The sequence below is a fragment of the Stenella coeruleoalba genome, assembly GCF_951394435.1.
Source record: "Stenella coeruleoalba genome assembly, chromosome: 1".
NCBI lineage: Eukaryota > Metazoa > Chordata > Mammalia > Artiodactyla > Delphinidae > Stenella > Stenella coeruleoalba.
Genome location: NC_137169.1, coordinates 27351200 through 27495378, shown reverse-complemented (window position 1 = coordinate 27495378; position 144179 = coordinate 27351200). Strand labels below are relative to the sequence as shown.

General features: G+C 45.1%; 1 pseudogene across 1 annotated transcript; it reads left to right on the top strand.

Moving 5' to 3' along the window:
* The first annotated feature begins 53669 nt into the window (after positions 1–53669).
* LOC307185728 (traB domain-containing protein-like) lies at positions 53670–132356 on the top strand (annotated as a pseudogene). The gene is made up of 2 exons: positions 53670–53870; positions 131251–132356. The product of its transcript is annotated as a traB domain-containing protein-like (transcript).
* The last annotated feature ends 11823 nt before the right edge of the window (positions 132357–144179 follow it).

The window sequence follows — 144179 nt, the reverse complement described above, 5'->3', positions numbered from 1 at the left end:
CCCGGGGTGGGTCTGTGGGTGATGCCTCATGCTCAGCAGTACTTGCAATGTTTGCAGGGAATTTGTCTGTCTGTTTGCAGCCTCCTTTTCCTGGTCTAATGTATCCAGTTAATCCTGCCGCTGCTGTTCACTAACCCTTGGGCAAGTTGCCTGGCCTCTCTGAACCTTGTCTGTAAACAGGTGGAGAAAACAATGGTATCTGTCTGATAGGGAGCTATAAGATATTGGAACTACTAAATGAGACGACCAATGAAAAGAACTTAGCACACTTCCAGGCACACCGCAAGCACTCAGAGTGTTACTCTTACCTTTTATCACTAAGTTGCCCTGTGTTAAAGGGAGGCACCAAGAACTAGCCTCAAGAACCCAGGCGTGATCGTGCCTGGGACTTCTTTCTCCAACTTTTTAGACACTAGATTCCACATATCTGAAGATTGCATTAGTCTTCTGAAACCTCCAAAAACTTTACACACTTACTGAGACCTCCCCCTATACACAAGTCACCCTAACACCATCCAGAAGCTGCCAGTTCACACTTCAGTGAACTTGGTGTGCATCTTTCCACAGCTTTTTTTTTTAATCCTTTGAAAAACAATTGGCTCCAACTGCACGTGTTGCTTTGTAATCTACTATTTTTCATTTAATATTTTCCCATGACATTTAGTATATTCTCATGCCATTATTATTGTTAATAGGTATATTGTTGTCACTTCTACAGAGGAACCGTATCTACTGGACCACGATTGTTTCCACTGTTGTGCTCTTATAAACAATGCTGTGATAAACATTCTGGATTATTCTCTTAGTGTCACAGCCATGTTGACTGTGTTGACTAAAGCTCAAGTTTTATTAAAACCTGCCACTGTTCAGTCCCATTTCTGTCCTGTCCACCTCCATCCTGTCCCTGAGCAGTTATTGTTTTGAAGCCAAGTTCAGGACCTAACATTTATCCCTGTTTTATTTTATCTTATTAGATTCAGCCCATCAGTCCAGCCTGTCTAGAGCCATCTGGATCCTGTTGATGTTTTTGCAATCTGCCTATCTTTTTTTTTTGCGGTACGCGGGCCTCTCACTGTTGTGGCCTCTCCCGTTGCGGAGCACAGGCTCCGGACGCGCAGGCTCAGTGGCCATGGCTCACGGGCCCAGCCGCTCCGCGGCATGTGGGATCTTCCCGACCTGTGTCCCCTGCATCGGCAGGTGGACTCTCAACCACTGCGCCACCAGGGAAGCCCCACTGCCTATCTTTTTGCTTTTCTTTTTCTGAAATCAATGACAAATTTGGTGAAGAGGCCTATTATATATTCAACTAAGTCATTAATAAAAATGTTGTATAGGTCAGAGTCAAGGACAGAACTCTGTGGCTGGCCAGCAGAGAACTTCTTCCAGGTTTGACCAGCACTCCTGGTGTTCAGCAAGTTATAAATGCTCCTAAATGAACCAGCATTCAGCTCACATCCTCCTGTAAATTTATAATAAAGTTCATAAAACAAAGTTGGACCAGATGGTCTCAACATCCAGGCTCACTCAAGGAGAACCATCCTCAGAACCAGAAGCAGGTTCTGGATGGAGAATTGGGCTCCTATTGTTCCTGTTTTAACTGGGGCACTTGGCCACCTGGTCTACCCACTGTTTTCTCGGTGACCCAGGCTGAGGGCTCTCCGGGGTTACTGTCTCCCCCATCACTCAGGGAGGGCCCTGGGGAAATGGCTGACAATACCAGCTGAGCCCGAGTAGGAGTGAAATCTGATGCTGAAGGAACCCAGCTGGGGAGTAGCACCTCTGGGTGCTGCATCGGAGCTTCAGCCCTCACCCCACATGCTGCACTGAGTGACAGACACCATGGGTACAGGAAACCACCAGCGCCAGGCTTTTACCATCTGCGGGAGCAACCTGGCATTGATAGGGTACATCAGGGCCTGGCAGAAAGCACAGCCTCCAGGTTAGGTATGTATCAGTTATGTGACTATGGACAAGTCCCTTCCCTTCCTCTGAGCTTTGGAGTCCTTTTCTGTTAAATGGGGATAAACACTCTTTACCTTATAAGGGCTGCTATGTGAATTTAACAAGATAAAGTAGAAATAGCACATATGGTACAGTAGAGGCAGATTGGTGACTCATGTGCTGGATTTGGCCAGCCAATGTGTTTTGTTTGGCCTCATAGCATATTAAAAAACTCTGAGTCAGTCTCCAAAAATCAGGGGATTTCACTTACAACTCTGGATGCTGACTTCTCTTGAAAAACTGGAAGGTCTAGCAAGGTTGAGCCCGTATTCTCAGCTTCCTGCACGTGGCAGCAGTGTGGTAGACCACTAGTGACTGCTCCCTGTGGACAGCCGCCCTTTCCACTTGTCGTGATCTCCTCCACTCAGATGCACATGCCTGGGCACTTATGCCCAGCTGGCTCGAGCTGCTCTCCTTGCAGGCCTGGGTCCTGGCAGCAGCTGAGTGCCTCACCCTGGTGGCAGGTGGAAAGTGCGGGCTCGGGAATCGAACTGTTTAGCCTTCGTGTGACCCCTCAGTGGCTCCTTTTGCATCAAACTGGCATAATAATCGTGGCTTACAAAGGTCGTGTCTGTTGTGGCTCTTGGTTGGTGCCCCGAGGAGTGGTGTAGCCTGTGTGACCACCCATGGTGGCCTTAGCTGGGAGACCAATGGGAAACTGGTGGGAACAGGGGGAGTTCCAAAGTGCAGGGAAGCTGCAAGCCCCGCAGCCGTCTCACAGATGCATCCTTCAATCACTGAGGCCATGGAAAACCATTCCGAGGAGAAAGGATGTCCACAGATAAAGATGCCCAGGAAGTAGGGGAAGATGTTGCCTGTCACCGAGGCACCCAGTCCCTGTGTTACCATGTCCTTCAGTTTCCTCGGCCCACTTCTCTCCACGGGTCCCCATGGCTCACGTCTTTCCCCCACTGTTCTGTCTCCTCCTCTATTCAGCGTATTAGGGGCTCGTGCAGGTGGATTTTCTGAGAAACCAGAGCCATCCACTGTGGACCTCGGAGGGAACAGAGTCTCACCAGGCCACAGGTAGCGAGCAGCTGGGAAATCAGAGCTTTTCCACTGTCATCCTGAAAAACTTGCTGGAGCTACAGGGCAGGCAGCCCAGTGCAGTGCTCTCAGGGAGAATAGTGAGTGGAGTTAATCATCGCGTCTGCCTGTCCAGTGATTTGAAAGTGCTGGGCTGGTGAACAGCTGGCTTCTGCCTGCGAGGTTTTGGCCCAGAGTTCTCACCTGTTGCACCAGTTTGTACTGAATCCCCTCTGGCTGTGTGTATCAGCAGATTTCAAAGCTGCCTCCCATCTCTGCACTCCAGTCCCCGCTGGAGACCTCCCTCCTCTGGGGGGTGGTGTTTAATGAACCCTGATGGGCACAGCTGTTGGAGCCACTGGGATTTGATGTCTGCCTGCCGTGCAAGCCTTTCCCACTTTCTTGTGGACACCAACTCTACACCCCCGATTTATTCTTTTCCCCCTGCAGAGAGTGAAGACCGTCAGACTTGCGTTCCCTATCTCAACGTTTCTCTATAAATTTGCCCAATGCCTTCTTTTCCCCTCCTACCTCACAGTCCAATAGTTCAGGTCAGCATCAGTGTACTCCTACTATGTGCCTGCACTGGGGACGGCACTGTGCAGATGGCAAGGTCTCCATTCTCCTCTCCAAGGGTATCCCCCCTGCTGCCCCCCGCATCCTCCTGCAGGGCCAGTTGCACACTGTGCTCTAGATGGGGATTGGTAAACTATGGCCCAGGGCCAAATCCAGCTCACCACCTGTTTTTATAAATAAAGTTTTATTGGAACACAGCCACGCTTATTTGTTTACGCATTGTCCGTGCTGCCTTTGCGCTACAATGGCATTTTGGTGGTTGTGACACAGGCTGTAGGGCCTGCAAAGCTGAAAATATTTACTCTCTGGCCTTGTACAGGAAAAGTTTGCAGATCCCTGGCTTAGATCTGGTGCCCTCCTGCCTCCCCCTCCCCCAGAAACTCAAGCTGTGAACGATCCCTGCATCTTCTGTGCCTGCAGCCTCTCCATCTCCAGGAGAAGCTTCTCTCTGGTCCAGGCTGTTTGCCTGTATCGTACAAAACCTCCGTCTCTCCGTCCATTGCCAGAATTCCTGGAGGACTTGTCTACACTTACTGTCTCCACCGTCTCCCTGTGTTGATCTTTTCAGGCACTGATGCCCACTCTCTGGATGGAGCCTGGGAGCAGTGGGAGGGGCCTGCTGAGACTCCTCCCCCAGCCTCCCACCCCTCTTGCTTCCAGTCCCGCTATGCTCACCAATGATGTGGGGAGCTGGGAAGGATGCAGGGTCATGAAGAGGAAACAACATAGGCTGGGGTATCAGACAAGCCTGGGGGACCCTGCCACTTACTAGACCGTGACCTCAGATTGGTCCCGTCACCTCATCGACTGTCTCAGTTTTCTCACCTCCGCAGTGGGGTTGAGATGACCTCCCTCTTGATCACTGTGATGATGCAGGTGCTCAGCGCCGTGTACCCAGGAAGGATGCTCCGCTCCCTTTCTCAGTCTTTTTTTTTTTTTTTTTTTTGTGGTACGCGGGCCTCTCACTGTTGTGGCCTCTCCCGCTGTGGAGCACAGGCTCCGAACGCACAGGCTCAGCGGCCATGGCTCACGGGCCCAGCCACTCCGCGGCATGTGGGATCTTCCCAGACTGGGGCACGAACCCGTGTCCCCTGCATCGGCAGGTGGACTCTCAACCACTGCGCCACCAGGGAAGCTCCCTTTCTCAGTCTTGTAGGGGAGCCCATCCTCCTGCCTGCTGGAGGATGACAGAGGCCAGGCAGAATGCTGCAGAAGCTCAGAGACAGAGGAGGCAGCGACCCACGGCCTGGCCAGTTTTGGACTCTGGATTCCCTCTACCTGCCCCTCCCCAAGCTGCTCCTTTCTCCCCCTTAGACGGGGCTGTGTGTGAGTGTACCCAGCCGATCGCGGGCTACAGAAGGCAGCAGCCACGAGGCTGAGGGACTGTCAGAGGCACAGATGCTGGGACCTGGCAGAGGAGACCAGGCCCGTTGCTATGGAGAGAGAAATGTTATGCAGTTAACTTGTTTGACTGGCGGCCTTGAGAAATACCCTTGTCCCTCTGGGGCCTCAGAGCCATCCATCACTCCAGAAAGGCTCCTTTCATGATGAGGGTTATCTATTTGGCTAATAAAACCACAATCCCAATCCCTTACATACAGACAGGCCTTCCCTTTTTATTCATTTTATGGAGCCCTCTTTAGTTTATAAGGAGCCTGAGGCTCCATTCTGTTCATCTCTGACTCTGCCACTGAGACAGGCATTTCGGGGACATGCTCTATGCCAGGCACGGAGAGCAAGAGATGAGCCAGCACGGCCCTTGGCTTGCAGGCGCTCCTAATCCCTGCAAGATGAGCAGGAGGGGAAGGAGAAGCTTCTGAGTGGAGAGGGGGTGGAGGTGGCCTTGGACAGGAGGAGGGACACCCCCATCTGAGATGGGAAGAGAGAGGCAAAGAAGGATGAAATTACAGGAGGTGCACGACGGGAGCTAAAGACAATTATGCATCTGCTGTGACCCAGGCACTGGTCCAGGCATTCGGCATACATCGATTCATTTATCATGAAAACGGAATTCTTTGGTTGCAAGTGACAGAATCACAATGCACACTGGCTTAGACAAAGAGATGGTTGTTGGCTCAGGTGTCCAAATCACAGGAGGGGCTGTGTTGACAGGGTATCCAGAGTCTCCTTTTTGTGCTCCCAGCCTCCCCCTTGTGTCTCTCTGGGAAAAATTTTTGCTCTTTTCCTTGGCTGTAGTTTGAAACATCCCAGGGAAGATCTCTGATTGGTTCAGACCAAGTCATGTAACTACCCCCTGACATTCACTGTGGCCAAGGGGAGGGTCATGTCAGAAGGTGGCTGGCAGCTCCCATTCCACCAAATATTAGAACTGGGATGTGAAGGTGGTGTAACTGTTTTTCAGAGGAATGGTGGTGGTGGGCTTGGTAGCAAAGAAATAGCCCAGACAGCCATCTTAGATTTTTTTTTCTGTTATTCACTTAACAAAATTTGATGAACACCAGGCATTGTTTTACCATTGCAGGTTACTGTGAGCAAGACACAGTCCCTGCTCTCTTGGAGCTTACAATTTTGTGAGAGAGATAGGCAATAAACAAGTAAACAAATAAAATTTCAGGGAGTAAGTGATAAGTGAAACAAAGAAAGATGAAGAGGTTAGAAAAGATGGTGCTAGTTTATTGGGGGTAATCAAGGAAAGACTCTCTGAGAACTACCTGTGGGGGAGGAGTCACAGCAAGATCTTGCAGAGGAACAGCATGTGCAAAGGCCCTGGGGTGGGGATGAGTGTGGTGTGTTCCAGGAATAACCAAAAGACCAAGTGGCTGGAGCAGCTCAGCCAGGGAGAGAGGGGTAGCAGATGGGGTCAGACTTGACAGGACCAGGTCACAGAGGGCCACCTTTGCTGGCCATGGCAAGCGGTTTGGATTTTTTTCTGAGGGTGATAGAATGCTATCTTGAAGCAATAGCTTTCCTCTCACAGATAAAGAAACTGAGCTGCAGGGAGGTAGTGTGAACTTGCCCAAGAAGGAAGGTCTTATACAGTGGAACGGTCTGGAGCCAAACTTGATTTCTTCCTTCTTCACCACATGCCTTTCTCTAGTTAGCTTTGGAAAAATTAGGAGGGTGTGAGGAAAGAAACTGTGCAACAGGCTCATGACTTTCCCTTTCTCTGTGAGGGAGGACCGACAGTCTTCTGAGAGTGGGGGGCAGGGACGGGTCAGTGGGGCCGGCCGAGGACGGAAGGCTTGGCACAAGCTTCTTGCTGAGCAGACAGGAAATGGCCTAGCTTGGGAGTGAACGGGAGGACTGCTGGGCAGCTGAGGGCCCAGCAGCCATTGGAGATGGTGAATTTGTAGTGCAGTGGCTCAGCACAGATTTGATTTTCTCAAAAATAGGGATTGGAATAGCACGGTCAGGGGCAGCAGAGGGTGCTGGCGAAGATGTGGTTGAAATGATAGATACCCACGTGTGGCAAACATATATTTTGCTTTTCTTGGGGCTGGTCCGAGGTAAAGTTATTTTTTAGTTTCAGCAAAGGTGGTTACCGAAGTTACTAATTGATTGAGATCTAGGTTTTATACATTTGTAGGATCTCGCATACAGACAATATCACTACGTCACAGTTATGGGCTGAGCTGTAACCTCCCCAAATTTGTATGTTGAAGCCCCAACGCCTCTAGTACCTCAGAATGTGACTGTATTTGGAGTAAGGGCCTTAAAAGAGGAGATTAAGTTAAAATGAGGCCATTCGAGTGGGCCGTGATTCAATCTGACTTGTGTCTTTACAAGAAGAGCAGATCGGAACACATACAGAGACACCAGGGGCTCAGGCGCCCAGAGGGATGACCGTGTGAAGAGGCAGCAAGAGGGCGGCCTCCACTAGCCAAGGGGAGAGGCCTCAGAGGAAGCCAACCCTACTGGCACCTTGATCTTGAACTTCCAGCCTCCAGACCAACAAATTTCTTTTGTTTATGCCATCCAGTCTGTGGTCTTTTGAACAGCAGCTGTAGCAAACTAATGCAATCACGAATCAGAAAGTTTTCTCTTTGGTTCTGCCGTAACCTAACTTGGCTATAAGGACCTTGACCAAACCTACGTTTCCACGCTCGCCTCTCTCCCTTCCCTGATGCCTCTCACTCTCAGAGTTCCAGCCACTCTGACCTTCAGCTTCCTTTTTCACCCCCTCTGTTCCCAATGCTTAGAACACTCTTTCTCCAGATAACTCCTTATTCTTCGGGTTTCAGCTCAAATTCACCCTTGTTAGTAAAGCTTTCTGTGACCCTCACACCCCAGCTCACTGCCACCACCCCTCTACCTAGATCAATCCTTCTCCGATGTGTTGTCTGAGGTGGGTTCCTTGGGAAGCAGATCTTTTAATTTTTTTAATTTTATTTTTCTTAAATTGAAGTATAGTTGATTTACAATATCACATTAGTTTTGGATGTAAAGCACAGTGATTATGTAAAATATGATTCCTTTTCAGATTCTTTTCCCTTGTCGTTTATTAAAAAATAGTGAGGATAGTTCCCTTTGCTATACAGTAGGGGGAAGCAGATCTTGAGACAGAGAATTGTGTGCAGAAAGTTTATTGGGGAGCACCCATGGGATCAACACCCATGGAGGGGGTGGTGAAGGGTGTAGGAATGGGCAGGTGGAGGAGTTGAGTTTTGATTCATAACAGGGTCAACTCAATCCCAGGAGGAGCTATGGTGCAGGGATGCTTCTTCAGAGTTTCCACCTTGAGGCAGTAGGGCAGCGAGCGCCAGACGTTGGAGATGGGATGTTCCCAGGGAAGGGGCAGGATCTTTGTCAAGGTGGCTCTGAAAGGCAGAGGGCAATTCCTGGGGAAGGCTCAAGTGAGAGCTGTAGGCATCCAACACTCCTGGCAGTTGGAGCGATAAGTGTCTGAGACCTGAGGGGGTGTGGGGCGCCCCCCACAGCGCTCTTACGTCTCCTTCATGGGCCTTGGAAGATGCACGTTGGTGTTTGTGTGCCTGTGTTACTAATTTTGCCTTCCCCACTAGGTTTAGAACAGAGAGGGGTTCCTTGCCAATAGAAGCGACACTCAACTGGGCATAGAGGAAAGCGATATGATGGAGGCATATATGGAGGGAGGAGAATTAACCCCAGCAGAGGGAAGAGCAGGAATGTCAGGAAAATCTAGGAGGAAAAATCTGTGTGGCTGGAAAGACTTGACATCGGTTATTATTGTAGGAAAACAAGGGAATGGATGTGAGAGGAATGTTAGTTTGCTACCTGCTATGTGCCAGGCACCTTCCTATTTAATCCTTATAACAATCCTGGGACTAAGGATTGTTGAGGCTTGAAAAGGGTTGATGAGAGGTCGGACGTCTCTAAGAGCAAGGCTGAGCTGCTGGCTGCTAAGAGGCTCTGATCCTGGCATCAACTATGTGCATTTATCACAGAATGAATATGGCCAGCTTCTGGCTCCTTGGACTCCCCTTGTCTCTGCTCCAGGCTAGGCATGCTTCCTCTGCTCACACACTCTTTTGCCAACTGATTTAGTCAATTAGGTTTCTGCTTACTCAATTACCATCACCCCTCAGTCTTGTCTCCCTGTGACCATACTCGGGCTACTGTGATTGGCCTTCGGGGTCTTCCCAAACTCTTCAATCAGTTTGTGTCAACAGATGGCATATCTTATCCTTTGTGGATGTGACTAACCTAACTCTCAAAGGGCCTCCTTGTTTCCAGGTTCCACACTCATTCTCACGTGCTGCTGGCAGGTGTTATTGCTGCTTTGCAGATGAAAGGCTGAAGCTCAGAGAGGCTAAGTCGCTGGGCCAGGGTCATCTAGTCCGTAGAGCCAAGATTGGATGCCAGGTCATTTCTGGTTCCCAAGGCAGGGACTGAAGGGGTAGATAGATAAAGGGCAGGAGGGTCATGGGTCAGAGTCGCACGATCTCAGGTTCTATGGGGAGTTCTGAGCAGAGAATGTTTTGCTTGCTCTTAGGGTCTTGCAGGACTTGGTGGGAATGATTGCAGCCAGTTCAGCCAATAGCAACTGGAAGCTCTGAGCCATATCCATGATCTGCCAGCATGGAGCCTCTGCTCCAGGGGTCTCTCAGAGCTGAGCCTACTGTGGTGGCCCCGGCAGGGAGTTGACTAGCATTGCTGCCTGTGGTTGGGTAGGTTGAGTCTGGGGGATGAGAGGGACTGAAATCCAGCCCATGTACCACTCACCAACCTTTGTACCCTGGTTTGGCACTGCCATAGTCTAGAGGGAGGAACACCTTCTCCCTACCATACGTGGCATCATTTTGTAATTTGACCACCTGAAGGGGGAGTCTTCCTCTAATTCATATGAAAGTTCCCTAGAGCTTTTTAGTTGTGACTGTCCCTTGCTCCTTTGTATATGCCAGCTTACTTTCTGAGGTGTAAGTCCATACTCAGGCCCTTGACCAAGCCCCTGTAGAGGTCAACAGAATCTATTTGGGCATCTTTACTGACCCAGGAGAGTGCAGCAGTGAAGCCCAGAAGTCAGCTGAGAGGGTCATGTCCATCAGGGTGTAGGCTCTGCAGACCCTGCTTGTGTCCCCAGTTTTCTGGAAAGCCCTCTAGGCAACGAGCACAAGGTCAAACACTCTGTGCAGCAAGTCCCTGCAGGGGCCTTTGTTCCGGGAAGGGAATTACATTTCAATTTGATTTAATTCAATGAGAATGACACCAAATTGATCTGCTGGTAAAATGCCATTTGATGGGCAGATCTGCTCTTTCCATTCAATAGGAACCACCAGAAAAATTAGTCTTGCTTTTTCAGACAGAACTGAAAATTTTACCCATTTCCTTTGCCTTTTAAAAAGGGCTCAAATTCCCTGAAGGTGGAGAACATTTTCCTGATAGGTCTGTTGACCTGGGCAAAGAAATTAACCACCTTGCACCCAGGGAAGACAGTACATGTTCTGTATCAGTGTTATTTTTTGTTAATTAACCACCTTGCAGCAGACTTTTGTGTGATCTTGAGAGATTACTCAGATTCTTTGGGCCTCAGTTCTGCCATCTGTAAAAAGGGCATATAGCCTCCCTTGGTCCACCTCTGGGTGACTCCCTTCAGTATAACAATGGGAACAGTAATCATGGCACCATAATGACAATTATCCCAACAACCACAATCACTAACATTACTTTTGAACAGTTATTATGTATTAAGCAGTTACTATGTGTTGAAAACGTCTTATGTATTTTATTACATAATCCTTGTGATAATTCCATCAGGTAATCAGGTAGGTACAGTCAGTTCTGCTATTGTGCTTATTTTGAAAATTAGAATTTCTTTCACTGCCACTGATATATTAGGGACTGCTTTGTGTATGATGTTAACTCTTCATTTGCTTGTGAGATGATGTTGTGTGTGAGACACACTAGGTGAGCCCACCACTGCACCCACTTGAACTGAGCCAAATAGGAATAAGCAAAACTCACACATGCACACACCTCAAATGTCTAACAGCTTCCCCAGTTCACTGCATGTTATATGTGCTTGTTACTGAAATCAGCTCCGGCTGCTTACCTCTCAAAAGTCAATACTCAAGAGACAAGCACTGGTAGAAACAGAAAGTTTGCTTTAATCAGAAAGCCAGCAATCTGGGGAGAAGGTGGACTCATGTCCCAAAACCAACTCCGAAGATTCTGCTCAGCCATAGAAGTTTTTAAAGGGAAAAAGGGAAGTAATCTCAGTTAATCATTGAGATAGGGGGTCAGGTTCATAGTTATCTCGTATTGCGTGCAGGCTTGTAGACTCCTTGTGATCTTTCTTTAGATGCTATCTCATTCACGCAGTTTGCTCAAGAGATTACTGAAGAGGCAGCCGGTGAGAAGATCTGGTCATCTGTTAATTACTTATTCTTCATTTCTATTTCTTTGACCTAAGGAAAGAACCAACAAGTTAGACAAGGTATTATGTGATCAAAAGACTTGAAAAGTGTGCTTGGGCTGGAGATGAGTAGATCATGGAGATGCCTGATTTAAGGTTAGTTACAATATAGCTTTGCTAAAGTGACAAGACAAAAGGGGCCTCCTGCAGAGAACTCTTTCCTGCCAAAAACTGCTGCTTACATGTTATGAGCCATGTGTCTGGTGCTAGAACTTTCCTTCCCATTTCTGATGACCCTCCTCCTACCACTTCACAGTAACTCACAAGCTGTAACCCTTTTGACACCCACTTCCACAAACAAACCAAAGGTCCGTTTTCAAGGTGAAATGCCATGTTTTTGTAGTATTTATGTATGTCAACTACTTCGCGTGTGTAAAACTGGGCTAATGTTTTTATTAGGTTGCTTCTTAAAAAATGTGTCACTGATGAAGTTTTTGAGTGTTGTGCCCTAACTCCATTGTTCCCATTGGCTCTGTGGGTTATACAAAGTGTGTTGATTTATTTTATTTTAAATTAAAAAATTGTGATTAAAGTATGTATAACATGAAATTTACCATCTTAATCATTTTCAAGTGTACAGTTTATTGATATTAAGTACATTCACACTGTTGTGCTACCATTACCACCATCCATCCACAGAACCCTTTTCATCTTGCAAACAGAAACTCCGTACCCTTTAAACATTAGCTTTTGGGCTTCCCTGGTGGCGTGGTGGTTGAGAATCTGCCTGTCAATGCAGGGGACACGGGTTCGAGCCCTGGTCTGGGAAGATCCCACATGCCGCGGAGCAACTAGGCCCGTGAGCCACAACTACTGAGCCTGCGTGTCTGGAGCTTGGGCTCCACATCAAGAGAGGCCGCGACAGTGAGAGGCCCACACACTGCGATGAAGAGTGGGCCCCGCTCGCCGCAACTAGAGAAAGCCCACGCACAGAAACGAAGACCCAACACAGCCAAAAATAAATAAATAAATAAAATTAACAACAACAACAAAAGAAAACGTTAGCTTTCCACTCCCCCGGCCCCTGGCAACCACCGTTCTACTTTCTGTCTCTGTGAATTTGGTCACTCTAGGTATCCCATAGGAGTGGGATCATACAGTATTTGTCCTTTTGTGACTGGCTTATTTCACTTAGCATAATGTGCTCGAGGTTCATCCATGTTGTATGACACACATGTGTCACATGTGTCACAATGTCCTGCTTTCTAAAGGCTGAATGATATTCCATTGTATGTATATACCACACTTTGTTTATCCATAGTCTGGAGTGTTTTCAACACCAACAACCAATTCTCCCATTCTCTGGACACCAGCTGAGTATCCAACAGTTCAATTCGATTCTTAAGGGCTCTGTCCACAAACCTACCCCCAGCTTCAGACGTCAGTCACAAGTCCCAGGCCTCCCATAATTTTGACCGACTGGCTATAAACTGAAGCTTCCCATGACCCCCTCTTAAGGTTCGGTAATTTGCTAGAATGGCTTACATAACTCAAGAAGCTACTTTACTCACCCTTACTGGTTTATTATAAAGGGTACAACTCAGGAACAGCCAAATGGAAAAAGTGCATAGGGCAGGGTATAGGGGGTGGGGTCATGGAGCTTCCCTGCCCTCTCCAGGCACATCAGCATCTCAGCTCTTTTACGTGTTCACCAGCCTGGACGCTCAAAGTTCCAAACCTCTAATCGCTTGGTCTTTCTGGTGACCAGTCCCATCCTGAGGCTCTCTAGGGACCCTCTCCTAAGCTGCCTCATTAGCATAAACTCAGGTGTGATTGAAAGGGGCTTATTATGAATAATGGAAGATGCTCCTATCACTCAGGAAATTCCAAGGGTTTTAGGAGCTCTGTGCCAGGAACCAGGGACGAAAACCAAGCCTATTTTTATTACACCACACCTAGTATGGTAGTGCTTTCTAGGGATGCATGTTAACGTTACAGCAGAATTGACTGTACTGCTATATCTCCACTTTGCAAAGATGAGGCACAGAGAGGTTAGGTGACTTCCCCAAGCTTCCCAGATATAAATGGAAGATCCAGGACTTAAACCCAATGTTTGCTGATTCCACAACTTTTGCCTCAAATGCTGTGCTACCCTGCTTCCTTTTTTTTTTTTCCCAGGCATTGTCACCAATCCAGATGACGATGATGATGAGTCAGTTTGGTTATTAATTTCCTGTTGTTAACAGAAGCTATAGTGTCTGGAAAATCTGCTGCGCCATCTGGAATTTTTAATAAAAACTTGAGGGATTTCCAGGGGTTTTTGTGCGATGCAGATGCGTAATGCAAGGGAAAAATTGCTATTTAAAACCAGAAATGCCTACAGCCACTTTTACACTCCAGGTGGGGGTAAGAGTGCTGCCTGGCAGAAGGAAGGCTGCTATTTAAGAAAATACTGGAAATAAGCTTTTTTGATTATGTAACAGAAGGCTCACTTCTTACCTCGACTTCACATATTCTGGGAGGGGGAGGCTCTATCAGGGATTAAATTGCTCTACAAAATGAACTAGTAAGAGTCAGAGAACTGTCCACCGGTAGCTTATGAAGAAGGGAGTCTTGCAAGACTCAGGGAAAAGAGGAGATTAAAGAAAGTTCGTGGTAGGGAAATTAAATGTTCCCAAATAGGGCAGCAGCCTTGGCCCAGATGAGCAATGACTCGTGAGAAATTCCCTGTGTTGGGTTGAATGAGGAACTCTGAGATCATGACTATTCAGTTTTAAATGTTTCCAGTTGTGTACTACTTTGAAACTTCCCTCCCCTCAGTAAAATCAACTACGTGCAGCAGGCTCTGGGTAGTAATGCCTTAGAATTTTAAGGTAGAGGGTCTAGGTTCCCGAGAAGCAGAAGTGGTGGGAAACAGGACAGCAGGGATAGGAAGCTTGAGGTGGGAGTGATAGGGACAGAGTAAATGGACAAAGTAGGTAATTAAATAGTTAATCCCACTAAGGGATTGTAAATTAAAAAAAAAAGTGTGTGAGACCCCTGTAAGTTAACGATCACTCAAGAAAGTAGGTTTACTTAACCACAAAACCAAGCAGGCTTGCTTAGCGACAAAACTGTGCAACAGGAGCATGAGACATGCCCCCAAACAATAAAACAATGGAGGCATGAGACCCACATGCTGCCCAGTGAGCTCAGTAAGTTAGTGATTCCTAAGACATGCTCCTCTGGGCACACTAAAAACAAAAATATAAGGAAAGGATGACATTATACTGAAATCTGAGATGACTTACCATTTTTAGTATATGTTATCACCTTTTTGCTCATTTCCATTGCACCATGACAGTCCCAGCTTGACCATGTAGGGACAAGAAAACTCCCCCGCCTGACGTGGAGGAGGAGCTGATGGTGGAAGCGTGACATCCACGTAAGAATGAAAAAGAAGGTGGTCTTCTCCCCCTCCACACTTTTCCTTTGGCTATAAAACTGTAGACCACTAAGTTCTTGGGGTGCGACACCCTCTCGCCTGCCCGCTTGTAAGCCTCACAAGCATCCTATTCTAATAAATTACTTCTTATCTATTGAGTTGGCCTTTGTTTGGGATTTCTGTAAGATGTTATGGAAAAACCCAAATGAACTTTTTGGCCAGCCCAATATCACTTTGCCTCTCGCTGAATTCTTTCTGGGCTAAGACATAAAGAACTGGAGCTCCTCAGAGCCGCCCCCCATCCCTGCTGGCGAGATGCATTTCTGTGGTTTCAGGAGGATGTTGAGAATTGGGACGAGAGCAGGAGTTGGGAGCCAGAAGTGACCAGGAGAGTGGAAGCACTCCTGAATACAGTAAGAAATCTTGGGGAGAAGCCTGTTCTTCCCCAAGATGGCTGGGTTGGAGGATGAGGTGATTTCTCTGGATACTAGAGGAGAATGTTCCAGAAGACACCAGACATTACCTTCTGGGGAGCTGGTCCCAGGGAGCAGTCATGCATTCTCTCCTGTCTGGGCTGTATACCCCACTTCTGCACCTTAAGGGTATGAACTTCATAATAATCATCACAGCCATTCATGGTTCTATTTTGCACATCTTCAGGGTGCCCATTGCACAGGTAGGTGTCCTCCTTGAAATTGTTCTCTTAGATATGAAAAGTTAGTATGACCATTTCCGCATGTGGCAGTAAAGAGGTGTGAGGAAGGGACTGCTTTGTCTGATGTGCTCGAAGTCGTCATCTGGGATTGTGGCCAGTCTATACAGCTGCTCTTTTTTGAGTACTTAATATGTGCCCTGCCGTCCATGCATATTACCTCTTTAAATTCTCAAAACAACCCCACAAGTTTGGCTTTGTCCAGTTTTTATGGAGGAGGAAAAAGAGGCTTATCTCAAGGTCATGCAGCTAGGAAGTAGCAGAGCTGGAATGTGAACCAGGATTCATCTGTCTCTCAAACCTGTGCTTGGCTTGTGACCACAGTGGCTTCTACCTCTGTCCTTAGGAAAAACTGACGGGTCCTTAGGTCCGTCCATTGGCCTAGAAATTTCCTCTGCAAGGCCAGTAGTTCTTATACTTGAGCTGCATCACAGTCACCAGGAGGGTTTGTTAAAGCAGGGTGCTGGGCCGCATCCCCAGAGTCTCCAGGTGGAGTCAGAGAATTTGCATTTCTAACAAGTTCTTGGGTGACCAGAATAGCTGCTCTGAGGACTAGAGTCGAGAATCACTGTGCTGGGGTGATCTTCTAACTACCAGGTAACCTGGGCATTGGCTCCAAGTCCCGTGGTTGCACTCTGCTCTACTCCTGCAGCCCGTGATCCAGACTGCACAGGACTTGATTTGTCATCCTTTCAGACTGGGTTCTGGATGACTGTCCTGTCATCCTGGCCAGCTCCCTGGCCCTGTCCGGGCCTGGCTTGGTCTGTTTTCGGGGTTTTCCCTTCTTCCTTGTGGGAGCATCCACACTTCTTGGGCTGCACACCAGTACTTTATGGGCTGGAGGCGGAGGGAAGCACAGCCTGGGAGCTGAAGGGGGGACTCCTCTGCTCCCTCCATCTGAGAGCTGTTGTAGAGCTTGGGGGGTTTGGGGGCTGTGCTGACTCAGGGATTCAGATGGCCCCTGCAGTAGCTCAGTGACTCCCCCCACCGCCTTGCACAGACAGCTTTCACCTGGGAGACAGACAGGTTGGAATTCTAAGCAGAGAGAAAAACATCTTAATATATCAGGTGGCTTTTGGTAGTGGTTTAAAGGGCCCAAGAGACGGACTGTCAAATGCTGTCCCTGGGTCTTCAGACCAACATGCCTCTGCTCCTGATGCCTGTGTCTTGTCTCTACAGCTGGAAGGGGAGCAGAATCGTGTGGTGTGTGAGTGTGTGCGTATGTGCACAAGTGGGGAGAGCTGCCTTAGATAAAGGAGGAATTTAAGGAGCAGGTGTAGAGCTCCTGCCTGGTGTAAGGCTCTGTGGAGTAGGGGTGGGGTCAGGCACACAGGGCTCTGGGGTTGGAGGGACTGTCACACCAATGTCATGAGGTGGGGACTGTCATTATCCTCTGTTTTACAGAATCAGAAGCGCAGAGAGGTTAAGTCACTTGCTTGAAGTTACTCAGTGAATAAGTGGCGTGGATGAGATTTGGAAAGACACATCACCAAAGAAGGTATATGGAAAGCAAATAAGCACATGAAAAGATGCTCAACATTATTAGTCACCAGGGAAATGTAAATTAAAGCCACAATGAGATGCCACTGCATACCCACTAGAATGGCTAATCTGAAAAAAACCTGACCATATCAACTGTTGGCAAAGATACGGAGGCACTGGAACTCTCATACACTGCTGGTGGGAAAGTAGAATGGTGCAACCACTTTGGAAAACAATTAGGCAGTTTCTTTAAAAGTTAAAGGTACACCTATCGTAGGATCTGCCATTCTTGTCCTAGATATTTATCCAAGAGGAAAGAAAGCATATATCCACATAGAGACCTGGACGTGAATGTTCCCAGAAGCTTCATTTGTAATGGCCCCAAACTGGAAACAACCTAAATGTCATTCAACAGGTGAATTGATAAACAGTGGCAAGTGCATACAATGGAATAATACAAAGCAGTAAAAAGGAATGAACTATTGATATTGCAAAAATGTGGATATGTCTCAAAATAATAATGCAGAGTGAAAGAAGCCAAAAGTAAAAGAATGCGTACTGTATGGTTCTATTTATATAAAATTCAGGAAAACACAAGCTAATCTGTAATGACAGGAAACGGATCAGTGGTTGCCTGGAGATGGGGTAATGGGGAATGGGGAGGGCCTGGAGTGGGGATTGAAAGGGCACAAGGAAATGTTTGGTGGGGGAGATGGAGATGTTCATTATCGTGATTGTGGTGATGGTTTCAAGGGTGTATACATAGGTCGAAACTTATCGAATGGTGTACTTTAAACACGTACAGTTTATTGTGTAGCAGTTATGCCTCAATAAAGCTGTTAATTAAAAAGAAAAACAGGGGGCTTCCCTGATGGCTCAGTGATTGAGAGTCCACCTGCCGATGCAGGGGACACGGGTTCGTGCCCCCGTCCGGGAAGATCCCACATGTCGCGGTGCGGCTAGGCCCGTGAGCCATGGCCGCTGAGCCTGCGCGTCCGGAGACTGTGCTCCGCGACGGGAGAGGCCACAGCAGTGAGAGGCCCGCATACCGCAAAAAAAAAAAAAAAAAAAGAAAAACAGGGACTTCCCTGGCGGTCAAGAGGTTAAGACTCCACGCTTCCACTGCAGGGGGCACGGGTACGATCCCTGGTCGGGGAACTAAGATCCCACAAGCTGTGTGGCACAGCACCCACCCCCCCCCAAAAAACCAATTAAAACAAACAAAAAAATAAATAAAAACACCCCAAACCAACCCAGGCAGCAGTCTGTTTCTAGAGCTGCTTCACACTTGTTTATCCATTGTTCTATTTGCAGCTGTCCATTACAGAGCAGGGCTGGCTCTGTGTCTGTTCCTGGGTAGATAATAACAGCAGCCTATTCTGTGATGGTCACTTTACATCATGCAATCCTCCCATTCGCCAGGCAGGACCTATCTGATGATGCCCATTTAGTGGATGTGGAGAAGTTAATGACATACTCAAGGTCCCATGGGTGAGACATGGGAGGAGGGAGGAGTCACATGCTTCACCAATTACACACCCACCCCCTCAAGAAGGGAGACAAAGCGGGCAGCAAGCCCAGTGGCTTCCACAGCCTTTGGTCAGCGTCCAAGAGCAGGCTAGCCAGGCCTGTAGACTTCTCCTCTGAAGGAGTTAAACCAGATCTCTAAATGTCCTTCCAGTTTTGGTATCCAATGAGTCTGTGAGGTGAAAAAACTTCCATTCCTTAAAGGGCCAGCCACTACACAGGCTCCTTTGCCTGACTCCTATTTAAAAAGAGATAGACTTGGTCCTACCATTTACCCAGCCTGTGACCTTGAGCAGTTCACCTCTCTGGGGCTCAATTTTCTCATCTGTAGGATGACAACAATTAAACCTGATGTCTAGGGTTTTAAAAAAGGATTCAGTAAGTTAGGGGATAGAAAATGCTTTGGACACTGACGGACCCTAAAAAAAGTTTGATTGTTTGTCTCGGTGTTTCATAGCTTACCACCTGCCCCAAATGGGATATATATTTTTAAAAAAATTGTGATAAAATGTACATAACACAGAATTTACCATTTTAATCCTCAGTAAGTGTCATTGAATAAATTCACGATGTTGTACAACCATCACCACTATACAGTCCAGAACTTTTCAATCACACCAAACAGAAACTCTGTATCCATTAAACACTAGCTCCTTATTCCCCCCTTGCCCCACTCCCAGCCTCTCTGTTGGGAAAGTAACTGCTCTTCTATTTTCTGACTCTATGGATTTTCCTATTCTAGGTACCACATATAAGTGGAATCATATGATACCCAAGTGGGATCTTTCACCCCACTTGAACTTCCACTTTTTGTTTGTTTTTGTGGCAAGAGTGGGAGGAGATAGGACTTTGGACACTGCATTATAGATAGTGGAGTCCACTGTTTCCAGAGCAGAAGATGGGATGGGGAGGTCCTCTACTGGGACAGGCCCAGGGGCTCTCCGTGAGACTGGAGTTGGCATCTGCTCCTGGCCAACAACTGTGTCGTTGTATATGGCTGTTCATGTGTATCCTGTTGACCTGGATCTGAGGTTTCCAAATCGTATTCAGCAGATGCCTCAGGAGTTCTGCAAATGATTGATTTGGATGTCATTTAATTGTTTTAAAAATGGCTATAAACATACCCACTTAAACGTATCTCAAATAAACATGCTGATTGAGCAGACCATGCAGATCTTAGAATGGAAGGGGTCCTGACATCTCTGTTTAATTAAAGATAATCCTAAGATTACAAGAAAGCTGTTGGGAAACGTCTACCATTCGTGATAACTTCTCTGTGTGATTAGAGGTTTCCTATCAAGTACGGAAATTTATTGGCCACTGAGGTGGATGACTGTGGCATCTTGTATTTTATAAAGAAGTCTCCAATAGAATCTCCCATTCCACATGTTCTTGTTATAATGTGACTGTTATGGATTGGATTGGGTCCCTCCAAATTCATATGTTGAAGTCCTATCCACCAGCACCTCAGAATGTGACCTTATTTGGAAATAAGGTCATTGCAGATATAATTAGTTAAAATGAGGTCAGACTGAAGTACGGTGGGTGCCTTATCCAATATGACTGGTGTCCTTATAAAAGGAGAAATTTGGACACAGGTGGAGAACACCATGTGAAGCTGAAGGTAGAGATCCAGGTGATGCTTCTACAAGCTGAAGAATGCCAAAGATTGTCGGTAAACCATCAGATGCTAGGAGAGGAGCATGGAACAGATTCTCCCTCAGAGCCCTCAGAAGGCATGGACCATGCCGACTCCTTGATTTTGGACTTCCAGCCTCCAGAACTGTGAGACAATGCATTTCTGTTGTTTGAGCCACCCAGTCCATTTTATTTTGTTATGGAAGCCCTAGCAAACTAATACAGTGACCTGTACACCACTCTCCTTTAGAGGTGAGGTCTATGTCCCCTCTCCTAGAAATTGGATGGCTTTTTTGATCGTTGGACTAGTAGAGTACAACAGAAGTGAAGCCCTGTTACTTCTGAGGCCAGGCCATAAAAGGTGATGAAGCTTCTGCCTGGCTTGTTGGGATACTTTCTTTTGAAGCCTTCAGTCACCATGCAAGCAGTCTGGGTACAAAGTCTCCTGTGGTTTTGGGGTGTAGAGGAGGCAAGTGGATCTCTATAGATGGGGGTGGGATTTGCAGGAGCAAGGAAGCATCCTGGGGCTGGTGGTAACACGGGGGACCCCAAAAGGCAAGAATGGGCTCTTGCTCTTTGAAAGCTTCCTTGAATCCACTGACAAATTAATTAGACACAACACCATGTCCAGACACAACTTCTGGAAAGGCACCTGCAGTTAGGTGACTGGTTCTGTTTCTCTACTAGAAAACCAGATAATTATGAGACAATCCAAACTGAAGATGGGTCAGAGGATGGGAGGCCCCTTCTCAAAGGGAGGCATATTCTGAGAGCCATCCCCAGGCTGTGTCCCCAGACACCTCCTCTGCTCCCCTACATTTCCCTTGTTAGCAGCACCTTCATTGAACTGTCATCATTTACCCTTAGGATGGTTTTTTGCTGAGTCCCTCATTGGTGCCAACCACTTTCCCTGCCTTATCTCGTGCAATCCTTGCAATGGCTCTGCCGAAGGGCTTTATTGTTTTCCTACTCTGTTAATCGATCCCTACATCTCAGTAGGGATCAATTAACCAAATTAATTCTATAAGCAAATCTCAGTAGCACCATGAACGTTTCAGGCAGAAGAACAGGCTTTCACTACCTCGGAGGAAGGCCAGCTCCTTTAAGGAAGAAGTAACTGCCTTTAAGTGGGCTGTAAAATGGTGAAATCTGCTGAGCTCTGGAATAGAAATTTCTTTCAATGTAGATTAGGCCTTGATTCAGGGGGATGGCAGGAGACTGGTACCTGTGGTTCCCTTGGCAACCGCCTTCTGATTGGAAGGAGCCAGAGAGCAGAGATGGGAGCCGCTGGGAAGGCCTGTGTGACTCACCCATAAGTAGGCAGGAAACAGTTAATAAACAGCCACCCAGTGAAGCTATGGGGTGGGTAGGTGGGGGGGGGGCAGCGTTTTTTTCTTTCTTTTTATCAAACTGCCAAGGTCTTGGAAGGGACTACTGATTCCAGGGAAATAGCATAGAATGGCTGGCTTCTGAGAAGCCCCTTGGTTAGAGAGAAAGCTGTTCTCTTTCCACTGAAAGCTTAGAAGTCTTCCAAGTCCTCCCCTTCTGCAGCACAAAGAGTGAAGAAGTCAGACAAACGTATCCTCAAGAGTTTCCAGACAGCCGCACAGATGTAAGCACAGAATTCTGAGCAGAGGCATAGCCCTGGTATTTACATGAATGCCTTTCAGCGGCAGGGAGAACGAAAGGAGAGAGAGCTACAGAAACACTAGGGGTGAAGACTTCATCTGGAAGTCTACCCTTTGATCAGGTGTTGCTAGACAGCCTGAGAATTTGTATCAGCCCTGATTCGAGGCTGTCCAGTCTGAGTAATAGGGATCATCACGAAAGCTTATATAATGCATCCTTGGCACCAGGCTCCTTTCTAAGGGCTTCATGTCCATTTGCTTATTTTAATCCACACAACAATTATATGGGGTGAGTTCTATCGTTATCCCCTTTTATGAGTGGAGACATTGAGGCACAGAGGAAACTGGACCACAGGCACAAAGCTGGTAGCCGGAGTCGGGAGGCAGACCCAGTCTGTTTCAGTGTGGACCAGCATGGGATGCAGAGGAGGATCAGCTGGAGAACCAGGGCCTGGAGCAACGGAGAAAGATACTGGACAGCACTAGCCAGAGACATCTAAGTCACGTCTCAGCCTGAACATAGATGCGTTTTATCCCAGCAGACCCCAGCACCCAGAGGGGTCCCTCCTCAGCATGGCTCCTGGCCCATTTCTAAACAAGATGAATGCTTTTAAAACCCAGATTATGGCGCTCACCTTTGTGAAAACATCCCTTGCCTATAGGATAAAGTATAGACTCCTTGGCCTGTCATATGAAGCTTCCCTATCAGACCCCGTTCTACCCACATCACTGCTTGCTGCCTTCCTGTTATTCAAAACCCTAAATTTCTTGTCTCCCCTGTCCCCTGGCCGAGTCAAGCATGGCTCACCCCATCTCCCTGTGGCTGTCCCTCCCAGATGAAACCACCACTGTGGTGAGTTGTCTTCAAAAAGAAGGACATCTCCTCCGTGGGACCATTGGATCATCACAGATAAAACCAAACACCAGAGCGTAAAGTAAAGCTGTAATAACCATACACTTCAACAATAATTTTAAAATGAGAAAACAAGCGCTGAGTTCTAGAAAATGAGCACATGTGCATTAATTATACAACAGACCCTCATGTCCTATAAAGCATGCGTGAAGCAAAAAACTCACTATACCATAAATTGGATATAAAATGGATATGCAGGGAGGAAGAATTGTGCCAAGGAAAGTCATCCCACCTCTGCCACTACTGGCTGGGTGACTTTGGGCAAATAAACCTCTCAAGCCTCAGTTTCCTTGATGGTAAAAAGGTAATAAAAATGGCCTCCAGGCCATGGTGGTGTCATGAGAATTAAATGAGACACACGTAAGTCTCCAATCAGAGTCCTTTGCCTTGCCCTTCCTGACCAGTAGGAGATATTAAGTAACAATTAATAGCAACTTTCTCTACCTTCAGAGTGATTTTTATAAGTTCTCTAGATGAGAAGCTGGATCTGAGGTCATCTTTCCCTGTGTGACATTCAGACTCTTTCTATGTACTTAGAGATACTTACAATCTTTCTAGGTGCTTGGACTGAGGATTCTCCAGGTGTGGTCCTTGGCCCATACAGGGCCTCCTGACAGGCTGCAGACTGATCTAAAAATCTAAGTTCCTGTTTTTTTGTTTTGTTTTGTTTTTGCCTTTTTAAAAAGAGACAAACGCTGTGCAAAAATCTACTGACTCTCGTTTTTGTATAACACTAGGGGTTACTTACTGGGTTGTTAAAGATTACAGAAAATCATTATTTCTGAGGAAAAAAAACTTCATTTATTTATTGTAAAAAACCCCAACCAACCAACCAACCTCCTCCCGACCCTCCCACCCCGCCCCCAAAAACCCTGAGTAAGTAATGGAGCCCTATAACCTTCTTTGTCTTTTTACTTAAAATTAAAAAGAAAAAAACAACTTTATTGAGATATAATTCACATACCACAGAATTCACCCACTTAAAGTGTACAGTTCAACAGGGTTCAGTATATTCACACATATCAAAAATCATGATTTTGTTTCTGTCCAATTTTTTGATATCACAGAGCTCCCCAAACTTCCTTCCCTATCTGGAAAGTGGGAACAGGTCAGGAGGTAAGCCATGGGTTTTTGCCTTAGCTGAGTAAGGATGATGAGATAGTTTGAGACCATCCTGGCTTGGAGCTGTTTGGAAAAGTAGCCTGCATTCCCGACTTTAGCCACTAGGCGTCAGGCTCAAGGATTGGCAAAGTCTCCTCCCTTGGGGACCTCTGCTATGTGCCTGGCCCTATACTGATGCTGTGCAGGTAAATGCAATGGACAGAAAAGTAGAAGTAAAAATCAGGCCTCATGAAATGATTAGAGCTTTGAAATTTCCAATATCTATTTGGCCTGGGCTTGGAAAATTGCTTCTCATTGGCTTGGGCATTAGGCAAAAATTAGAATCAGTTTTTTGTCCTTCCTTTCACTCTTTATTCCTTCATTTCAGCATTTTTGAGGGCTTCTATGGTCAGGAACCATGCTGGAAGTGGAGAATACAGAGATGAACAAGGCAGAGCAGGTCCTTTCCCTTGAGGAGCTCATACTATAGCGAGGAGGGGGATTATAAATAGATCAGCACATCACAGATGACAAATACCATGCAAGTGGGGAGGACAGGGTGTGGTGAGGGTCAGGGGAGAGGTTACAGTGTAAACATAACAACAAAAACAGCAATACCAATGCTCCTGGCTTGGGTGCGTGGGGAGAATTTCCATATTACAAATGCTTTCAGAGACAGGTTTATTTATTATTTAAATCATATTGATTGAGCCCTGTGCTAGGTAATGAGGGTCCAACAGTGAAAAATTAACGTAGAAGCTATCATTTTTACTTGCATATCCCAGACACTGTGCTTGGCTTTTTACATACATGATCACATTCAGTCTTCCAATAAGTCCTACAAGGAAGGAACTATTAGGCTCATTTTTCAGATAAGAAACCTGAGGTACAGAAAGACTTACTAACTTCCCAAGAATTGAAAAAATGAGTAAATAGTGAGAGCAAGTAGTGAGGTAAGATTCAGACTCAGATGGTGTGACTCTAAAGCGAGAACTTGAACTAGGTCTGACCCACTCAAGGGCTCACACATCTAATCACTGTGTACTCTGCCTTAGAGAGCTTTTAATGTCGTGAACACCACGACAACATTTTATCCTCTTCCAAACCATGTGGAGTAGGAAGAAACAAGTGTTCATACTGTCATTTTACATATAAGAACACTGACGATCAATTAGAGAAAGGATAATCTTTCCAACAAATGGTGTTGGAACAATTGATCATCATACGTAAAAAAAAGAGAGAGAAAAACAAAAAAACTTCAATCCATATCTCACACCATATAAAACATTTACTCAAGATTGATCATTGAAGTGAAAATAAAATATCAAACTATGGAATTTCTAGGAGAAAACAGGAGAGAAGTTTTCTGATTTTAGATTAGGCAAAGATGTCTAGATAAGACACCAAATGCACATCTATAAAAGAACATATTGATACATTGGACTTCATCAAAATTAAAGATGTCTGCTCTGCAAAAGACACTGTTAAGTGAATGAAAAGACAAGTCATAAACTGGGAGAAAGTATTTGCACAGCATATATCTGATAAAGAGCTTGTGTCCAGAATATATAAAGAACTCTTAAAATTCAATAATAAAACAAAGAGCCCAATTAAAAATAGGCAAAAGATTTAAACAGACACTTCACCAGAGAATATACATCGAAGGCAAATAAGCATGTGAAAAGTGCACAACATCATTAATCATTAGGAAAATGTAAATTAAAACCACAATGAGACACCACTCCACACCTACTAGAATGGCTAAAATTAAGAAGACCCACCGTACCGAGTGTGGCAAGGATATAAAGGAACTGGAACTCATACACTTCTGGTGACAATGCAAAATGGTAAACCACTTTGGAAAACAGTTTGGTCATTTCTTAAAAAGTTAAACATGCATCTACCATATGATTTTGCATTTCATTCCTAAGTATTTAACCAAAAGAAAAGAAAGTATATGTTCATACAAATATTTGTCCATGAATGTTCATACTGGCTAACAGCTTTTGTTTTGAAACGATAGTCCAAAACTAGAAAACTCAAGTGTCCATCAACTAGTGAGGCAATAATAAATGGTGGTAAATCCATACAATGGAAAATATTAAGCAATAAAAAGGAATGAACTACACATACTATGTGGATGAATCTCAAAAATAATTTTGTTAAATGAAAGAAGCCAAACAAAAAATATCTACCATATGATTTCACTTTTACAAATTTCTTGAAAATGCAAACTTATCAATGGGGACAGAAAGCAGACCAATGGTTTCCTGGGAATTGGGGGGGTGGGTGGAGAAGAGAGGGAGGGATTCCAAAGAAATTTTGAGGAGTAATGATTATGTTCACCATCTCGGTTTTGATGATAGTTTTATGAGTGTATATACAGGTCAAAACTTACCAAAATGTACATTTTAAATATCTTCAGTTTATTGAATGTCAGTTAGACCTCAACAAAATTGCTAAAAAACTTAATAGCAGGAAAACAAATAATGTAATAAAAAATAGACAAAGATTTGAACGGACATCTCACTGTAGAAGCTATATGAATGAAGTATAAACACAAGAAAAGATGTTTAAAATTATCAGCCATTATGGAAATACAAATTAAAACCAAAATGATTACACACCTATTAGAATGGCTAAAACAAAAACAAAAATAAAACAAAACACCAAACCTGACACCAAATGTTGGTGAGTATGTAGAGTAGCTGGACCTCTCATACATTGTTGGTAGGAATCAAAATGGTACAGCCAACCCTGGAAATCAGTTTACATTTTATTGTAAGTTTAAACATGCACTTACCGTGTGATCCAGCTATCCTATTCCTGGGTATTTAGGGAAATGAACACTTATGTTCACCCCCAAATCTGTCCACAAATGGCAGCTCTATTCATAACCATCAAAAGAATGGTAACAACCCCAAAGTCCTTTAATGTGTGAATGGATAAAAAGACGATATTACATTCATACAATAGAATACTACTCAGCAATAAAGATGAATGAACTATTGACTCATGCAATAGTATGGATGAATCTCAAAGGCATTGTGCTGAGTGAAAGAGACCATTTTCAAACAGTTATATACTGTATGATTCTATTTATGTGACATCCTGGACAACAGGATGTACAGTGAGTGGATCAGTGGTTACCAATGGTAGGGGGAGAGTTTGGCTACAAAGAGGCAGCATGAGAGCATCTTCTGGGGAGATGAAACTGTTTTGTATCCTGATTGTGGTGGTAGTTACACATATCTACACATGTTAAAGCTCGTAGACCTGTACACCAAAAAGAAAGTCAATTTTACCTCATTTAAATTGAAAAAAATATGTATGGGATGCAGCTAAAGTGTACTCAGCAGGAAATTTTTACCTGTAAGTGCTCTTATTAGAAAAGATGAAAGGCTGAGGATTAATAAGCTAGAACAGGGCTTCTCAGCCTCATCAGTGTTGACATTTTGGACTGCAAATTCTCTGTTGTTGGGGGCTGTTCTGTGCATTGTGGGATGTTTAGCAGCATCCCTGGCTGCTACCCAGTAGATGTCAATATCATTTTCTCCTCAGTTGTGACAACAAATAGTGTCTCCAAATATGGCTAAATGTTCCCTATGGGGCAAAATTGCGCCAGTTTGGGAACCCCCAAACTAAATATCTGACTTAAGAATTTAAAAATGAATAATATAAAAATGATCCAAAAATTAGGAGGTAGGAAATATTAAAAACAAGAGCAAACATTTATGAAATGGAAATCAAACCTACAGTAGAAAGATCCAACTCAAAAAAAGGTTGGTTTTTTTCTTTTTTTGAGAAAAGTAATAAAATTGAAAAATCTCTGGTGAGATTGATCAAGAAAAAAAGAAAGAAAGATAATACAAGGAGTTAAAAAAGGGAACATATTTATAGATGTTGCAGAGATCTAAAAGATAAAAAGGTATAGTGAAGAACTTTGTGCTAATTCTTTGGAAAACTCAGATGAAATGAAAAAAAAATTTCAAGAAATATAAACTACAAAAACTGACTCAAGAAGAAATATAAAACTTGATCAGTCCTATAATTATTAAATAAATTGAATTATTAGTTTAAAAATGTACCCTAAAAGAAAAACAGACCCTCCCAAATGATTTTACTCAGGAGTTCTGCCACCAGATATCTATTGGAATAGATATTTCCAATCTTACACAAACTATCCCTAGTGCAGAAAAAGAGGAAACGTACCACAATCCATTTTATAAGGCCAGCACAGTCTTGATAGTACATCCTGTCAAGGACAGTATGAGAAATTAAAAGTATAAGCTAATCTCACCCAAGAACACAGATACAGAGTTTTAAACCAAATATTGGTAAACAAATTTTGCCAGGTATTCAACTATGCCATGACCTAGTTTACTCAAGGTATGTAAGACTGGGTAAACATTAAAGCCTAAAAAATTAAAGTGATTTCCTACTTTAACGAAATAAAGAAGAGAAGTAATATTTTAATAGATGTGACAATTTAATAAAATTCAACAGCCATTTATGATTTAAAAAAAAAGTTTCTGCAAAGCAAAACTAGAATGAAATGTCCTCACCTGATAGAGAGAACCTACAAAAAACCTACACCAAATATCATATTTAAAAGTGAAGCATTGAAAGCATTCCCTTTAAGATGAGAAATAAGATGAGGGTGCCTGCTATTTCCACATCTCTTCAACAGCACACCAAAGGCCCTAGCCAATGAAATAAGACAAAGATTAAAAAAAAACGAAATAATAATTGTGAAGAAAAATCATACTGTTATTATTTTGAGATGATCTGATTATAAACATAGAAATCTCCAAAGAATGTGCAGATACATTAATAGAATTAATAAAAGCTTATCAAGTTTGCTATATATAAAGCTAGTACAAAAAGTTAATTGCATTTTCTACATCAACAATGAACAGTAAAAACTGCACTTAAATAAAGATACCATTTATAATGGTATAATACTTCCAATAATACTTCCAATAAAATGAAATACCTGGGAATAAATCTAAAAAATACATGCAGGAACTTTATGCAGAAAATTAGAAAACTATTGAAAGACATTTAAAAATGATTAAGTACACAGACCTACTAGAGAATGGACTTGAGGATATGGAGAGGGGGAAGGGTAAGCTGTGACAAAGTGAGAGAGTGGCATGGACATATATACACTACCAAACGTAAAATAGATAGCTAGTGATGATAGATAGATATCATTATAACACTCTAGTAATGAAGACCGAGTGACCTTGGTTTAAGAGTAGACAGACCAATGGAAATGAAAAGACTCTCATATCAGCCTTTACACATTCTGAAGTGATCTTGTTTGCTGATTAGAATGTCAGCTCCCTGAGGTCTGGGACGTTTGTTGACTCATTCACCCCAGCGCCTAGACATGGACTGGCAGTCTGAAAGGATATTTGTGGACAGGAATTCAGGGTTTAAAAAAAAAGGCCAATTGGAAGATGACTGCCTAAGATAGTTAGAGGCAATGACTTGTCCTTTGAAGGCATCATGGTAAACAGGGGTTAACTTGATTTTAAAATCACTGAAGACTTCTGACTGAAAGGAGAGTTATGTAGAACAACAAGGGGCCTGTCTTTGCGGGACACGGGTAACAGCACAGAACAAGTTTAAAAGAGCCAAACAAATTAAGCTAAAGAGAGAATAAGTTTAAATTGGGTCATTTTCCCTGGAGATTATTGCAATTTTAAGGCTAATGCTGCTCCTCAGAATGTTAGCTTTACTTGGTCACCATGGATGTGACAGTGTGTGGGCCCATCGTTAATCAGGATAAGGAATTACAGATCTGGGTGCTATTACCCTAGGCTTGTTTGTAAAATGGATTTCTTTGCGGGAAGCACTGACCTGTGACCACGCGATGTTTGGATTATGCTTCAGAGCAGGGGACGACTTGGCAAAGGCCCTTGTGGTTTATAACCGATTTTATTGTCTACAATTGAATTTTGAATTTTGAGGTCCAATCAGTTTGAATTCTTTCCAAGTATAATTTTGTTACCCATGCGATGGCTTGAATTTAAGTTTCATGAGAGTAAGTTTGCATGCGGTTTGGGTTTTAAAAATTAAGTCTTATTGGAAACATTTTATTATTCTGAAATGTATTTGTTTTGGTGATAGCAATCATAAGGGTAGAACTGCTTGCTCACAAATGGGGTTGTTACTGGATTTCCTTGTGCCTGGATTGATGGATGACGGAGAAGACACACCTGTAGCATAAGGCTCTTTTTGGGTGGTCATTTTGGGTACAGTTGTCACGGAATCCAAAACTATGAGACGCAGAAGTAGAGAATTTAGTTCATGTCCCTGAGTGTAATTGATTTCAATACATTCAGTCAGAATGTGTGCTTATGGGGAATTAAAGGATCAGCAATTTACAAATGCTGCCATTATAATAGGATCTGAAAAAGAAATGATAGAACCTGCTGAGTGATGTGAGGCGATGGGGAATGTATCTTTTGACAGGAACCTAAATGCCTAGGGCTTTCTGTAACGTGAAATGCGGTGGGTGTGCTGGGCTGCGTAGAAAGCTACCAGTTCCAGGATCAAAATTATAAAAATAATTGTAATAACTGCCACTTATTAAGAATTAACTGTGTGTCAACAATTGACTAAGAATTTATCTGCATTATTTCATTTAATCTCCTAAGAATCCTATGTGGCAGGTCACACCGGGTTGTCTGTTGTCTATGTGGCGTCATGGCCACCTGTCATCAGGTGTTTCTTGCATTGCAGAGGAGAAACTGGGACCTACATTTCCCAGAATGCCCTTCCTCATATGGTTCCTGGTTTGAGTTGGCCAAGAAAGATGCTCGTGGGAGATTTGGAAAGTGGAGAAGAAAGTCAGGCAAATACATAGACATGAGTTTTGAAGCACCTTCCAGATGAGCTTCCGAGATTCACCTGTTTCCCTCCTGCAGCCTGAGAAGGTCAGCAGGTGCTTCCCAAGGAAAAAATACCTGCTGTAGTGATGTAGCTGAGGTCTTCAATGTACTTTTCCCAACGGTTGCTTTCCCAGCCCTTCCAACAGCTGTGGAAGCTTCTAATTCCCTTCATTAAAGCCCTTTCTATCAATACATGGAATATATCGAGTGGCTTCTGTGTTTTTGATTGGACACTGACTAATACATAGGTGTTTTTCTTATTTCTGTTTGTCAGATGAGTAAACTGAGGTTTAGAGAAGTGAATTGCCCAAGTGCACACAGAAAAAGGCAGAGTGGAATTTAAACCCGCGTCTGCCTGATGCAGGATTTCCATCGCCAGATTCCACTATTTCTGAACATAACCTGGAGATCCAGGCACTTGAACTTTACTCATGACCTCATACATGCAAAGCTGGCTCTCTCCCAGAACTCTAGCCCTGGGGTTAACTATCAGCGTGGGCGTCCCTCTTAGAGGCAGAGCCTGCCAGTTTGCTGATCCACTTAAACTGCATGGGCACCAGCCAGCTCTGATTACTCTTTCTTGTTGGAGACATAGGCAACTTCCGGGGGTTCCTTAACTTGTGGGTGAAAATGAGGGATGTATTTTCCCACCCTGCCTTGCTCATACTGATTGCCATTATAGAGGGCAGATTTTTGCACTGATGATTTTAGGGATATCTAAAATTGTTCATCATAAATGTCCACTTAAAGGTCACATAACAGGATATTAACATTGGTTACATCAGAGGAGAGGTAGTGGAGTGGGGACTGGGAAAGCTGTAATTTATAACCTTTCTATTGTACATTTCAATTGTTACAACAAGTCTATATTCCTCTTACAATTTGAAAAATATTTCGCAAAAAACCTGAAAATAAAATATAGGTTCACTTTGATACAATGGCATGTGGCATGATGTATGTAGGTGTGACACTAAGTTGACAACAGACATCTATAATGTCACATAGTGTGTTTTAAGTGATGGCTCAGGACATTTTGTATATGATGGCAAGTAGAAGAGCAATGGTTCTCAAAGTTTTGTTTAATTACATGGTGGATGCTATGTTTGAAATGCCTGTTAGATACCCAAGTGGAGATGGGAATATGCAGTTGTATGTATGGGTCTGAAGTTCAGAGAAGAGGGCCTGCCTGGTGATATACATACAAGAACCATCAGCATATGAATAGTATTTAAAGCCTTGGGACTACGTGAGATGTTTCAGTCAGCTTTCATTAGGTTATGCTGCTGTAACAAACAGTCCCTAAATTTTCAGTAGTTCATAAAGAACACGTGTTTATGTTCCCATCTCGTTACCTATTACCTGCAGGTCAGATGCAATGTCTCTGCTCTGTTTTGCTCTGTATGTCTTCTTCATTCTGGCAGCTGGGCTGAAGGAGCAGCCTCCATCTAGGACTCGTGGTCCTTAGGGAGGAGGAAAAGAGCAAAAGCAGGCAATGTGATAGCACTAGAAGCTCTGTTCAGGTGTGGCGCGTGTCACTAATTGGTTTCATCAGAACAAAGGATCGAATACTATGTGCGTGCCCCTTTCCCTCCAACATTCACATTTTCACCCTCCTATACCATGTCCTCCAATACATAGAGCGTCTGTCTGTGCCCTTAGATAAGTGGCTGAGATACATGATGTATGAACTGTCCGTGATGACTTTGGAGTGGAGCATGTGTTCCTCCTCCGCAGGCGTGCCTCCCTGTGTATGTAGCACACGTGACCACATCCTTCCCTCCCTGATGTGTTAGCTGGGGGACCCTCAGGCTGCTTCCTACAATCCTCTCTCGGGCCTATGGAGGTCTTCCCCTTCCCAGATCTTGAGTTTCCTCCCCTGATCTCTAGATGATGCCACAGCTGGAAGTTCTAGGATTGGGGGAAGGGGACAGGAGGGGGAGAGCAGGCATCCCAGATGGAGCAGATAAGAAAAGCATCTGCATCGAATCCCTAAAGAGTAGGGATGAAAAGACAGTCTGTCACCAGGAGAATAAAGGTGTAACAACAAATGTGCGATTGTGTCACTGAGTGCCATGTCCTTGAGGGTGAAGAGTGAGGGCCACCAGCGAGGGGAGGGGGCAGCTTTTCTGTAGAAGGGTAAGATGGTGGCAAAGGGAAAAGCCACAGAGAAGGAGCCCACAAAGGTGGCAGAGACCCAGCGAAAGAACAGGGTCACAGAGACACAGAGAAAGCCAGACACTGCGATGCTGACAAAGGACAGAGGCAGAGATGAGATGGGATGGAGACACAGAGAAATGGGAGAGTCAGAGAGAGCTTTTTTTTCATGTGGGCTTTCACTGTGGAGACTGGGGCCCTGGGAGATGCTCTGAGGGGCTGTCCCAGGTAGGTGTCAATCAGTGGACATTGGCAGGACAACCCCAATCAATGTGTGGACACACACCAAAGGTCAGCTGGAAGGTACCAGTCAGTACATTTTGGTCAATGAGGGTTGGTCGGTAAATATCAGCCTGAAATTCAATTAAGCAATCTAAGAAACACAGACTGATCACTCTTGGGGTGCCAGGCTCAGTGCTGGGCGTCCGGGGATGGGAAGAGTAGATGAGGCCGAGCTCAGGATCTCACAGGGCAGGTGAACACATCATGGGGAATAAAATACTGCCATTTAGTGTTTGCTGGGTAAGCACTGAGCCTAGTGTCTCAGCACAGATCACCTACCTGAGGCCTCCCAGAATCCCAGGAGGAAGGTATCAGTATCCCCATTTTCTAGAGGAAAAAACTGGGCTCAGACAGGTGAAGTTAGTACCAGACAGAGCCGGGGTTTGCACCCAGCTGCTTTGGATCTCCAAAGGTGCTGTACTGGCCTACAGTGTGTTGCCAGGTCTCCGATCAGCACCAGAGGGTTGAACGTGGGCGCAGGTGTGCTGTTTATCTGATGGCATGTCATTGGAGGGAGCGAGAACTGGTGGGAGGGAAGCCCAGGAAGAGAGGACAGCCAGGGCACACAGGCAAGGTGTTCCGGGCTCAGCTTGTATCTTCCCTGCCCGAATCATGGGATTAGCCTTTTCTTTAAAGAACCCTGGTCTCTTTTGGTGGAGAATGGTATCTAGGAAACAAGATCTAGGTGGCTGGTGTGCTAGTTGCCTCTCTGGGGCAAGACGGAGGCCACTGGCGGAAGGGAGCGCAAGGTCAGAGCTGGGGCAGGACTGGGATCTGGGGTCCGGGGCGGGAGGGGCTGCAGGAGTGGGCCACATGACCTGGTGGTGGGGACGGGTGAGGCGGAGATCCTGGGGGCGGGGCCTGGGGAGGAGGCTCGGTTCTGGCGGGCGGCTCCTTTATTTCACGCAGCCTCTTGAAGAGCTCCTCCCTGTGAAACCATCCATTCCTCTTCATCGCCTTCTATCTTGTAAGCGCAACTTGACGATTTCTTTTTGAGGGCCCTGGGCTTTATCTTTCCCATCTCGTCAGTGAGTTCTTTTCAGAGGTCGCCTTTTCTGTGGCTGAAAGCTCTTCTCTCCAGCTGCGTGCCCCCAGCCCGCTCTCCCCACAGGTGCAGTGTGATGTCTGTCCTCTGGCATTGTTGTCCTCACCTTCTTGTGTTGACAGCACAAGCCCAGACACTGGAAAGCGGCTCTATATCGAACTGCTGGGGCCTCAAGCCTCCGCAAGCTGCCTGGGACACGTCAGTCCTGGGAGCCCTGATGGGGACCGCACAGGACCACAGCTCACACAGGTGGCCCCAGACTCTGCCTGGTGGGGCTTCACGTTTTCATCTTTAGTAAAAGACATGAATCTCCTGTTTCTCTTCTCTAAGCCTGACGTTCAAGGCCCAGAATAGCCTGACGTTGAACTAATATTTTAGCTCTGCCTCCCACGAACCCCCCTTTTCCATGAATGTCAACGTCTGTATGCTTGGGGTCTTCACATCTCTTTACATTTCGGTTCTTTGTATTCATCTTTTTAATTAAAAAAATTTCATGCACTTACATACTGATTGGTTGATTGGTTGAGGCATACCTTGGCTCTTTTCTTACCTTTTCCCACCTTCCACCTGCTGAAATCCTGTTCATACCACAAATGTCACCTCTCCCTAGGAGTCTATCCAGATTTTTCTGATTAGCACTAGTCATTCCTTCTGGGCTCCATGGCTCTTTTAATGGAAGTGATTACCTCCTGCCCGGGTGTTGGGTGCATACTCATCCGTCCCACAGGTTCTGGGCGCCTTCTCTTGTGCGCAAGTGCTGTGCCACGTTTGCCTGTCTCCAGCATGAAAAGGCCTGGCGCACAGTGGGAAATAATCCAAAAGGATTTCATTTAATCAAGCAGAATCATTTTCCATGGATTTCTTTTTCTTCACAGTTTGCTCTGGGATGTTAAAGCCCAGACATTCACAACTTGTCTGCTAGTTCTTTGCTATTCAAAGCATGGTCTAGAGATAGGGAGTGTGACCCCCTACCCCAGGCTAGAGTCAGAACCTGCATTTTAACAGACTCTCCAGGTGTTTCCTATGCACAGGGATCTAGCGTACTTTCTGGGGGCTGGGATGAGGGGGTGGGGACGGACTGCCATGTATGGCCGTGCCATTGTATGCTGCGCAAAGGTGATTGGCTGAGGGGGCAGCTGAGGGCTCAAAGCCAGCCAGGGCCCCACTCTCCCAGGTGTGTGCCTGAGCTGTCAGTCCCGAAGGAGTGCCTTCTAAGAACTCACGCTGAGGCTCCACGTAGGTTGCAGGTGGGAGTGGGAGGAGGTGGGGAGGGCTTAGGCTGCCATTTCTGCTGAGTCCCATTGTCATGGCTTTATCCTTTGTTGGTTCCTAACTCTTCTTCCCCGACAACAGCAATCTGATAGAGAAAATGCATATTTTGTGTTCCAGCCCTTCTGGCCTTTCAGTTCCTCAAATATGTCATGTTTCTTCCCTCCTTAGGCCCTTTAACAGGTTCTTCCCTCTGCCCTCTGTCTCCCTGTCTTCCTCATGCTGCCACCCTCTACTCCCCATCCATCACTAACTCCTGTTCCAATCCTCTGAGTCTCAGCTGAAATGTCACTTCCTCGGGAAAGCTTTCCCTCCTTCTCCAGATTGCATCAGATCCCTGGGTTGTTTGCTGTCAGAGCTCCCTGTACCTCTTCATGGCATTTATTGCCATTTATAATTAAATAACTAATTGTATAATTAGCTGTTTCATGCCTGTCTCTGCCCGATCCTTGATGGGAACGCCTCGAGAACTGTAGCCCCAGCTTCCAGCTCAGTAGTTTGTTCAAAGGTGCTCAAAAAATGTTCGTTGAATGAATGCATAAGACTCTAAAGACACGAACTACCCAGGTCACCCTGTCTTCTCCTTTCCTTGTGATGGGGATTTCAAGCCCTACACCTGAGCTTGGGTCCTGGTCACACTGCTGTGTTAACCCAAACTGTAACAATTCTGCACCCTAAAGCAGGTGAACCTGTCTTCAAAGTGAACAAAGAGATTGGCCAAATCCTGTTCCTGATATAAACCTAATACAGTTTCCCTTTGTCCCTTCCTCTGGCATAGTCTGTGCTTCTGCACTGGTTAGTCTGACCAGATAGTTAGCCAAGATGTTAATTTTCCCACTTTCCCACCTTGTGTTTCATGTATATGTAGGTAGCACAGTGCACAGAAGAATCCAGAACTCAACACTAGACTTGCTCTGGCCACTGACTATGTGACTTTGGGTAAGTTCCTCCCCTTTTCCATCTATAAAACGAGGAGTTGGGCTAGATTAGAGATGGCAAATATGTGACACACATGCTCTCATTCCCCTTCCTGCACCAGTGGCAGACAGTATTAATTGATCACTGAATTCTTTATTGCTGACTCCAGATGAGCCTTAGAATTCTTAAGGTAGTACTCTGACAGCCACTACCAGCCGATCAGAGTTGGTACTTGCGTTGAGCTCTATTTGCCATCTGAGGACCAGATGTTCCCTAAGGTTTGCTCTTGCTCAGGCATTTGAAGATTTTGTTTCCTCTGCTGTTCTCACCAGCCTTTCTAAGAAAACCTTGTCAGCGCTCATCTCTTTCCAAAGCCTCCCTCTTCTTACACCCTCTGCTACAGCCATGGGGAATACTCTTTGCTAAGAATTTTGGACATTCTTCACCTCTTCCATGTGCCACAGAAGACAGCTGTCCCATATGCATGCAAGCCAATCTCAGAAGTCCCCAAACTGACCACAGTTTTGATTCAATTCATTTGAACATGGGTTGAACATTTAAAGAAAATGATAAGCCCTCTCCTTCCTTCAGTGCCTTCCCCAAGCTTTCTGCAAATTCCTGGGGCAGTTTTTGTTCTCATGCTTACCTCTCACTTCTGACTTTTTGCTTCCCTGACTTCTCAGTCATGCACCTGTCAGCACCCCTCTGTAGCTCTCCCTCTGTGTATTGTCTCTCTCCATGCTGGACAGGGCCTCGTTTCCTTCATTCTTTTCAAAGCACCATCACCCCATGGCTGCTGTTATGCGATAGACTTGTCCTGAAGGTTTGCAGTCATTGGGGGAGGGTAGGGCAGAGGAGGGATTGCAGCCTGGGAAAGCACAGTACAAGAAACACTTTAAACTGGAATATCCATCACCTTGTTTCTCCATGTCCCTTAGCCCACACTTCCCCAGAGATGTCCACTGTCTCCCTTTCCTCCTAAGGCCCTCAGCCTACTTGCTGGGTCCACTATCCCCTATAGCCTTTCTCACACACTCCCCCACTTCCCTCTGTTTTCCCGAGAGCTGCGTGCCTCCTCTCCTGGACTGCCCGGGGAAATAGAACATTGCCTTACCTTATTATACAATTCCTTTGAGTTCAAAGAATTGCCTTCATGTATTTTCCTAGATAAGATGCCATCTCCTCTGATAGGAATTTTGCCATTCTTCCAGGATGTAAAAGCAGCCATAGTCGGTTCTATTTTGAAGAGCGATCATCGTTTCTTCTTCTTTTTTTTTTTTTTTTTTTTTTGCGGTACGCGGGCCTCTCATTGCTGTGGCCTCTCCCATTGCGGAGCACAGGCTCCGGACGCACAGGCTCAGCGGCCATGGCTCACGGGCCCAGCCGCTCCGCGGCATGTGGGATCTTCCCGGACCGGGGCACGAACCCGTGTCCCCTGCATCGGCAGGCGGACTCTCAACCACTGCGCCAACAGGGAAGCCCCCATCGTTTCTTCTTGATACTAAAGATGAATAAGATGCAGTCACTGCAGTCACCCTGTCTGTGTATCTTGCTTTCTCTGGAGCCAGAGAGTCTTTCATCTTGGATTTTCTCTGGGACTGTGCTTCACATTTCAATCTCATTCTCTCTGGTCTGGTTTCATCCATCCTTTTGACACATCAGATGGTTGCCCCACTGTTTCCAACTTCCCCAGCAGTGTGAATTATGAATTCCACACATTACTGGGAGGAGAACCTGATTGGCTCAGCTTGAGTCATGTGCTCACTTTTGTCCAATCAGCTGTAACCAGGAAGATGAAGTCATTTCGTACAATTAATGCTGCCATGGTCAACCATCAAGGGTATCCAGAAAGGGACTCACCATCCTCCAAAAGGCTCTACTATTCCCAGACTCAGTTTTCTCTTCTCGAAAGTGGGGTGATAATTCCTACTTACGGTGAAGGCCAAAGGAGCTAATGTACGTATGTGGAAGTTCTTTTTCAACTCTGTAGCACCACATACAAATGGCTACCCCGTATCCATTTCTTCTCTGGGACTGGAGGCACATGATTCCTCACTTTGCCACCCCTCAGTGAGGGAGACGTCCAGGAGCTGGAAGAAGCAGGAGGGGCTGGACGCTTCTCCTCCAGTGCAGGATTGATATTAAGCTGCATTTTGACTGGGAGCAAGTGGACATATATCTGAGGTGGCTGGTCTGGTCATGGGTCTGCTTGGGTAAGTGTGAGCTTTGTCTCTGCTCTAGAAGCTCTGGAAGTAGGCAGCAGGGTCAGCAATGAGGACACGAGTGGAGGAAGTCGGAAAGCCAAAGCCCAGGCAATGCCAGGCTCAGGATCCATGGACGTGTCTGGATTCTGGGAACAAAGGACCAGGGACCAAGCTCAGGGAGGTGCTGGTGACTTCTTCTGGATGATTTGGGTGCTGCTAAAGCCAGGTTCTATTGGAGCCTTAATCTAAAAGATTAAGGTTTTTTCCCCAAATCACATAACGCGTTAAGTGAGGGGAGAATGGGTTCAAATCCATCCTGCTGGACCCCAAAGTCACCACATCTCATTGTCTCCTATGTGTTATTGGGAAAGGCTTTTCCCCAACTCCGGATGGTTCTTCCTGTGAAAGGAGTTCTATTAGCCTAACTCTGGGTCCCTTTTCACCCATTTATTTTTCTACCCTGGGGAGATGGAATGACTCATCTTACCAATTGGTAAATTTAGGAAGAAAACCCACAATGCCTGTGTGGTGCCTCCTCTCTCACGGGATTGATCTGTTCCGGAAGAGAACCTGAGGGCTCTACCCTGCAGTAGACAGGCTTGGCCTCCCACACAGAAGTCTGCCCTGTTCGGCATTGCCGTGACCCTTAAACCCTGGATTCATTCTCCCGCCCATCCTCTCTTACATTAAGTTACATTTTCCAACTCAGCCTCTGTCTGTGACACTGTCAATGTTTTGATCTCCATCTATCTGTTTCATTAAACTTTTTTTTCTGGACTAAGTGAAAAAGATGGCTGCTACTCATTGGGCATCCCTTGGAGACCCCAACATTGCAATAGTTACTAACAATATAAATAGGATAACAAAAGGATGGTGACAACAATGAGGATAATCATAGAAATAATTCCCATTTATGGAGATCTTCCTATGTGCTAACATCCTTGCATGGATTAACTGGAAACCCTGGCAGCCACCTGAGGAGATGGAAGCTATTATCATCTCCGTTTTACATTTAAAGACACTGAAGCTTGGAGTGACTTGAAGGTTAAGCAATGTGCCGAGTCACACAACTAGTCCATGGTAAACCCCCCAGCTAGCCAAGACCAAAGCCATGCTCCTAACCGCCAGGCCATACAGCCTTCTGGAGACAGAAGATCCACAGAGATGGTGTCAATGGGGAGGGCTTCCCGGAGGAGGGGTGAACGGAGGCCCCAAGCTAAATCTTAAAGGGTAGACAGATAAATACTTTGAGCCATTCGTTTAGCAGTTCTGTTTTGCTTTGTTCATTGTCAAGTCCCAGTGGTATGTACTCCATAACTCCTGGGTGCCTCTCCTTGAATTTAGATATCATATCATTTGTTTAACTTGCTGAATAAAGTAGTTAGTACCTGGGAGCCTGCCTGCCTGGCACAATATATTGGTACAGCCTACGAAGTTTACGCCTTCAGGCCTTGCAGTGGAATTTGATTTAATTTGTCCCAAGGTTAGGGAAGACGATGGGGGACTCCGGCATCTCCTCCATCTCCATCACCGAGTTAATTCATTGAGAGTGTGGAGGGAGGCGACACTGAGCTGTTTGGGCACTAATGGGACTCCAGAAACTTTCCCACCGGAGTCTGACTTGCTTTATGATGCAGCCGAGCAGCTACAAAACTCCTTTCATGGGGAGATGCTGTCTTTCAGAGTCACAGGGACTAGACCTGCGGGAGGGGCCCTCTCAATTCATCTCATTGCTATGGCCACTGCAATGGCCTTTGCCCACAGACTGTGAGCTCCTTGGGGTGGGGACTTTATTCATCTCTGTGTTTCTGTCCCAGAAGAGGCATAGCTGGGACTCTGCCTTCCATTCACTCTAGCCTGTCTCCTCTGCGTGGTGATAATCCTCAGCTTGGAGGGAGGGTGAAACCAACTTACCCTTGGCCTCTGCTGGTCCAGCCGGCATCTGCGGTCCACTGTGCATCCAGGCCCATGTCTATGCTGTTTGCCGTTATGTTCCCCTGGATAATGGGCTTTCGTTTTGTCTCCAATGTTCTGAATTTTCTGTACCTTTTTAGTCTCTGTTCTAACCTTTTCTTCCTCTGGTGCTTTCTTCCCTGGACTGTTCCAGATGGTATAGCATTGGGAAGATCTGTAGTTCAGATCTGTAGGCTCTAGAGCTAGACGGCCTGGGTTCACACGTCAGCTGTATTGCTTCTTTCCTGTGTGGTCTTGGGCCAGTTCCTTAACCTCTCTTTGGCCTGCTTTGGTCATCTCTCAAAAGGGAGCAGATAGGGTTGTGTGAAGGTAAATGAGATAATCTACAGATAAAGAACAGTGCTGGTACATGGCACGGGCCACCTAGGGGTTAAACCACATAATGTCGCTCTCTCCCTCCACCCTCTGGGCCTCTCAGGGACTCCTCACCCTCAGGATGCTGTTGAGGATGGGTGCCTTGTCCTGCTCTCATCCTCCCTGAACCTGCGTCTCCCGGCTCCGGGTCCAGCAGTCAGGCTGGACCTTCCCCCATGGGCCTCGGCAATGGTCGGTGGATCTCAGTCGGCCTGAAATGAAGTGCGCAGGGAGGACTGGCCGGCATGTCCCTGCTCCTGACCTTGGCTCTCCTCAAGGTCATCCCAGGTGAGCTGAGATTGAAGTCTTTCCCCTCTCCTCATGGGCTGAGTGCGCTGTGGTAGAGGCCGACCTTTCCAGGTAGACAAACCAGGGGTTCTGCCCAAGGGAGGGATAAAGTGAAAGAAATGCTACAGGTCCTAAGCAAAATGTCTTGTCCTCCAAGCTCAATGCACTGGGGGAGGGGATGAGTGGGCAAGAGGAAGGGACTCAGGGATGCCATCCTGGTCTGAGGTCCCTGTGGGGCTACTCTTGTGGACAAGAGTTGGGGGCTGCTCTCAGGGCGGAGTTAGGACTTAGGGGGAAGGGGAGACACATATTTGGCTCAATATCCAGGTGACTATTCTAATAATAGCTAGAGCTGCCCCAGAGGGCTTTGCAAGATACTGAGCTCCCCGTCACTGTCACTGGAGAGGGTAAGTCCAGCCTTCTGTGGGGTCTGTTGTGCCGAAAACACTTCTCAAAAGCTTACTGTGTGCTAAGCCCTGCATTGAGCCCTTAATTATCTCAGTTTCTCCTCACTGCAACTTTATAAGGGTAGGTACACTGATCATGTTATATACATAAGGAAATTAAAGCCCAGAGGGTTTATGAGACAGACCCAAGTCAGGAAGCCAAGTTTCAGTCTTGGCCTGACCACGTCTTATATGTCACTGGGCATGTCACTTTTAGTTCCTCTAATCTCAGTTTCTGCGACTGGAAACCCATGAACTCTGTAAGTGCCCAGCAAATATGTGCTACTGCTATTTTCAGGTGAACACAGCTGATGTCAGCATCTCCTCTTAGACTAGGTCACTGTGGTCCTGGGTTGAATCAGGCTCCAGTCCCTCTTCTTACCTGCAGTCAAGTCTTAGCTGCGCCAAGAGCAGTTTTTCAAAGAGGGTTCCGCAGGATGTCGGTAGGTATCCGTGAAAAAGATCCCTTAATCAAAGCAGTTTGGGAAACAATGGGTTAAACAAAGCTAAGTAGGTTATTTACTGCGGGACTTCTCAGAGCTTTTAGAATGCTAATGCGAGGACTTCCCTGGTGGCACAGTGGTTAAGAATCCGCCTGCCAGTGTAGGGGACACCGGTTCGATCCCTGGTCTGGGAAGATCCCACATGCCGCGGAGCATCTAAGCCCGTGTGCCACAACTACTGAGCCTGCGCTCTAGAGCCCACAAGCTACAACTACTGAAGTCCGCACGCCTAGAGCCCATGCTCTGCAACAAGAGAAGCCACCGCAACGAGAAGCCCACGCACCGCAACGAAGAGTAGGCCCCTCTTGCTGCAACTAGAAAAAGCCCGCGCGCAGCAATGAAGACCCAACACAGCCAAAAAAAAAAAAAAAAAAAACAGCTAATGAGTACTGTGACGCTCCTAAAGAAGGTTACGGTATGCAGCACCCCCAAATTTATTTAATCACGTACATCTCTCCATCCTTTTATTTTTGGCATCATTGCTCAGGACTGTTTGCTGACTCTCTAAGCTAATTACTTTTGGGAAAGCTCAGACCTCCCTGGCTCTTGATAAGGGGCAGGGAGAATAATCAAGACAGGAGGCTGTCATGATAGCTAGCACCCAAGTGGAATCACAGGGACTGCCAAGAGAATGACCTTCCCCAACTCCTGGACAGGGGTAGGCATGCAGGTGCAAGATGTGGGTTCTCTGGGTTTATTTAGGCTGGTAGCAACATGGCAGTAGGGGAAATGACAGCGGGCACCGAGCCCATGACTTTGCTGAGCGTTTGGGTTTTGTTTATCCTTTATACCACTCAAGCCTGCCCCCTGTGCTTTAGTTCTCTATCCTATGTGCAAACGTTGCCCAGTTTGGTTCCCGGATCTCCTTCTCAGTTTACAAGAGCATCCAGGTCATCTAATCTTTTCCTCATTGTCATTTCTGGGTGACCAAGATTCTTAGAGACATGTTGTTCTTGCTGACCAAGATGTTTATTAATTCTACCGATTCAATACAATACATTCCTTGTCTACCAAGGAAACATGATAGATAAAATATACCAAGCTCGTGTTACCACATGCAGAACCTCTTACAAGGTATGCTTCCCTTTCTTATTATCTAGCCTAATTATTTCTCCCTGTTATAGTACAATACATTTTCCTCCTAATCACTGGTCCATTTGGGAATCATGTCTTGAAGACAGTTAGGGAAAAGAGGGTGGGGGGCTCAGTCTCTAGACTTTAGCTCTGGAAGTGCTGAAGGGCTGCTTGGTCTTTCAGCCCAGGAAGGGTCCAGTCAGCTGGTTCTAACCCTTGTGGCCTCTAGGCCCTTGTGGAAAAGAAAAATGAGTCAGCATCAGCTCCAGCGTAGTTTACTTCCCTCCTAATCGGTGCCAGGGCCACAGACACCAGGGATGTAATTACTTATGCTGTCGAGAGAAGGGAGTTCTTAAAGTGATTTATCATGGCGGTGACAGAAAACAACAATTGCTCATCACTTAAAACAATGAGCCTGCCAGCTGCTGACCATGCGGGTGTGGGCAGGGGGAGGCGGCAGCATTTCATCTCCATTGGGCTTCTTTGGCGGAGTTAATGAAACATTAGCCCCCCAGGGAGATTTCCCTCCAGGAAGAGACACCCCCTGGCATCTATTAGGCCTTTGTCAGGGCTGTGCCACCCAGATGAGCCCTTCTAAAAGGATTTAAAAACACTTATCAAACTTTTACTATATCAGGTGCTGTGCTCAGTGTTTTGTGTACATCATCTCACAACAACTGGTACGAGGTGGGTATCATCTCTCAGGTGCACTGAGACTGCCCAGGAGGCAGAGGTCGCCACAGCAGGACCACTCCAAAGGGCTGAGAGAGCCAGTTGCCATGGCAACTGGATAGCCATGCCCATGTACCTACTCTAAGGACAGGAGCTGATGACCAGGCTTAAGATTCCAGAGGCAGAAGTGAGCACTGGGGCTCTCTATGGCCCCACACTTGATCCCCAAATCAGAGGTGTCTCCTGACTCATTACCACAATGTAGCAGCTGGGATGTTCTTGTATGTCTTTTCTCACAGTCTTTGTTTTCCTCTGGCTAGCCTCTTGTGCAACAAAAGCTCTCTACATCACCGCCCTCCTCCACCTCTCTATTCCTAGGTACACGCTTCTCCAATGCCCCCTTTCTCAAGGGGCAACATAGTGCAGCGGTGAATAACATGCAGCTGGAGTTTGACTGCCTGCCTTGTAATCCCAGCTCCTCTTCTTAGCTGTGTGACCTTGAGCAAGTTATCTAACCTCTCTGTGCCTTGGCTTCCACACTTGTAAAATGGAGGTACTAAAAGTATCCACCTTAGAATTACTATAAACCTTCGAGAAGTTAATGCGTGTAAAGTGCTTAAAATGACTTTAATGTTAACTATTTTTACTTCATTAATATTTTGAGCAGTCACAGACTGTAAAATGATGCAGCAGCTATGGAAAATGGTATGGGAGTTCCTCAAAGAATTAAAAATAGAACCATCATATGATCCAGCAATCCCACTTCTGGGTATATATCCAAAAGAATTGAATTGAGGATCTCAAAGAGATATCTGCCCTCTCGTATCGATTGCAGCATTAGTCACAATAGCCAAGATGTGGAAGCAACCTAAACGTCCATCGATGGATGAAGAAAATGTGGTCTATACATACGATGGAATATTATTCAGCCATTAAAAAAAGAAAGAAATTCTGCAACATGCTGCCCTATGGATGAACCTGGAGGGCATTCTCCTAAGTGAAATAAGCCAGTTACAGGACAAATATTACACGATTCCACTTATGTGAGGTATCTAAAATAGTCGATTTCACAGAAGCAGAGAGTAGAATGGTGGTTGTCAGGGCTGGAGGGGGGCAAAGTGGGGAGTTGCTACTCAGTGGGTATGGAGTGTCATTTCTGCAAGGGGAATCAATTCCAGGGTCTGCTGTACAACATAGTGCCTGTACTTAACAATACTGTATTTTGCACTTAAAATTTTTGTTAAGTGTTTTGATAGTGAAAGCAAAACCAAAAATAAAACCCTAAAAAATTAGAAAACAAAGGGGCATGAGGAAACTTTTGGAGGTGTTGGATGCGTTTATTAGGTTGATCGCGGTAGTGCTTTCATGAGTGTATGCATATGCCCAAACTCATCACATTGTATACATTAAATTAACTGTGTGCAATTTTTGTATATCAATTATATCTCAATATAGTTGTTAAAAAGAAATAAAACTCAAAACAACAGGCAAGTATCATTAAAACAAACAAACAAACAAATAAATAAAGAGTAAAACCACTATTTTGAGCACCCACCATGTGCTGTTGCTGGAACTGTTGCTGGAGGTACAGCAGACACCCTCATGGACACAGCCTCTGCTCTCAATGCACTTAGTCTTCTCCAGAAAGCAGACATTAGTCAGATAATCATAGAAATAATTATGTACCTAAACTCATGACAAATGCTACAAAGAGGACGTACAGAAGCTAGGAGAACATATAACAGGGGGATGTGACCTTGTGCGGGAGATCAGGAAGGGTTTCCTGGGGAAGTGATGTTTAAGCTCAGACCTGAAAGACAAGTAAGGAGTCAATAGACAAAGGGAGAAAAGAGGAGAGTGTTCTAAGTACACACACACACACACACACACACACACACACACACAAACACACACACACACAGAGGTATGTGCAAAAGTACTGGGGTGGGAAGAAGCATGCATTTTTGTAGAACCAAAAGGAAGACCAGTGCAGAGAGGGAGGGTATAGAATGGGGTGAATGATGTTGGCGGTTGTTCTTATTTTCCACACCTGGTGAGTCCCAGCCTCCTTCTGCCCCATTTCCTCTCTCCCTCCTCTCAGAGAGGACAAGTGATCATTCTGACTAGTGAGTTTGGGCAAAGGGGCTGAGTGTTCAGCCCCCCACTTTGTCTCCTTTAGGGATCTTCTGCCCCTGTGGGGTGAAGCTTGTGGTCCTACTGCTCCCTGTGGCTGGAGGTGTGAGGCTGTCTTATGTGGAGGGCGGAATCAGGAAGCCCAGTGTTGCCACCTGAGCCACAGTCCCCAGTGGAGTCCCCAACACTCGAGATAGTACAGCTGGTATTTCACCCTCCATCTGCTGGCCTCCCTAAGTTCTGTGTTCAGGCAGAATCAGAAAGTGGTGTCACTTACAAGTCCTCATCAGCCACCCTCCCTTTCTCCGTTCTCTGGCCCAGAGTCCAGTCTTTCTCAGTTTGGAGGGCTAGCAGGTATTTTCAATACAACCTGTGTTTCCTTCATAGATGGAGGGTTGGGAGTGCGGGAAAGGAGTCTGGGAACCTCTTTAAGATTGGGAGGTCCAGAGATTCAATTACACCTTTTTTTTTTTTTTTTTTTTGCGATACGCGGGCCTCTCACTGCTGTGGCCTCTCCCGTTGTGGTGCACAGGCTCTGGACGCGCAGGCTCAGCGGCCATGGCTCACGGGCCCAGCCGCTCCGCGGCATGTGGGATCTTCCTGGACCGGGGCATGAACCCGCATCCCCTGCATCGGCAGGCGGACTCTCAACCACTGTGCCACCAGGGAAGCCCCAATTACACTTTTTTTCTACCAGAAAGTGAACCAATTTTAATGGAATACATCAACAATTTAAATGGCATTACTGACTTTTCTCTGTGATGAGAAATTTCGAACTCTTGAGTTTTGCCTCTCTGAGCCCACACAGCTTCTGGATCTGGCTTGTGGCCCAGAACATGAGGGTCCCCTCACTCTTTTACCCCCTCTCAGACGGCAAACTGCCCAAGCCCGGCCATCCCTTTGCAGCTCATTATGCAAGGGATGTGCCTTCCATCTCACTTCATTCTCACAAGAACCCTGCAAAGGGAGGTCTGTGGTCCTATTTTATAGATAGGGTGACTGAAGCTCACAGAGAGGAAGTAACTGGCCCAGGGACACACAATAAAGAGTGGACACTCCAAGATTTGAGTCCAAGCCTCTATGATCTCAAAGGCCATGCCACTGTCTGCCGGGAGCCTTATTACTATGTTGTTCAGGGGTTGCTCATTACTAGTCTATGAAAGAAAGATGGGGGTCGCCTCAGAAAATTAGAGGCAGAAGCTTCAGGAGCCTCAGGCCAGGAACTAGAGCCGCACTGACCTTCACGATCCTCTTTTCATCTTGTATTTTCCTTCCTTTACTCTCACGGCAGGTGGGCTTTTCCCACTTAGTGGGGAACAGGGCCACTCACAGCCCCAGGTGCCTATCCTGCCAGTTCCAGAACTACTCTCACCTCTCAGCTCAAAGATCCCTTCCTCAGGGAAGCCCTCCCAGATTGCAAGGTTAGGTCTCCGTGTCATTTTCCTCCATTGCACTGATCACAGTTTTAACTTATACACCATGTGGTTATTTGATGAATCTATGACTCTTCCATGAGACTCAAAGCCTCAAGAGGACAGTGCCTGACACATCCCTGGCACTCCACAGACACCCACTGAATAACCTCAGCAGGTGGAGAAGAGGGGGGAAAGGCGTTCCACGCAGAGGGAATAACACATGCCAAGGCCCAGAGGAGAGAAGGAATCTGAAACTCTAAAAGCAGGCAAGTCAAGGGTCTGGTCAGATTGGGCCAAAGGCAAGGGCAGATGGTTCAGACATCGTCAACCCGGTTAAGGATTTGGGACTTTCTCCCAGGTGCAGTGAGAAAATTTTGCGAGCCGGGGAGTGATGAGGTAGGATTTGTGTTATAGCAAGATTGTTCTGGCTGTAGCAAGTGGTGAGGCTGGAGGCAGAGAGACCACGAAGGAGGCTGTGGCACCATTCCAGGAGAGGGATGAGTGTGGCTTGGAATAGGTTGGTGTCAGTGGTGTTGGAGGGAAATGGACACATTTGGGAGATAGAATGGATGGGACTTGGTGTGGGGCTGAGTTGAGAAAGGGGTGGAGAGAGACACTTGTGTCTGTAGCCCAGGCAGTAAAGGGCTGAGGGTTTGAGCAGGGGTGTGGTGGGTCCAGGCTAATGCTCAGTGGCAGGTGGAGGTCTGGTTCCCTCAGGGCTCTTGACCTCTTACACATCTCAGAGGACTGCTCTGAGCTGGGTCCCTGATAAGGTTCGCATTCAAGGGCTCAGGAGCTCTACACTCCACAGCTAGACATCATCCCATTACAGATAGCAGTTCTGGTCGCTCTGTCAGGCCACCTGAAGTCCCACCTGAGTCAGCTACAGGAGCTCAGGCAATCTTTGCTGGGCTGCAGTGCAGAGAAAGGCACCCTCATGTGGAAACCAGAGGGACAGCGCCTTCTCAGTCTGAAATGCCCAGATGAGTCAGGACAGGGTTTAGAAGGTCTGAACCAATCTGGGCTTGTTCATGCAATGCCAGATAAGAGCATCAGGGGGCTCCCTTGAGTCTTGAGAAAGATTAGCACAGGCCAAAAAAGGAAGGTGGGTTTCCTTACCTTTGTCTTGAGTGGTTTTTAACAGACTCATGGTACTTAGTCCCTAGAGGGGATTAAGGAGGCTCTAGCACAGGAGGCTGGGATTGATTGATTGATTGACTGATGATCATTCATCCAACAAATAGCTGTTGAGAGTCTCTACGTGAGGCCCTGGCGTGCCATGGGAGTTGGAAGATCTGGACTTGCTACTTGCTACTTGCTACTAATCCACCTGGTAACCTTGGACAAGCCCCTTCTCCTTCCTGGATTGATAATCATAAAAGCTATGCTTTACTGAGTCATTTACATCTTCAAGGCGCTAATCCTCTGTAGAATGAGATAATCCTCATTCTACAGATGAGGAAGCCATGTTTGGAGAGATTTAGTAACTTCCTCAAGGCCACAGGGAAACTAGGGAGAGCTGCAGTTCAAACCCAGTGCTGAAGATTAAGGGTGAATGCGCCACTCTATGTCGCATCTTGGCGGCGGGGGACCATGAAAGGATTTGAAGCAGGAGGACGACATGATCGAAATCTTTATGGAAGATGGAGTGAGTGGGGGAGTGACCAGATAGGAGTGATAGTGGTCCATGCTAGGGATGAGGCCAGAGTGAGGGCAGAGTGTCCACAGGCCTGGAGAGGAGGGTGTGATATGAACTACATTGGCAAGGGCAAATCCCTGGAATGTGGGGTCTGAGTGCACAGTGGGGTAGAGAATTCTGAGGATGTCAGTCATGTGCTGGAAAGATGGTGGAGCCACTGGCAGAGACAAGGAAGGTTGAGGAAGGACAGGTTTTAGGGGAAGGTAGACCTCTGCAACCTAAAGGTGCCCAGACAAGCAGTGATGCCTGAGAGGGCCCTGGTCTTCTTTGGTGTGAAATCCTATCTTTCTTTAATAGTTTTCCAGGTAGGGGCCGTATCTCTCTATTTAGCGTTTAAGAATCATTTGAAATTGTGTATGACAGTGTACATGCGTGTGTGTGTTTATTTCTTAGCTTTTAACCTTGGCAACTTGTGCTTCTTAAGTACTAATTACCTCTCGGACTCTGACAATTCTGCTTTCTTAAAGCAGCCTCAGCAGACTCCTCCTGTCCGTGAAAGGCCAAGCATGTGGTTGTCTGCGCGGAAGGCCCCTGGTTAGTGCTGGTCCTGGGATGATTAGCCAGGAAGGCTGAGGCTCCTGGAGCAGACAAGGTGACCCAGGGCTGGCAGCCACAGCATCTCCACAGTGGAGTCCTGGTCTCCAGGCAGAAGACTCTGCAGCAAGCTGCTGGCTGAGCTTCTTCCTGTCCCCTCCTGCCTAATGAGAAGAGACAGGCCAACCACGGTGTCTGCTGGATGGGGGGGGGGGGTAGGGTGGGGGGGCAGGGCTGTCCATGTGGACCAGGCAGATCCTACCCTGGGCAGGCTGACAGCCCCACTGTTCTCTCAGCACTGGAGGGGAAATTACCTTCCTCCTGTGGGAACATAGCGCACTGCACAGTCACCAAGCTCCCTACTCCTGGAACCAACTCTGCTGAGTTCAGAGCTGAGCCTTCCCCCAAGACAGAGCACCGATAGTTGAGGAGCAAGTGTGGGGCCTTCAAGAGATGTGAGAGGTCAGGGCTTGTCCTTCAAGGGAGAGGGTACAGGTAGCAGATATATGGAAGACATGATAAGAGCCACTCAACACTCTCATGTACTCCAGCACTGTATGCAGTGTGGTGTAGATTAGTGGTTAAAATATGTATAGGGGAGGAAAATAATCCCCCCTACTCTTTTGAATGCTTGGCCGAGACTCCTGGAATAAAAGAGATTAATAAGAGAAAAATAAACAGAAGTTTATTAACCTGTATACTCATGTTTACATGGGAGAGACCCAGAGAAAAACGAGTAACTCCAGGAGGTAGCTTAGAACTCAAGCCTAAATGCCATCTTCAGCTAAAGGCAAAAGAAAGAAAGGTATGGGGGAGGCCAGTTCTGGGGTGGTGACGAGGAAAAGCACAGTAAAGAAGAGTAAAGTTTGTTATGCAGATTTAAGTTGGCACCTTCTTCACTGGTAGGGGTCTGAAGTTGTCTCCATGGAGTAACCTTTGTTCTTCCTGGTCCAGAGCAGAGGAGGGACACATTTGTAAATTTACATCCTGCTTTTAGGCAAATGGAGGAGGGCAGAGAGCTTTTCTCATATGTGCTTCTTCTCAATTGCCTTCGGTTCAAAATAATCCTTATGTCAAAGCAGCATTCTCTGGGGTGGCATATTCTGTTTGGAGATGTCTGTTTGGAACCTCTGTCTGAAATCTGGCAAACCTTGGTTCAAATTCCACTTCTTGTAGGCAAGTTACTCAACACCTATGAATTTCAGTTTATGTGAAATGGGGATAATAACAGAGCTGACCTCCCAGAATGGTAGCAATGACTTGAGGAGATCGTATTCATTTGCGGGGGCTGCCATAATAAAGTACCACAAACTGGATGGCTTAAACAATGGAACTTTATTGTCTTGTAGTTCTGGAGGCTAGAAGTCTGAATCAAGGTGTCAGCAGTGTTGGTTATTTCTGGGGGCTGTGAGGGAGAATCTGTTCCTTTCCTCTCTCCAGGCGTCTTGTAGATGGCCACCTTCTCGTTCATGTGGCATTGTCCTGTTATGTGTATCTGTCTCCAAATTACCCCTTTTTATAAGGACATCAGTCAGAACATCAGGATTAGGACCCACCCTAAAGACCTCATTTCAACATGATTACTTCTGTAAAGACCCTATCTCCAGATAAGGTCATGTTCTGAAGTACTTGGGGTTAGGGCTTCAATTTATGAATTTCAGGGGAGGCACAAAATTTAACTCATAACTGAGAGTTAAACACCACCCTCACCCCTGTGGGTAGGTAGGGGTCCCCATTGTCTACCATTTTGGGATAGGATTTGAGATATTGCAATCAAGACACTCAAGTATGGGGTTAGATAGTACAGACTAAGCATGCTGTAAATCATCATCGCCGTCACCACCACAGTCCCTAACCTCTACCCCCCATCTCATGCTCTGTTTTAGCCCCAGTATCCTGCCTGTTCCCTAATGCTTCCTACCCTATTCATTCCCACCCTAACTTCTATCTCCTCTCCTTCCTTACTTGAGGAGTCATTCGCCATCCTCAACACAGAAAGGGTGGGTGATAAATGTCGTGAAAGGTTGAGATCATCAGGTGTGTGGACCACAGGTCCAGGCTGCTGGGTCCTGGCTGCTAAGTGAAGCCCGCCTCCCGCATCTTTGACGATCTTCACTCTGGGACTTGCTCACTTCAACCTCTAAAAGAGGATGTGGATAAGGGTTAAGAACGTGGACCCTAAAGCCAGTTACCTCCCAGCTCAAGGGTTGGCAAACTACAGTCTATGGGCCATCTGTGGCCCACTGCCGGACTTTGTAAGTAAAGTTTTATTGGGACACAGCCACACCCTTTCATTTACATATTGTCTACGACTGCTTTTGCTTTACAAATGCAGAGTTGCATACTTGCAACAGAGACCATATGGCCTGCAAAGCTAAAAATACTATCTGGCTTGTTATGGAAAAAGGCGAATATCTTAACCTCTTGTGCCTCACTTTGCAATTTATTAATTGGAAGTGGTAACGATACCTTCCTCATGGTACCTTCCTCCTATGACAATGGAGCTGTTATGATTATTTAATGATCTGATACACACCATGCTGCATTAGCTATGAGTATTATTATTACGTGAGTATTAGTATTATTATTATACAAAACTGTAGCCAGACTCCATGGACTCAGAGCCCTGTGCTCTCAGCTAGGGGTGCAATCAGGGCCCAAGGCCCGAGCACACAGCCTTGCTGGAGGACCTCAGCTTCTCTAAACCCATAGCATCTTCTGGCCTGAGAAGATCTTCTCTGGCTCCTTCTGGCTTGCATAGATAGGCCTGTGATGTCTCTCTAGTTTTTATCTCCAGGCTGCCCTAGACCTGGAATCTCACACCTGCCCCTGTCTGTGCCATCTCCTTTGACTACTATTTATTGAGAACCTACTATGTGTGCAGAAACTCTTGAGCTGAGCATTCTCATGTCTAGAGATAAATATGACATCATCCCTGCCTTCAAATTTATCGCCCTCCTTCCACTCCTTATATAACAGGGCTCCTGGTAGATCGGACCTTACAATTTCTGAAGCAGAAAAACTTATTTTAAAAATAATGCACAGTGTCTGTCTTTTAGGGTGGAGACTGTCGCTTTGTTCTTGGCAAAACCTCTTGAGTGGGCCCTTGTGGTTATGTAAATGAGAAGCAAGTGCTCTCCCTGCTTCTTGGAGAGGCCTAAATGTGATGTTAGGTGTACTGCTTAGTAATGTAAATCAGAAGGGTATTTTAGCAGAACCATTCCTCTGCAAATTATGTTCCCTTTAGAGAAATGTTTCCTTTCTAATTCTGAATCCAGACTGCCCCGTGCCTGTAAATTTTTGCATTTGTACCAAGATGGTGAAGTTTTTCTTAGCGCCCTTGTTGGAAGCGAAGGTGGAACTGGGAAAGTGGAGAGCATAGAAGGGCTGTGTAGCCTGAACTTCTGGGCACTGCCAGGGAAGGAGTGGGGAAAGGTCTGGACTGGCCTCAGCCAGCACAACCTGGTTCTCCCAGAGACCCAGATTTTGGGAAATGTGCCGTGGGATTCTCGCAGGGTTGTCTTGTCGGGGACCTGGTGCCAGACCTCACCCCTGTGGGTGGGTAGGGGTCCCCATTGTCTACCATTTTGGGATAGGGTTTGAGGACTTGGGATGCAGATCTGTGCTTGGAGAGGAAGGGCTGGCCAGCATTCAAGCAGGGAGCCAGTCCCACAGGACGTTTTGAGGTCAGGTTTGGGCCTGGATGTTCCAAGGGTGGCCACTACTAGAAGTAGCTCTAAATTGTGCATAGATAGGCCTGTGGTGTCTCTCTAGTTTTTATTTATTTATTATAATAAATAATTTATTTATTAATAAATAATTTATTATTTTATTTATTTATTTTATTTTATTTTATATAAAGGAAGTACAGTGGGCTGTACTTCCTTTTCTTTAGTCCCAAATCTTCAGTAAAGTCCTGCTGAAGTTCTAGCTTGTTCGCAGCAGTAACATAGGTAATTGGCATTAGCAAATCGGGGGAGGAGATGACCCAGGTTCGGAAGAGCAGTCAGTTCCCGAGCAAGGGCATCAGAGGCGGCCATCCTGTGGCATCAGGCAAGGTCAGCTGGGCTCAGCAGCCTCTTGACCTCACTGGAGGCGACAGCTTGTTCTGGAACACGCTGGGCTGTACCTGGGGAGACTCTCGGAAGGAGCTGGAGGACAGGTTGAGGGGTTCATTTCCAGCAGTGAGGGGCATGTTCTCCCAGATTAGGCAGGAACAGCAGTCTGTCACCCTTCATTTCTTTGCCTGCTAACCCAAACCACCTGGTGATGATCTGTACTTCCTTTTGCCTTGGAATATTTCACTGTCACCTTCCCCCTGGTTGACAGGCTGGATCTAAATACATTTAAAATCTGTTTGGCCTATTGATGTTAGACCTGACAGAGAGCGCTTGTGATAAACAAAACCACCTGTGACAGAGTGTCTGGAGCAACCAAGCCCTTCAGCACGTGTGAACAGGAGCTCAAGGTCAGGTGCCAAGGGCTCGCAAGGTGGAGGGAGGAGGGGACCTCTCAGGACAAGCGTCCCTGGAGCACGGGCCCAGGGTGAGTGTCGTGTTGGTGAGAGGGCGTTGAAAATGAAGGTGGCTGTGCAAAGTTGCAACGGGAGAGGGTAGCTTTCTCTTTCTTACTGAAGCATCTTCTGAATGTCCACTTTTTTGAGCTTGGCAGGTAACACCTATTTTCTAGTTCCCATCATTCAGTCAAATCACCAGGGCTTCCATGAGCTAAACTCCCTGACTGTGTCTGCTGTTCCTGGTACCGGATCATTCTCTGTGGGGGAAATGGGATCTGGGTAGGAACTAGCTCTGTGTAGCAAGGCAGTAGATTAGAAGGAAGTTCTGTCTGAGAGTACCTACATGAGAAATAATCACAGAGGAAAGGGTGAGAAGACACTCTAAGGAGAAAAACATTTAGTGCATGAACCAAGCCTTCGCACACTTTTGGAGCCCTGAAGGCACCATGTCCTTTGCAGAGGGACTGCATGGATCAAGCAGCACTTTTTTTTTTTTTTTTTGCGGTACGCGGGCCTCTCACTGCTGTGGCCTCTCCCGTTGCGGAGCACAGGCTCCGGATGCGCAGGCTCAGCGGCCATGGCTCACGGGCCCAGCCGCTCCGCGGCATGTGCGATCTTCCCGGACTGGGGCACGAACCTGTATCCCCTGCATTGGCAGGCGGACTCTCAACCACTGCGCCACCAGGGAAGCCCCAAGCAGCACTTTGCTTGGAAAATTCAGATCAACAGCCTGCTTTCAAACTTGGAGCCGGATGCCTGTTGGTGTAGAATGTCTGCCCGCTGCTTCCTACAGGTGATTTGCATGGGTGGTTCCTGCCCCTGGGTGGGGCCTCGGTGCTCTCTCCATGACTCTGGGTGACTCTATTCAAGAAGATCCCCAAAGCATAAAAGGAGAACAGGACTAATGGGCTGCAGGTCATGTGGTTTGGAGAGAGCCTGGTGACCTAGGGCAGTGGTTCTCTCTCTCTCTTTTTTTCCCCATTCTCCTTTATTCCACAAACACCTAGTTACAAGTTGCATAAATCAAAAAATAAAGGCAGAGAAGGGTGTGGGGAAGAGTTTTGTGATGTGTAGGTGGTGGGAAGGGAGGAAGGGGTGGAAACCTGTCCTCTCCCTGCATCCACACACAGCCCTGGACTAGGGCTATGGCCCCTGCAGTGGGGAATCTGAGGATGAGCTAGGCAAAGAGTAGCTGAAGGATGGAGGAGGCCCTGAACCCCAGAGCTCACCCCAGAAGCCCCTTGAATGCATGGCAGGGGGAGAACGGGGAAGGTGAGGGGGTTCAAAGAGAGAGCAGCAAAATGAAACATCAAGGCAGTGGATACAGGAGAAGCGGAGTCATCATGGGAAGGAGATTAAAGAAAGAAAAAATAGGTAAAGGGTCAGTGAAAGGCAGGGGCAGCAAGCAAGCCCTGCCCCTCGGAGCTAGATTGCTTGTGATTTCAGGAGAAGGAAGCTGGCCAGAGCCCAAGGAGAGACTGACAGGTCTCCTCTGCCCCCAGGGCAGAGGAGAGATGTTCTGGACTGCTGCGAGGCTGATGTCCTTTTCCTTGAAATAACGCAGACAAAGGCAGAACCTATGACTTTTCCTTTGAAAAGGAATTGAATTTTCCAGGGGAGGACATTTAATAAGTTTCACTCAGGAAGTGTCTGTTACCAATAAAGACTTAACAAAGTTAATTAGACTAAACAGCAATTATCGTGTCTCCTCATTGTTCAATTATCTGCTGAACTGGTGTTTCCTGATTAATTTTCTGATTAAAATGTATTAAACTAAAAAAACCAGCAAACAGGCCTTGGCAGGTTCCCAAAGAAGGAGGGAAGCTGCAGCTGGCTGTGCAGGGCAGTGGGCATCGGGGCCACTGAGGTTGGATTCCACCTTCCCAGGTAGGGGCCCAGGGCAGGTGACAGGGCGAAGGAAGGGGAGGTGGCATCCTGCCTGCCTGCATTCGCACAGACACAACTATCAGTGTCATCACTCAGAGTCTTCCCTTCCCCAAACCTGGGCTTCCTCCTGGATGGGGACGGCATCTTGGCAAATGGCACCTACCTGGAGGTGTCCTGCAGAAACCTAGGAGTCACCCTCCATCTCCCTTGCCCCCTCCTTACTGCTCAGGATGTATTATAATCATTTCCTTCTAAATGTCCTTGACTGCCTTCCTAGCAAAACCTCCATCCTGGCAAGAGCCCCATCCTGGCTAACTCCACTCATTGGTCCTCCATGAACTCGCACCTCTGAGCATTGCTATAGAAACCCTATAACCCTGCTGAGCGGTCTCGCTCTGAATTCATGACCACAGACCTCAGATGGGCACTTGACACTGCCCAGCAATGCCACAACACTGCCTCCCTGTGTTCCCTTTCCCACTCGGAGACAGCAGCCTCTCTCTGCTCAAACCCCCAACCCTCCCCCACTTCCTCACTGTCAGCTCACGACCTTGCCTTATACTTCACTGAGACAGAGAAACCATCAGACAAGAACTCCTGTACCTTCCCATCACTACCTTGACATACCTCCTCCTATTGCAATGGAAGACGTGTCCCTACCCTTAACAGAGGCTGACACCTCCACGCGGCCGTGGATCCTGTTCTTTCTAACCTTCTCAAGGACTTTGTTCCTGTAAATATCCTCTCTCTTTCCTGCATCATCGGTTTCTCCCCTCTCAACTGGATCATTCCCATTAGCATACAAAATGCTGTAGTACCTCTTATCTTAAAAAAAAAAAAAAAAAGAAAAACTCCCTTCAAACAGCACATAGATCCTATAGTTATTTTTTTGAATGTCGGATGCACTTCACAATCATAAAAAATAAAACAAAAGTTCCTTCTCCTGATCCCACATCCCATCCCTGTGTTGCCCATTTTCCTACCATCCTTTACAGCAAAGTTTCTCAGAGGAGTTGTTTGGATTCATTGTCTTCACGCCCACATCCCCGGTTCTCTCCTCCACATACGTGAACTTGGCTTCTGTCCTCCCTAGGTCACTGAAATTGCTCTCATCGCAGCCAACACCCACACGTTGCCCAATCAAATGGCTCTTTCTCTTTCTCCTCTTACCCAAGCTCTCGGCAGCATAACCACTATCACCTGTTTCTCCCTGAAATGCTGGCCTGGTTCTTCTCCTACCTCGCGATCTACCCCTTCTCAGTCTGCCTTGGTCTCCCCTCCTCAACTCCACATTGAAACCCTAGGGTTTCTGTACCCTCTTTTTCTCCTCTTTCTATGCTCTCTTAGGTGATCTCATACGACTTGGCTTCAACACCATGGCTTTAGATACTTTCTCTAAGCTGAGTGACTCACACATTCTTATCTCCAGCCTAAATCTCTCCCTTGAGCTCCAGTGTGAATGTCCAACTTGGAATTCCACATTTCCGCTTGGTTATCTAATAGATATTTCGAATTGAATCCATCCCAAAGTGAACTGCTGATCTCCCTCCACGCCTAAACACCCCCCCCAACCCCCAGTTTCTTCACATCTCAGTAAATACCCCCATTGTTTGCCCAATTACTCAAGCTGAAAACGTGGCATCTTTCTTGAGTCTGCTCCTCCTCTCCTACTCACATCTAACCAGCAAGTGTTACCTCCAAACCATATCTTTATTCTGGCCACTCCCCTCCATCTCCACTGCTACCATTCCAGGCCAAGTCATGTCTGTTCTTGCCTGGACCGATGTCTCCTAACATTGGCCTCTACTCTGATTCCTATAGAGCCCTGTCCCCATAGAGCACCGTATCAGTTATCAACTGCTGTGTAACAAGTCATCCCTAACTTTAGTGGCATAAAACAATAATCATTTTATTTGCTCACAATTCTATGGGTCAGCAGTTTGGGCCAGGCTCAGCTGGGTGGTTTTTTTGCTGGTCTGACCCAGGGCCACTCATTCCACTGCAGTCAGCTGACAGATCAGCTGGGGTTGGTTGGAGTAGGGACAGTCAGCTGGGGCATCTTTTCTCTACTCTATGTGGTCTCATCCTCCAGTAGGCTAGCCTGAGTTTCTTCACATGGTAGGGTGATTTGTGCCTGAGTCTTAATTTATAAAGATGACTGGGTGATGACATGGAGAAGTCAGTGCCATTGAAAGAATAATTTTTTTTTTTTTTTTTTTGCGGTACACGGGCCTCTCACTGTTGTGGCCTCTCCCGTTGCGGAGCACAGGCTCCGGATGCGCAGGCTCAGCGGCCATGGCTCACGGGCCCAGCCGCTCCACAGCATGTGGGATCCTCCCGGACCGGGGCACGAACCCGTGTCCCCTGCATCGGCAGGTGGACTCTCAACCTCTGCGCCACCAGGGAAGCCCTGAAAGAATAATTTAAAGTTACAGTTTCATCAGAAGTGAGAGGCACAGCACTCCACGTAGGGCCACAGGGAGACGCACCAGTGTCATTCAGGAGGCAGAAAGGAATGCAGGGAAGGCATCAGCCACAGCCTTTATGGAATTTCTGTGGGAAGCAAGGCCGGCCTGGGCAAACAGTTTAGGATTGGCTGGTTTGAATAATTCTAGCAGGCTTTGAGGCATAGGAGCTGTCTTTACTTGTCTGGTAGCAGGTCCTGGTTGATTTAGGACAAGGGAAATATTGGCCTGGTATGAGAATTAGATAAAGGAGGCGGTTGGGGTTATGGACTTGGGACTGGTTGGTTTATAAATGAAAGCTGGGCTCACTGACAAGTTGTTTACTGTCTAGGAATTAGCCAGCCCTGGGAGGGCAGTCACTCCCCAGCCAGCAAGGCCCTCTGAAGATGACTAGACCTCATAAAATATAGAAAGTAATAAATACGATTAGTACACAGGGTGGCAAGATGGTAAGGGTGGAAGGAAACTGTACAGTTTCTTTTGAGGTTTAGCTTTGGAACTCACAAACATTTCACTGCATTGATCAAAGTAAGTCATAAGCCAGCTCAGGTTCAAGGGAGATGGGGAAACAGGCTTCTCCTCTTGCTGGGGGCGTGGCAAATCACACAGCAAAGGGATGTGTATACAGGGATTGGAGGAAATTGGAGCCATATTTTGGAACATTTTACAGGCAGCCAGAATGATGTTTTAAAAGTAGGAATCAGAGAATATCACTCTCCTATGTAAAACACTCTAATGGCTTCCTTCCTGCTGCTACTGAAATAAAAACACATGGCCCCGCAGGCCCTCATGATCTGGTCCCTGCTGACCTCTTTAGTTTTATCCATCACCCCTAGCCTTGGTTCACTGTGCTCTGGTCACACTGGCCTCTTCTCTACTTCCTGGATGCTCCTAGCTCATTCCAGCCTCAGGACCTGTCCCTCTGGAAAGCTGATCTATAGAACTTAGCCATTTTGGTTCCTTCATCCCTTTCTTAGGTTTCAGCTCAAGAATAGCAGCCCAGAAATCCATTTCTTAACCTGTTAACCAAAATCATCTTTCCCTACCTCCACCATGAAAGCCTCTCTCTAATGCGTGGGTCCTGTGTTATTTTTCTTAATTATAATGGCTAATACTTACATAGTGCCTACTATGGGCCAGGCCAGTTTGAAGTCCTTTACGTATATCAACTCATTGCATCCTCACAACCATCCTGTGAGGTAGATACTATTAACACCTTCATTTTGCAGATGAGGAAACGGAGGCACAGAATAATTCACTTGTTCAAGCTCACACATCTTTTTTTTTTTAAAGTCTTTATTGAATTTTTTACGATATTCCTTCTGTTTTATGTTTTGATTTTTTGGCATGGCTGTGAGGCATGTGAGATCTTAGCTCCCCAACCAGGGATCGAACCTGCAACCCCTGCATTAGAAGATGAAGTCTTAAGCACTGGACTGCCAGGGAAGTCCCTAAGCTCACACATCTTTAATCATGTTTGTTTTTGTTTGCTTCTTTATTTTATTATTCTTTTTTCACCCCACCATAAGTTTTACGGGGATAAGACTTTGGCTCCCTTGTTCATTGCTAAATTCCCAGTGTCTAGAATGGTGCCTACTACAGAGTGGGTGTTCCATAAATATTTGCTGAATAAATGAATAAGCCTTCCAGTCCAATTTGTTGCCAAATCCATCTATAATATTTCATAAACATTTCTTAGTTTTGGCCACATTTCTCTCTTTCCACCACACAAGTAAAGATAATCTCTTATCTGGTTCCTTGTACCAGCCTATGTAGACTCAGTTTCACTTTCTCCAACCCACAGCAGAGTGAGCAAGCTGAAATAAAAAGCGAGGCAACATCCTTCTGCTTAAAAACCTCTCGTAGCCTCTGATTATCATCACAACACACTGCATGCTCCTTAGAATGGCCTACATGGGCCTTCCTGATCAGGCTCCCTCTGCTTCTCTCCCAGAACACTTAGCACCAAGTTCTCCACCGCTTCCCAGACTTGCAGACTTCTTCCCACACACATGTCCTTGGGCGGGGTGCCTTTCTTCTCTTTCTCCATGCAGACTCCTGTTCATCTTTCGAAACCCAGTTTAAATGATCCTTGTTTATCTTCACAGGCACGTAGTTTGTAACTCACTTCTCCATACCACAGATATTCATCCATCCATCCATCCATCCATCCAGCAAACATTTACTGAAAACAGCCTGTGGAAGCTCAGTCTACGGTTTAGAGAAGTGCAGTATTTTTTTTTTTTTAATACTTAGCCATCTGCATGTTTGTTTCTTCCTTTACGTTGAAAGCCTCATTTGCATTTTTTTTTTTTTTTTTTTTTTTTTGCGGTACGTGGGCCTCTCACTGTTGTGGCCTCTCCCATTACGGAGCACAGGCTCCGGATGCGCAGGCTCAGCGGCCATGGTTCACGGGCCCAGCCGCTCCGCGGCATGTGGGATCTTCCCGGGCAGGGGCACGAACCCGTGTCTCCTGCATCGGCAGGGGGACTCTCAACCTCTGCGCCACCAGGGAAGCCCCTCATTTGCTTTTATATCCCTAATGCCTAGCTTAATAAATGTTTGCTGAATAAATGAAGATAATTATGAAACAAGCCAGCACAGACTATTGAGGGACAATTGGAGCAGGCCTAACCCAGTGTGGGAGGATCAGGGAAGGCTTCTTGGGAGAGGTGATGTCTGAGCTGAGATTTACTTTTTTCTTGCCTTTCTCCCTCAGATTGTGAGCTTCCTAACGGCAAGGGTTTTGTACCATTCATGTTTTTATCTGGGCCAGCATGTAACACAGTGCACATATTAATTAACTCAATACTCTTTTTTTCGATTTTTCTTATCATGGGAAAATACACATAACATAAAATTTACCATCTTAACCATTTTTAAGCGTACAGTTCAGTAGTATTAGGTACATTCATATTGTTGTGTGACTGTCACCACCATCCATCTTCAGAACTCTTTTAAATATTGCAAGACAAGAAATAATTTTTAATTAATGAGTGAATATTCTCTGTTTCGTTCCCTATTCCTTCATGCCTATCCCACACCCAGTATTTACAGTAGCTCAATCATTCAATTTACCCATAACACCTCTTGTCAGAGTAAGACCTAGCTACACTATGCAAAACCAGACCACGTGACTTAGAAATCTACCAGGAAGGATCAGAGTCACACTAGAACCACGTGCACTTTGCCTTTGAGCTCTTCATAATTCAGGATGTCTCCTACCCCCAGACCTGGGAGGGCTTCATCTTATCAACTCTGCCACTGAGTTGGAATTCTAGCTTGGTCCCTGGCATCTGAGCCCAAGTGTTCTCATTGTAACGGGAAGGCTGATTAGTTACAGGCTCACCCCCTTCCCCTGCTTCCTTCCTCCCTGTGTTAACTGTGTAGGCATCTGTCTCCCCTGCCAGCTTACATGCTCCTCTGAGGCCAGAGACCATACCTTGGGCATGTTTGTATTCCCCACAGTGCCTGCCACATCACAGGCAGACCTCAATAAAGGGTTGTTAAATAAATAAATAAATAACCCACTCGGAATGATTTATCCTAATTAACTCCTTGGGAATAGTTCCCTCAGGATGGATTCAATATGTGGTTTCTCACATCTTTTGAAAGGCTTACCCTTTATCTGCACCAAATTATGGTCATTCCAGGTTCTATGTCATTGGTCTCCATAAACTACCCATGCAGGTCTCTCCAGCCCGAACTGTAATAACCGGCTGGGCTCTGCAAGCCGAGGGCCCTCCTGGGCGCCCAGCTTGATGCCTGGGCAGGAGTTTTGGCCTCACTGACTCCCAGAAGTGATACTGCATTGTGACTGAGATACGATAGTGTGATGGTCGTAGGCTAGGAACTCAGGAAAGCCTGAGGGTGTTCTGTGCACAGGAAGGCTTTCTTACCAGGGGCCTTGGCTGTAAACCCAGTGTGATGCATGAGTCAGCAGCCTTGGCAGTGAGGGGCCACCTCGGCCTTAGCTATGTGGGCAGCAATGACCTAAACGTTTTGTCTGCTTCATTTTCTTCTGCCCAAAGCTTGGACCCCCATCTCAGCTCCTATGATTTCAGTGGGGGGACAGATTAGTCCAAAGCTTCAGAGTCAGGGAGTGGAACCAGAAGAAGGATTGAGAGAGGATTTACCTTGGTGCTTAGAGCTGAGCTCGCCTAGATCACCCAAGGCTTTTTCTCCTGGGACGTTTCCTTTGTACCCCTCTTACCTACTCTCATAGAAGAAGAGAGGACATCCATAAAGTGACCACACCCATGTTTGCACAACCCCCTAAAGCCCCATTCAGTGGGACTATGGCGGCCCTGAATTTGAACTCTGCTGAGCGACACCCCTCCTCCAGGAGGTGGGGAACCAGGTGGATGGGAAGGTACAGGTTCTTTGATCTCTCCCTAGATCCCAGTACCTTCCTTCCCACCACCTCCAGGCCCTGGGCCCAATTTAGTTCTGAGGAAGGGGACTCGAAGGAACTCTAATTTAGGGTTCAATATCTCAAGGACTCAGTCCAATCTTGGAGAGAAGCCTTCTGCTTAATCCTCAAACCAAAGCCCTCCTTTGTACCCCTGGTATCTAGGGCTTAATTTGCTCCTCCCTCCTCACCTTATGTTCTTGCCTTGTACCCCAGTCCTACTAACACTGAGGTCTTACCTGGTTCAGACCATCTTTGTAGGTATGGGATTCTGTCTCTGAGCCCTGGTCTCTGGGACCTCAATCTTCCTTACTCCCTGCCAGGTTCTTTGCATTGGCCTGTTCCACTCACCTTTGAAGCCCTTATTTTTGCCTAAATCCTTTTGCAGCTGAACTTGCTTGGAAAACTGTTCATCTGTTGATTATTTGTTAGCCCTTCTCTGGATCCTGGGGCACCCCTGGCATGGGTTGACTTATTTCAGTCAGCTTCAGCTGGGCTCAACTTCTGGCCCTGGCCACGTTCTAGCTGATATTCTGGGTCTTCAGGCATATCAGCCTCTCCTGGTCCCACTCAAACCCCTGCTCCCTGGTTTCCAGCTCCTCTGCTGATCGATCTTGCATGAAGACTAACTAGGTCTAGACAGAACTGCTTGAATACTGATCATTGCCATACTGTTTAGTGTCACCCAGATGGCAGCTTAAAATAATGAAAAACTTTGGTTTTTTTCCAGCATTATTGATTTACTATCAGTCATTAGTCCCCAAAGAGAAAATATTTGAGTGGATGCAGATTAAACCATAATAGGAGAGAATAGTAATGGCCCCATGTTCAATGGAATAAAATATGATTACACTCTGTTATTTCAAATTTATGTTTAAATAATCTAATTGAATTTTTAGATGACCTGGATATATCTACTCCTGCTACAGTCGTTTTGGAGGCAAACAAGTTTTCTTTGCTGAGGACTGGTTTGCTGAGTATAAGTAAGGTTTAAGAAATGAGTATTTTGTTGATTTGTGCATTCATTCATTTATTAATTATGAATGCATGTGTTTATGCATTTGTTCACTCTACCAAACACCCCTGGAATGCCCAGCATGTCCCAGACGCTGGGCTGTTGTTGGCGATTCGGAGGTAGGTCAACAGTGGTGCCGACCTCAAGGAGCAACTGTTCCAGAAGAAGAGGCAGATTATTACAATGCAGCATGTACAGTAGGCAGCCTCTCCAGTGGCCCTCCGTGGTCCCTGACCCCTGTGTCCATACCCTTGTGTACTCTCTTCTGTGTGCGGGCTGGACCTAGTGACTCACTTTTAACAAATACAGGAAAAGGGATGGGATGTTACTTTTGTGACCAGGTTACAGAAAGTCTCTGGCTTTCGTCTTGGGCTGCCCTCCTCCCTCTCTCCACCTCTTGCTCTGAGGGAGGCCTGCTCTATGGATAGGCTCATGGGGAAAGAACTGATATCTCTGGCCAATAGCTAGTGAGGACCTGAGGCCTGTCAACAGCCACAGGAATGAGCTTGGAAATGGAGCTTCTGAGGTCTACCAACAGCCATGTGTGTGGACTTGGAGGTGCATCCTACCCCTCTTGGCTGCAGCATCCCGAGGCACTTAGCCAGATGCTCCGAGCTAAGCCACACCCAGGTTCCTGATGCATAGACACTGTGAGATAATGAGTGTTGTTTGCTGTTTTAAGCCACTACGTTGTGGGGTAACTTGTTATGCAGCGATAGGTAACTAATACAACATGATGCTTTGCTCAAGAGATAAAGTATGTGTTGTAGGAGTACCGAGGTAGGAGTGATTAGATCTGCATGGAGAAGTTGGGCAAGGTTTCCCTGTGATTGGGATGGTCCTCTAGCTAGAGATGGGTACAGATAATTTGTGGTGATTCATCCTCCCCATCTCCTTTCTTTTATCTCCACTGCACAATCTCCCATCTCCTCCCTGAGAGTTCTTCTCGCCTTGCAAAGTAACCCGGCCATGTCATTCCATAGATCCGGGCTAACGCACTATTGGTAATGGACTAAGAGAGATGCTTCTCTTCCCACACTTCTTTCAGCCGCAGCAGGCTGGCCCTGTCCTGGCTCTCTCAACTGGATCCCAATCCTGGCTGCTTCTCCTCTAAAACGGGCCTCAGACATTTCATCTTTCATTTACGAAGTCTCTGCACATCTCCCTGTGCCCTCCTCAATTAAAAATGGCACAAAAGTAAAGGAGACACATAGCTCTTTGAAAAAGCTTCTGGATCCAAACTTCTTAATGAAGACAGAATATAAAGGGCCTGTCTTATCTCTCCAATGCGACTCCCATGTGCTGTAATCAAACAGAATTAAATTAAAAGCAATCAAGTGGTGAGTTGGCATGGGGGCCTGCGGCACCAGTCTTTCATCTTTGCCATGTGAGTGCTGTCCCCGAGGGGTTGGGGCTGCAGGCAGCAGAGCGGGGTGGGCCCAGCGCTGGGAGGGAAAACCAGCTCACCCAACAAGCCTGCATTGCTGGAGCATGACCAGTGCTGATGGAGCAAGTTGGATCTGACTCAGAGAAGCGTTTCTGCATTGTTCTGGGTGAAGGGTCTAGACTAATTTCTCAACCTCTCAGGCTATGGACATTTGGGGTTGGATACTTCTTTGTGGTGGGGGGCTGTGCTGTGTGTTGTAGGGTGCTCTATCCATTAGATGCCACTAGCACCTCCCTAACTATGTAGATCTAGAATATCTCCAGACGTTACCAAAAGTCTCCTGGGGTGGGGTGGGGAGAGCAAAATATCCCCCAGTTGAGACCCACTGGGCCAGACTAGAGTTCCCTTCAATAAAGGTGCATTGAGCCAGCTGGACAATGATACCTTTCAGTCACTGTGGACCCTGGGGCACTAGGGCAGCTAAATGATGACAAAGACTCTCTGGCCTGCTGTCACTTGGGAAATACTGTTATCCAGGTGGGGTCCAAGAACCAGTTGCATGGAGGCAGGCAACGTGAAGCCTTGAGTCTAAAGAGGGTGATCCCTGTTTAGACTGACATAAGATGCAGGAAATCCTTCCCACAGTCAATATTTTATAGTCATTGCCAAGAATTGCACACTCTCCCTAATGTCAGTCATCTTCTGATACTGTGATATTTCCCAATACACAGCAGTGGGTAGGGGTGATGGGGTCGTGGTGGTGGAACATCAGGGGACTTTCATGCGCAATTTGGTGATGTTGGTTTTCACTGGTCCCCTTCTGTCTCTTTGCTTACAAACATCTCATGAGATCTTGGGATTTTTTGCACCTGTCACACCTGAAGGATATGAGCTTTGTTAGACTTTTTCCATACCAAGGGTATGACCTGGACAGTCCCTTATTGGTCCAGCTGTAGTAAATTAAGTGAATGAAATCATATATAAGAACCAGGGGGGAAGAGGAAAGCAGAGTAAGGTACCAAGGGAGTGCAGGCTTTCACCCAGTGGCCCCGTTTATTAGATAAAGAAAGACAGAGAGTTGAAACGTTGCTTAATGCAGGATGGCAGGGGCTGCAGCATTGCTGGTTGTAAAGAACAAAGGAGGAGGAGTTTTCGCTCAAGCTTGTTTGGTGCTGCTTCAGTGGAGTCTATTACAGCTTCCCCCTTCTCATCGATTATCTGTCTTCTTAAGCCTCCCCATCAGACTGGATACTTGCAGGATGGGGAGGTGTAAGACCATCTTTCCTGGATAGGGACAGAAGGAATGGGTGACTTTGAAAGTGGTGGGGAGACTGTTTTTAGAACCTCCATTTTGTGCCGCGTACAGTGTTCCTACTTCATATTCTCTAAACGGCCCTGAGAGGGGGCTGTCATTACCCTCTTTTATGGCAAAGGCAACAGAAGCAACTAGGCAGTGGCTGAGCTGGGATTCAAATCCAGTCTGCTGACTCTCAAGTTTATGGTTTTCCCCCTCTATCAGCTCCTTTCCTCATGCTCATGAGATAGGCTTAAGGACGTGGGGTCTCAGAGCTTTTAGGACAAGGGCTGATGATGGGCAGGTGGTGTCAAGGGATCCCAAATCCACAGGAAACAGGGACAGGCTCAAGCTTCAGGCTCTGACCGACCTCTGGTCATTTCCAGGGTTCCTTGGGGGTCAGCGTTTCAGTGCAAAACTGGGCTGCATTTTAAAGAACAATTGGGCTGACACCTTTGCCCTTCCTGGCGCTTCCCTGGGTCATACTGCCACACCTCACCTGTGACTTATATTTCCAGAAAGGTCCTTGTCTTAGTCCATTTGGGCTGCTTTAACGAACTACCACAAGGCTTCCCTGGTGGCAGTGATTAAGAATCTGCCTGCCAATGCAGGGGACGTGGGTTCGAGCCCTGGTCTGGGAAGATCCCACATGCCGCAGAGCAACTAAGCCCATGTGCCACAACTACTGAACCTGCGCTCTAGAGCCCGCGAGCCACAACTACTGAGCCCGCGTGTTGCAACTACTGAAGCCTGCATGCCTAGAGCCTGTGCTCCGCAACAAGAGAAGCCACTGCAATGAGAAGCCTGTGCATCACAACAAAGAGTAGCCCCCGCACAGCAATGAAGACCCAACACAGCCAAAAAAACCAAACCAAACCAAAACAAAACAAAGAAACTACCATAGACTGCATGGCTTATAAACAACAGAAATGTATTTCTCACAGTTCTGGAGGCTGGGAAGTCCAAGATTAAAGTGCCAACGGATTTGGTGTATGGTTCATGGATGGCGGTCTTTTCGATGTGTCCTCACGTGGCAGAAGGGCTGAGAGAGCTCTCTGAGGTCTCTTTTATAAGGGCACTAATCACATTTATGAGGACTCTGCCTTCACGACCTACTCACTTTCCAAAGACCCCAAATCCAAATGCTACCACATTGAGGATTAAGTTTCCACATGTGAATTTTGAGGTGACACAGACATCCAGTCTCTAGTCACCCTCTTGCTCAAGAGTTACCCCTATCGTGCCCTTCTCTGGTCAGGCCTCAAAAGATATGCTCATGTTTTAATCACGGAACCTGTGAATGTGACCTTATTTGGAAAAAGTATCTTTGCAGATGTAAATAAGGATCTTGAGATGAGCTCATCCTGGATGATCTGGGTGGGCCATAATCCAGTGACTAGTGTCCATGTAAGAGACAGAAGAAGAGAAGACATGGGGAGAGAAGAGGAGGAGGCAGAGAGTGGAGTGATGCAGCCACAAGCCAAGGAATGCTTACAGCTACCCGAAGCTGGAAGGGGCAAGGACAGATTCTCCCCTTGAGACTTTGGAGGGTCTGTGGCCCTACCAACACCTTGATTTTGAACTTGTGGCCTCCATAACTATGACAGAATAAATTTCTATTGTTTTAAGCCACTAAATTTGTGGTAATTTGTTACAGCAGCTCCTGGAAATGAATACAGGGACTCGAGGGTTAAGTGTGAACACATTGACACTTACTGGGGCTCCATCTGCCCCCACTGTCGCGATGCCCAGTGCACGTGTGGCCTCCAGTTGCAATGACAGAGCCTTGGTGCCCTGGAGAAATGCAAAAGCCATTCACTGTGGCTCAGTAAAAAATATAAGAGTATATGGGTAGGAAGCTATTTTGTAGTAACCAAGAGAGACATGATAGAAAGATGGAGAAAGTATGTGCTCTGAGAGATGCTGAGGGGTTAGAATAGGCAGGACTTGGTGATCCATATGGTGTTATGGGCCAGGGAGGGAGAGGAGCCCTAGGTTTCTGGCTTGTGTACTTGAGTAAATGCCGGTTCCCTCCACTCAGGGAACATGGGGAAGTTCGGATCTTCTCTTTCACATTCCTGTGTGTCTCCATCATGCTCTGCCCTTTACCTCTAATTCCAAAGTGACCCTTTTACTGGGAGGGCTGTTCCCACTTGGTCAAGGCGGCACATCTAGGAGAAGAGTTAGTACCCCTGGGAGCCAGCCAAGCTGCCAGGGAATTCAAGCTCACAGTGCTGGACCTGTTGACTGTTGAAGCTCTCCAGGCACTTGAATTTTTAATGTGTCACCAAGATCTCTCTGCTAGTGGCCTATTTCCATGAAAGTCATCACAGAAATTGTTGTTTTAATCAGGTCAATTAAATTAAGGTTCCCTGTCCATATCCTAGAGAGACTGGAGGTCAGTGACTCCAAAAACCAGACCTGGCTAATGACTTTCAGATCCAAGGACCCCTCCATGCAGCTGCAAGGTGATTAACCGACGTTGATGACTTTTGTTCCACTCAAGTTGACAAATGAAAACAGAAGCAGCTTTTGGGTCTGGGGCAGGAGCAGAATCGAGTCACTAGCTTGTGTTGAGAGTAAAAACAGAATTACAGGACTGAATGGGGCTGCCCACTGCCACTCACTACCCCACATACTCCCCTGTGTTCTTCTGCCAGGGCTCCTTTATTTCCCCAGGCTGCCTTCCAAGTTCAGTTACTTGTCACCTGTCACCTGGGTCACCCTGAAGTCTCCGAAGTGGTCCTCTGTCTTTCCCTCCATTTTGACCCCTCCTGCACATCACCCATGGAATGTTCTTTTTCAAGCCCCAGGTAATTGTGGTTCTATCCAACATCCTATTGCCTGCGGGCCCAACGCCAAAGTCTTTAGCCTGATAGTCTTATGCATCAGTCTTTCCCTTGTCTTTTGCCCTCAGCTTCCCTACACCTGCCAGGGCTAACACTCTGGCAGATCCTGTCCAAGACTTGTTTACTGCCATCTTTGTCTTTGTTAGATGTCTCTGCTTGGGATATCTTCCTGTGTCCTCTCCACCCAAGCTTTGAGAGACTTTGTAGTATATCCATTAAATGTGTAGACCTTGAGTTAGACTCCTTGGGTTCACATCCTACCTCTGTCACTTACGTGAAATAAAATATATAAAGCTCTCAGCACAGAGCCTGATATGAAATAAGTGCTCCAGAATGCAGGCGGTGACAGTATTTACTACCTCCATGCATCATTTTCTTCAAGTGTCACTATTCACTTCTTCTCTTCTTAAATTTTAATGTATTATCTAATTTTTAAATTAATTTTTATTGGAGTGTATTTGTTTTACAATGTTGTGTTAGCTTCTACTGCACAGCAAAGTGAATCAGCCATACATATACATATATCCCAGTATTCACTTCTTTCAAAAAGTCTTTCTTGAGGAACATCAGTGTAGCCCTCCCTGACCCTGCTCACTCACAGGTGATAAAACCTCACCCGGCGAATCCCATCAGAGTCTTTTCAGAGTGTCTGACCCAATGGGTGGGCCTGGGATGACTAGTGCTTTCTGTCTAATTTTGTCTCAGTATGCAATATGTTTCGCTGAGTTTCCACTGAACAGGGCTGAATCAAAGCTTTCCTTAACATCAATCATGTACCATCCATCTATCCATCCACCTATCAATCCATTCACTCAATCATTCAGCAATATTTTGAACACCTATTATGTGCCAGGCACTGTGCTTGGTGTTAGGTATACCAGGCTGGACAAGACAGACTCTGTCCCACCTTCACAAAATCATTGTCTAGGTGGGAGACAGACACTTCTGCAGGCAGCTATGATACAGAGAGGCAAGCGTTCGGATGAGGAAAGTACAGGGTGCTGAAATAACCTAAAAGCCTGAAGGGGAATCTCTTAACTCTTCCTTAGAAGATCAGGGATGACTTCCCAGAGGAAGCAAGGTCTAACCTGAGACTCAAAGAATGAGCAAAATTTAGCCAGGTGAAAGGGAATTACAGGTAAAGAGTGTTTCCGTTGAGGAAACTGTATGTGAAAAGATACAGAGGGGAAAGAGGGAATAGTGTATTGGAAAGCTGGATGGAGAGAGAGAGAGAGAGAGAGAGAGAAAGAGAGAAAGAGAGAGAGGGAGAGAGGGAGAGAGAGAGCGAGAGAGCGCATGCACATTGGAGGTGGAAGTGTGAGATGAGGCTGGAGAGGCAGCAGGGGCCAGGATATGCAGGGACTTATATATACTGTCTTTAGAAGGTTGGGCTTGCACATCATAGGCATGCAATAAATTTTTTTTGAGAAAGTGAGTGGGAGTGTTTCAGTGGGGGAATGGCATGATCAGATTTATAATTTAGAAAAATCACACTGGCTGCGGTGTGGAGAACGGAGGGAGGCTGGTTTGTCACCGCCACGACAGAGAGTCGGCCTCACTTCTCTTCCCAAGCATCCCACTTCTCACCTGTGCTGGACCCTCTGCCTAGTTCTTGTCAGGCCCCCTGCTGGGGGCTGGACTCTGTCTCTTATTCTCAGCTCTTGACTCAGGTCTTGCTCAAAATGGATAAGTGACCTGGAACTAGGGTCCTGCCACTGCAGGGTTAGTCTCTACCTATAGGGCATCTCTGTTCACTCGATTGGGTCTCTTGCACACTGAAATTCTTGGCTACTGGTCTGGCCCAAGCTGGAGATGGCCCCACATCTTTGGACAATACAGTTTGGACCTTTTAGTATCACTTCGTGGGTAGCAACAATTTCATTCACTCATTAATTTGTCTCAAGCATTTACCAATTATACACTATGTCTGCAAGGATGTATCCCAATGGATACATCAGTGATAAGCAAAGCCAATATGGTTCTAGAGATGAATCTTAAAAATAAATTGTTCTCTGATATGAAAAAGATTAAGGTTCCAACTTTGAGGGTAATAAGGGGAACTCACCTGCTGTCTTCCTCTTGCTCCTCCAGGCACTCCCTCCACCCTTCTTACCCTGGTCTCTGCCCTGGCAGGCTGACCTGGATGGACCACATCAATGGGCTCTCTTGTCCTCTGCTTCTAGTGGGTTCTGCCAAAGGAGATCTCCAGCAGGATATTAGAGAGGAGGATGAGGTTGGGGTATTGGTTCTCCTAGCTTCTCTGTGCCTTTATAAATACTCCTTTTATTAAGCCTCCTTGAATTATCCTTATGTGAGTGTGCCATTGTTTCCCGCCAGGACCCCGACGGATACAGATGGCAACAGAAAGCCTTTCTGAGGAAGTGACATTTAAGCTAGACTTGTAGGATGAGAGGGAGCCAGCCATGTGAAGAACGGAGGAGGAATGAGGCTCCAGGCAGAAGGAAGTCGCATGTGAAACTCTGAGGTGGAAAAGAGCTCGTCCTCATGTTCAAGGAGCAGAAGAGAGAGAAGGGCAGTGTGTCTAGGGCACAACGACAGGGGAAAAGGGCATGAGATAAGGTTTAAGAGTAGGCTGAGGGTAGAGCATCTGGAGCTTTGCAGACTGTTTAAGGTATCTGAACTTCACCTTGACCACAGCCAGACAGGCAAGGAAGTTCTTAATGTACCTCCTGGTCACCACTCCCCTCGTGGTGACCCTTACCAGAGATAAACATAGCGATAATGAACATTACTTAGTACGTTCCAGGCATTGGTCTAAGTGCTTCGGTGCCCTGATTCATTTAATCCACAACTCTATGGGGAAGGTATTGTTAGCATCCACATTTCACAGATAAAGAAACTGAGGTTCAGAGAGATTGAATAACTTACCCCAATGCCACAGCTAGTCAATGGAACAGCTGGGATTTGAAATCGGACCATCTGGGGCCAGGGCTTTGCTCTTAAATCACTTTGCTATAACTCTATGAAACTCATGATTGCTAAGTCCTCAGCCCCCACTGGTCCCTTATCTTACATGCCTCACATGTGTAGTGGTTTCCTGTATCTATCCATCATTTCTAGTGGTTTCCTGTATCTGTCAATTGTTTAATTAATGATGCATATTTATTCTGCCTTCTCAAATATATCATGGACTCCTTAAAGACCTTGGTGGAGTCTTTTAATTCTCCACTACCCATAGAACCTCGTAGAGTGGGGAGCACAAAGAAGTACTCAATAAGTGCACTTTGAATGCTTGATTTAAATTAAACAGTGGGTGTAAAGTAATAGTGCCTGGAAAATAGAAGGTGTTTAACAGATGGAGTCTGTCACTGGCACTTATAAGAAGGAAGCGAGAAGGAAGGAAGTTAGTTTCCTAGGCAATTGTTAACCCCAGATCAAACATGAGATCATTGGATCACCACACTAGGTCATCTCCATGGTGCCTGCAGTGCAGGATCTTGTTTGAGTCCAGGACACGAAAGAGTAAATTAGGAGAAAACAGGATTGTTCTCCTAGATGTCAACTTAACATGACTCTCTTCTTTCAATAACCCAAAATATATTTACAAGTTTGAGGAACCTCTTTATGTTCCAGCTGCATCCCCCCTTGGGATGATAAGCTCTACAAGCTTGCTCCCTGCTGAGTGAAGGCACACTTTCTTTTATTGATCCTGAATTTACCTCCTGCAAATTTCAAGTTCCAAGGTTCCTCCCCTCCCCATTCCTTTATCTTCTGCTAAAACGAGAACCTGGGGATAGATAAGCAGTTTCCTACGTTCTACGCCAGCCTTGCATCAACCCTATTGTTCATCCCAAGGGATCTGAAGATTTTCTCTGTTCTCATTTTCCTCCTAACCTTTCCTTTCATCTCTTTGGCATGATGGAGATAGTAGAATGGCCTTCTAAAAAGAACTTTCCTAAAAACGAAGGCAACCCAGATAAGAAAGAAGCAGAAAGTACAGTGCTTAAGCCCCCGCAACTGAAGCAGAGAAGTACCTCCCCAGGCCTCTGGTTCCCAGGCACCAAAAACACTGCGTTTATTTTCTAAGTGGTTGGCTTGCTGATTTCCACCTGATTTCTTGCCTGTCTTTTGGCCAGGTGGTTGGTTGCCAGGGATCTTGTTGTTTTCTTGAGTCACAAAGGCTTGTCTGCCATCTTGTCTCCAAGCAAGACATTTTGACAGAGGTGACATTTTGTTCATCCATGTTGATGTTACCATGTCAAGGTGGCAACATCAAATGTAAGAAAAGTATATTCTTAATGACCAGGTAGTTTGAAATCCGGATATCTTTGAACCCTCTGACCCATGTATCTCTCTCCTTCTTGGAATTGTGCCCCTTTCCTGAGCCTTACTCCATCTGAGTTCTACCCCAGAACTCTGCCTCTAGGCCAACGGTCCATCTGCAGGAAATCCGCCTAGTGTGGGTGCAGGAGGAGGAGTCATGTCATCAAGCTGTGCCTCTCAGAGGGCGTGAGTAGGGTAGGCAATGAAGCAAGTCTTGTTGGGGGCCGGGTCGTAAGTTTCACATATTACTTGGTGAAAAACAGAAAGGCTAATTTTTTTTTTTTTTTTGGTGACATGAGGATGTCACCAGCTTCTAAATGACTGCATCCAAGTGCCCATATTAAAATTTCATTTGTCATGGAAACTGTGGTTCTCAACACTGGTTGCATTTTAGATTCCTGTGGGAGTTTTTAAAAAGATCAAACAAAGCAGTGTCTGCCTTCCCCTGTCTCCTGCTCCCTGCCCTCTGCCCTCAATCTAGGTAAATCAGAATCTTTGGGGGTGGGGACCAAGCATTATGGGTAAAGGGTAAAGTACTGCTGTCTTGATCAAGTGTACAGACTCTCAACGCACAGGCTGTCTCTCTCAGTCTGTCTTTTTCAGAATGTCTACAGCGCCAGTGACAGTCAATGAGTGGGGCTGAGGCCATGTTGAAGGCTTATCCAGGAGAATATTGATTCTGGGCCCTGATTAATATCTTCTGTATTGGGTTTTTGTTTTTAATTTCTTTATTGTATTTTTAGTATCCAGTTCCATTTTCTGGAACTGACTGGTTTATGGTTCCTGACAGGAATTCATGCCTGGTTGATGCCTGAGTTACAAGCCTCACTCAAATTTATTTATTACTTCACTCATTTATTTGTTCACTCATCACTCATCCTCTAATTCACTTATTCTGTCCTCCACTCATTCATTCATCCATTCCTCTGCCCATCCTGTCTGTCTATTTATCCATTTATTTACTCATTGGTTCATTCACTGATTCCTTCCTCTTATTTATTCAGTTGCTCATTAGTTCATCCATTTGTCCATCCGTTTACTCTCTCGGTCATTTGCTCATACATTCATTATTTGTTGATTTATCCACTTTTCAGCCATTTTCTGACACTTTAGAGACTAAGGCTCCTGAGCCTGGCTCTGGGGAAATACAGATGAATGCACAGGCAGCAGGGTTGTATTTGGAGGCTGGACTTATTCACACTCTGGGGCCAGAGAATCCTGGCCTTTTGCTCTCCTTTGTTTTTGTTTTTGTTTTAATTGAAGTATAACATTGATCTACAATGTTGTGCCAATCTCTGCTGTTCAGCAAAGGGACTTAGTTTTACATGTATATACATTCTTTTTTAATATTCATTTACATTATGGTTTATCCCAGGAGATTGGATATAGTTCCCTGTGCTATACATTAGGCCTTTGTTGTCCATCCATTCTAAATGTAATAGTATGCATCTACCAACCCCAAATTCCCAGTCCACCCCCCCGCCCCACTCCCTTGGCAACCACAAATCTTATCTCTATGTCTCTTTTGCTCTCCTTTGTGATCAGACATAATGACTTTTGGTGGGAAACTTTTCATGACCCTACTGAAAAGTCTTTATAGTCTAGGGGCTCTCCCAGGACTGGACCAGAAGTTCTCCTTTGGACACAGGAAATGGCTCTGTAGCACTAGCTGGTGGGGAGTGATGGGTAGAGATGGGGGTGACATTTAGTGTTCCTGACTTAGGATAAATCAGCTGCTTAAAGCTATGACTTCTTAAAATGGAACTTCCTTTTAAATAGTAATGAAGAAAACAGGAGAAAACATAATATAAGGGAATAAACTAGTCTAAAAATGACACAATACAAGGAAAATAGAGAAAGAACAAAAGAAAACTGCTGTAGTAAACACAGTATAGAAGATAACACAGGTACCAACCTCCAAGGGACCAATGGGACCCGGTGGGTGAATTAAGCATTACAAACCTGGTGGCAGGTGAGAGGCAAGGTGTGCTATCCTTTAGAAGGGCAGAGATGTAAATTGGAGTTCCCTTCCGTGCTCTGTGGTTAGAAAATCTGGCTGAGAGTTCTTGGGAGAAAGGTTCTACTCTTAATGCATGCCTTTGAAAGAGACATTTATTTATTCATTCAACATAATTGTAGAGCATGTGGTCCACTGCCTCCTTGCAGTTTACCTTATAGTGGAAAAGACAGACACTTGGACAAGTAGTGACACACAGGGGTGATGAGTGTTATGAAGCAGATATACGGTAGCTATGGGCATGTCTACTGGGAGAAACTAGTCTAAGTGGTTGGGGAAGGTACCTGGAAAATGTGGAGGTCCAGGCATAACTTGAAGATGGATGTATGCATAGTATAGTGGGAAAAGGGTATATGGAGGCAGACGGTAAGAGAGAGCATGAAATGAAAGCTATCCTGTGTGGCTGCTATGTAAAGCGCAAAGAGGAGTGTAGGGAAAAAAAGAGACAGAGAAATAGAAGTGTTATTCATTCATCCATTCATTCAACAAACCATCCCTAAGCATCTGCTCTTCAAGGTCCAGAGATGGGTGTTGGGAATGTAAAGACAAACAGGACAGTTTCTGCCTTCAAAATCATCTACTGTCCAGGGAGCTCAAGTGGAGACCACAAAGGAAGGGTTAAGAGAATATTGTCCAGGTTGTCTCTGTCAGCTCACTGACTTTCATGCATAACTCCCTGCTGTAGCTGAGGGAAGCACAACCACTTTGTTTCTTGGGGTATGTTACACCTGGGTGGAAATGCCTTAAAACTGGACTTTTCCAGCTAAAATGAAAGGTTTTCCTGATGAGCCACTAACTGTGTGGTGATTATTTCCTAGGAGGGAGCAGCAGGAGGAGAAGGAAGGGGAGGAATACGACAGGCATGGAGAACATGATTAGGTGGTCCAGATTCGCTACATGGGCAATGGAGCCTGTTGGGGCTGGTCTGGAAACATAGAAGGGGTGTTTGAATGTTGAGGTATTTATGAAGCTGAGGTGCCGCCAGAGAAATCTGGGTGTCCTCTTCCCCCAAGATCTTCCAAGGTGGCACGTTTCTCGGTGAATTCACCCATATCCAGACTTTAGTCAAGCCTTAAACATAGAAACACAGTTTAGTGCATGCCCCTGAATTACTCAAACTCAGGAATGCCCATGAACTTCATAAGCATCTGATGTACGACATCAGACCTCATTGAAAAATATTACCACTTTGGGGAATGGTTACTCATAGGTTAACTAGAGCATTCTCTCTTTGTGGCCATGCCAAGTGAGAAGTGAGATTACAACCAGAAGGTGCTTTTGTGTATCAGTCAGTGTTCAATGATGGAAACAGAAACTCTGGATAGTTTAAGAAGAAAGAGATTCATTTATTATGAGGGATTAGGTACTTCCAAATTTGTTGGAAGGGTTGGAGGAGAGACTCTAAAATGGGCCTCGAGAATGACTCCCAGTAGAAGGGACTCATCAGGAGAGCTATTGCCTTTGACATAATCTGGACTGTGGGAGATCGGGGGTTGACCCTGAAATCACAGAGGCACAGAGTCCACAGCGATATGATCCAGGACTCAGGAATCTGCTGCTGCCACCACTATTTCCTGGGCACTGAAACATAATCTGAAAAAGGCCTACTGGTGTTTCTACCCTCTTGCTTGTCACCAGGAAGATAGTATCTGGTTTATTTTCATCTGCAAATATCTCAGTGATACTGACCAGGGTTCTTGGCCTTCCCTAATCAAGAAACTCAGGCAAGGCTTTATTGGAGCCCCTGCTGTAGCAGGGGGAAGCGACAACAAGTAACAGGTTCCCTTGCTTTCTCACTCCCCGAAGTGGGGCTAGCTGGCTCCTTATATGGGGTGAGGGTAGGGGTGTGTCCAGGGATCTGGCCGGAGGGATGGGTTAGGTGTTTTGCCCACCCCTTAGGTGGTGTTGAGTGCAGGGGGCATGTGCAGTACCCTGCTTTTGCTCCCGACACCCTGTTTTTGCTCCTGGCTCTTCAGAAGTGGCAGTTGAGGTTTTTGGTCTTTTTTGTATCTTTTTGTCTCTAATTTGCCCCACAGTTATTTTTAGTCCCTTATAGTTTCTTTGTATTTTGTAGCTCAAGGAGACGTTTGCCCAGGTGCAAGCCTTGCAGCACTGCAGCAAAGGGTCCCGAGTTCCAGCCTGTCTCATCACTTGATTGTTGAAACCCATCTCTTACCCAGAACCAATCTTCGAGGGAGTGTGGGAAATGTAAGTATATACATAAAAAATCTTTTCAGTTTCTCCAGTAGAGGAAGGAGATGGGGACGGCTACTGAGAGCCAACTGACCATTTACATCTGACACGTGTGGAATTAGAATAATAGGATTTAATTATGTGATTTGAAAGCTGCATAGTGTGACTCTGACGCATAATAAACAATTAACCTCTACATCTGCCACCCATATGCCATTGGAAACTGGAGGATCAAAGCCATGGAACACAGTGACCTGAGCCGTCGAGGCTCAGATGGACACGCCATGGTTCTCTTCTTGTTCTGTGCCTGTGGCTGACCACTTCGTGTTTTGATTCACAAATAGTTTCTTTAGTCACAAAATCCCCGTCAAATCTTTAACCTGACTTTGCTGATTTCAGAAAATATTTGTAGATTTATTTGTATCATTATGTTGAATGAGTTATGATGACTTGTGGGATGTCATCATAAACGACTTCATTTCTGTCTCCCACTGTCCCAGTTTAGATCCATTCTGTGGGGCTAGTTCTCCTGCCTCTGGATGAAAACTTGACATCTCTGATTGTTGCCCAGCAAGAAAAAGTATTATGTATACTTTATGTTTCTACTGTATTTCTAACTTAGTGATTAAAATATGCAGCCCTGCAATTTTGCCTTAAAGATGCCCTCCACTGAGGCCTATTGCAGGCTGGAAGCTGTTGGGGAAGGGAGATGTATGACTGTGTTTTCTCTCTTTCTTCATCTAGTACTTCTCCTCTGCCATCTTGCTAGCCATGTATGACACCTCCAGGATGGGATGGAGGAGTGCTAGAAGAGGTAAGGGGAGGAGGGACTGTTTCCACGGTGGTGACCAGTTTCAACACTCTTTGGACTTGGCAGATGTTAAAAGTGAACTCTTTCTCTCCTGGGTGCTTTTGTGGGCCGTTGGAGACGGTCATCTCATCACTGGGGATCTTTCAGCCTACAGGTCTAGAACACATGCATCTCTATTTTGGCTAGTTGCTTTCTCCTGGGAATCCAACAGTGCCTCTGGTTTCTCCCTTTGACAGGACCGACAGGACCTAAGATAACCGCCACACTGGCTCACTCTTGCACTTGACTTACATTTCGTTGCCTTTGTCATTTCTTTGCTTGGTGAACTCTGGGAGTAAGTTACTTCCCAAACTGTAGCTCTCTCCTTTGCTCTACAGGCTGCTGCAGCCAGCCTCTTGACATTTGGCTTTCTCAAGTGAAACTACGGGCATCCCACTTAAATTCTCCAAGTAGTCTCTCAAAGCCAATCTCTCGTCACCCTGCTGGTAGGAGGTAGCATCCGTGCACTAATAAGACTAAGCTAGGTTACTCTGAGTTAACAGCATCCAACCAAAATGACTTAATACCACACAAGTTCACTTCCTGCTCTCAGTCCCCCATGGATCCAGACAACCGTTACGGGCAGTGGTCCTCCAAGTGTTGACCCAGCATTCCAGGCTGCTTTGATCTATGGCATCTCCATGTCAAAAACGTTTCTACAAAAAAATTCTGGAGATGGAGGGTAGTGATGTTTGCACAACAAAGTGAATGTACTCAATGTCACTGAACTGTACACTTACCGATGGTTAAAATGGTAAATTTTATGTTGTATATACTTTACTGCAATTAAAAAAAATGTTGCATGGAGAAAAACGTTATTTTCAGTGAACTTAACTTTTGCTTCGTAAGAGAAAATAATTTTTCCTTAACTAGATGCTAGGTATTCATTCGGACATTATCAATATTTTCTGTTTTCAGCACTTGGTGTAAATTGATGGGTGGAATAACCTTAATAGAATTAAATAATAAGAAAAAATTCTTCTACCATTGCCACAACAAGGGAAGATGGGACTGGAAGGATGTGCATTGCCATGAAATTCATTGGCCAAAGCAAATTAATGGTCATCTCTAATTTCAAGGGGGTGTGTGTGGCTGGGATACAATATCTCTGGTGCCCAGAAGTAGAGAAAAACCAAACATCAGTGAAGAGTAGTAACGACTACCACAGCCTCCCACTCCTTCCCCTGGAAGGGGGTGGGATTCACAGCACAGTTTATCTCAAGAAATTCTTTGTTAAGATATTTCCCCCAAATCCAACTTTTGACCTGTATGTACACTTGAATGTGAAACTGGTTTTGACAACCTCATTTGTAAATTCTGCATATGGTTTAGTACCTTCTTTGAAATATGAGAGCTACTGTCTCGATGCCCTGGCTAACACTTCCATTTAAACATCCTGTAATATATTTGTTCATTGACTGTCTCTCCTACCTGACTGAAGGTCCTTGAGATCAGGGACTGCATTTGTCTTGTTTCTAGGATGACCTATTAGGCTGCATGCCCAGCCCAGTACCGGGAATGCAGCAGATTCTCTATAGCTATTGTAGGCAAGAGGGAAGGAAGGAAGGATGGAGGGAGGGAGAAACAAACAGGAAAAAGGCAGGATGGAGTTGAATCAGGAAGCAGGGGAAGCAAAAGGGGCTCACAGGAGGAGATACAGACAGAAAATGAAATTCCAGTGTGGAGCCCCAAATTAGACAGGGACCCAAAATACCAGGGGCAAAAGGAGATCACCTATCTCGAGATGAATCAACTCAGGAACAGAAACGAAATTATGACAGAATGTCCAGGATGTGGTGACAGTGTGGCAGGTAAGGCTCAGCGTTTCCTGGAAGGAGGTTTCATGGGAAGGGGGAAGACAAGAGAGACAGCATTTGTTGAATGCCTACTTTATGCCAGGCATTGCACCAGCTACTTCCTATAGGTTATCTCACTGAACTTTCGCACTAACCCTGTTTATAAACCTGGGAAACTGAGCTCAGAGAGGTGAGGTAGCTTGCCTAAGGTCACACAGTTGATCAGTGCAGTTGGAAATCAGACCTGGGTGTCTCTAGCATCAGGGCTGTCTTCGTTCCAGAGGGCTCCCACTTAGTCCATCTCTGAGGACAAATGACTTCCCCACCCCTTTACCTCTCTCTCTTCTTTTTGGGAAACTCACTTCCAGATAGCCATTCTGCTAAGTGGATAGTATAAGCTGTTCCTTTCTTTGTTTCCTAACCTCTGAGACATCAATAACCGTTGTGGGAGGCATAAAACAACTTTAGGATACACCTGTCTGCCTCCACTCCGTTTATGCCTGGATTCAAGATTCCTCCTCTCACCCAGCCCCTGACTTGTCTCCCATGCAGCACCTCTGGGCTTTCTAAGCAGATAGTTTAAAGGGTTTTCTGCAGTTCAGTTCTCTTTTAAAGAAAGATACACACATCTGTATTTCTGTATAAGTGTGTGTGCAGCACTGCTTGTGGTGTGCTGTCTGGGGGACCTCTGAGATGTGCAGGTGTGACCACAGTGACTGTGCGCTGAGTGTGAGGTATGTGTGTACGAGGTTGTTGACAGCTAGCGTTCCCCACCGTGGCCTTAGTCTAGCAGTAGCCTCGAGGGCTGGTCAACGTTCCAAGTGAACCGCTGTCAAGGAGCCCCCTCGGGTGTGAAAGCACTGTCATCGATGTTATGACTGTGACTTTTCTGAGTTCCCCAGGGAAAATGAAATGGTGCCCACTTCACACAAGGAGACGGTTGTGTTTTGGCTTTGCTGAACCCTGCACTGCCCCTTCTGCCGCGGTGGGACATTAGGAAGACTCACATGCGCACGCATGGGCCTACCTGCCGAGGACCGGGTCTGAAGTCCACCCAGCCAGCGGTGCTGGTGGCCTGGGAGTTCTGCAGGGACCAAGCTTTCTGTGAATGCCCCCTGGGCACACGGGGGACTATCCTTCTATCTTAACTCTGCCGTGGCAGCGAGCATTTGTAGATCCAGTCTGTGTGAAATTTGGGTTGTATCAATATGACATTAAGAAGATCAATTGATGCTGGATGAAAATACACCACTGTAGTAGACATTTGATATTAAAATTTTTGCAATACCCCATCTCCTTCTTTTGTGAGGCAGCGCCCCCTCTAGGGAGCTCCCTTTTCCTGCCCCTGACTTTAAGCTACTCCCAATTCCCACTAGATCTTCTCCCCACCCTGTCTGTGTCCCAGGAAGCAGTTTAGCCACTGGGGACCACTGGCAGATGTGGGAGAGAGTGGAGAATATGGTTTGAACTGTTTCTTCAGGCAAGATTCATCCACATGATGTATTCTCCTGGGATTCAGAACTGAACACGCCATCTTGAGCACGGGGGGTGGTGTTAATAGTCTATTCCAGGGGTTGGCAAACTACACCTGTGGGTCACATCCAGCCCACTGTGTGTTTTTGTATGACCCTGGTGCTAAGAATGGTTTTTACATTTTAAAATACTTGAAAAATTCAAAAGAAGAATTGTTTGTTATATGTGAACATTCTATGAAATTCAAATTAAGGTATCTATAAGTAAAGTTTTATTGAAACACAGCTAGGCTTATTTGATTGTGTTGTCTATAGCTGCTTTTTTTTTTCAGAGCTGAATAGTTGTAACAGAGATCATTTGGCCTTCATAGTCTAAAATATTTACTATCTGGCCCTTTACCAAGTTTGCCACCCCCTGGTCTACTGGAGTGCTTCTCAAACTTTTAGGGACAGAATTACCTGGAGGGCTTTTTAAGTCATAGACTGCTGGGCCCCACCCCCAGAGTTTCTGATTCTGTAGGTCTGGGGTGGAGTTTGAGAATTTACACTGTTGATAATTTCACAGCTGCTGCTGATGCTGCTGGTCCAGGGACCACATTTTGAGAAGAACTGTCTACTGGGTTGGCTAAGGGAAAGCTGGACTCAGTGGCCTACAGTGAATGAGATCAAGGAGCCAGAACCTCTCTGGCATCCTTCATTGTGTGTGTGTGTGTGTGTGTGTGTGTGTGTGTGTGTGTGTGTGTGTATGTGTGTGTGTGGTGGCAGGGGCTGTCTTGAACACTGAGGGATATTTAGCAACATCCTTGGCCTCTAGATTCCAGTAGCACTCCTCAAGATGTGACAACCAAAAATGTCTGCAGACATTGCTAAATGTCCCATGGGGGGCTCAGAACTACTGCTGCAAAAGGTGTCCGAAGCCTCGTGAGATGGGAAGGGAGGAAGGGATCATTGATATGTAAACTGCTCACCCTCCCAGCACTTCCTACTCCCGACCCCCCACCCCACCCCACCCCCGCCCTGGCCCCTATAACCTGGGAGGGCCTGAAGCTCCTTTCACCAAAGTATTGAGAAATACATTGTCAACAGGCACTGAAATCCTTAAAGAGTTCTGTAGTTGACTCATCTGTAAGCTGGGTGTGGAACCAGGATCGCTGTTCTTAGTGGGAATAATGGGATCCTAGCATTGTTGAGGCCGAATGGTGATGCTGAACCATCAGAGACAAGGTGTGTGCATTTTCCACAATAACCCAACACGGAGATGCTTACCCGGAACTTTCATCAGGCTGTTTCACTTTCCTGTCAGGACAGCGACTTCTGGGAGATGGGGCAGGTGATAAGCCTGGCGTCCTCTGGCCAATGCACTTCCTAATACTTTGGTGAAACCAAAGCCCTCTCGTGGTTTGCTAATGCAGCGTGACTGACTAGGTCGCACAAGTATGGACTTGCCATTCCTCCCCACAGCACTTCTTCCAGAGCTATCGTTTCTGGACTTAAAGAATTCCTAATCTATCTCCTTGGTATCTTACACAATCATATCTCCAACGAGGGGACACTTTTCAAGGCTTCCAAGAAGTAAGACAATGGACTCAACCCATGGAATTCACTGTTCTTACCATGTGGCCCATCACCCAGAAGCACTTGGCTTGACAATATGGTGGAGAGGTCTGTTGAAGGTTAAATTGCAACACCAACTGGGGGATAGCATCTGTGAAGTTGGGTGGGGTTCTACAGGGTACAGTGTAGGCCTTAAACCAGTAGCCAATGTCTGTTGCTGCCTCTCTTGTAGCCAGAATGCATGGGTCTGGGCACCAAGGTAGAGGCAGAAGTAGTTCTTTCACTATTACACCCAGTAACTTAACTGAAAATGTTTTGCTTGCTGTCTCCTTGACTTTGGGCTTCACTGGGAACTAGAAGCTGAGAGAGTCCCTTAGCCATTCCGGGATCTCTGTGCTGCTGAGACACCAGGTTGAAGAGGGCATATCTGTACTGGCCCAGGTGGTTGATCCTGGCTACCAGAGGAAAATTTGCTTCTTGCCACATCCTGGGGTAAGACAGACCCATTTAGAACCCCAGGGTCACTGGAACTCCTCTTAATATTCCCTTACCCAATAGTCCTGATCAAAGTAAAACTGTGGCAAACCAGTAAAGACAAGACTACCAGGGACTCAGATCTAACAGGAATGAGGGTTGGGTAGCCCCACCAGGCAATAAACCCCATCCATTCAGGGTGTTCTTAGAGGCCAAGGGAACACGGATTGGTAGTAGAAGAGGGCCACTGTTGTTACCAACTTAGGTCTCACGTCCAGCTATAAAAGTATGGACAGTAGCAGCTAAGTTTTATGTAAAAATTTCCCCCTTTTCTTCTTCTTCTTCTACTATCTTATATGAAGAACACTTGTGGTGGCTAAATTTTTAGGTTTCCGTAGAGAGTTTGAATGAATTGACATCGCCCTGCAATGATATAGGGGCAGATGGACTTTGGATGTTCTCTGTATCGAAGACATGAACTTTTGAGCTTTTGACCCAGAAGAATGACGAAAGTGGATGCTAAGAGATAGAAAGAGTGTCTCTTGCCAGATATCTTACATTTACTTCTTCAGATCTTTTTGCCATCCTGCCCTGCTCTGCTCTGTGCTCCCAGAGGCTGACTTTTATCCACATCAATGGGCCTGTTGCTCTCTGGGTTCTGGTTGAGTGTGTCCAATGGAGGACTGTTGCAGGAGACTATAGAGAGAGAGGAGAGAGAGAGAGAAATAGAGAAGAGAGTGAGGTCTGAGTCTTTATTTTTCTTTATCCCTCGCTGCTGGATCACTTGGGCTGACTATGTCCCTCTCCCTAAGGTCACAGCCCCTGTAGGTGGCCCTCTATCTCTGTAAGACTCTTCTGGGTTTCTGTAACCACTCCCTTCCCTTGCCTGTTCAGGCTTATCATGGCCCCGTGCCATTACACACTTCAGAATGCTGAACCATTCCTGTGGTTTCCCTATACCCTCCCTTCCCCTCTGTAAATAGCCCCTTCATTAAACTCTTAATCACCCAATTCCTGCCAAGACCTTTACTGATACAATGGACTTGGCCAGTTGGTTGTTCTGCCCAGGACTTTGAAAATGGAGCAAATTATTCAAAGAAGAACTATGGTTGGGAATTCATCTGTGGTAGCCATTGTGGTGCCTAGTAGTGGCAGTAGCTGTGGCTAGTGTCAGTGGTGTCCTGCTGTAGTGGCCATAGCACACTGGCCAGATCATTTCCTGTGTTGGGCCCTTGGGGGAGCCCTTGGTTCTTGCTTATTTTCCAACCCTGGCACCTAGTTTCCTAATAATTTTGTGAACCTTCAATATCTTTCTAAGAAATTCTTTAAAAAAATTAATATAGCCAAAGATGTTTCCAGTGTTTGCAACCAAGATCCCTGACTGATACAGCCGTTCAAGCAGATGTTTGGCGTCTGATCCAAAGCTTTCTTTACTTTTTAACCAAATTGGAAGTGTGTGGAGCTCTTCAAAAGGGATAAACAGAGTTTACATGTACCTTTTTTGCCCTTTGCCTTTGGTGTTTCCTCTTCTTTTTACTTGGAATGTGGGCTGATGTTGGAGGTACAGCCACCATTTTGTAATCTAATCATAAGGAAAAAACCAAGAATATTATACAGGTCTTGGCCTAGATGTCTTGAGCCTCTGGGCCAATGCCAGCAACAGCCTTTTCTAAGCTTCTTACCAGAGAAGAGAGAAAAAGCCCACTTGGCGTAGGTCATTGTTTCTCAGATTATTATCAGCAGCAAAAAAATAATTCCTTTAGTATTATTTCCTTTCATCTTTACAGCAACTCTACCTGAGATTGGATTATCTCTGTTTAACAGGTGAGGAAACGGGCTCAGAGTAGTGACTAGTCCAATTGCACACAGCTAGTACTGGAAAGGAGAGATAAGCTGAGAATAATTACACATGAATATATTTGGGCCCTTTTATTCATTCATTCATTCATTCATTCACTTACTCATTCATTCAGCAAGCATTTTCTGAGTTCTCAGCTTGTGCCAGACCCAGGTGCAACATTTGAGATACAAAGATGGGTACAATGGAGTCCCTGCCATTGGGGTGCATCAAAGTAGTCCAAGCAAGGAATGATGGGAAGTTGGACAAGGAAGATGGAGAGGGGTGGGCAGATTTAAGAAACATTTAGGAGGGAGAATCAGTAGGACTTAGTGATGGATTGATATAGGGGTTCAAGGGAGAGGAAGGTATTTAGAGTGACTCTTAGGATTCTGGCTTTCCGGCTTAAATACTTGGGAGATGTATGTGGTCATTGCTGGGTTGGAGAATGTCAAAGGAAAGGCAGGAGTGGTGGGAGGCAGCGGGGAGAGAGCCGGAGGGCAGGGGACCGTGAGCAGAATGAATTTCTGAGGCGGGCAGGGCAGTTCTGGGTGAGCATGAACACAGGGGTGTCCTGGGCGTGGTGACTGGGGTGCAGCAGAGGTGAAAATCGAGACTAGCCTGGCAGCCTTACTGTTGCCTATTAACTACTAACAGCACCTTAGCTCTTCAACTCCTACAGGGCTGCTCGTCCAACAGGACCCCAGGGGGATAGCAAAGGAGGCTGTGCTTTCACACTGGGCCCTCACAGAGGGCACTGGCAGGGTTTCCTCCCTCTCCCCAGCCGATTCCTGGTCTCAATTTCAGCATTTAGTCATTTGTCTCATTAGGAGGAACTGTTCCATGGGTCTGCCGGACCACTCGATACATGTAAGTCAGACAACCTTAGGAGTTCCTTCCGTAACAAGTACTTAAGCCCACCATTAGCCCCCATTAGGACTGTACTTACTGCTTAAGGATCAGAAGCTCCAGGGACTGGTGGGGCTGGACAGATGGAGAGCGGGGAGGAGCTTCCCCCATAAAGAGGTGTTCCAGCGCTGCTTCTCCAGAGACTCCAGGATGGAGGCTGCTCTGCCCTCAGGCACAGGCTTAGTTACAGCTCACTGTTCTGTCTTGGTTAGAATAGGTAGGAATCTCTGTTTGATGATTCTACCAAAGGAAGGAAGGAAATTCTATGAGAATCTAATGCTCCAGCTTCTTTCTAATGGGTGGGACCTAAGGGTGTTTGTGCTGTGTGTTTGTGTGTGTGTGTATTAAAAAATTTTTTTTAATTTTTAACATCTTTATTGGAGTATAATTGCTTTACAATGGTGTGTTAGTTTCTGCCGTATAACAAAGTGAATCAGCAATACATATACAAATATCCCCGTATCTCCTTCCTCTTGCATCTCCCTCCCACCCTCCCTATCCCACCCCTCTAAGTGGTCACAAAGCACCGAGCTGATCTCCCTGTGCTATGCGGCTGCTTCCCACTAGCTATCTATTTTACGTTTGGTAGTGTATATATGTCCGTGCCTCTCTCTCACTTCGTCCCAGCTTAACCTTCCCCGTCCCCATGTCCTCAAGTCCATTCTCTAGTAGGTCTGTGTCTTTATTCCCGTCTTACCCCTAGGTTCTTCATGACCTTTTCTTTTTTTCTTAGATTCCATATATATGTGTCAGCATACGGTATTTGTTTTTCTCTTTCTGACTTACTTCACTCTGTATTGTGTGTGTGTATTTAAGGGAATGTGTTCTCTGGGATTTAGGGTTAGACATTCCAGTTTGTATAATATAAATTTCTGCAGCATCCACCGGTTTGTGGGTATCAATGAGGTGACTCAGATTTCACTGCCGTGTGCCCTCACCTTAGACTCCTGTAAAAGATCTCACTGTTTCCTGAGAATCCCCCGCTGTGTCCCTGGCGCCTCTGGACAGCTATGTGGCTGTTTTGCTGAGTCCCATGTCCTCTCTAGGGGGTGCTGCTGCTCCGATGGGTACGGCTCACCCCTGCAGGTACTGGAAACTCCGGGCACTGTCGCTGTTCTGCTGGGCACTGCAGCCTCTCCTTCTGTACTCCTGGGCAACCTGTCGAGTTCTGCTGCTGATCTGCCAGGCCCAGCAGTGGCCACCAGGCACCACCATTGCCTCCCTGGGCTCTTTCATTGCTGCCATCTCTCAAGGGACACAGTCTGAATGTCAAAGCTGAAAGGTGGTCTATAGTGAATGAGGGTGGAGAGCAAAGGAGAAAGCCTCTTCCTCCTTTGTGCTGCACTGTCTTGGAATCATCCCCCAAATCTATAGAGTCTGATGAAACAGTCTCACCGTCTTTACTTAGGTATCTTATTGTTCAGCAAATATTCACTTCCTTCCCCCAAACCTCTATGAGAGGTGTGTATTTCCCAACCATTCACGTTGGTCTTGACCATGTGACTTGCTTTGGCTAATGGGACGTTAACAGATGTAGAACAAGGAAGGGCTTGAAATGTGCCTGTGCGTTTGGAGCTACCTTCTTGGACTGTTGCCATTGTCAGGAGAAGAACATGCCCTCCTAGATAGACCACTGTCCTGGAAGAATGAGAGATATGGGGAACTGAGCCAGACAGAGCAGACCTGTGACTGAGGCAGAGCCTCCCTAGTTGACCTGCAGATGCTAGAGTGAGGAATAAATACTTATGACTGTGTGCCACTGAGTTTTGAGATGGTTTCTTATGCGGCCTTATTTAGACTATAGCAGACTGAGATATGCCCTCTTCCCTCCAAGACCCAGACATACATAAATGGAAATGAGCTCAGGACAGGTTGGAGTTATAGCCACTACTAGTAATGAGAAATTCTATTCTGTACACTGACTTAAACTTTCTGACTGGGTCAGGCTATTTGGGTTTGGTCCGTTCTTTACTTAGGGTGAATTCTGTCAAAGGCTCTCATGCAAACGAGCTTCATGAGGACCGTCTACTTGAGTCATGCACGGACTCAAGCTGTATATTCCTTCCTTGCAAACTTTAAATTTATTAATTTCCACAAGTGTTGTAGAGCAGGGGCTGGCAAACTTTTCCTATAAGGATCCTTAATACTTTTGGCTTTAAGGACCATACGGTTTCTGTCACAGCTGTCCAATTCTGCCATTGTAGCTCAAAAGCTAACATATACAATAATAAATACCTAGGCACGGTTGTGTTCCAATAAAACTTTATTTGCAAATAAGGTTTGCTGACCCCTGCTCCACAGCAAAAGCGCTTCAGCTCTTCCTGCCACCAACAGATGGCGACAGTGGTTGTAGTTGGTTGTCACTTGATTTGTTAGGGCTTGTTTGCAGTGTTGGTGCTTAGAATGAAGGTGTTTTACAAACATTGTTGTCATCATGACCGATAAGTGGAGAAGCAGTGAGTGAGAGTGCACTGAAAATGTTAGTTAGAAAAGACATATGGTTACGATGGAAACCAAAGTGGAATAATAATTTCGAAAATTGAAAGTGATGAGAAAATGGATGTTGCAAATGAAAATGGGATACACTTGTTGACAGTGGCATGATTGTGAAGGACCCAGAGTGAATCAGGCAACATACAAAAAAAAAAAAATGCTGCACCCACGCTATTGACAATAACCAGTAAAATATGATGAGAAGAAATTGACCAAATCAAAAAAGTAGAAAAACGTTTGAGTATTTGGCTAGAAAGGAGTGGCATCAAGGGAGGCTCATTAGCCTAACATGAGTCCAGGAGACACCTAGGAATCTAGCTGAGAACTTGGCCACAGTAAAAGTCTTACTGCTGTTGTGAGCTAGGAATGATTCCATAGGCTCAGTGCTCCTAATGTCTCCCCAGGGCCAAAATGATGTTGATACTATAGCTGCCAAGGGCTTCTCTTGTAAAGATCTTGAAGGAGGGCTTTGCCTGCTTCAACAGATTTTCAAAGTGGGGGGACTAGGAGATTTTGGAAGAAGAACACATATCGAGCAAAACAGAAGATTGTGCGAAGCATCAACTCACTTTTCTATTTGGTGGAAAACGTACCTGGGGATTACAAACTTAACCTTCACGAGGTTCTTTGGACTTGCAAACAAATGGCCTTACAAACAGCTATTTGGAACTGAACTTGTTATTAACACTCACATGCACACATGCCTGCATGCACGCGCACGCGCGCGCGCACACACACACACACACACAGAGCCATAAGAGAGGGTAGAGAAATAAAGGGCAGAATCTATTGCTTTGCAGAGCACAGTCTTCAGGTTGGGGGAGGGATGGAGCGGCTCTCAGTTTAGCCCCTGCTTCTCACTCAGGGGAAGGAGGGAGGATTAAGGAGACAGTTTGCAGATGAAAAGCTGAGATAGACTGGAATGAACGTGAGTTTTGCAGTCAGCCAGACTTGGTTTGGTGTCTGAATGTGTCCCTTACTTACTGTGTGAACCTGGGTGCCACTGTGAAGAGAAGCTTCCCACTCCTTCAAGGCAATGAAAGAGAAATGCATTGCTGGGAAAAAAATAGGGGATGCCTGTGCTTTGGAGAACAGAGGGAGAATCTGGGAGGGGCCTAGGCTTTCTGGCATAAGAGGAGAAATCAAGATGTTACAGTAACATGTCAGATTCCAGGTTGAGACGGTAAATAAAGGATTAGGGAAAAAATGTGAACTGAAAAAAGCAAGTGAATAAAAGAGCAAACCCAAAGAACTATGGGTGGGAAAGGGGTGGGATTAGGGCCATTCCCACTGAAAGAGCATAGGGTGAACTGGGAATGGGAATGGGATACCAGTATTGGGAAGTGGTGGTGATGACTTGGGGGATGGAGGGTCTGCCTCTGTTATCTCAGGCTCAAGCCACTGTATTTGTTAAGGTTCTCTGGTTGCAAGTAATAGAAACCAATTTGAAGTAGCTTAAGGGAAAATATATTCTATTTATTGGAAATATATTTGAATGTCTCACAGAATTCAGTTGAGAGAGGGATTTAGCAGTAGGAGTTCTTGGACTTCCTTTCCTCTAGGGCAAAGCTCCTCTAACTTTAGCTAGCATCAGAATTACCTGGCAGACTTGCTGGACCCAACGCCCAGCAAGAACTTGCATTTCTCCCCTGGTCCCAGGTGATGCTGCTCTTGGCCCAAGAGCACTGCTCTTAGCCTGACTCAGTTCTCAACTCCCAGCCCTGTCCCTTAGTTCAAATTTTTGAGTGGAGAATGGATTGGCTCATTTTAGTTACATGTCCTCCTCTCGTCCAGTCATCGATGGCCAGGGGGTGGAGCCGCATAGTACAGCCGCAGCTGTCTGAGGGCCATTCTAGCGCGTATCAGGAACAGTTCAGAGATAGGTAGGGCTTGGTCGATGTACCAGAAGGTGTCTGTGATTCCACTTCTCTCAACTGGTGCAGCCAGGTGTCTGAGTCTTCAGCTCTGGAGTTCATTCTGTGGCGTTTGTCTTTAAGTTCCACTCTATCCCTTGGGACTCTCCCTACTAAAATTAGCCTTCGAGTAGGACATTGTCTTCCTGTCCCTTAAAACAAGTAAGTAGGGCCTTTACATTTTAAGGGTTTTACTGATAATGCCTACCAGGAACTTGGAAGAGGTTAAAAAAAAATCTAACCAACTTTTGAGAAATTGCACACATTCTGGAATTGTCTAAATCCTTTACGGTGGTAGGGTGTAGCTGATGACTCCTGGTTCTTTTCTGAGTCAGTAGCTCGGTAGCTGGTAGCTGGGCTGTACCCTTGCTTTCCTCTGCCAGAAGGACCTCTTGCCCTAGCAGTAGGTCTGCTTTTGATACAGGGCAGAGTCATAGGAGTTCTCTCCTCTCAGTGGAACATTGCATATTTAGGGACAGCCTACAGTGATCCCACTGGTTATTTCCTTAGGAAGTGAAATCCTGGGAGAATGCTGCAGATTACCTGGATTCCTCCTCTTCTGCTTATTCACATCCTCTTTATTTATTTCTTGGTGAAGAACAGGCTTTAAAGAAAAATAAAGCGCCCTTCCTTGGACTAAACCCTAGTTGTGTTTGGATCAGGAAGAATAAGGGAAGTGTTGCCTGCCACTGGGGACGAATCACACACAGAGAGAAAGCAGACTTCTGCTGCCATTTGGCACCATCTTTTCTGCCAGAGAAATGGATCCTCAGAGTGGCAAGGGCTCACAAAACTTCGGCAGGAGGAGTGCATCCTAAGTGGAGAGGTAGTAAGAGACACAGAATCACGGGCTCAGGGCTGGGAAAGACCCCTACAGATCCATGCCTTTCTTCTACAACTTCTCCATCAGGTAGTTAGCCAGCTTTTCCTTGAACCTCTCCAGTGACGGGGAGATCACTATCTGTGAAGTCAGCATGCCCTTTCTTCAGGCAGTTCTGAAGAAAGATACTTACAAAAGTGTCCCATATAGTGGCCTGTAATCTCTCCTGCTCCAGGTCAGCACCGATCAGTTCATCAGGTCCCTTTGCAGTTGGGTCATTTTACCAGCCTTGAGCCCAAACATACCAGAGTAAGTATGAGAATCAGGCACCAAATCAGGACCACTCTAATTCAGAAAGAATTTAGACTTTTCCTGAGACCCTTCACATAAAAACAAAAAGACGACACAACGATTCAATGTGAACGGTACTCAGATTCATTGGCAGTCTGATAAGGCCCCTTGTAATTAAGCAAGTGTTCATTAAAGAGGGCTGGAGATGGTGGAGAAGTAGGAGGAGAGCCAGGAAGGGCAGTCCTGGGTCATGTGATCCACCATCACTCCTCCATCTCTTATAGGCACTCCCCTCTCCTCCAGTCCATATTGCAGGTACTTGTTTTTTTTCTTGTGTGTGTGTGTGTGTGTGTGTGTGCTGCACCACAGGGCATGCGGGATCTTAGTTCCCCAACCAGGGATCGAACCTGAGCCCCCTGCAGTGGAAGATCAGAGTCTTAACCGCTGGACCGCCAGGGAAGTCCCCTGCATGTACTTGTTTTTATTTTAACGGCATAGTGGGCATGCTCTTCTATCAGAGAAAGCCACAGATTCTGACAAGTCAGTAGCTTTGGGAGGAAGAGGGAGGTCAGGCCTTTGTTGACAATTTCCATCCAAGCTGTGGTTGCTTCGTCCCTTGCAGAAACCACGAGTTCCCCGGGGGGATGATGATTTGGAGCTGCAGGTAGGGCTGGTCAGCAAGCTCGCACCTGCTCCTATGGAGTGTCAAGACTCAGTACTTCCACTGTGCTGTCTTTGTTTTCCCAGTTGCTCAGTCTCTGAGTGGCTGAAGAAGACACAGGTCACGGGGATCCCTTGACTTCTTGGCCTCTTCTGATCTTGTGGACACTTCTGACCTGACTAGTCCTAATACATTCTTGGGGAACTCACAGCTGGGCTTCCACAGTGCCCATTTTACATGCATGGAGGCTTCTAAAGGGGTTCAGAGGGGCAGCCTCCTGCCTTCATTTGCCAGGTGCTGGGGTTGGAGTCTGTCCCATTTGACTGGGGTTGGGAACTTGCTTCCCCAAATGCTTCTGTTGTGTAAACATCTTGTTGACCATCTGGAATAAGGGGCCAGGCTTTTACTAGGTGTTACTCTTGGGGAATCCGAATTGCAGAGCCTCCTTAACCCTCTTGCTCTCCTTCAACAGACCTTTTGTAATTTGGGGTCTCCTCATTCGGTTAGTGGTGGAATCAGAATTTTAATTCACCTCCAGACAACAAATCCTGAACTCTTTCCATTCAGGTGAATCAACTCCAATGGGGCTTCACTGGTAGAAGTTGGGGTCTCCATGGTTAAGGGATTACTCAGTATTTAAAGAACTCCAATAATGCAAATAATACGGACGATAATAATTGTTGTCCTAATAGTCATGGCAGTCGTAGACGTTTATGCCATGCTTTGCATTTCAGAGTGCCTTCCGCCGGCCGCACAAAGCAACTAGAACACAGGAATGATTATGGCGAAGCCTGTCTTTTAGGACCACACAGTCTAGTGAGAGGGCCAGATCCAGAAATGAGTCCACTAAGACCCATTGAAAGTCAAATGAAATATGGTGAGATTCCTGTGTAAGTCCTGAAGTCTTGCTGAGGGAAGTGGGGTTTCAGGGAAGTCTTGAAGAATAGCCAAGGTTCAGGCAGGTGGAAGAAAGAAATAGGGCATTAAGGTCAGGAAGTTTGAGAGATAAGTCTTAAAGATGGGACTGTGTCATCCCCAAGTTGAAAATCCTTCAGTGTTCTCTATCATCTTTCAAGATAAGCGTCCAGGTATCACATGATATCCAAGCTCCTTCACGACCCGGCTCCTTTCTTCTGTTTGCAGAATCATCTTCCATCACTCACGGGTATGGACTTTCTGATCCAACATTCAGAAGGACTTTTTCCTTGTCCGTATTATGGTATTACATGCCTTTGTTCCTTTGCTCATCCTGTTCCTTTGGTTTGGGACAGCTTCACCCTCGCTCAGCCTCTCCTCCCCTCCCCTTCCCTGCTCGCTTCTCCCCCCCACGCCCACCCTGTCCCCAGCCTCACCTCTTCTGGGAAGCTTTCCCTTTCCAGAAAGGGCTCCTCTGTGCTCTGGAAGCACCAAGTACCATGTGACCAGAGTCCCTAATCGTCTTGGTGTATGGTAATTTTCTGTTGGCCTAGCTGTTTCCCCCGATCATTATGAGCAACTCAGGGGCAGGGGAGTCCTTACCTTACATACCTCTGTGCCCCAGATGGTGAAGACAGCGCTACCTGCTTTGTGAACCGAACCACAGCCCACTTCGCTGGAAAGGTCACTGCTGCTGCCTCAGCATTGGTGCCTCCTTGGCCCAGAGCAGGCCCTGTATGCTTAGCCACTGGATGAGCTTCCCTCTAAAGGCTGAAGCATCTCTGGCCACTTGGCCCACGTGAACAGTGCAGATTAGGCCCCAGGCCACTTCCGTCCTTAGGACGCTGTAGCTGGTCACCCTTTAGGTACCTGCCTTTTAGTTGCTTTGTCTCCCAGCCTTAGGGTGGCTCCCCACAATGGATTCAGACTGTGGGTACCCCAGAGGGGATGAAAATTTGGCCCCTGCTTCAAATCAGCACTGTTTACCTGTCTGCTCAGTAGCCATAGGGAGGAGGGGGTAAGGGTAGAGGGAAGAATGGGTCCTGAGCAGTTCAGCTCTTGCCCACACTCTCACACCCCACTCAGCACAGCAGAAGTGCTGCAGCGAGTAGGCCCAGCCTCCTGAGAAGCTGGTGAGGCACTTATTATTTCTTAAGCGTGTGCCTTGACGCTCAATTGCACAACTGGCTATCAAAGTCTTCTCTAAGCAGAGGATATTCTCCCCAAGAGCAGTTCTGGGAACATAATTTTCTCCATATCATTGCATATCTAACAATGCGTCCAAGTCTCTAATGCATTGGGTTAGATTTGATAAGCCCGCCCCCTTTTCATTTATTCTTCTCCACTCTTTCCTTGGACGTTGACGTCAATGGAGTCTCTGGTGTTTATTTTGGTCTCAAGCTCTGTTTTCTAGAGAACCCAGGCATGCCCATTAAAAAAAAAAATCACTGTATCCCTAGTGTCTGGCCTAGAGCCAGAAAATAGTAGGTGCTCAGTGTATTCTTGTGATTATGATCCGGGTTTGGTATTGGGGGGTGTCAGATCAGTCATCCAAGACTCACTCTGAAGGTTGGAAGGCAATGGAGGGAAAGCAAGCAGTGAGTGCCCTCTGGGAGGGAAATGGGGATTCGAACTCAGAAGCTCTGTGTATGGCGCATTTCAAAAGGGATTGATCACCAGGAGACCTGCTTCTAACATCCAGTGTTCCTGGCCAGCCCTGTGAAGGGGGAGTGGTTAATGTACAAAGTCCCTGCTTGCCCCCTTCTCCTTAGTCTGGACTAGCCTTCCCAGAACCTGTTCACCTGAGACAACCACTCAGCTTTGCAGACTTCAGCTTTCAGCCAGGGATGTTTTCCAGGTGTTGTCATGGCAATGCTGGAATCAGGAGTCACTCCCCAGGACTCTGCTTTGACTGTAAAAAGTAAACTCTTCCTTCCTTTCTCCTGAAGTGTCAGGTGAAACCTTTCCTGCTGTGGGGTGAGGCTGGGAGAAGCACGCCTACTGATACAGGTGACTGGACATGCACCACTTCTGAGCCAGCCTACGTGAGCACCCAGGGAAAGAGGTGCTCAGAGCGCATCATCCGTCAGGCTCAAGAAGCCAGGGATCACACGATTGACCAATCAATTCCTGACCCAAAAGCCAGGGATCACACGATTGGCCAATCAGTTCCTGACCCAAAAGCCAGGGATCACACGATTGACCAATCAGTTCCTGACCCAAAAGCCAGGGATCACATGATTGACCAATCAGTTCCTGACCCAAAAGCCAGGGATCACGATTGACCAATCAGTTCCTGACCCAAAAGCCAGGGATCACACAATTGACCCATCAGTTCCTGACCCAAGCTGATCACTGCCTTCAGTCAAGTTCATCTCTGATGGTGTGGTGGCAGGAACTTGTAGGGTCAACTTGCCTACTCCAAGCCAGAGGGGGTTGGCTTGGTGGCTCATTGGCAGTCTCCTGCTAACAGCCACAACATTTGCTAACACTTGTATAATACTTACTAGGTACCAGGCACCATTCCAGGGAACATGGTAAGGGGTTTGGATTTACTGCAGTTATACATGTAAAATGCCTAGCACAGTCCCTGGCACATGGAAGTGATCAATAATGAAGTTGTTAATTTCGGACTTCTCGGACACTAATGTCACCCCTGCCTCTTCTAGCCAGTCTCCTTGACTGCTGATGCCATCCCAGGGTGGCCAGAGATCACCCCACCCCCTTGGATTTAGGATATGACTGTCAATTGGAAGAGCCAAGCTGGATGCTACATTCCTTTATTCCTCATTCTCCAGAGCCCTGTCCTTGCCCCGGCCACCTTTGTTCTCTTTCTCTGAGGAGTTCCTAGGGGGTCAATGTCCACAGACTGTCTGGGCTGGACCCTTGTTCTAGTGGCCAATTTTGCAAGGATTCAACTCAGAGAAATCCCCAGGTTGTATATGTGTCTTGCCTCCAGGCTCAGCATAATGGCATTGACAGTTGAAGTAAGCAATTGGCCAATTTCCTTCAGGAACGTTCGAAATAAAAAGCAGTTTGTCTGAGTGGAGGAAATTGTGAGAGCCCCAAATGGAACTGATTAAATTTATTGCTGAAGAGTTTTTACATATTGAGCCAAAGGCATATCTTTTTGTACTCAGTCTTTGGTTTCAAGATAACCGCACTGCACCAGAGACGGAGGGTTCTGGGCTGCCGCCAAAATTGGCCTGCAGGATAGAAACCACCATCCCATCATCAGTCCTCCCAGGAGCAGCCTTAAATCTGCCCCATGAAAATGGGAAAGATTTAACTGTTGGGATAGGAAACACTCCAGCCTTTTTCACTGGAAAGCAAAGCGTGATACCTGCATCTCCAGACAGGATGTTGACCAAGACTTAGCACCCTTAGCATCAGTCATGACCCTCATCAGCTGCTGGACCATCCAAAGGCTGCACTAGGTGTGACTTTCCTGGTGGGGCTTCCAGTCCTGAAGTGATGAGCTCAGGGGGCAGGAAACGTAGGGGCTTCCAGGGAAGAGATCTTTCAGCAGTTTTTTCCTGGGTGGGACTGATAAATTTTTGATTTCAAGTTCTGGATGACACTGGAGATTTTATGCAAGTCAACATCAGAATAAGATATAAATTATTTGTAGAACAGCAAGGGGATATAGTTGCAAGAGCTTGGCAAGGCTGCTATCACACCTGAGACCTTGTCTGACTTGGCACTTGTGTGATGATTAGCAAGCAAGTCACTTTTCTTCTCTGGACCTCAGTTTCCCTACCTGTAAAATGAGGTGGTTAGACAAAAGAATCTGAGGTCCTGCCTACTTCCAATGTGCTGTGATCTGTGTCTCCTTACTGATCATGCCCCCAAAACTTCCCTCTTTCTATCTATCTCTCTCTCCAAATATGACTTACGTATTTTACACATATTGAAGACCTCTTATTACACTGTTGGCCTCAGTGCATTTTTTTATTGGACTATAATTGCTTTACAATGTTGTGTTAGTTTCTGCTGTACAGTGAGGTGAATCAGCTATAGGTATACACACATCCCCTCCTACTTGGACCTCCCTCTCCCCCCATCCCACCCATCTAGGTCATCACAGAGCACCGAGCTGAGCTCCCTGTGCTATACAGGTTCCCACTAGCTATCTATTTTACACGTGGTAGTGTATTTATGTCAAACCTAATATCCAGATTCATCCCACCCTCCCCTTCCCTCTGTGTCCACACATCCGTTCTCTAAGTCTGCATCTCTATTCCTGCCCTACAAATAGGTTCATCTGTACCATTTTTCTAGATTTCACATATGTGTCAATATACCTGAGAAAACCATAATTCAAAAAGACACATGTACCCCTATGTTCTTTGCAGCACTATTTACAATATCCAGGACATGGAAACAACCTAAACGTCTATCAAAAGATGAATGGATAAAGAAGATGTGGTACATATATACAATGGAATATTACTCAGCCATAAAAAGGAACAAAATTGGGTCATTTGTAGAGATGAGGATGGACCTAGAGTCTGTCATACAGAGTGAAGTAAGTCAGTGCATTTGTTATACTGAGAGGAGAGGAGGAGAGGAGGCATCCTGGTGTAGTGTAAAGAGTATGGACCCAGGAGTCACACAAGCATGGGTTCAAGGCCTGGCTCTGCCCTTTACTTGCTGGACCTTGGACAAGTTACTTACCCTTTCTGACCCTCAGCCTCTTTATCTAAACCTAGGAATAATGTTGTGAAGATGAAATTAGTGTCATAAATTATCGAAGAATAGGCTGGGCAAACATAGGTGCACGCCCAGTATGAATTTTCTTCCTCTTCCTACGCCCAGATCCTACATAAACTGTGTCACCTACAGCACTGCTAGATGGATTAGGGAGGACCCCCACCTTGATTTTGTGTATGAGTTTGTAATTCTAAAGAGGAAGTGTTATCTTTCATGTTATCCTCTAAGCAGCTGGGATGAAAGATTCTTGGACCAAATGATAGATGTGTTTGGAGGAGCTGCTTTGATAAGTGGCTTGGGTTGGGGATTGGGTGAAACCTTTGCGATTGTCCTTAAGTAAAACAGATTATAGCTAAACTGCCTTCTAAAGAAGGTAGGTCCTGTTAATTGCAGGAGTTTCGTCTTGCTGAGCAGAGACTGAGTGAGGCGTGTGAGTCTGGAAGCAGAGCTGAATTAGTCTGAATGGTAGGGGAGAGGGACATTCATGGGGCTTTGGGAGAGAAGAAAGAGTCAAGTGGTGGCCCAAGGGAGAAGAGACTTTGAGGAAAAGATGGAAGCATTTCAGAGGGACTTAAAAAAGGCGTTGGGCTACTCACATAAATATACATGCACAGAGATGCATCCTTGTATTAGAGATGTTACACTGAGACATGTACATCCTCACATACAGGCATGGCGTTATTTGGGTGCTTGCAAGTGAATCCGTGTATGTGTGTGTGTGTGTGTGTGTGTGTGTGTGTGTGTGTGTGTGTGTGTGTGTATGAGACAGCTGCTCTCTAAGCCTTATGAACGTGTAGTCTGTATTAACCCTTCACCCTTGCACTTCCCCCACACCACGAGACCCTGCTGGGATCAGAATTGCTAGGTTTGCAGAAGTGGAGCTCAGAACGCTGTATTGGCGTACCAGACAGAGCAAGATGGTGGGGTACACAGAGAAAAGTGACATTTCTCAGTAAACCTGAATAAGAACATATATTTCTGCTTGTAAAAGTAATATGCTCAGTCTTCACCATGTGCCAAGCTCTGTGCTAGACACTGGGAATATAACAATGAACAAAGGAGGCATGGACTCGACCCTTCTGCCCTCATACACCCGATGTTCTTATGGTGTCGACAGACGTAAAACATGACTGGTACATGGGATGTACGTTATGAAGGAGGACACTTGGGCTGCTCTGGGAGTGTGTGATAAGGGGAGGAATCCAGCCCCTTGAAGGACCTGAAAGAGATTCAGAGTGTTTGGGGTTGTAGAGAAGGAGGAAGAGAGTGACAGATTAGGCTGGAAATGGATGCAGGCCAGATCACACAGGGCTTGAAAATATGTTCAAGGATTTGAACTTGATCCTGAGCACACAGGGAGCCATTGAAGAGTTTTTAGCTTTTGGGAGGGGCATGCTTCGTTTTGCCTTCTAGGAAGATCATTCTGGCTTCACTGTGCATGCTGAGTCCTTTCCGAGAACCAGGGCCCTTTCAGAGCCTCTGTGATGATGTTGAAAGACAGCAAAGTGCGGCCAGGACCCAAGATCACAGGCCTGGGCAAAATGGGCTGGACTCTCCTTCCAGCCACTCCAGCTCGCTGTGCAAATGCTGAGGCTTCCTGGGGACAGCATCAAGTCAATCGTTTTAGAATATTCGGTTTTAATTAACATTTACTGAGTGCCTAAAATTGGCCAGGCTGGATTATGTCATTTCATGCTCACAGCAGCCTTATGAGGCGTGCAAAAAAAAAAAAAAAAAAAGAGTCTCATTTTAGATATAAGTGGGGAGAGGAAGAGGCAGACACTGACATTGTGGAGTCCCTTCTGCATTCTAGGTACAGAGCTGGGGGCGGTTAATCTGTCTGATCATCTAGGAGATAGGGACGGTTATCCTCATTTTAAGATAAGGATGCTAACCTCAGAGGTGAAGCAGTTTTTCCAAGAACACCAAGTGAGTGGTACAACTGGGATTTTTCCCCCAATTACTGGGCTGCAAGTCAAGTTGATTCTTCTAGGTCATTTCTGGAAACTTAAGAGAAACTCTTCTCTTGCCTAAGAGAGTTATCCCAGGCCCTGGGTGCTGCTTGGGGAAGACACACTGGAGCCAAGACAAGGGCAGCTGCAGAGGCCCCGGGCAACCCTGTGCTGACAGACAGGGAGGGTGAGCCTTCCAGCTCCTGGGGGCTGGCACAGCCTCCCACACCCTTCTGGAGCCCCACAGGGAGAGAATTCAGGTCTGCAGGACTCAGGGATCAAAAGCTCTGGCGTTCACAGGTCCACATACTCAGTCATCCCATGACCTCTCTTGGTCATGGCGGGAAGCAGCACAGTGTAGTGGAAGGGCATGAGTTTCAGGGTCAGATCTCTCTGGGTTTAAACCCAAGCTCTGCTCTTTAGGAGCTGTGGAGACTTTCTACTATACCGAGTCACCTCGAAGCATCTTCTTTCCCTGTTGACCTTGGGCAAGAGTCTTTATGCCTCCATTTCCTCACCTGTAAAGTGGAGATAGCGGTACTTAACTGACACAGCTGCTCTGTGGGTTAATGAAATAACACAGTGCAATAGGCTGGGATCTGCATGTTCTAAATTCTCAATAAATGGCTAATTCTCAATTATTGGCAACCCTTCACTTACGAGCCACGCCTATAAGATGAGTGTATTTATACCCTTGGCATAGAGTTTGTGGGAATTAAATGACAAAGTGTGTACAGAGTACCCAGCATAGTGACGATCAACAGCCTGGTACATGTGCGGGGGGTCCAGCCCTGTGTCTGCTTCGGTTTCCCTTTCCCTGGATCTGTGTCAGAGCAGCTGCCAGATGTTTTCACCAACTGCGAATATTTGCTGAAAATTTTCCAGGCTTGTCCTTTTCTTTGTCAACCCTTCAAGGAGTAGCTTAGATTGTGTTTTCTGCTTCTCACCCCATCTCTGCCTTCACACTGGGCTGCTACTAGAACCAGGAAATAATAAAATTATTCCTCTCCCCAGATAGCAGTGCCTCCACATTCCTTCACTTTATCAACTGCACACGTCTTTTGAGCAGAGTTTCCCTGCCCTGATCGCAGAGGGTAATGAAGGGTGGGGTCTGCTCAGGCCGTCATTGCACTGCAGAGCCTTGCTCCAAGTATATCCAGGTCACTTCAGTAACGCTGAAGTTCTCAGAGCCCAGCTGGGATGGAGGTGGGGGAGAAGGGAACAGCCCATTACCTTGGCGTGCGCACCCCACCTGTCCCCAGAGTTGATTAGAGACCTTCAGTCGGGTAGACCTTCAGTCAGTGTCCTCTACCTTCAGTAGAGGCTGTCCAGTCAAGGAGCCTTGTGGTTTGGATATCAGTTACCTTCTATTCAAGTCAAGTCCCATTTTGGTTGTCAGAAACCGACCTTGACCTTGACATCTCCTTTTGTTTTCCATCCCATAAGGGTGGAATGTTGGTGGCTGCTTTTGGACTTGATGTGGTTCTGGATTCTTCAAGCAGCAGAATCCCTCCCCTGTTCTGCCATTAATATGCATCAGCTACCTCCAGCCAATGTCTAGTTCCTTTCTTTCCTTATAATTTTCCATTGCATTTGGCCTTGGTTTGCCATTGTCCCAACTCAAGGCATCCTTTCAAATTCTTTCTTGGCCACTAACTGAAAAACTTTTTTCCTTTGGGTCCGTCTCAAGAAAGCATTAAATTGATCCAGTTTTTTTTTTTTCTTTTTAAAACCAGGCCACACAGTCTCTGGATAGCCCATGGATCTTAAGAATAAATGCAGAGATGGGAACTCTCAAGGCCATCCAAGAAGAGGGGGAATAGTGGACTGGGCTCTACAAGGCTTGGAAGGAGTGGCTACTTCTTGACCTAAGGTGGTTCTGGCCTTTGCTCATGTGTTCCCTCTCTGACCCACTTGAATATGGCAGGCCAAGAAAAGGGTCAGGTAAAAGAAAGCATGGACGTTGTGTAGCAGGGATATGGGCGTAATCTCTTTTAGAAGACGATATGGTTGGGCAAATAAGGAGACTGCTAAATTCAACAATCTCTGAGACAGAAACTATGAAGACTCAACATTTGATGGACTAAATCAGCATCTTGAGATGGTAGAGACCCATCCTGAGTGATGACAGAACATCTGAGTCCAATCAAGGGAATGAAGCAGTAATCCCAGGAAGATGTGATCGTGGTGAAGCAAGCTGTAGCCTGATCAATTATATTGAATCGTGCTTGAAAATAGGGTGTTTTAACTAGCAGGCAGGAGATAGCAAGTGGTCAATCAGAGAGCAAGATGTGACAGACTCTCTTCTGCCCTGGACAGGGGAAAGAGGCCAATGCACAGGGTGGCATAATGTTAAGTGTGAGCCAGAGAGTCTAGCGAAGTAGACAGACCTTAATTAGTTTCCCACATACATAAGCTAAATGGTGCTTAAGGCTACTAAGGAAGAGAGCAGGGAAACTTGGGAGTTTGGGACAGTGGATTTGATCTAGGGCAGGGTTCAGAAAAGGCTGCCCGAGGAAATGATCTTTGATTGGACATCTAAAGGCGATTTGGAGGTTTAAAAAGGAAAAGCTGGAGCTGAGGAAAGGGTTCCAGACCCTTACAACTGCCCTGGCATTTCTTGCTGTTCTTCATATACATGTGCTCAGCACTTTTCTTCCTTTGGTCTTTGCTGTTTCTTCTGCCTCGAAAGCCCTCTCTCCTGATAATCTGATGGCTCACTCTTTTTTTTTTTTTTTTCGGTACGCGGGCCTCTCACTGTTGTGGCCTCTCCCATAGCGGAGCACAGGCTCCGGATGCGCAGGCTCAGCGGCCATGGCGCACGGGCCCAGCCGCTCCGCGGCACATGGGATCTTCCTGGACCCGGGCACGAACCCGTGTCTCCTGCATCGGCAGGCGGACTCAACCACTGCGCCACCAGGGAAGCCCCCTGATGGCTCACTCTTTGCTCAAAGATCACATCCTCAGAGATGCCTTTCCTGGCTCTCTGGCTAGCACAGCATCCCTGGACATTTGTTATTCCCTTTCCCTGCTTCGTGTTTCTTCATAGCACTTACTCATCCCATGCTTTTGTATTATATACAGATTTGTTTATGATTTGTCTTCACTCACTAGAATATAAATTTCCTGAGGGCAACTATTTTCACCTCTTTTGTTCACCACTGTATATCCACCCCAGTGTCCAATATATAGTTTGCCTCAATAAATATATATTAAATTATTGAGTTGAAAGGACCAAGGTACATATAGGAATAGAAGGGAGAATAGTATGGCTGGATTTTAATGAGCGAGAGGGCGGATGATAAGAGAAAAGGTGAGACAGGTAGGTGGAGGCCAGGGCACTGTTGGATAATAATGGTCTCTATTCAAGAGTTTCATCTTCATTCTATGGATAATGGAAAGTCACTGAAGGTTTTGAAGAGTGGGAGTATTGTGATGAAATTACCATTTTAAAAGAATTTTCTGGATTCTATGGGACAAATAGCTTCCTCGGGGTAGGGGATGTGGAGGGATGGAGACTGGTTAGGAAGCTTTTGTGTTCCAGCTTGGAGATAAAATGCCTTGGACTCGGATGGTGACAATGAGGTGGAGAGAAGTAGATGAATTCAAATGATATGTATGAGGTAGAACGGGTGGGATGTGGAAATAGATTTGGACATAGAAGGTGGGAAGGGGGAAGAGGTAAGGAGCATTCCCGAGTTTCTCTCTTTTTAAAATTTATTTATTTACTTTTGGCTGCTTGGGGTCTTCGTTGCTGCGTGCAGGCTTTCTTTAGTTACATCAAGTGGGGGCTACTCTTCGTTGTGGTGCGCAGGCTTCTCATTGTGGTGACTTCTCTTGTTGTGAAGCACGGGCTCAGTAGTTGTGGTGCACGGGCTCAGCTGTTGTGGCTCATGGGCTCTAGAGTGCAGGCTCAGTAGTTGTGATGCACGGGCTTAGTTGCTCCGCGGCATGCGGGATCTTCCCAGGCCAGGGATCGAACCTGCGTCCCCTGCATTGGCAGGCAGATTCGTAACCACTGCACCACCAAGGAAGTCCCGATTCCCAAGTTTCTGACCTCTGGAACTAACGGATGGTGGCCCATTGGCTAAAAATGGAACTTTGAAGGAGGAGTGTGTGAAAGGGCAGGAGAGGGTGGGAGAGAGCTGGAAAAATCAGAGCTGATTGGCTAGATCCTGAAATACTAAAATTTAAGATTTGAAGATACTGGATAGTTCCAGAGGATGGCCAAGTCCAGGGTACAGCTGTCTGGACTTGCTGCTGGGTTAGGTGTGGTAGTGAATGTGGGTTTGAGTATTTGAGTGAATGTGGGTGCCATTAGTTGAGATGTACTGTGTGGGATGCAGACCTTCACTGGGTTTGAGATTATCAACTTGCTGCAAAGGCATAGGGATTGTGGAGCCCACGTGGACAGTGAGGTCGGCCTGGCTGAGGCTGAGCAGAGAGGAAGACCCTGAGCCAGGGTCAGAGCCCTCCAGGGAGGTGAAGGTGTGACTGGGAGGTCAGATGTGGCAGCAGTGAGGAGGGGGTGGGGTGGCCGAGCCCCTAGGAAGGCATCCCTGTGTGAGATGGTAACCATGGTGAGGAGGGTGGAGACTTCCTCCCGTGCTGCCCACCCCTCTACACTGAAGCCCTGGGGGCTTAAGAGTATGAGGCCTAGAGCAGAGTTGGTCTCACTTCCTCCAGGAAATGGAGGGGAACTAAGAAGGGGAGGGGATGCAGGGGTGAAGTGTGCAAGATGGGGGTCCATCCAGTCCACTGAAGTTTGGTCAGGGGCAATGGTGCATTTTGACACCTGGGATAGATCAGTCTTTAAACAGTCTCCCTCCTCTATTTAATAAAGTTATTTTTAGTACTAATTATGAAATAAAACCATAATAATAATAATGATGATGATAATGACTAGAGAAGAAACTCAGTAAAAGTTATCTTGTATTGAACTTCATATATACCATTATGCCAGTAAAAAAGTGAAATACTACAGTACAAAAATTTTAAGAAGTAATGGATTAATACTTTTAAATTGTGTTAACATATGGTTTGAAAGGAAGAGGAAACTTCGACTTACTTATTGGTCTGTTGCAATAACAAATGATAACAGTACAATTTCTGTTTTCTTGATTCACTTTTTAGCTTTAAAATAGGCAACAATGGAAAAAGAATTCACCTCAATATTAAAGATATGATCCAAATCCAGTAAAGTAGTTCTTGAGCTAAAATTTGCACTTTCCAGACAAAAGATAGTACACTCGCAGTTTGCATTCTGTATCACTGCTTTAAAAATTTATATATGAATAAAAATTCTATGTGGTCCCTTGGAAAGACAGAATGGAGGTAACTCAAGCTCAGTTTCTTTGTTTTCCAAAGACTATCTTTACCGTCACTGTGCTATCATTGTTTATTTAGAAGCTTCCATTTAAACACAGGAATATGTAGTATCATGGGAGTTAGAGACATAAAGTGCCCCTGAAGCGGGCTTGAGTGATTCTGAATGTTGGAACACTCTGAAAGTAAACACGTGTAACTGAGGCCCCACGTATGGGAGCCAACTATGACTGAAAGGGCTCTGGATTACCAACCATGAAGGATACAATGTTCATGAAAGGACAAGTAATAAAAAGAGATAATCTGGAAATATATTGTATCTATATTAAATATATATGTTAAAGCTCAACAGTAACCACAGCAATTTTTAGCATTTTACCCACAAAAGAATTTTTCGTGGAAGAGTATTTTTATCACTGCAATGTTTAGAATTGTCAGTTCCTGGTGATAATAAAAAGAGACGGACTTTTAGTTGGATTTATCACTGTTTTAGGCATCTGTACAGACAACACATCCCTGTATCTCCTGCACTGGGGTGGACTTCCCCACTGCCCTGCCCCAGGTACCCACTGGTAGGGGGAGTGAGCCCAGAGCCCGCATGGGTGGGAGGGGCAAGGTTTGGGAGAGGGCCGGTGATGGGATCTGTCTGGATTTGGAGGGACACAAAGGCTGTTTAAGGTGAGAGCTCTCCTTTAAGAGGCTTTACTGGGAGTCTTGGGTGGGGGTCCCTTTATCCTATGTCTTCTGTGTTCTCTACAAATAGATGAAGGGATCCCCATAGCAGGGACAGCCATCGCTGGTTCTCCTGCTGAAGCCCAGAATTTGCCTGTTTTTTCTGTCTCTCTGTCTCCGACTCATTGCTTCCCTCCCGCACACTTTTGTCTGTCTTCCCCTCTATTTCTCTATCTGTCTGGCTGTCACTCTGTTTTCCATCTCTCCCTCTCTGTGTCCCTCTCTCTGCCTCTGTTTCTCTCTCTTTCCTTTGCTGACTCTCCTTGTGTCTGTCGTGCTAGTTCTCTACCTCTCTGGTGTGTTTTTCCTGTTTCTCTATGTGTCTCAGCCTCTCTGCACAGGACATGGGTCTCCTAGTTTCTCTATTGGAGAACTAAGGGGAGTGAGGGGAACAGCGGGACATAATTGAATCTATGCATCCCCACCCATTGTTGGGAAATTCTCCTCCTCTTGCCATGCCCCATTCCCTGGGGGCATTTCTAAAAGTCAGAAGCCAAGCCCCTGGAAATGACAGCCCTTTCTCCAGTCCCGGGGCTGGGGTGAGGGTTGGTGGCTTTTGGAAGCTGCAGCCCCCATGGACAGGCAGGGCAGGGGCCTGGGGTGGATATGGGCGGAGAAAGGCAAGGTGCAACTGTAGAGTCGGGGCTTCAGTGGGAATCTCTGAGAGACTCCTTTGGTGGCCCTTTGATGGACCATGCTCCCTCCTTCTGGCTTGGCCTGGGGAAGGGAGGAGTACTCACTTTCCAGGTGAGACCCTCCCGACACTGGTTTCCTGAGTAGGGCTCCTGCCCCAGGCAAGATGGCAGCCCCAGGACTGAAGAAGCTGACTCAGCCTCCTCCCTGCCCTCTTCCCCACTCCCTCCTCCTGGACCACGAGTCCTGTCCAGGGGACATGGGAGTTGTCTGCTGCCCCCTCTCCCCAGAGTGCACCCCCCCACTCCCCTGTTTGTCCTGTCCCTTCCCTGTGCTGCCTGTTCTGGCTTCCCAGCCAGCTGCCCCTTGGCTTTTACTTGAGGTCCTTTTTACTGAGACAGAAGAAGACTCAGACCTCAGGGGAGAAGGCAGTGGAAACCATAGGCTTGGAGCATCCTGGTCCCTGAATACCTGGGGAGGGTGCATTCCTTATATAGATGAAAAGACTGAGGCAAAGAAAGGTTCCCCCAATGGGTAACCCTAGAGTCCATTCAGTCCAGTTACCTTCTTCCCACTCCTTCCACTGGATTCTTGATGCTCCGCAAATACCCAGAATGCCTCTGCCTCAGGGCCTTTGCACCTGCTATTTCTTCTGCCTGGAATGCCCTTCCTGTACATACCTGAATGGCTCATTCTTAGCCCTTCAAGTATTTGCTCAAATGGATATCTGAAGCCTTCCCTGACCATCTTATTCTTCCAGAACTCCTTCCTTAACTCCCATTCCCTGCTTAATTTTTCTGCACAGCATTTATCACCTAACACACTACAGAGTTAATTATTATTATTTTTTGTTGTCTTTTGTGTGTGTGTGTGGTACGCGGGCCTCTCACTGTTGTGGCCTCTCCCGTTGCGGAGCACGGGCTCCAGATGCGCAGGCTCAGCGGCCATGGCTCACGGGCCCAGCCGCTCCACGGCATGTGGGATCTTCCCGGACCGGGGCACAAACCTGTGTCCCCTGCATCGGCAGGCGGACTCTCAACCACTGCGCCACCAGGGAAGCCCCTGTTGTCTATCTTTCTCACCAGAGTATAAGCTACCCCAGGTCAGGAAATTCTGTATATCTTGTTGCATTCCCAACTCCTAGAACAGAGTTTGGCACCCAGGAGGCAAACTTGTGCCCTGACTGGAATGCCCTTTCTCTGATACCAGGAGAGCCTCTACCTAACCTTGAAAGCTTGGCCCATGTTTTCCTCCAAGCCTCTCCTATTCTCCAGGCAGGTTTTGATCCTCCCTGCCCTGCCCCCCATTTGCTCTCCACCAAACACCTGTTGCTCTTGAAAGCTCACGTGCATCTGAGCCCAACTGTGATTCACATTCTTGCTTCCCCTCTTCCTAGCCATTGACAAGTGACTTAGTCCCTCTGGGCCTCAGTTTCTTTATCTGTAAAATAGAGGTGATAAGAAGAAATGATATAATATGATACCATACGATATGATATATGACACGACGTGATATGATACGATATGATGTAATAACATATGATACTATACAACATGATACATGATACAATATGATATGATACTGTATGATATGATATATACTTACTATAGAGCAGTTCTGAGCATCTCTTTTGAGATGGACCTGGCACTGCTGGCTCATTCTGGATGGCAACCTGGGGGGTGGGGGGGGTACGTTCTTTGGCAGCACCTCCAGTCCAGGCTCCTGAGGGTGGTGGAGGCCGCACCTGCCCACTGCAAGCCGAGAGACAGAGACGTGGCAACATTCGACGAGCACTTGAGTTCTGTGAAGAGGACCTGCCTGGGCTGGTGTGGACACCCATGACTGGGCCTGCTTAGCCAAAGCCCCTGCCCTGTGAAACCCCGTGTTCACAGGGGCATGGACAGAGCATGACCGTGACTGCCACCCCTGACCCTGTCTCTGCCACTTCCACGTGCTTCCTGTGTCCCGTGGAACCCACAGTGAGGATGCCATCACCCCCATCTTCCACAGGCGCAGGTGAGCCTTGGACACCCCCCTGCCTGCCTCCTCTGGAACGCCAGGCCTTTGCTGGGAGAGGGGGGAGTCTGGGGAGGTACAGCACCTCTCTGGGCCGGCCGAGAGGGGTCCCCAGCCTTTGCTGAGGGCCATTTTACCACTTGTGGAAGACTGGACTTGCCAACCTTGAACATTCCTTCCAATTATGAGAATCTACAGTTCTAGGAATATTTATCCTCTACATCCAACCAAAATGTCATCCTTCAACCCTTTGTTGTTTCTCCTACATTTCAAAACCAGAAAGCAAAATGCTCAGGTCTTGTGTACCTGGAGGCAAGTAGTTCCTCCTCTTCCAGTGCCCCTACGTGCCTGGGAAGGCATTCCCGGTCATCTGTGGCAGCCGGCTTTACAGAACATCGATAAATCAAAGGCGGTTTGGGTGGAAGAGAAAAGTGGACTCGTGTTTATTCAGCCAATTAGCAAAATGCCCAACAGTCCTTCTCAACTAAGCATCTCCTCTGAAATGATCTTGTGTTTGTGCACCCAACAAACACATTTGCTTGGAGATTATTTTTTTAGTCATTCAATATGATATATTTTTGAGTGTCTACTCTGCCATGTGCTAGGCTGGGTACTGATCATCCAGCGCGCTCAAGAGCAGACATAGAACCCACCCATCTGGCTCTTCGTACCTAAAAAGGGATAGACCTTTTCACCAGTAGGAATTCCAGTCCTTGTGAGAAGTAACAGGCAGCTGCTGTCCTACAGTGGGATAAAGACAGGCGTGTGTTTCAGCCAGGGATCCATGAACACAAGAATCAGAAGCCTGCTCAAGCTAGCTCAGCCAGAGAGGTTGTTGGAAGGGACTCTGGAGTATGGGATGCGTGGTCATGCCGTGTGGGTCCTGGAAAGTCACCAGGCAGCCATCTGCTCCTTGGATGCTCTCTACAGCTACATGATCCTGCTTCTACAAGGGCTATCATGATGCCCCCAAGTTGTGACCTCAGGTCATTAAATCTTTGAGGCTTTCCGGTTTGGCTCCCTGTATTGTCAGGGGTCCAGCAGGACACAGATGGTCTGCTCGAAAGGGGAGGTCAAAGAGAGCTTAGGGCAGAGACTATTTACCAGTAAAGGCCTCAGGGAAACCAACAAGGGACCCTGAAGCACGTTGGGGCTGGCAAAGTGGGAAACCATTTCTTTTTGTAGATCAGAAGGGGCAAGGGGAGGGAGCGGTGCCCTTGAACCTGGCAAAGCCTGTGGCAATGGGAGAAAGGCTGCCTGACAAGAGTCACGGCCTTCGGTAGAGGAATTCAGCCCCTGCCAAACCATAACCTGGCAGAGAGGGAACTGTGGGAATAAGGGCCCCTACCTTTCTCTCCTTCCACTCTTCTCTCTCCTGCTGGTGCCTCATGTTGGACAGATCAGGCTAGAATCCAGGAGGTCAGGGAGGCCAGTGGATACAATCCAGATAGAGGTCAGCTTCCCAGGGCACAGAGCAGGGCAGAGAAGGATAGGGTGTGGATTTGGAGGGGCAAATGGAGGATATCCATGGCTAACTTATGTGGTCTTTCCGTCTCACTTTCAAGTGCCCAAGAGGGAGAATCTAATTGGATCAGCTCAGACTGAGGCAATGGTGGAAGGAGCTTCTGAGAGATAAGCACCATCATTCTCATTTCCAAGTTGAACAAACCAAGGTTGATAGAGGGGAAGGTGCACTCCCAAGATAACGAGTGGCAGTGCCACTGAGCTCGGGGAGCTGCCCTTCCTGAATATTCTCTCAGCAACATTCCTGGCCTGGGCTTAGAGAAGTACTTTCTGCGTTTCCCCTTCGACATGTTTCCAACAGGTGTTGTATTCAGGTGTCTCTATAAGATCATAAAGAGTTAGGAATGGGTGTGTGTGCCCTTCTAAGTATGTTCCATCTGAGAAGAGCACTGTTCCAGACCCACTGTGCACTGTCTGGTCCAGTATCCGAGACTCCCATGATGCTCCTTTCCACCTGCAGTTGGACTCCAGTGTTCGTCTGTGCTAGGCTTGCCTGGTGGGTTTTCTGGACAACGTGGGGTCCCCACACCATGGTCACTATACCTCCACAAGGGTCAGGGCCTGATTTCACAGGGCCTTTGCTCCTGATGCAGGCCTGAGCCATGCTTTTGACTTTGCTGTGCCTGGAGTAGCCTGGACACCTTGAAGAGAACAACCTCCATCCCAGCGCAGGTCAAAGGGGCTCCAAGAGGCCCCTTACTAGAACTACATTCACACCATCTGGGAAACTGTAAGTGCTTTCCTTTCTGGGAATCCTCAATAAAAGAGGTTCCTTGTGGTCGTGTCTTAAACTCTTCTGCCTGGAAAGCTTTACTAGGTGTCTTACCTAACCCCCTTTCAGTGTCATCGAAGCTTGTTTTGCTTAGTGAGAACAGAGTAGTCACCTGAGGTGTGTTCAGAGGCCAGTACAGACTTTGTTGTCAAGAGCAAGGAACAGTGAGAACATTCCCAGTGAAGCAGCTGCCATTCTGGGGCACCAGTTGTGTGGAGTGGGTGCCAACTGTGAGGGCCTGGGTTCCAGCCAGGTGTGTGGACTGGGTCACCATCTGAGTGGACTGGGGTGCCAGCCGTGAGAATCCAAGTGCCAGCCAGTTGAATGGACTGGAGTGCCAGCTGTGTGCACTGGGATGCCAGCCAGGTGTGGACTGGATTAGCAGCCAGCTGTGTACACTAGGTGCTCACTGTGTGGACTGGGGCTGCCAGCTGTGAGAACAGGGGTGCCAGCATGGGCCAAGTTGAGACTGGATGGCGTCTCGGCTGCATGCTTACCACTGTTTATGGCACTGAGGTTCTCTTCAAGCAATTTCAATAAATCCAGGTCACTGAATCAAACTGTCTTTACCCAGTGACTTTTTTTTTTTTAACATCTTTATTGGGGTATAATTGCTTTACAATGCTGTGTTAGTTTCTGCTTTATAACAAAGTGAATCAGTTATACATATACATATGTTCCCATATCTCTTCCCTCTTGCGTCTCCCTCCCTCCCACCCTCCCTATCCCACCCCTCCAGGCGGTCACAAAGCACCGAGCCAATATCCCTGTGCCATGCGGCTGCTTCCCACTAGCTATCTACCTTACGTTTGTTAGTGTGTATATGTCCATGACTCTCTCTCACCCTGTCACAGCTCACCCTTCCCCCTCCCCATATCCTCAAGTCCGTTCTCCAGTAGATCTGCGTCTTTATTCCTGTCTTATCCCTAGGTTCTTCATGACTTTTTTTTTTCTTAAATTCCATATATATGTGTTAGCATACGGTATTTGTCTTTGTCTTTCTGACTTACTTCACTCTGTATGACAGACTCTAGGTCCATCCACCTCATTACAAATAGCTCAATTTCGTTTCTTTTTATGACTGAGTAATATTCCATTGTATATATGTGCCACATCTTCTTTATCCATTCATCCGATGATGGGCACTTAGGTTGTTTCCATCTCCGGGCTATTGTAAATAGAGCTGCAATGAACATTTTGGTACATGACTCTTTTTGAATTTTGGTTTTCTCAGGGTATATGCCCAGTAGTGGGATTGCTGGGTCATATGGTAGTTTTATTTGTAGTTTTTTAAGGAACCTCCATACTGTTCTCCATAGTGGCTGAACCAATTCACATTCCCACCAGCACCCAGTGACTTTTGATGCAGAATTGAAGATGTGTTTCTCTGATGCAAAGAAAAGAAAATGTCCTTAAGAATAATAAAACCATCATTAGGCATGGGACAGATCTTTCAGGATCACATTTTAAAGGGAAAGAATGACTATTTATGCTAAGATGTTAATTTGTTCATACTTGCTGAATGCCTACTATGTGCCAGACAATGTATAAATAATCATACTTAGATGACCAGGGCTCAAGATAAAGTACCTGGGGTTGTTTTTGTACTTGTTACCCACTATAAGTGAATGCTCCATGGCTGAGGCCAGAAGGGTGAGGAAGACTCTCCCGTTCATCCTTTCTTCTCATGGGAAACAATCATTACCCATAATCTATAGAGGCTTAGGCTGAGGGCAGTGTGAAGTACCACGGTAGGTACATGATTGCAGACCAGAGCCGTGGGGTTCTTAGAGGTACTGGTTGTGAGGGGTGCAGCTCAGAGTGAGGGGACCTGAACATTTCTGCAAAGGGAGATGATTTCTGACTTATCTAGCCACAGTTATCATTTCCACACTTTTCCTATATCATTCCTGCCCCCTTAAAAATTTTTTTTTGAATTGAAATATAGTTGTTTCACAATGTTGTATTAGTTTCAGGTGCACAGTAAAGTGATTCAGTTACACATATATGTATAAATATATATATTCTTCTTTTATATTCTCTCGCATTGTAGGTTATTAAAAGACATTGAGTAGAGTCCCCTGTGTGCTATTACAGTAGGTCCTTGTTCGTTATCTATTTTATATATAGTAGTGTGTATATTTGAAGTTCAAACTTTTAATTTATCCCTCTCCCTGCCTCCCCTTTTGTAACCATAAGTTTGTTTTCTATGTCTGTGAGTCTATTTGTTTTGTAAATAAGTTCATTTGTATCTTTTTTTTTTTTAAGATTCCACATATAAGCGATATAATATGATATTTGTCTTTCTCTGGCTTACTTCACTTAGTATGATTATCTCTAGGTCCATCCATGTTGCTACAAATGGCATTATTTCATTCTTTTTTATAGCTGAGTAATATTCCATTGTGTGTATATATACCACATCTTCTTTATCCATTCGTCTTTTGATGAACACTTAGGTTGCTTCCATGTCTTGGCTATTGTAAATAGTGCTGCTATGAACACTGCAGTGCATGTACCTTTTTGAATTGTGTTTTTCTCTGGATATATACCTAGGAGTGGGATTGCAGGATTGTATGGTAGCTCCATTTTTAGTTTTTTTAAGGAATTCCCATCAACAGTGTAGGAGGGTTCCTTTTTCTCCACACCTTCTCCAGCATTTATTTGTAGATTTTTTGATGATGGCCACTCTGACCAGTGTGAGGTGATACCTCATTGTAGTTTTGATTTGCATTTCTCTAATAGTTAGTGACGATGAGCATCTTTTCATGTGCCTATTGGCCATCTGTATGTCTTCTTTGGAGAAATGTCTTTTTAGATCTTCTGCCCATTTTTTGATTGAGTTGTTTGTTTTTTTGATATTGAGCTGTATAAGCTGTTTTTATATTTTGGAGATTAATCCCTTGTCAGCCGTGTCATTTGAATTCCTGCCCCTTTTCAGCTACATCCTAGAATTTTGTTTTGTTTTTTTTTTGTTTTTGCATTACGCGGGCCTCTCACTGTTGTGGCCTGTCCCGCTGCGGAGCACAGGCTCTGGTCGCACAGGCTCAGCGGCCATGGCTCATGGGCCCAGCCGCTCTGCGGCACGTGGGATCTTCCCGGACCGGGATACGAACCCGTGTCCCGTGCATTGGCAGGCGGACTCTCAACCACTGCACCACCAGGGAAGCCCCATCCTAGAATTTTAACATGTGACCTTGGGGGAAGTGCATTTGGTGGTTGTTTTGAAAAAAATCAAGCAACAAAGGAGGACCTGTTCATATTACTTTTCAAAGAGCCATTGGAAAGATATATACATATGTATATATATATATATATATACATACATAATATATGTACATAAACCTATAGACACACAAACACATATTGCATAGTTGATTCTTATTATTTATGCGGGTTGTGGTCTACAAAGTTGCCAAAAACTCTGACTTAGTGGATACTGAATCATTGCTTCTAGGGGAAATAAAAGGGTCAGGTTCCTGCGAGCCTCAGGTTGCAACATTTCTGTCAGCCAATCAATACATAACCTTGTTTTATGTGTTTCTCTTTAAAGACGCATTCTCTAATATATACTGTTGACTCACTAACATTGAACTCACGGCCAACAGCACTATAACTCACGCCTGAATGAAGCTCATCTAACACACGTATTTTCTCCCCGAGGCCCACCGCAACTTTCTTGTGCTTGGGAACACTAGACAGCACTTCATCACTATGCCTGGGGGGCCTTTTAAAATAGTAAAATCACCAGAAAAAGCACAAAAATGCAAAAAAAGAAAAATGGGGCGGGGCATTAAATAGACTTCAGATAAGACACTTGTTTATAGTATAAGAGAGTGTTGCCTTGTTCAACCTCAGCTGAGAATGTGCATGTCAGGCCACTCAATTTTTTTGCTGCTCTGGACACGTCCATAAATGACTGTGAAAGTATTGACTTTGGTGTTACAAATAAATTTTACCAAGCAGGGGAATTCATGAACATGGAATCTGTGAATAGTGAGGATCGACTGTATATATACTTGCTAGTCTGTGTACACACACTCACACTCACACACACACACACACACAGAAATGACATGTTACTCAGAGGTTAGGGACTCAAAATAGAGGCAGAAAACACCAGTTAGATTTGACCTGATGCTTCAGAACAGAGACACATGAAGATGAGTTCCTTTGAGGTTGTCTCATTATTATATTGGACTTCTAAGCGTTTATAAGTGACCAGGGTAGGGAGGGGCACACTGGTGTTTCTAAATCTGCAGTTGTACTGAGCTTTTTTAGGACATAAGTCATTAAGTTGTTTGGCTAGACTCTGGGAAGACCTTCAACTCTTCTCAAGTGGACAGAAAATGGTAACATGGAATAGGGCCAGGTGTGAATGTAATACATTTAGAATACATAGTTATGACACAACAGGCTCCAGGTCTCGGGATGGCTCTTGGGGTGGGAAGTCAGCGTACACCCTTAAGCAACTCTGAACAAGGTACTGTAAAAGTCAAGGTGGCTGGTCTCATTCTAGGCAACATCCTATCACTCACCCAGATCCACCAAGTTGGACACCTGAGAGGTACCTTAAACTACCTTTCCTTTCAACATTTGTGATTCTGCTTCTTTTATATCTCTTTAACCAGGCCATTGGTCATTTTCTGGACCATCTCCAACCAGAGGTGACCACAACTATCACTCAGGTATGGACCATGAGCATTACGTAAGAGGAAAGAGCATATTTGCTTATGTTTCTAGTGCTACACATTAGGCCCTAGACCCTGGGTAGATAGGTGGGTGAGTGAATGGTGAAGTAAAAATTGTCTTTGGTTAATATTTTTTCTTATTATCCGGGAGTAACAATCAGTGATCTATCACTTTCTTATCTGTTAAATTGGACCACTTAGTGAGAAATAATGATGGTGATAATGATAAAAATACTAATGATAGCTAGCTATATAAATATATCAGGCATTGGGCCAAGTGTTTTATTTTTATCAGAGTAACAATGTACCTGATAAAATGTTGTGGTTTTCCCACAAACATATTATTTTGAAAAATTTAAAAGATGATCGAGAGCTTTCCTGGTGGTGCAGTGGTTGAGAATCTGCCTGCCAATGCAGGGGATACGGGTTCGGGTCCTGGTCTGGGAAGATCCCACATGCTGCGGAGCAACTAGGTCCGTGAGCCACAACTACTGAGCTTGTGCGTCTGGAGCCTGTGCTCCGCAACAAGAGAGGCTGCGACAGTGAGAGGCCCGTGCACCGCGATGAAGAGTGGCCCCTGCTTGCCACAACTAGAGAAAGCCCTTGCACAGAAACGAAGACCCAACACAGCCAAAAATAAATAAATAAATTAAAAAAAAAAGATGATTGAAAAGTTGAAAGAAAAGTACAGTGAACATCTACATACCCTTTATCTAGTCTCACCAATTACATTTTGTTACATTTCTTTATTTTCTTATCTCTGTCAGTCTATCAACTATCTCTCTATCTACCTACCCATCTATTATCTACCTATCTTATTATTTATTTTTGCTGAATAATTTAAAAATATATTACAGATATTGTATTGCTTTATACCTATATACTTCATCATGTATCTCCTAAGAATTAAAGGCATTCTTCTATATAATCATAATACCATTATAATAACTAAGGAATTTAAAGTTAATTCAACACTATCATCTATTATGCAGTCCATATTTAAATTTCATGTACTTAGTTTAAAAGAATAAATATCCATATAAGTCTTTGAAGGGAAGACAGCATTTTTCCTTTCTCTTGATTTTTTTTCTCCCTCAGGCAACCATTTCCAACTCTTTTAGCTGTTTTCTTCCAGTATTATCCATGTTTCTAAATAACATGTTTATTTTGTTTTTTTTTTAAATCTACTTACCATTTGTTAACTTCTTTTTGTGTAAGAAGAGGATTTATCTCTCTTATCTCCCAAAACACATTTCTTTCTATCTTCCTAATATGATTATATTATCATTTTTGGGTAATATTAGTATTCAGTATTTATGTTATTATGGTTGTATTAATCTCAGCTTGAGTTACATAGTGTATCATGATTACATTTCTTTTCTTGTACAACTTTGTTGTTTTCCTTGGGTTATAATTGCCCTGATTTGTCATTTACTTGGTTTTCTATGTACCTATCACTATTTTATCCCCAAGCTCCCTGGCAGAATTATAATTTTCTCTTAAATATGTTGACACGTAAAATTATGTATTGATTTAATTCTTGGTCCTCCTGCTCAAACTTGGTTTCTCGCTCGTCTGTCACACTGGAACTTCCCTTCATCATCACATTGGAAATTCCCTTGACTCTCTCCTGTATTAAATTCTTGATTCCCTGGATGCCAGGCTTTCTCTTTTTTGATTTGCTCCCTCATCTTGGTGGAGAACATCCTTTAGCAGTTTTCTGAGGAAAGGTTCATGGGAGGCACTATTTTTGAGATCTTGTATGTGTGAGGTGATTTTCTATTATATCCTCCCACTTTCTTAAGAGTTTGGCTGAATATAAAATTATAGAATGGAGATCATCTCTCCCCTGATTCTCAGGATTTTTAACGTATTTCTCCATTGTTTCCGCCTTGCAGTGTTGATATTGAGAAGTCTGATGCTAGTCTTGTTCCTGATTTTTTGAGTGTCAGTTGGTGGGTGATGTTTTCCATCCTTTGTTCTGGTACTTGGGGACCCTTTCAATCTGGAAATTCATGTCCTGGTTTATTGTTTCAATAATTTCCCCTCTTGGTTTCTCTCTTTCTGGAGCTTCTGTTATTTTTTTAAACTTTTTATTGGGGTATAGTTGATTTACAATGTTGTGCTAGTTTCAGGTGTGCAGCACAGTGCATCTGTTACACATGTATATACATCCACTCTTGTTTAGATTCTTTTCCCACATAGGCCGTGACAAAGTATTGAGTAGAGTTCCCTGTGCTGTACACTAGGTACTTATTAGGAGCTTCTGTTATTCAAATATTGGCTGTTCTCATTGGTGTTATAATCTTCTTGTACTTTCCCCCATTTTTCACTTCTCTGGTGCTCTGTGCGTCTCTTTGGAGGTTCCCTTAACTTACTCTTACAACTGTTCTACTGAGGTGTACTTGTTATAATATTTTTAGTTTTCAAGAGTTCTTTTAATATTTCTCTTTAATCATTATAAGTTCTTGTTTTAAGGATACAATAGTTTTCCCTATATCTCTGAGGATATTAGTTACAGGTTTTTAAAAAAATCTATCAATACCTTGTTTCTATTTCCCAATTTTTCCCCCCCTGCTTTGCTTATGTTAGTCTTTCTTCCATGATAGAGCAGTTCCTCAAACATCTGGTGAGCCCCAGTGCCTTTCATATTTAAAAGGGAGGCACCAAAATGCTCAATGGAAGTTCCATGCGTATAGCTTTATGGACTAGTGACTTCCCAGTATTGCTACTAGGGAAAGAAAGGAAGAATGGTGAACCCAGGCAGACAGGATTACAGACCCCTACACTTAGGTGAGGGATCTGCATGAATCCTCAAATCCCAACTGAAGCCCCTTAACTTATTTGGTGTTGAACCTCATGAACTAGCAGAGTGCCTGGCTTGCAGAGGGCATAAATCAATGACTGAAGCATAAGCAAATCACTAAATTTTGGAATTACACATATCATATCTTGTTTAACTTCCATGTGTTCATACCCAGATCCCTGTGTATTGCTTCTGGCACTTCTGGTCTGAGGTGCTCTAGAGAGGCTGGAGATGAATGGTAGGTATAACCCATAAAAAGAAGTTATAGAGATCTGTGTTTGTCAGTCAGGGAAACTGAGCCTTGAACAGAGATGTCTTCTCTCCTTTTGTAACATCAGTGTCTTCAGTGGGGACTCACCAAGTTCTTGATATGGAAGCTCCCTGAACATTGAACACAGTCAGTTTAGACAAACTTCAATACATTTCATCTTATCAGTGGAGGACCAGCTCCTGAAACTAGTCCCCCCCACCTCAGAAAAGGGGGGCAAACGCTTATAAACAGGCATAAATGCTGTGGACCTGCAGCCCCTTCTCCAATATCCCAACATCAGCAGTGCATGTTCATGCTAAAGTGAGGAGAGGTTGGGTCTTGTCTGCACCTTCAGTGAGGAATCCATACATATATCAGGCAACCCAAACATATAGCTGACATTTACTAGGCACTTACTATGCACCACAAACCACTTTAAGCCTTTTGTAGATTAACTTATTTTATCCTCTCTAGACACCATGAGAAGATAACTTTATTTCATAGCTATGAAACAGAGGCACAGAAATTATAAGTTATTTTCCCAAGATCACATAGCTAATAAAATGCCCATATTAGTTATCTATTGCTGCGTAACAAATTACCAGTAGTACCCCCTTATCTGCAGTTTCACTTTCTGTGGCTTCAGTTACCCATGGTCAACTGTGGTCCAAAAATATTAAATGGAAAGTTCCAGAAAGAGACAACTCATAATTTGTAAGGTACATGTCATTCTGAGTAGTGTGATGAAATCTCTCGCCATTCTGCTCTGTCCTGCCCAGGACATGAGTCATCTGTTTGTCCGGTGTACAATAAGATATTTTGACAGAAAGAGAGAGAGATAGAGGGAGAGAGAGACCACATTCAGAAAACTTTTATTACAGTATAATTGTTCTATTTTATTATTTGTGATTATTGTTAGTTTCTTACTGTGCTTATAGATTAAATTTTATCATAGGTATTATATATAGGAAGAAACATAGTATATGTAGGGTTTGGTACCATCCATAGTTTCAGGCAACAACTGGGGGTTTTGGGACGTATCCCCCCGTGGATAAGGGGAGAGTATTGTATTCCCAAATCTAGCATCTTAAAAAAACAAAATTATTTCACAGTTTCTGTGGGTCAGAAATCTAGGTATGGCTTAGCTGGGTCCTCTTGCTCAGGGTTCCTTACAAGGCTGCAGTCAAGGTGTCCACTAGGGCTGCTAGTCATCTCAAGGCTCAACTAGAGGAGGATCCGTTTCCAAGCTCACTCACGTGGCTGTCAGAAGGATGCAGGTCCTTGGGTTTGTTGGACTGAGGGTATGTGATTCTTACCATAGGGCAGCTCAAAACATGGCACTTGGCTTCCATCAGGGCCAGCAAGAGAAAAAGCAAGAGAGCGAGAACAAGATGGCTGCTAGAATCTTTCTGCAACCCAGTCTTGGAAATGACATCCCATGATGGTTGCCATAGTCTCCTCAGAAGAGAAACAAGCCTTGAAGTCCAGTCCTTGCTCAAGGGAAGGAGATTACACAAAGGAGTAAATATGCCAGCTGGCTGGAATCACTGGCAGTCATTTTAGAAGCTGCCTACCACCATGGCAATGATGTAGGCAGTGAAGTTCCAGAGCTGCCTTCCTAACACCAAGCTGTTTCACAAGATGCAAAGGAATGGTAAACACAGAACTCAGGAAAATCGTTTTTCCCTTTGATGGCAGGAAGGAGATAGGATGAGGAGGAGCATATAGGTGGATGTAGCAATACTGATGATATCCTAGTTTTTAAGGCGGTATTCACTTTACTATACACTGTATAACTCACACGCAGATTACATATTTTCTTTTGGATGTACCAAATATTACATGACAAATTATTATTATTTTATAATTTGTTTACTTGTTTCCTTGTGGAAAGAGATAAGAGCAAACACTCACTCTCAAGAATCAAGCATCTCTGTGTGCTTCAATTGGTGATATGCAACAGGATTGCACATGAGAAATGACTGGGAAACTTTTTCTTTTTTCTTCCTTTTGTATTTATTTATTTATTTTTGGCTGCATTGGGTCTTCGTTGTTGCGCACGGGCTTTCTCTTGCGGCGAGCTGGGACTACTCTTCATTGCGGTGCGTGGGCTTCTCATTGCAGTGGCTTCCCTTGGTGTGGAGCATGGGCTCTAGGTGTGCAGGCTTCAGTAGTTGTGGCTGGTGGGCTCTAGAGTGCAGGCTCGGTAGTTGTGGCACACGGGCTTAGTTGCTCTGCAGCATATAGGGTCTTCCCGGACCAGGGCTCGAACCCGTGTCCCCTTCACTGGCAGGCAGATTCTTAACCACTACTTCACCAGGCAAGCCCCAAACTTTTTCTTTTTTAATTAATAGATTTTATTATTTTTTTAGAGCAGTTTTAGGTTTATAGAAAAATTTAGTGGAAGGTACAAAGAGTTCCCCATCTCTAGTTTCCCCTGTTATTGAAGTATTGCATTATTGTGGAACATTTGTTATAATTGATGACAATATTTATACATCATTATTAACAAAAGCCTGTAGTTTACATTAGGATTCACTCGCGTGTTGTACGTTCTATGGGTCTTGACAAATGCATAATGGCAAATATCTACCATTATAGAATCATAAAGAATAGTTTCACTGCCCTAAAAATTCCCTTTGCTCCACCTATTCGTCCCTTCCTCTCCCCAACTCCTGGCAATCACTGATCTTTTTACTGTCTCTGTAGTTTTGCCTTTTACAGATATCATATAGTTGGAATCATACAGTATGTAGACCTTTCCAGACTGGCTTCTTTCATTCAACAATATGCATTTAAGTTTCCTCCGTGTCTTTACATGGCTTGATAGGTCATTTGTCTTTATCTCTGAATAGTGTTCCATTGTTTGGATATACTACAGTTTAACTATTCACCTATTGAAAGACATATTTGTTCTCTTGGCAATTATGAATAAAGCTGCTATAAACGTTTGTGTGCAGGCTTTTCTGTGGATACATTTTCAACTCATTTGGGTAAATACCAAGGAGTGCAATTACTGGATTTTGTATTAAGAGTATGTCTGGTTTTGTAAGAAACTGCTAATCTGTCTTCCAAAGTGGCTGTACCATTTTGCATTCCCACCAGAACCTAATGAGTATTCCTGTTGCTCCACATCCTTGTCAATATTTGTTGTCAGTGTTTTGGATTTTGCCATTCTAATAGGTGTGAAGTGGTATCTTGTTTTAATTTGCAGTTCCCTAACGGCAGGTGATATTTAGCATCTTTTCCTATGTTTATTTGCCATTTTTATGTTTTCTTTGGTGAGGTGTCTGTTTAGATCTCTTGCCCATTTTTAAAGTGGGTAGTTTTTTTCTTGTTAAGTTTTAAAAGTTCTTCATATATTTTGAGTACAAATCATTTATCAGGTATGTGTTTTGCAAATATTTTCTTCCATTGTGGCTTTTCTTTTTTTTCATTCAACAGTGTGTCTTGCAGAGCAGAAATTTTTAGTTTTAATGAAGTTTAATGAATAAACATTTTTTTCATTCATAGATTGTGCTTTTGGTGTTGTATCTAAAAGTTCATCTCCAAGCCCATGGTTACATGGATTATCTCTTATGTTATCTTCTAGTTTTATAGTTTTGTGCTTTACATTTATATCTGTGATCCATTTTTGAGTTAAATTTTGCAAAGGGTGTAAAGTTAGTGTCTAAATTCTTTGTTTGTTTTTGCATGTGGCTGTTCGGTTTTTCTAGCAACATTTGTTGAAAAGACTATCTTTTCTCCATTGTATTGCCTTTGCTCTTTTGACAAACATCAGTTGGCTGTTTGTGTGGATCTATTTCTGGGCTCTCTATTTTGTCCCATTAATTTATCTGTTCTCTCACTAATACCATGTTATCTTGATTACTTTAGCTTTATAGTAAGTCTTTAAGTCAAGTAGTGTCAGTCCTGTGACTTTATTGCTCTCCTTCAGTATTGTGTTGGCTATGGTAGGCCTTTTGCTTCTCCATATAAACTTCAGAATCATTTTGTTGATATCCACAAAATAACTTGCTTGGATTTTGACTGTATTGTATTGAATCTCTAGGTCAAGTTGGGAAGAACTGACATCTTAACAATGTTGTCTTCCTATACATGAGCGATGATGATTTTTAGACAGCTTTATTGAGAGATAACTCACATTGCCACACAATTAAACCATTTAAAGTGTAGATTTCAATGTTTTTTAGTATATTCACAAGTTTGTGTAACTATCAACACTATCTAATTTTAGAAACTTTTTGTCTCCCTAAAATAAACTCCATGCCTGTTAGTACTCCCCATTTCCTCCCAACCACTGCTCCAGCCCAACCACTAATATACTTTCTCTCTCTACAGACTTCCCAATTCTGGACTTTTCTGGACATTTTATATAAATGGATAGTTCATATAAACACAAGGTGTTGTTTTTTGAGACTAGCTTCTTTCACTTAACATAATGTTTTCAAGGTTCACGCATATGGTAGTATGTATCTGTACATTATTTGTTCTTATTGTGGAATAATATTTCATTATATAGATATACCAGATTTTATTTAACCATTCATCAGTTGATGGGCACTTGGATTGTTTCTACTTTTTGGCTGTTATGACTAATGCTGCCGTGAACATTTGTGTACAAGCGTATGAATATATGTTTTCATTTCTCTTGGGTATATGCCTAGGAGTGGAATTGCCGAGTCACATGGTAACTTTATATTTAACGTTTTGGGTAGCTGCCAAACTCTTATGCAAAGTGGCTGCACCATTTAAAAATCGGCCAGCGATGTGTGAGGCTTCTAATTTCTCCACATTCTTACCAATGTTTGTCATTGCCTGTATTTTAAATTATAGCCACTGTAGTGGGTGTAAAGTGGTATCCAATTGTGGTTTTGTTTTGCATTTCCCTATGAATAATGACGTTGAATATCTTTTTATGCACTTATTGATCATTTGTATATCTTCCTTGGAAAAATATCTATTCATATCCTTACCCACTTAAAAACTGTGTTATTTGTTTTTGTCATTGTTAGTTTTAAGAATTTTAAAATATATTCTGAATATAAGTCCCATATTAGGTATAAGATTTGCAAATATTTTATTTCATTCCATGGGTCATCTTTTCACTTTCTTGATGGTATCATTTGTGGCACAAAAGTCTTAATATTGATACAGTCCAATTTCCTTTTTTCCCCCCTTTTATTGCTTGTACTTTTGTTATAGTATTTAGAAACCATTACTTAATCCAAAGTCACAAATTGGCTTCTATGTTTTTGTTTAAGACTTTTATAACTTAGCACTTATATTTAAGTCTATGATCCATTTTGAGTCAATTTCTGTATATAATTGAGGTAGGAGTGCAAATTTATTCATTTGCTTGTGGATATCCAGTTGTCCCAGCTTCATTTGTTGAAAGAGTGTTCTTTCTCCATTGAGTTGTCTTGCCGCTTTTGTTGAAAATCAACTGATTATAAATGTAAAGGTTTATTTCTAGACCCTCAATTCCATTCCATTGATCTATCCTTATGCCAGTACCACACTGTCTTGATTGCAGTGTAATTTTGCAGCAAGTTTTGAACTTGGGGAGTGTGAGTCTTCCAACTTTATTTTACAAGATTCTTTTGGCTATTCTGGGTCCCTTTAATTTGCATATGAATTTGAAGATCAGCTTTTCTGTTTCTGCAAAAAAGGAAGTTAGGATTTTGATAGGGGTTGTGTTAAATCTGTAGATGAATTTTTTGAGTATTGCTATCTTAATATTAACCCTTCCAATCCATGAACATGGAATGTCTTTCCATTCATTTATATCTTTAATTGCTTTCAACAATGTTTTGTAGTTTTAAGTGTACAAGTCTTGTACTTCCTTTTCCTGACTATGTTATTCTTTTTCATTCTATTTCTTAGTATGAAAAAGCATGCTATTGTAAATGGAATTGAATTCTTAATTTTTCCCATAATGTTTATTGCCAATGTATAGAAATAAAACATTTTTATAAATTAATCATGTGTGTTGCATCTTTGCTGAGTGCCCCCCCCCCCGCCCCAGTGCAATATTGAATAGAAGTGGCAAGAGTGGACATCCTTGTCTTGTTCCTGACATTAGGAGAAAAGCGCTCAGACTTTCACCGTTAAGTAAGATGCTGTGGGTTTTCTTCGATCCCTTTAGCAAGTTGAAAAAGTTTCCTTCTATTTATAATTTCTTGAGGTTTTTTTTTTTAATATTGAAAGGTTATTGGATTCTGTCAAATTATTTTTCTGCATCTTTTGAAATGATATATTTTGCCATTTATTCTATTAATATGGTGCGTTACATGAATTGATTTTCGGATAGTAAACTAATTTGCCTTCCTGGGGTAAATCTCAGTTGATTATGGTATAGAATCCTTTTCACATGTTGCTGACATCAGCTTGTTAGTATTTTGTTAGTGATTTGTGCAAATATATTCGTAAGGGATACTGGTATGTAGTTTTCTTGTGACATCTTTGTTTTGTTTTGATATCGGGGTAGTAATGACCTCATAGAATGAATTGAGAAATGTTTGTCTTCTATTTTTTAGGAAGATTTCATGAGGGATTGGTACTGATTCTTCTTTGAGTTTTGGTAGAATTTACCAGTGAACTTATTTGGGCCTCGGCTTTCCCTTGTGGGAAGTTTTAAAATTACAAATTTGATTTCTTTACTTGTTACAGGTATATTCAGATTTTCTATTGCTTCTCAGGTCAGTTTTGGTAATTTGTGTTTTTCTAAGAACTTCCTATTTCATCTATTTTATCTGATTTGTTGGCATAAAGTTATTTGTAGTATTCCTTTACAATTCTTTTTATTTCTGTAAGGCTGGTAGGGATGTTCTCATTTTCATTCCTAATTTTAGTGTCAAGTATTCTTTCTCTGCTTTTTTCTTGGTCACCCTAGTTAAAGGTTTGTCAATTTTCTTAGTCTTTTTAAAGGACCAAATTTTTGTTTTTATTTTTTTAAAATCATTTTTCTATTCTCTATTTCATTTTTTCTGCTCTAATCTTTATTATTTCTTTCCTTCTGCTTTTTTTAGGGGTTTAGTTTACTCTTATTTTTCTAGTTGAAAGAGTAGGTTATTAATTTGAGTTCTTTCTCATTTTTAAAAAAATAGTTTTTGGGCTTCCCTGGTGGTGCAGTGGTTGAGAGTCCGCCTGCCAATGCAGGGGACACGGGTTCGTGCCCCGGTCCAGGAAGATTCCACATGCCACGGAGCGGCTAGGCCCGTGAGCCATGGCGGCTGAGCCTGCACGTCCGGAGCCTGTGCTCCGCAACGGGAGAGGCCACAACAGTGAGAGGCCCGCGTACCGCAAAAAAAAAAAAAAAAAAAAAAGTCCCTCTATCTGTAGTAACATGAAACCTCTTCCCTATAGGCAAACTGGGAATAGAGTGATTGGGTCCCCAGTCATCTCAGCCTGCTGAGCCTAGAGTAGAGCTTTTCCCCTATAAGTAGGGGCTGAGTGAGGGAAGGGAGACTGGTCCTCTCTGCAGCATCAACCAGAATAGAACTTCTGCAACCTGGGGCTGGGGAGGGGGATGAGCAAAACCAGTGGACTGCCCCCTGACAAGATGAAACAGGAGCTCCACACTGGGAGCTGGAGGGAGAGGGAGCCCTCTTCTTCTTGGACACATTGACTTGGGGCAGCGCTTCTGTAATGTAGAGCTGTGGGGTAGGGGGTAAGGGAGTGAGTTGTGGCTCAGATACCATAGACTCTCACTGTTCTTACTGAGGTTTAGTAGATTTTCTAGAGTGAATGTTTCTCCCATTGCTGTACATATTTAGGACAATTTCTAGAGACTTTAAATAATTTTTTAAAAATAATTTTCACCAATTAAATAGTTGTTTTGCTGGAGAGAGAGAGAGTCTGCCAAGCTCCTTTTGCACCTTTCAGGAAGTACTTCCCCTTCATGTATATTTTTAAAAGAATAAGTAGGACTAGGTGTAGCTTGCTTGGGTTGAACACCACCCAGCTATTCTCGACAGTTGAGGTTGCTGTGACCAGAAAGGAGGAAAAATGAGACACAGTCCTTGGTGGCACTAAATTATAAAGAAATAGAAGTTGGCTGCTGATGGGTTTCCCTGGTGGCGCAGTGGTTAAGAATCCGCCTGCCAATGCAGGGGGTATGGGTTCGAGCCCTAGTCCGGGAAGATCCCACATGCCGCGGAGCAACTAAGCCCGTGTGCCACAACTACTGAGTCCACATTCTGCAACTACCGAAGCCCATGCGCCTAGAGCCCGTGCTCCACAACGAGAGAAGCCACTGCAATGAGAAGCCCACATACCACAGCAAAGAGTAGCCCCTGCTTACCGCAACTAGAGAAAGCCTGTGCACAGCGGCAAAGACCCAACACAGCCAAAAATAAAATTAAAAAAAAAAAAAAGAAGAAGAAGTTGGCTGCTGAGTGGCCACATATTTGCCTTTCACTTCTCTGAGAAATCAGTCTCGTTACTCAGCAACTCAAAATTATGGCAGCAGTAAAAGTGCAATTGCATTTGTGTGAAGGCCTAACGTAGCCTAGTGCTTTGGATTGCTGTATAAGCTCAGTGCACAAATGCCAAGGCAGGAGGTTGATTAGCAAGAGGCCATTGATTTTTAAAAAAATCAAATTATGTAGTTAAAAGGGAAAGTGGAACTTGGTAGAAATGAAGAAATGCCATTCCCAAACTGGGTGACTCTTGTTGGAAGAAGACCTAGTTAGCGGTGGGCTGATGTAGGCCAGGGAGGTCTCAGATCCAGAGGGCAGGCATGTTTACCAGGGAAGGAGATTCACTTGGTGGCGGTATGATCAGAAGCCCAAGGGTGTTGCACCAGCCAGGCAAGGACGTGCCAGGATGGAGTAGTCTCAGCAGGTGGTTAGCTTGCTGCTTGCAGGATACCCCCTGCACCTCGGCCCCTCATAGCCTTGGGAAAATGCATGCTGAGGCATGAGACAGATCCCCAGTGTTCATGGGGCACAAGATCAGAATGGGTCCAAGCACCAAGGCTGACAAGATGAATCTTGAACAGCAGGCTATGGGCTTCTTAAATTCTTCTAAGTACCAGATGATTGGGTTTTGAGCCTGGGGTTTAGCTAAATCTGTGGTGGAAGCTGATTGGCTATAGCTGTAGGCATTTGAGACTCTTGGGGACAGAGAATTATGTAGGAGAATACAGCTCTCCTTAGTTGGCAATTCAGGTAATAATAATAATCACAGTAGTCATAGTAGTAGTGACAGCAACAGCACCTATATACCACTTATAATGTGCCAAGCTCTCTTTCTAAGCATACATTTAATCTTTAGGAAAATCTCATGAAGTAAGTAACATTATTACCCCATTTTAGAGATGAGAAAGCTAGAGGCATAGAACATTTAAGTAGTTGGGCCTGTATTGCACTGCCAGCACTTATTGGAGACAGAGCTGAAACCCAAGCATCTGCTCCATGGTCCATATCTTCCTACTGCATCTATCACATCAGATGATTTCTGAACTTTTTTACTCATCCCTAAGTGGGAAGAACAATAGATACCTCATCAGAATGTAGAGAAGATTAAATATCTGTGAGAGTACATGTAAGCCAGAAATTATGCTCCCTACGTTCATTATTCGTGATTGCTACAATCCCCAGGCTACCCTCAAATACAACCCCTCTGCCTGCTTCTTCTTCTTCTTTTTTTAAATAAATGATTGCTTTTATTTATTTATTTTTCATTGCGCTGGGTCTTCATTGCTGTGTGAGGGCTTTCTCTAGTTGCGGTGAGTGTGGGCTACTCTTCATTGTGGTGTGTGGCCTTCTCATTGTGGTGGCTTCTCTTGTTGTGGAACACGGGCTCTAGGCGCATGGGCTTCAGTAGTTGTGGCACGTGGGCTCAGGAGTTGTGGCTCATGGACTCTAGAGCGCAGGCTCAGTAGTTGTGGCACACATAGGCTTAGTTGCTTTGTGGCATTTGGGATCTTCCTGGACCAGGGATCGAACCCATGTTCCCTGCATTGGCAGGCGGATTCTTAACCACTGTACCACCGGGGAAGTCACTGCCTGCTTTTTTTTTTTTTTTTTTAACATCTTTATTGGAGTATAATTTCTTTACAATGTTGTGTTAGTTTCTGCTGTATAACAAAGTGAATCAGCTATATGCATAGATATATCCCCATATCCCCTCCCTCTTGCATCTCCCTCCCACCCTCCTTATCCCACCCCTCTAGGTGGTCGCAAAGCACCGAGCTGTGCTATGCAGCGGCTTCCCACTAGCTATCTATTTTACATTTGGTAGTGTATATATGTCAATGTTACTCTCTTACTTCGACCCAGCTTACCCTTCTCCCTCCCCGTGCCCTCAAGTCCATTCTCTAGGTCTGTGTCTTTATTCCTGTCCTGCTCCTAGGTTCATCAGAACCATTTTTTTTTTTTTAGATTCCATATATATGCATTAGCACATGGTATTTGTTTTTCTCTTTCTGACTTATTTCACTCTGTATGACAGAGTTTAGGTCCATCTGCCTCACTACGGATAACTCAATTTCGTTTCTTTTTATGACTGAGCAATATTCCATTGTATATATGTGCCACATCTACTTTATTCATTCATCTGTTGATGGACACTTAGGTTACTCCCATGTCCTGGCTATTGTAAATAGAGCTGCAATGAACATTGTGGTACATGACTCTTTTTGAATTATGGTTTTCTCAGGGTATATGCCCAGTAGTGGGATTGCTGGGTAATATGGTAGTTCTATTTTTAGTTTTTTAAGGAACCTCCATACTGTTCTCCATAGTGGCTGTATCAATTTACATTCCCACCAACAGTGCAAGAGGGTTCCCTTTTCTCCGCACCCTCTCCAGCATTTGTTGTTTGTAGGTTTTTGATGATGGCCACTGACTGGTGTGAGGTGATAGCTCATTGTAGTTTTTTTTTGTTTTTGTTTTTTGCGGTACGTGGGCCTCTCACTGTTGTGGCCTCTCCCGTTGCGGAGCACAGGCTCCGGACGCGCAGGCTCAACGGCCATGGCTCACGGGCCCAGCCGCTCTGCGGCATGTAGGATCTTCCCGGACCGGGGCACGAACCTGTGTCCCCTGCATTGGCAGACGGACTCTCAACCACTGCGCCACCAGGGAATCCCCTCATTGTAGTTTTGATTTGCATTCTCTAATGATTAGTGATGTGCATCCTTTCATGTGTTTGTTGGAAATCTGTATACCTTCTTTGTAGAAATGTCTATTTAGGTCTTCTGCCCATTTTTGGATTGGGTTGGTGTTTTTTTTTTCCATATTGAGCTGCATGAGTTGCTTCTAAATTTTAGAGATTAATCCTTTGTCTGTTGCTTCGTTTGCAAATATTTTCTTCTATTCTGATGGTTGTCTTTTCATCTTGTTTATGGTTTCCTTTGCTATGCAAAAGCTTTTAAGCTTCATTAAGTCCCATTTGTTTATTTTTGTTTTTATTTCTATTTCTCTAGGAGGTGGGTCAAAAAGGATCTTGCTGTGATTTATGTCATAGAGTGTTCTGCCTATGTTTTCCTCTAAGAGTTTGATAGTGTCTGACCTTACATTTAGGTCTTTAATCCATGTTGAGTTTATTTTTGTGTATGGTATTAGGGAGTGTTCTAATTTCATTCATGTATATGTAGCTGTCCAGTTTTCCCAGCACCACTTATTGAAGAGGCTGTCTTTTCTCCATTGTATATTCTTGCCTTCTTTATCAAAGATAAGGTGACCATATGTGCATGGGTTTATCTCTGGGCTTTCTATCCTGTTCCATTGATCTATATTTCTGTTTTTGTGCCAGTACCAGACTGTCTTGATTTCTGTAGCTTTGTAGTATAGTCTGAAGTCAGGGAGCCTGATTCCTCCAACTCTGTTTTTCTTTCTCAAGATTGCTTTGGCTATTTGGGGTCTTTTGTGTTTCTATACAAATTGTGAAAATTTTTGTTCTAGTTCTGTGAAAAATGCCATTGGTAGTTTGATAGGGATTGCGTTTAATCTGTATAGTCATTTTCACAATGTTGATTTTTCTAATCCAACAACATGGTATATCTCTCTATCGTTTGTATCATCTTCCCTGGTGACCGAGCTGGTGGCCGAGGACGGGAGCTGGGTGCACATGGTGGGCATGGCGCACTTCAGCGATGACAGCATAAAGGACATGGTGAAGACCATCTGGGAGGTGCAGCCTGACGTGCTGAAGGTGAACTAGTGTACACTGCTGCGTGAGGCCAAGGACATCAGCCTGGAGGAGCTGCAGTAGGCCATAAGGCAGAACGGGATCATGTCGGAACTCATGCAGATGCTGCTGCTGAAGGTGTCCGCCCACATCACTGAGAAGCTGGGCATGGTCCCTGGAGGTGAGTTCAGGGAGGTTTTCAAGGAGGCCAGCAAGGTGCCTTTCTGCAAGTTCCACCTGGGTGACCAGCCTATCCCCATCACCTTCAAGAGGGCCATTGCCACCCTCTCCTTCTAGCAGAAGATCAAGCTGGCCTGGGGCCTATGTTTCCTGTCAGACCCTATCGGCAAGGATGATGTGGAGTGGTGCAAGCAGGACTCCCTGGAGCAGATGATGGCTGAGATGATCGGCGAGTTCCCCGACCTGCACTGCACCATTGTGTCTGAGCGGGACATCTATCTGACCTACATGCTGAGGCAGGCGGCCTGGTGCCTGGAGCTGCTGCATGCCTCTGATGCCGAGTGCAGAAAATGCGTCCCCTCTATGGTGGTGGGCATTGTGGGCATGGGCCATGTCCCTGGCATCGAGAAGAACTGGACCACTGACCTCAACATCCAGGAGACAATGATGGTCCCCCTGCTCTCCGTCTCTGGCAGAGTGTCTTGGCTGACCATGAAGGCCACCTTTTTGGGCCTCCTGGGCTACGGCCTGTACTGGATGGGGCGCCATGCCAGCAGCCTGGTTTTGTCACTGCCTGCCACCCAGTACTGCCTGCAGAGGGCCCCCGAGGCCTGGTCACACAAGTAGGAAGGACAGAGGGAGCCACCACGTCCGTCCAGGGGGCTGCCTGTGGCTGCTCCTGTGACACAGCCAAGGGGCACAGGGGCTGGCCTCCTAAGGAGCTCCTGGGTGCCACCCCCCATGGGGGTCCAGCTTAGCCTCGCCTGCCCTCTCCCAACTGGCCCAAATAAAGAATTATTTCACTGTCAATAAAATAAAATAAAATAAAATAAAATAAAATAAAATAAAATGAAATAAAATAAAATAAAATAAAACAAAACTACCCTTCATCAGTGTCTTATAGTTTTCTGCATACAGGTCTTTTGTCTCCTTCGATAGGTTTATTCCTAGGTATTTTATGCTTTTTGTTGCAATGGTAAATGGGAGTGTTTCCTTAATTTCTCTTTCAGATTTTTCATCATTAGTGTATAGGAATGCAAGAGAGTTCTGTGCATTAATTTTGTATCCTGCTACTTTACCAAATTCATTGATTGGCTCTAGTAGTTTTCTAGTAACATCTTTAGGGTTCTCTATGTATAGTATCATGTCATCTGCAAACAGTGACAGTTTTACTTCTTTTCCAGTTTGGATTCCTTTTATTTCTTTTTCTTCTCTGATTGCTGTAGCTAAAACTTTCAGAAATATGTTGAATGATAGTGGTGAGAGTGGGCAACCTTGTCTTGTTCCTGATCTTAGAGGAAATGCTTTTAGTTTTTCACCATTGAGAATGATGTTGGCTGTGGATTTGTCATATATGGCCTTTATTATGTTGCAGTAGGTTCCCTCTATGCCTACTTTCTGGAGGATTTTTATCATAAATGGGTGTTGAATTTTGTCAAAAGCTTTTCCTGCATCTATTGGGATTATATATGTTTTTTATCCTTCAATTTGTTAATACGATGTACCACATTGATTGATTTGCATATATTGAAGAATCCTTGCGTTCCTGGGATAAACCCCACTTGATCATGGTGTATGATCCTTTTAATGTGCTATTGGATTCTGTTTGCTAGTATTTTGTTGAGGATTTTTGCATCTATGTTCATCAGAGCTACTGGCCTGTAGTTTTCTTTTTTGTAACATCTTTTTCTGGTTTTGGTATTAGGGTGATGGTGGCCTCATAGAAAGAGTTTGGGAGTGTTCCTCCCTGTGCTATATTTTGGAAGAGTTTGAGAAGGATAGGTGTTAGCTCTTCACTAAATGTTTAATAGAATTCACCTGCAAAGTCATCTGGTCCTGGACTTTTGTTTGTTGGAAGTTTTTTCTTTTCTTTTTGTTGGAAGATTTTTAATTGCAGTTTCAATTTCAGTGCTTGTGATTGGTCTGTTTATATTTTCTATTTCTTCCTGGTTCAGTCTCAGAAAGTTGTGTTTTTCTAAGAATTTGTCCATTTCTTCCAGGTTGTCCATTTTATTGGCATAGAGTTGCTTGTAGTAATCTCTCATGATCCTTTGTATTTCTGCAGCGTCAGTTGTTACTTCTCCGTTTTCATTTCAAATTCTGTTGATTTGGGTCTTCTCCCTTGTTTTCTTGATGAATCTGGCTAATGGTTTATCAATTTTGTTTATTGTCTCAAAGAACCAGCTTTTATTTTATTGATCTTTGCTATTGTTTCCTTCATTTCTTTTTCATTTATATCTGATCTGATCTTTATGATTTCTTTCCTTCTGCTAATTTTGGTATTTTGTTGTTGTTCTTCTTCTTTCTCTAATTGCTTTAGGTGAAATGTTAGGTTGTTTATTTGAGATTTTTCTTGCTTCTTGAGGTAGGATTGTATTGCTATAAACTTCCCTCTTAGAACTGCTTTTGCTGCATCCCATAGGTTTTGGGTCATTGTGTTTTCATTGTCATTTGTTCCTAGGTATTTTTTTATTTCTTCTTTGATTTCTTCCATGACCTCTTGGTTATTTAGTAGTGTATTGTTTAGCCTCCATGTGTTTGTATTTTTTATATTTTTTTTTCTGTAATTGATATCTAGTCTCATAGCATTGTGGTCAGAAAAGATACTTGATACTATTTCAATTTTCTTAAATTTACCAAGGCTTAATTTGTTACCCAAGATATGGTATACCCTGGAGAATGTTCCATGAGCACTTGAGAAGAAAGTGTATTCTGCTGTTTTTGGATGGAATATCCTATAAATATCAATTAAGTCCATCTTGTTTAATGTGTCATTTAAAGTTTGTGTTTCCTTATTTATTTGCAGTTTGGATGATCTGTCCATTGGTGGAAGTGGGATGTTAAAGTCCCCTACTATGATTGTGTTACTGTCGATTTCCCCTTTTATGGCTGTTAGCACTTGCCTTATGTATTGAGGTGCTCCTATGTTGGGTGCATAACTATTTACAATTGTTATGTCTTCTTGGATTGGCCTCTTGATCATTATGTAGTGTCCTTCTTTGTCTCTTGTAATAGTCTTTATTTTAAAGACTATTTTGTCTAATATGAGAATTGCCACTCCAACGTTCTTTTGATTTCCATTTGCATGGAATATCTATTTCCATCTCCTCACTTTCAGTCTGTATGTGTCCCTAGGTCTGAAGTGGGTCTCTTGTAGACATTATATATATGTGTTTTGTTTTTGTATCCATTCAGCCAGTCTATGTCTTTTGGTTGGAGCATTTAATCCATTCACATTTATGGTAATTATCGATATGTATGTTCCTAGTACCATTTTCTTAATTGTTTTGGGTTTGTTTTTGTAGGTCTTTTCCTTCTTTTGTGTTTCCTACCTAGAGAATTTCCTTTAATCTTTGTTGTAGAGCGGTTTGGTGGTGCTGAATTCTCTCTCTCTTTTTTAAAAAATTTATTTATTTTATTTTTGGCTGTGTTGGGTCTTTGGTGCTGTGTGCAGGCTTTCTCTAGTTGTGGTGAGTGGGGGACTACTCTCTGTGTGGTACACGGGCTTCTCATTGCGGTGGCTTCTCTTGTTGTGGAGCACGGGATCTAGGTGCCTGGGCTTCAGTAGTTGCAGCACGTGGCCTCAGTAGTTGTGGCACACGGGCTTACTTGCTCCACTGCATGTACGATCTTCCTGGCCCAGGGCTTAAACCCGTTTCCCCTGCACTGGCAGGTGGATTCTTGACCACTGTGCCACCAGGGAAGGCCAGTGGTGCTGAATTCTCTTAACTTTTGCTTATCTGCATAGGTTTTAATTTCTCCATCGAATCTGAATGAGATCCTTGCTGGGTAGAGTAATCTTTGTTGTAGGTTTTTCCTTTCATCACTTTAAATATGTCCTGCCACTTCCTTCTGGCTTGCCAAGTTTCTGCTGAAAGATCAGCTGTTAACCTTATTGGGATTCCCTTGTATGTTATTTGTTGCTTTTCCCTTGCTGCTTTTAATATTTTTTCTTTGTATTTAATTTTTGATAGTTTGATTAATATGTGTCTTGGCGTGTTTCTCTTTGGGTTTATCCTGTATGGTACTGTCTGTGCTTCCTGGATTTGATTGACTATTTCCTTTCCCATGTCAGGGAAGTTTTTGACTATAATCTCCTCAAATATTTTCTCAGACCCTTTCTTTTTCTCTTCTTCTTCTGGAACCCCTATAATTCGAATGTTGGTGCGTTTAATGTTTTCCCAGAGGTCTCTGAGATTGTCTTCAATTCTGTTTTCTTATTCTTCTCCCTGGTAGTTATTTCCACCATTTTATCTTCCAGGTCACTTATCTGTTCTTCTGCCTCAGTTATTCTGCTATTGATTCCTTCTAGAGTATTTTTAATTTCAGTAAGTGTGTTGTTTGTCACTGTTTGTTTGTTCCTTAGTTCTTCTAGATCCTTGTTAAATATTTCTTGTATTTTCTCCATTCCATTTCCGAGATTTTGGATCATCTTTACTATCAGTACTCTGAATTCTTTTTCAGGTAGTTTGCCTATTTTTCCTTCATTTATTTGGTCTTGTAGGTTTTTACATTGCTCCTTCTTTTGTAACATATTGTTTTGTCATTTCATTTTTTTTTTTTGATGGGTGGTGCTGTGTTCCTGTCTTACTGATTGTTTGACCTGAGACGTCTAGCACTAGAGTTTGCTGGCAGTTGGATGGAGCTGGGTTAGGAACTCTTGGAGACCTCACTCCGATCAATATTCCCTGGGTTCTGAGGTTCTCTGTTAGTCCAGAGGTTTGGACTCGGAGCTCCCACCACAGGAGCTCAGACCTGACCTCTGGCCTGGGAAACAAGATCCTGCATACTTCGTGGCATGGTAAAAAAAGAAAGAAAGAAAGAAAGAAAGAAAGCAGTACAATATCAAAGAATAAAAAACAAAATAAAATTAGAAAGATAGAAAATATATTAGGAAAAATAAAACTATAATTGAAACAATTGCAACAAAGTATAACAAAACCTGAACAGAAAAAAGGAAATAAATAAAGGGGTGGGGGGAAACAAACCAAACGGAGAGAGCAATAACAAAGTATAAAGGATAAAATAAAAGTAGAAAAATAAAAGATTTATTAGGAAAAATAAAAATATAAAAGAATGAGCAACAATGAATCAACAAGGTAAAACAGAACCCCAATCTAAAAGAGGAAAAAAAAAAAGGCTTGGCTATGGGGGCAGAGTTTAGGCGGGGGTGGAACTTAGGCTTCAGCAGGACCTAGGCGGGTGGGGGGGTCACGTTTGAGCGTGGAGCGAGGCCTAGGCTCAGGACCCATGGAGCCGGAAAAGGCTGGGCTATGTTCAAGCATGGGGCGGGGTCTCTGCTGAGGACCTGCTCAGAAGGGGAGAGGCAGCCGGTTGCAAGGAAGGCCTATGGAGTGTGGAGTTCCAGAGTTTGGAGGTAGGGCCCTGAGTGAGGGTGTGTGGGTGGGGTTTAGGTCCAGATCGTTGGAGGGGGTCTCCGAGTGTAGAGGTAGGGCCCTGGCTGGGGGTGTAGGGACAGGGCTTGTGTTCTGTGTGGCAGGAGAGAGGCTCTGAGGGCAGAGGATTAGGCCCAGGATCTCAACAGGCTCCCCAGTGCCTAAATGGACAGGGAAAGCACTGGCTGCGTTCCCTCCCACCCCTCCCCCAGGGTCTCCCCCATCGCCGCTGGACCCCGAACCGTGGGTGGGTCCTGCTGGGTATAGGAACTCCTCCCCTCCCCCAGCCATCCCTCAGGGGTGCTGTCCTGGAGGTCCAGCCATTACTTTTGCTCCCTCTTCCCTCCCTCTCACTCCCTCAGGACACGCCCGGCTGGAGGGGGCCTTGGTGGGCAGAGGATCAGGCCCGGGATCTCAGCAGGTTACTGGGGGACCAAGTGGGCAGGGGAAACCTGGCCATGCTCCCTTTTGATCCTCTGCCCTCCCAGTGGTTCCCCAATTTCCCCCTTCGGGTGTGGGAAACCCTTCCCCTCCCCCAGCCACCCCTTGGGGGCCAGTCCCTTCCTGCCTACACTTCTCCTCCCCCTTCACTCCCCCCATGCCCCATGTCCTACCCAGTCACTGGGGGTTCCTCCCGTCCCCTTAGGTGTCCGTGGTCACCTACTGGTGCCTGGTAGGTGCCCTAGTTGTGTGGAGACACGAATTCCACATCCTCCTAGTATGCCATATTGACTCCCCCCCAACTTCTTTTAATAATTGAAAATGAGCTGGAGGTAGAAAGCATTACCTCTGTAGCCATGTTTTATTGCTTAAGCTGGATAGGGTGCACAACATTCATTGCATTAGTTTTAAACCTTTTGTCTACCTTAAATATTACATAATAGGCTAAAAAATAAAATGAGTCTGGGCAGGTTAAGAGAATGGGCATCAGAATAAGTAACTCTAAGGGTGTGGAGAAAAGGGAACCCTCCTACACAGTTGGTGGGAATGTAAATTGGTATAGGCACTGTGGAGAACAGTATGGAGGTTCCTTAATAAACAAAAATAGAGCTATCATATGATCCAGCAATCCCACTCCTGGGCATATATCTGGAGAAAAAAATTGCTTGTAAGGATACATGCACCCCAATGTTCATTGCAGTGCTGTTTACAATAGCCAAGACAGGGAAGCAACTTAAATGTCCATTGACAGATGAATGGATAAAAAAAAGGTGGTACATATATACAATGGAATATTACTCAGCCATTAAAAGGAACGAATAATGCCATTTGCAGCAACATGGATGGACCTGGAGATTATCATACTAAGTGAAGTCAGACAGAGAAAGACAAATATCATATGATATCTCTTATATGCATAATTTAAAAATGGAATGTTACAAATGAAGTTACTTACAAAACAGAAACAGACTCACACATACTTAGAGAACAAACTTATGGTTACCAGAGGGGAAGGGTCGGAGGGGACGGTTAGATTGGGTGTTTGGGATTGACATGTACACACTGCTATATTTAAAATAGATAACCAACAAGCACCTACTGTATAGTACAGGAAACGCTGCTCAATATTATGTAATAACCTAAATGGGAAAAGAATTTGAAGAAGAATAGATACATGTATATGTATAACTGAATCACTTTGCTGTACATCTGAAACTAACACAACATTGTTAATCAACTATACTCCAATATAAAATAAAAATTAAAAAAAAAGAATAAGTAACTCTAGAGTGGCCTTAAGATAAACTTTGTTGATGTGACAAGATGGCTTTTGGACCATCCTAGCTTTCTAGACACCACTGGACACATATGAAAAGAGAGCAAATGTTTCAGGCAAGGAAATTTCTACATTGGGAAAAGGAGACCCAGAAAGAAAGGATAGAAATGTAGGAAGAAAACTAGCTAGAGTACCATGTGTTAGAAAAAGCAAAAAAGGAGGCTGGGGGAAGGGCCGTGGGACTAACCTAGTCAAAGGCAGTAAAGAGGCTGAGAAGGCTGATGAAAGTCTGTGCTTCACTTTGTCTACAACATACATATTCAATTGTTTTAGTGAAGGATGGACACGAAGGAAAATTTGGGACCAAGGATAAAAGAGAAACTAAACATGACAACAGCAAAGCTTGACAGTGTTATATTGTGATTTATAATAAGAAATATAGATATATAGTAAGAAATAGATATTGTCCCCATTTCTGGCACAAAGCTCCTAAAATATTTGGAATTTCCTAAGTGATGAGAGAGACAAAGTGCTCTTTTGTTATGTTAATGAGGTGAGTTTTGGACTGCATCTAAAGATGGGGGTTGTTGGTTGCTTGGAGAATCAGCTGGGTGATTAGAAGGTTGGAACTTTTAGTCTCACCCACCTGACCTCAGGGGAGGGGAGCAGGGCTGGAGATGGAATCAATCACCAATGGCCAGTGATTTAATCAGTCATGCCTATGTAATGAAGTCACTGTAAAGATGCAAAGGACAGGGTTTGGAGAGCTTTCATTTAACTGTGTTGATACTTGGAGAGTGGTATGTCCAGAGAGGGCATGGAAGCTCCGAGTCCCTCCCATGTACCTTGCCCTGTGGATATTTATCATCTGGCTCTTCCTGGGTTATAGCCTTTTATAATAAACCAGTAACCTAGTAAGTAAAATGTTTCTCTGAGTTCTGTGAGCCACTCTAGCAAATTGATTGAATCCAAGGGAGGGGTTGTTGAAACCTCCAATCTATAGTTGGTCAGTTGGAAGCACAGGTGACAACTTGGACTTGTGATTGGTGTCAGGGTGGGGGGCAGTTTTGTAGGACTGAGCCATTAACCTGTGGGATCTGATGCTATCACTTGATAGATCATGTCAGAATTGAGTAGAATTGTAGGACAGCCTGCTGATGTCCCAGAGTTGCTTGGTGGTGTGGGAAAAACCCACACACTGGAACTGGGAGCAGAACCATACTTAGCTTCCCAGAAGTCCAGGCAAAAAGTCAAATATGGAAGTTACAAAACACAGATGATCAGAAATGAGGCCACAGGCCAGTTCCTCAGGACAAGAATGATTTTTTCCCTCTGCTAGCTTCAGCCTTTGATACCTTGGTATACTTGAAAGTAGAAAAGGCCTACTTTAAATTGGCTGTGACATTGGTTCAAGATGGCAGAGGAGAAGGACGTGCACTCACTCTCTCTTGCGAGAGCACTGGACTCACAACTAACTGCTGAACAGTCATCGACAGGAAGACACTGGAACTCACCAAAAAAGATACCTCACATCCAAAGACAAAGGAGAAGCCACAATGAGGTGGTATAAGGGGCGCAATCACAATAAAATCAAATCTCATAACTGCTGGGTGGGTGACTCAGAAACTGGAGAACAGTTATACCACAGAAGCCCACCTACTGGAGTGAAGGTTCTGAGCCCTATGTCAGGCATACCAATCTGGGGGTCCAGCAATCAGAGGACGAATTCCCAGAGAATCAGATTTGAAGACTAATGGGATTTGATTGCAGGACTTCCACAGGACTGGGGGAAACAGAGTCTCCACTCTTGGAGGGCACACACAAAGTAGTGTTCATATCAGGACCCAGGGGGAAGGAGCAGTGACCCCATAAGAGACTGAACCAGACCTACCTGCTAATGTTGGAGGGTCTCCAGCAGAGGCAGGGGGTGGCTGTGGCTCACTGCGGGGACAAGGACACAGGCAGCAGAAGTTCTAGGAAGTACTCTGTGGCATGAGCCCTCCCGGAGTCTGCCGTTAGCCCCATCAAAGAGCCTGTAGCCTCCAGTGCTGGGTCACCTCAGGCCAAACAACCAACAGGGAGGGAACTCAGCTCCACTCATCAGCAGACAATTGGATTAAAGCTTCACTGAGCTCAGCTTACCAGAGCAACACCCAGCTCTATGCACCACAAGTCCCTCCCATCAGGAAGCTTGCCCAAGCCTCTTAGATAGCCTCATCCACCAGAAGGCAGACAGCAGAAGCAAGAATTACAATCCTGCAGCCTGTGGAACGAAAACCACATTCACAGAAAGAGAGGCAAAATGAAAAGGCAGAGGACTATGTATCAGATGAAGGAACAGGATAAAACCCCAGAAAAACAACTAAATGAAGTGGGGATAGGCAATCTTCCAGAAAAAGAATTCAGAATAATGATAGTGAAGATGATCCAGGACCTTGGAAAAAGAATGGAGGCAAAGATGGCGAAGATGTAAGAAATGTTTAACAAACACCTAGAAGAATTAAAGAACAAATAAACAGAGATGAACAATACAATAACTTAAATGAAAAATACACTAGAAAGAATCAATAGCAGAATAACTGAGGCAAAAGAACAGATAAGTGACCTGGAAGACAGAATGGTGGAATTCACTGCCACAGAACAGAATAAAGAAAAAAGAATGAAAAGAAATGAAGACTGCCCAAGAGACCTCTGGGACAACATTAAATGCACCAACACTCACATTATAGAGGTCACAGAATGAGAAGACAGAGAGAAAGGACCTGAGAAAATATTTGAAGAGATTATAGTTGAAAACTTCACTAACATGGGAAAGGAAATAGCCACCCAAGTCCAGGAAGCACAGAGAGTCCCAGGCAGGATAAACCCAAGGAAAAACACACCAAGACAGAGAGTAATCAAATTGACAAAAATTAAAGACCAAGAAAAATTATAAAATGCAACAAGGTGGCTTCCCTGGTGGCGCAGTGGTTAAGAGTTCACCTGCCGATGCAGGGGACATGGATTTATGCCTCGGTCTGGGTAGATCCCACATGCTGTGGAGCGGCTGGGCCTGTGAGCTATGGACACTGAGCCTGTGCGTCTGGAGCCTGTGCTCTGCAATGGGAGAGGCCACAACAGTGAGAGGCCTGCATACTGCAAAAAAAAAAAAAAAAAAAAAATGCAACAAGGGAAAAATGACAACATACAAGGGAGCTCCCATAAGGTTAACAGCTGATTTCTCAGCAGAAACTCTACAAGCCAGAAGGGAGTGGCATGATATATTTAAAGTGATAAAAGGGAAGAACCTACAACCAAGATTACCTGGCAAGGATCTCATTCACATTCGATGGAGAAATCAAAAGCTTTACAGACAAGCAAAAGCTAAGAGAATTCAGCACCACCAAACCAGCCCTACAACAAATGCTAAAGGAACTTCTCTAAGTGGGAAACACAAGAGAAGAAAAGGACCTACAAAAACAAACCCAAAACAATTAAGAAAATGGTACTAGGAACATACATATCGACAATTACATTAAATGTGAATGGATTAAATGCTCCAACCAAAAGACACAGGCTCGCTGAATGGATACAAATAAAAGACCCATATATATTCTATCTACAGGAGACCCACTTCAGACCTAGGGACACATACAGACTGAAAGTGAGGGGATGGTTAAAGATATTCCACACAAATGGAAATCAAAAGAAAGTTGTAGTAGCAATACTCATATCAGATAAAATAGACTTTAAAATAAAGAATGTTACAAGAGACAAGGAAGGACACTACATAATGATCAAGGGATCAATCCAAGAAGAAGATAGAACAATTATAAATATATATGCACCCAACATAGGAGCACCTCAATATATAAGGCAAATGCTAACAGCTCTAAAAGAAGAAATTGACTGTGACACAATAATAGTGGGGGACTTTCACACCTCACTTACACCGATGGACAGATCATCCAGACAGAAAATTAATAAGGAAACACAAGCTTTAAATGACACATTAAACAAGATGGACTTAATTGATATTTATAGGACATTCCATCTGAAAACAGCAGATTACACATTCTTCTCAAGTGCACATGGAATATTCTCCAGGATAGATCACATTTTGGATCACAAATAAAGCCTCAGTAAATTTAAGAAAATTGGAATCATATCAAGCATCTTTTCTGACCACGGCACTATGAAATTAGAAATCAATTACAGGGGAAAAACGTAAAAAACAGAAACACATGGAGCCTAACAATACGTTAATAAATAACAAAGAGATTACTGAAGAAATCAAAGAGGAAATCAAAAAATACCTAGAGACAAATGACAATGAAAACACAATGATCCAAAGGCTATGGGATGCAGCAAAAGCATTTCTAACAGGGAAGTTTATAGCAATACAATCTTACCTCAAGAAACAAGAAAAATCTCAAATAAACAATATAACCTTACATCTAAAGGAACTAGAGAAAGAAGAACAAACAAAACCCAAAGTTAGCAGAAGGAAAGAAATCATAAAGATCAGAGCAGAAATAAATGAAATAGAAACAAAGAAAACAATGACAAAGATCAATAAACAGAAAGCTGGTTCTTTGAGAAGATAAACAAAATTGATAAACCTTTAGCCAGACTCATCAAGAAAAAGAGGGAGAGGACTCAAATCAATAAAATTAGAAATGAAAAAGAATAAGTTACAACAGACACTGCAGAAATACAAAGCATCCTAAGAGACTACTACAAGCAACTCTATGCCAATAAAATGGACAACCTGGAAGAAAGGGACAAATTCTTAGAAAGGTATAACTTTCCAAGACTGAACCAGGAAGAAATAGAAAATATGCACAGACAAATCACAAGTAATGAAATTGAAGCTGTGATTAAAAATCTTCTAGGGCTTCCCTGGTGGCGCAGTGGTTGGGAGTCCGCCTGCCGATGCAGGGGATGCGGGTTCGTATTCTGGTCCGGGAGGATCCCGCGTGCTGTGGAGCGGCTGGGCCCGTGGGCCATGGCTGCTGGGCCTGTGCGTTCGGAGCCTGTGCTCCGCAGTGGGAGAGGCCACAGGGGTGAGAGGCCCTTGTGCTGTGAAAAAAAGAAAAATCTTCTAACAAACAAAAGTCCAGGACCAGATGGCTTCATAGGTGAATTCTATCAAATATTTAGAGAAGAGCTAACACCCATCTTTCTCAAACTGTTCCAAAGCATTGCAGAAGAAGGAGCACTCCCAAACTCATCTGATGAGGCCACCACCACCCTGATACCAAAACCAGACAAAGATACTACAAAAAAAGAAAACTACAGACCAATATCACTGATGAACATAGATGCAAAAATCCTCAACAAAATACTAGCAAACAGAATTCAACAAC